Source organism: Anguilla anguilla, chromosome 8 (genome assembly GCF_013347855.1).
Source record: "Anguilla anguilla isolate fAngAng1 chromosome 8, fAngAng1.pri, whole genome shotgun sequence".
NCBI lineage: Eukaryota > Metazoa > Chordata > Actinopteri > Anguilliformes > Anguillidae > Anguilla > Anguilla anguilla.
The window spans coordinates 40,325,734-40,436,535 of record NC_049208.1 but is presented as its reverse complement, the minus strand read 5'-3'; the positions used below and the strand labels follow the sequence as shown (position 1 = coordinate 40,436,535).

General features: G+C 43.3%; 4 protein-coding genes across 14 annotated transcripts in view; 1 reads left to right on the top strand and 3 right to left on the bottom strand.

Annotated features, from left to right (window-relative positions):
• Positions 1-12,836: 12,836 nt before the first annotated feature.
• Positions 12,837-28,894, bottom strand: stm (starmaker). 4 transcript variants are annotated; one of them, XM_035430413.1, is made up of 24 exons: positions 28,740-28,894; positions 27,573-27,634; positions 26,985-27,002; positions 26,749-26,781; positions 26,153-26,206; positions 25,737-25,781; positions 25,485-25,520; positions 24,089-24,124; positions 23,950-23,997; positions 23,449-23,499; positions 21,814-21,855; positions 21,595-21,624; positions 20,703-20,747; positions 20,090-20,125; positions 19,924-20,001; positions 19,549-19,611; positions 18,340-19,416; positions 17,306-17,374; positions 17,128-17,223; positions 16,913-16,954; positions 16,691-16,738; positions 14,835-14,900; positions 14,660-14,748; positions 12,837-14,254 (listed from the first exon to the last, which is right to left on the bottom strand). In XM_035430413.1, the coding sequence occupies exons 1-23, from the start codon at positions 28,748-28,750 to the stop codon at positions 14,708-14,710; spliced, it is 2,127 nt and encodes a 708-aa protein (XP_035286304.1). In that variant the 5' UTR covers positions 28,751-28,894; the 3' UTR covers positions 12,837-14,254; positions 14,660-14,707. The 4 variants fall into 4 exon arrangements, with proteins under 4 accessions (XP_035286304.1, XP_035286305.1, XP_035286306.1 ...); XM_035430414.1 differs by having other exon boundaries at positions 26,165-26,206; XM_035430415.1 differs by having other exon boundaries at positions 17,306-17,344; positions 28,740-28,893.
• A 9,909-nt stretch (positions 28,895-38,803) lies between these two features.
• si:ch211-133n4.6 (uncharacterized protein LOC797776 homolog) lies at positions 38,804-47,143 on the bottom strand. 3 transcript variants are annotated; one of them, XM_035431041.1, is made up of 12 exons: positions 46,977-47,143; positions 46,738-46,892; positions 44,576-44,634; positions 43,922-43,948; positions 43,503-43,535; positions 43,367-43,402; positions 42,296-42,328; positions 41,269-41,304; positions 40,489-40,527; positions 40,093-40,125; positions 39,776-39,799; positions 38,804-39,057 (listed from the first exon to the last, which is right to left on the bottom strand). In XM_035431041.1, exons 2-12 carry the CDS (start codon positions 46,746-46,748, stop codon positions 39,047-39,049), a joined length of 342 nt encoding a protein of 113 aa, XP_035286932.1. In that variant the 5' UTR covers positions 46,749-46,892; positions 46,977-47,143; the 3' UTR covers positions 38,804-39,046. The 3 variants fall into 3 exon arrangements, with proteins under 3 accessions (XP_035286932.1, XP_035286931.1, XP_035286933.1); XM_035431040.1 differs by lacking the exon at positions 38,804-39,057 and having other exon boundaries at positions 39,399-39,799; XM_035431042.1 differs by lacking the exons at positions 38,804-39,057; positions 42,296-42,328 and having other exon boundaries at positions 39,399-39,799.
• Positions 47,144-52,132: 4,989 nt separating this feature from the next.
• zgc:86598 (STKc_CK2_alpha domain-containing protein) lies at positions 52,133-73,353 on the top strand. Of its 3 annotated transcripts, XM_035430784.1 has the most exons (14): positions 52,146-52,252; positions 54,167-54,212; positions 60,596-60,736; positions 61,080-61,191; positions 62,227-62,328; positions 62,739-62,789; positions 63,997-64,056; positions 65,638-65,721; positions 67,194-67,304; positions 67,646-67,747; positions 68,339-68,439; positions 69,983-70,131; positions 71,845-71,934; positions 72,569-73,353. In XM_035430784.1, the coding sequence occupies exons 3-14, from the start codon at positions 60,636-60,638 to the stop codon at positions 72,682-72,684; spliced, it is 1,179 nt and encodes a 392-aa protein (XP_035286675.1). In that variant the 5' UTR covers positions 52,146-52,252; positions 54,167-54,212; positions 60,596-60,635; the 3' UTR covers positions 72,685-73,353. The 3 variants fall into 3 exon arrangements, with proteins under 3 accessions (XP_035286674.1, XP_035286675.1, XP_035286676.1); XM_035430783.1 differs by lacking the exon at positions 54,167-54,212 and having other exon boundaries at positions 52,133-52,252; XM_035430785.1 differs by lacking the exons at positions 52,146-52,252; positions 54,167-54,212 and adding an exon at positions 52,858-52,996.
• A 7,669-nt stretch (positions 73,354-81,022) lies between these two features.
• LOC118234317 (protein tyrosine phosphatase type IVA 3-like) overlaps positions 81,023-110,802 on the bottom strand; it is a 53,843-nt gene continuing 24,063 nt past the window's right edge. For 3 of the 4 annotated variants that reach the window (XM_035430757.1, XM_035430759.1, XM_035430758.1), the window contains 5 exons: positions 92,258-92,818; positions 91,755-91,847; positions 86,346-86,476; positions 82,422-82,496; positions 81,023-82,089 (listed from right to left, as the gene is read on the bottom strand). In XM_035430757.1, coding sequence (XP_035286648.1) covers positions 81,972-82,089; positions 82,422-82,496; positions 86,346-86,476; positions 91,755-91,847; positions 92,258-92,362 — 522 coding nt within the window. In that variant the 5' untranslated portion in view covers positions 92,363-92,818 and the 3' untranslated portion in view covers positions 81,023-81,971. Of the gene's footprint in view, positions 82,090-82,421; positions 82,497-86,345; positions 86,477-91,754; positions 91,848-92,257; positions 92,819-94,025; positions 94,384-110,802 lie in introns of those variants that run through there. The other variant, XM_035430756.1, reaches the window with a different exon arrangement.

The following is a 110,802-nucleotide window of genomic DNA, read 5'->3' as shown; positions in this document are numbered from 1 at the left end:
TCACCATTTTAACAGCAGTGGTATTATTCACAATACTTATGCTATTTAAACAGTACTTAAGCCCATTCCTGTTCCACTAGATACAGTGAGCAGTGCAATAAAAACCTTCCTTTGTCCTATTTTCACCCCAGTGGTGCAAATCTTTGGGCTGTGGTACTGGTACCCTGCATATGTACAGTGAGATTCCTTGAATTTTATAAAACTATTCAGTTTGTTATGTCAAATTTGTGGTCGTGTTCTTACTTATATATACGATGCCTCCAAAATAATTGTATCTGGGATAATAATGAACAAAGAAGGGTGTATAAAATAAATAAAAATATTTACAGGCAATGTGCTACAGTATCCTCCAAAAGTATGGGGTCAGCACAGGAAACTGTTATTTGTGCTACATTCGTAATGCATTTGTACTTATAAAACTATAGACACTCAGCTTTTATGGTTTTATCATGTGTATGTGTTTTACCATTTTACAAAAAGCACCTATTTTTGTGCTGCATCCCCCATTTTCAGCTGTGCAACAGTACAGATAAACTTAAAAGTAAATCAAAGCAATAAAGTCAATATTGGATTGGATAGCCCTTAAATGTAATAAGTGCATCAAGTTCACGACCCAAGTGTACAGACAGACAAAATCTGTCTGTACACTTCCAAATTCATCCTGCTTCTGCCATTTTCCATTACATCATCATTAAAGACAAATGACCCCGTTGCAGAAGCACCCATATATGCCCAAGCCATGAAACTTCCTCCTCCAAATTCCTCAGATGAGATTGGTGCTTTGGATCATGGACTGTTCCTTTCTTTCTCTACACTTTTGACTATCAATCATTTTGGTCACGGTTTGGTCTCATCTGTCCATAAAACTTTGTTCCAGAACACTTCTGTATTGTCTGTATTTTTGTGTTGTGTTTTGTATTGTGTTTTGTATTGGCTGATCTCTGTATTTACTGTGGCCTCTCCATTCATGCTGCCAGTGAAAGATTTGCATCTTTCAGTGTAGCCTCTATAATTCTGCCCCCTATAAGTCTTCTGCATAAGGTGGCTTGTGATATTTGCACCCCTGCCCTCTGCAGAGTACTGGTGATGACACTTACCATTGTTTTAGGGATTTTTTTTATAGCTCTTAGGATTCATCTGTCATCAACTGCAGTTGTCCTTGGCTGACCTGTACATGTTTATTTCTGAGTCCACAAGTGTTTTTTTTTTCTTTTTCAAGACTTTCATACTGCTTTACTTGATAGACACAGTTTCTGCGTTGTCTTTCTCAATTAATTTTTATGTTAGCTTACAGCTTAGTTGTTTTTCAGCCATAGTTAGTACTCTGGTCTTCAACATGGTGTAAGTCTCTGACTTCAGATGTAATCTTCACTGATGAAAACAACAACTAAAACCAAACTAGACCCTCACTGATTTTTTAAAAATGTATTTATTGTTTTGAACAATCTATGCAAAAGGAAACACCTGAGCAAGAATTAACATGTATACAGTTACCTATATACAAACCTTATGGTGCCCTGAAATGGGGGGCTATGTATAAAAAATTCTGTTATTTCTACATCTTGAAACCAAAATGTATGAAAATACCATTTAATAAAAGCTGAGAATCCATGTTTACATGTTAGTCACATTGCATTGTTTGATTGCAAATATAAAATTGTGGAATACAGAGCCCAATTAAGAAAAAATAAGTCTTTGTCCCAATGGTATGGAGCTCACTGTATAAGTATATAGAACCAAAGCACCCCGTCAACTGAGAAACTTTGTGGTGGGGTGTGATGGTTTGGGCATGTGTGGCTGCCACAGGAACTGGCTCACTTGATGAGCTTCATTGATGATGTAACTGCTGATAGCAGCAGCAGAATGAAATCTGAAGTGTACAGAAGCATCTTATCTGCTCAAGTTCAAGCAAATGCTTCCAAAATCATTGGATGGTGCTTCATCCAAAAGCTAGAAAATGATCGAAAACATACTACTGAAGTAACAAAGGAGTTTTTCAAAGCCAAAAAGTAAAAAAATTCTTGGCTGGCTAAGTGAGTCACCCGATCTGAATTAAACTGAATATGCGTTTCATATGCTGAAGAGAAACTTAAGGCAACTTGCCACTGAAACAAGCAGGAGCTGAAGATGGCTGCAGTGCAGGTCTGGCAGAGCATCACCACAGAAGGGACTTAGCATCTGGCGATGTCTATGGGTCACAAACTTCAAGCAGTCATTGAGTGCAAAGGATTTGTAAGAAAGTGCAAAAAAGCTGAAAATCTGCACTTCAACTACATGTGAATTGTTTGATTAAAAATTGTGAATTTCCAAAGGCACTGTATATATATATATATATATATATATATATATATATATATATAGTTGATGCAGCAGTGATGCAGGATATAGAAATTGAGATTGAGATTTAACAAGGGTAAGGACAAATATAAAGATTAAATGTATATCTGTCAAAGGGGTTAACTTGTGGAATAGTTGTGACAAGGAATTAAGAATGTGTAGTTCACTTAGCAAATTTAAAAAAATGTTTAAAAATAATGTGGTAAGCAAATATAAAACTGAGTTATGATCATTATTGTGATGAAACGTTTGGAACTTTTATTTTTGTTTCTGTTTTGTTTTGTTTTTGTATAGCCTAAACCTAGTAGTGAAAGGGTTACCTATTAGAATATGTTATGTAAAAAGGGTAGGTATAATGAGCTAAAGCTTCAGCCTACACCTTTTCGGTCAATATTTTTTGTTTTCCTTTTAATGTAATACCTTATTGTTATTCATTTATTTCTACGTGCATTCTTTTTGGAAAATTGTTAATAAGGACCGAAATAAATTATGACTACTACTACTACTACTAATATTAGATTCCTGGGGGCTGCTGGATGGCTCCTTTGGTTAAGCCATCACGCTGGTGCATAGATGAGCCTAATGGCCTCAGATCGAATCTGGAACATGACAATTACTACTGTGGCTGGTAGCCCCGCAGGGTGCTGCACAACTGGCCTGCATCGCCCAGGGTACAGGAGGGTTCAGTCGAACAAGTATTTGCATTTCATTACTTCGGAGTAAGCCCCACTGGCTGATAAGGGTATTCATTTGACTGTGTTCGCACGGAACATGTTTCATCTGCTTGAAAATGCGAGATGCACTACCCGTCTTGATTTTATGAAGCGTGTTCTGAAAAAGGCACAGGAGGAATATTTTTTGCTGTTGCTAGGCAAATGCACTCCGCTCCTGTCAGTCACTTGCGTAATGTATTTAACGGCCTTAGCTAACTAATTTCACTCTAAAATAACTTGCCATCTATGTCCACTTGGCACTAATTTGTTGCTGTGCATTGGACTGCTTATTTTTTCATGGTCATTAGGATTTGTGAAATCGTACAACTTTAAGTGGTCAGAAACTCTAACGACCAGCTTCTCTTTCATATTTTTTATTTACAACGAAATCTTATCGCAGACTCAAGGCCCACCTCTAATCTCGTCCAATTGAGTGACGTAGCCACTTTGTTCTCGAAGCGCTTCAAAATAGGATCATTTTCAGCTTAATGCCTATCTAAAAAGAACGAGGCGATTTGGGCTGATAAACGGCAGGCACCTGGTGCGCAAAAGCAGCTTAGAAAACTTATGCAAACTCACTGAAAATAATAAAAAGGCGGCCCCAGCTGTTAAAGCCTGTCTGGTGTGAATGCAGCCTAAGACTGCATGTCAAAGCCACAAATGAAAGGTCCTCCTCTGACACTACTCTGTGAGCTTAGCCGCAGTCCATGGCGGGAAAAGAAGCAGCTGTTGGACAGCACATGTTTCGGAGGAGAACCTTGGATGTGCCTGCTCTCCCATAGTGGCTGCGGTTGCAGGTAGCTGGACATTCCAAATTGGGGTGGAAATTGGATATATACAGTCCTGAGTTTGGCAGCATTTTTTTTTAAAGAGAAGAATGGTTGAATTTCATTGTGCTATATTTCTGTACTATCACCTTCATCACAAACACCAATGCCTGACCTCAGTCAAAATTTTTTGTAATTGCATTAGAGTTATCCATCCATTATCTAACCTGTTTACTTGTGGTCAGGGTTGCGAGCCGTGCTGGAGCGTTGGACAAGAGGCAAGAATACACACTGGACAGGTCGCCCGTCCATCATTCATGAATTAAAGTTAAGGGCAAATTTTAATAAACAGGGATCCACAGGGTGTTGATTTGTCTGATAACGGATGTACAGTTTGAATTTTGAGATCTGTACCCAGACCAGTTCTTCCTCTACTGCATGGATGAATGCATTCTGGATTGGATTGCCTGTTCACCTTGGAGTACCTGATGGAATTATTGTTTTGTCAATAGCACTTAATTTAGCAAGATTTGGGTATGTGTTTGTTTAATAAACTGATCCTTAATAAATTGGGATGAATATCTTTCATAAGAGGCAATTGCTTCTACCACAAAACAAAGCCTCACTGTTGTCCAGTGAAATATAAAACTCTTTTTTTTCTTTTGGCCCAATCATCGCAATGCTATCGTTTGTTAAACCACACAGGTTCAATACTACAAGCGTGCCTAATATTTAACTGAGAAAGAGAAAAAATTGTACCAACATATATTTCTGTTTTTTTCCCTGACTGTCTTTCAGAAATCAAAAGATTTATGGTGTTGTTAAGCCCTTAGAAATGTTAAGTACTTCACAACAGCATAAATCTTTTGATTTCTGACACAGTCAGGAAATGCTTTGTTAGTTGTTTGGCTGAACAGTTGTTTTACTGTAGTTTTTTCCTTGAAACTGACAATGCATTAAATGACCTAAGTAACCTATGATCTCAAAATGTAAATAAATGACAGGTAAGAAGTGGAATAAATGTTGGCTACAATCTGCTTCGATTTGTTTCATTGACATTGACAACAAACTGCAAAGAATGAGGATTGAATGGCCCCTCTAGTGCTGAAAAGATTAACTCCAGAACATGAATTGGCAGTAACCTGAAACATTCCCTGGGATTTTCTTTCAGGAAAGACAGAAACATCTGGTAAATATTCAGACAGGGGTAAGTAGTGATTAAAATGCTTTTTTTGAGCGCAGAGGATGATGCTTGATTGATGCTACCTTGCATGCTTCCTCAGTGCCAGGACTCCAGTTTTTGGGCAATTTTATTATGAGCTCAGGAGGAGACAGAAACTGCACAGAAGTTCCCCTCAGGACACCAATCGAAAAGATGACATAAGTTAAGGGGAATTTTTGTAAGAATTTGGTATACTGATATTATTAAAATTATATAACTGTGGTTGGTCAGTATCGCATCGGTCAATAGTGCAATGGTTGGTTACATGTCAGGTTGCTAGCCAATGGAGCTTAGCACTTTGTGGAAAGTTAATATTTAAATTGTCTTATTAGGTACAATAAAAAGTCTATCTATTATATCTGTACCTACCAATGAAGAAGACAAGAACATTTTCCTTAATGAGCAGTACAAAATGATGAGATGGGGAGAGATGGCAGAAGAGAAAATGCATTGCCATAGACCTGCAAAAACAATACAATAAGTACAGTAAAATGATGTAGCAACCATGTGTAGTGTATTAGTAAAGTGATTGTGTAATGTTTAGTAAAGTGAGTAAGTGATTCATTTCATACATCTCTCGATGCTCCAAAACACATCATCAGTGATGGAACCTGGGGTCATTAGGTGTTTTGGGTCTTTCAACATCAAACCCAACCATGGTTGATCAGACCATGACTTGTGTTCAGGTGGCATTTGCTCCTCCCCATGGACCTTCTGTCCTGATCCAGAGCCATCTCGAGGCCTTCTCCGCTGCCTCTGTGATGTTCTTGATGGCTCTTCTCCTCCCCATTCCAGTGATACCCTGTACTCTCAAGGCTTTGTAGAGTGATTGCCCAGCAAAACCTCTGCAGCCAGCCTCGATAGGCATACACTTAACCCTCCAGCCCTGCTTACGGCAGTTGATGACGAGGTCTTCGTACTTGGCCCTCTTCCTCTCATGGGTCACCTTCAGGCGATTCTCCCAAGGCTCTCAGCTCTGAAAGGACAGTGTATTTGGTCAACATAGGTGTATTTGTGTGTGGCTGTTGATAGCTTCTGCCTCTCTGCACAGAACCCTGACCTCAACCTCGTCAAACACCTTTGGGATGAATTGGAACACCGACGGTGAGCCAGGCCTTATCGCCCAACGTCAGTGCCTGACCTCACTAATGCTCTTGTGGCTGAATGGAAATGAATCCACGCAGCCATATTCCAAAATCTACTGGAAAGTCTTCCCAGACTAGTGGAGGCTGTTATAGCAACAAAGGGGGGACCAGCTCCATATTAATGCCCATGGTTCTGGAATGGCATGTTCAGCAAGCTCACATGGGTGTGATGTTCAGGTATCCGCATACTTTGCTCCGAAACATCCCAACCAATTCACTTTGAATAATTCATTATTTTGATCCTCCCATAGAAAAATACTACTCTTTTTTCAAGTTAAGATTTATCACTTTAGTTTCTATTCTTTCTCTTCTTAGGAGACAAATCATAAAATTGCCTGTTCAAAATATAAAATAAAGGAATGTAATTAGATACAGAAACATACAGGGAAAAACATACAAAAAACTTTTTAGACATGACAGTGGTTTGTAAAGCATTTGTTGCTTAATGTTTTGCTGAATGACAGTGATGTATTTCCAGTCTCTTTTATGGACCGCCATTCCACTGTGCTGCCATCTTGCATGCATGAAGCCATTTATGCAATCTTCTGGACAGAACTTTTAGGCGAAACACTAACAAAAGCATGGCCCTACCAGTCTCATTTCAAGTGTTCCCTTACAAAAAAGTAGGACATAAATATTTATTTTTTAAAGTACACTTATGTACATGAAGTTTCTTTTTAAAGTATATTTTAAGCATATTTGATTTAGTACTTTATAAACCCGAATTGGCCCATTTCAGTATACTTCAATATCCTGAGAGCACATACGACAGCTATATTTGGAACAACTGTGATTTGCATTACCACTTCATAACAGGTAAAGTTACTAATGGATACCTTCTAAGTGACAATGGGTAGGTTTCATGGGTAGGTTTTCAAATAGCAAAATTCTAAATGTTACTCTAAAGTGTAGGTTATATTATGTTGATCGGGGAGACCTAATAGTTGAAATAAAATAAATAGTTTAGATGACATTTTTATATTACAATGTGGAATTCCAATTTAATCTGACCACAAGTGAAATTTTTACTCTCCAAGATACCCCTTGAAACCTTGGCTGCTGACACCCATGGCCACCCTTGGGGAGAGTGAAGCACGATAATGTTGCACACAAACGCTGAGGTTCAATACAAACCCAAAACGAGGCCGTGGGATGAGAACAATTGCCGATTTACTGATTGCCAACATGAACGTGCTTTTCAGCATGCGCTTGTGGCTTGCAATTACGATTTCTATCTGAAACCTTCCAAAAAGAGCGGGAGTAATCGATTGCACCTCGCAGATCTCAGCTCGCACGTCGCAACTTTCGTGAAACGAGCCCCTGGACGGCAAAAGCTGAAGTACTGAGCAGTGGATCCGGACTGTGACAGTGTGAACTATAGCTAGGAGTCCTGCTGGGAGTGTATAATTATTAGTCACAGCATCACCAAGAAGAAGAGGTAGTCAATCGATAGCACTTTCTTCACGCCATGTGACAGTAACCATACCAACTGTGAGTGCTGTGCACAGCTGGTGGGCTGTGGGTGAAAAGATGCAGCAGCTAGGAATATGCTCTTCCAGGGACACATATGAATAATTATGATAATAATGTTTTTTTAAAGGGTGCCTTTTTTACACAAAGCTTTATACAATAGAAATGTGGTAGTCTACACTCTCCTGAAATTATGAAAAGTAAAAAAATATGGGCTAGAAATTAATTTAGTAACCTTCTGAGCTTGACAGTTTTTCATGATTTAATTAAAACTGACATTTTTATTTTGTTTTGATTTGATTTGAAAAAAAAGAACGAAGTGAATGTTTTTACTCAATAGAAATCCCTGCACCTCCAGGGCACAAATATGAGGTGGTGATTGTCACTCCAATACTGTATCATGCTGTAGAGACCATGCATTTTCTCAGCAACTCCCTGAAGCTGAGAGAGGTAAGGGAACACTTCTTGCTGTGTTACTAGCTGGTGGGCTCCATGACTGTGGTGTGTTGCATGGTTGCCACTCACAACAGAGAAGCCATGGTACTCTGTGCAGCTAGTCCCCTCAGAAGGCTCTGGTAATGCAGCCGTGATAACTGAGGATGCAGTCCAGAGAGGTGAGCTCTTCCATATCAAAATAACAGGGTCGTTGGAAGGGGACGTATAGAAAGCCTGCATTATAATGTGTCATGGACTCCTCCTGCTTTTTGCCAAAATACCTCTTAGCCATATCCATGCCCTACATCCCACCGGCTCCAACATTTCTGGATCCCGGACAATGAATTGTTGTTATGGAGTGAAACTGTAGTGCATGGATCAGCCTTGGGTGACGAGATTAGAAGTCCCGGTTCTGGCGGGCCCGTCCGACTCATCCTAAGCTCGGCCAGTGCCGGGTTTCCAGGTCAACGCAGCCCCCCCCCCTCTCAGGATTACGTGGAATGAAACGTGTCCTCGTTGATCTGCCCAGCCATACGGAGTGGATATAGCAGGCCAGCTCTGGGCCGAGACACAAGGTGAAATTTCAGCGGCTTTGGAAAGCCTGTGCTGCATATCCGTGGCTGCTCCGATACCCAGGAGTTCATGCGGCCGCTGACCCTGGCCTGCTCAGTGGACAGACTGCACCAGATTCTCAGAGTTCTTGGGTAATCTAAAGTGCCTTTTAAACAGCTTCTATTCAGAGTCTCATAGATTTTAAAAAAATGCCAAAATAATACAGTTTGAACAGTTACATTTGTGTTTGTGTTTTTATAAATAATAATTATTAGTTTTATTCATGCTTCTTACATTGTAATGATGTGTAAAATGATGACTTTTAAAAAAAATATTAACCTTAAAAGTAATACTTCCAGTCCATTTGTTATTCACATTATTTCTAACAAATCTGTTTATGAGCTAAAATGGCAGGTAAATATTCTGCTGTAACATACAGTGTATCAAAAATTAAGAAAGAAATGTAGCATTTTAAAGTTTATTTAATTCCAAAGTAATTGATTTAAATGTGTATGAAAACTAAATATAAGACAAGAGACATAATTGTACCTGTCATCTTCTAATATAACAAGCAGGTGCACCCACCCTAAAATATTAATAAATAAACCAAGAAATATATAATTTAATAGATTTTAAGAACAATTTAGACAATGTATCAATTTAATGTGAAAAGGAATTGTGTATCTTTCATGCTTGAAAGGCATCCGTAAGGTGAACTCACAAGAGACAGGGCTCCTTCCTGTTAACATGCTTACCTGCACACAGACTCCTTCATACCAATTCCAGGCTCGCTCTCATGTTACGGCTCCCCGGAGCTGATCTGGAGCTCTGTTAAGCCCTTTGTTTTATGGGCACAAGCCACCTATGATGCTAAATGGCCCCTTTTTTTCCTTGGGCCATGACAGTGGAAATTACAGGTGGATTTATTTCCAGTCTTGTCTATAATTACCCACTGGAGGAAGAAACTAATACACACTATAGCCCGGGGGCACGTGGGGTGAGCTTATCTGTCAGCTGGAAAGCCTTCAGTTGGACATGGAGATGATCGGTAAGGGAGGTCTGCAATATTTTCCATTCTTGGAAACTCAAAAATGCATTCTTCCTCATCTTTTTCAGTGGTAGTTCACCTCCTGTTGGAATTTGTGTGAAGCTGCTTTTCTACTCATTTTGTATTTCCTAATAATTGTTTATTAGCAGTTTTCTCTGATTATGGTGTTATATAATAAATGTATGCAATAATTCAAATGTAAATATGTTAATTAAGTAATTAAAGGAAGCACCAGTTGTGTATATTAGGATCTTGCAGTTTTTGGCTTGCAGCCCTACAAATACAAACAAAAAATGTCTGTGACTGAGTGACTGAGTGATGAAGTTATACCATTGGTCGGACAAGTTATGAAGTTACACCATTGGTCGGCTGGATGAAGTGCGTTAGGTCCAGCCATACACTAGGTTTTGACCTGGTCTTGTTTCCAACAATACTTGTACTTTTAGTTTTGAACAACAAAATATATATTGAAATTTGAAGTCTGGAGTTTTGTATGGCTGTTATGTTTTGGGGCAGTAGTGTAGTATAATGATTACGGCACAAATTTGTATGTATAAATTTCCCTGTTTGTTTGTTAAACTTAGCGCTCTTTCTCACAGATATCACGCAAGCAACTGGAGCAAATGTAAAACCACACCTTAAATTAAAGTATAATATTTCCTTGGTTTCACACTCGACTAATGGACAAGGCTTCCGCCTCCTTGGCTCCTTGCGAAAGTGGACTGGGGTGACTAATGCACTGGGGAGGTCAAGCATCATTGGCCACACATCTTGTATGGGCCAATCAGAGCTCCATCAGCCGCCACCCCCATTTGCAGTTACCAGCCACTGGCACTCAGAAAGACCTTTCTGTTGGCGGGAGCCAGGCCTTTGTTCTGAGCTGTTTGGGTTTTTTTGTTCGGGACCCCCCCCCCCCCCCCTTCCTCCTCAGGTTGGGTCCGGACCACCAGGCTCAGTTTATTTGTAACGTGAGTACGAGTTGAACTCCAGCCTTACGGGGCGCAAACCCAAGAAACCCAAGCCCTCAGAACAACTTCTCGGGGTCAAGCGATCTAGCCTGCCAGGAGACTTCAAAACCCTGACGAACGCTCCTCCGTGGCTTTCTGCAGGCCTCCTCAGAGTGGGATCCCATTTTAGGTCTATGAAATATTATGTGAAAGGAGACGTGTCTTCTTGATATTTCGTGCTGATAGATGGTGGACGAACTGCATCAATTAAACATGCAATTATGCTTTCAAAAGTGCTTCAAATGCTGTGTCGTGTATTAACACAGTTACTTGGGTTGAAAATACAATCAGAACATATCTGTAAGGGATTTTGTTACAGTTTTAATTTTGGTTTCTTTGAATTCAATATTGAATTCTTGGAAGAGAGTTAATTATTTTGCTTGGAAGATGTACCTTCACTTCCTACTTTGAAGCCCAGTTTGCAAAATAATAACAAAGAAGATGCACCCGTTATGAAAGCATAACATTTAAGGACCAAGTAGAGATCAAACCAAGTTTTCTTTATGAACATCTCTGACCGTACTGTATGTACAGTATTTGTAGCTACATCAAGTAATGCCATTAACCTATTAAAGCTTTCAGACTTGTTATTATCCTGTTATCATTATTATAATATTAGTAAATGTAAATTTACCAATGTTAATTAACAGATGTCTGAACAGCAACAGAGATCCCACAGAGGGGCAACAGAGGCCTCTCTGGAGATCCTGTCCCAGTCTGCTTCAGGAAATCAGTGATGAACCGCCAGAGCTAGTTTGTACTCACATTTGTACTCACAGCTTGTGTGCTCATTATGTTTTTACTGTTTTCAAGCCATTTCGACAAATAGCTTTCATATACTTTGAATCTCATTAAATATGGTTTTCTGAATGTGTGTACAAAATAGGTTTTTTAATCTAATTGCCTGAAGGAATATTGTGTACTTGTTTTCTTGCATTTCTAAGCTCCGTCTGAATTCTGGAAGGAGGAAGTCCCCACACCTCATCCTCTGAAACGCATGTAAAAGTATATATGGATAAACACTAAGATGATACAGAAACCACAAGGAAAGGGACATTTTAAATGACAGTAAATGTTTGTCTCCAGCAAGAACACAGGCACAGGTGACACAGCCATGTTAACTATCTGGAATAACAATATGACTTTGCTTCAGCACCACAGTATGAAGTGTGTGAAAAATGTTTCCTGCTTTATGTGAAGTATGCTTCCTGCTTTATGTGAAGTATGCTTCTTGCTTTATGTGAAGTATGCTTTCTGTTGAATTCTTTCAATGGCTGCTTTTTTCTTTTGTCTTCCCGTTGGGTTCTTTTCAATGACCGCTTGTATTATGTATTATTATTACATCTATCCGTTATGGTTGCCAATACATTGCATGGCACGCACACCATTCACTCACACATTCATACCAATGGGCAATTTCGACTCTCCGATTAGCCTAACCTGCATTTCTTTAAACAGCAAATGTATAATCAATCATTTAGATGTACTGTTTTTCCAACCTAAACCATGAAACACTGAAAAGCTTACAAATACAACCCTGTTAAACTTTACTGTACCTCTTTACTGTCACCACTTACCAGATTAACCAAAAACAAAGATTATTGTTTCATACTATATCTTGCCTGTCCTTCCCAAATAATCAACAGTCTGTTAATGCAAACTGATATAATAATGGTAATGACAGTTTGTACAGTCGACAGTTGTATACCTACTGGTTCAGTACTTATTCTGTCAGTTTAGAGCATAGTACAGGCTTTCTGCCCAATTGCTCAGATTTAGCGCAGGAATTAGCATAACCTCACACTGTTGTGTATAGCAAAATTTTGTTAGTACAGGGCTCGCAGCAACAGTTAGACAGCCTCTGATTTCCATGTTTTAGTGTATTGAATGAGCAATATCAGTCTTTACTATGTTGCAGCATGTGCAGCATGCATGGGTTTGTGGGCCTGGTAGATAAGGTGCTAAGTCGCACTGCACAAAGGTAGCCTCCACTCAGTAACTGAGCGTAATAACATCTCTTCAGAGGCATAGACATTTATTGCAAATGTTTCAATAGAGAATCAGTAATGACACCTTAAGTTAATTATTGTACATTTCTTTTCCCTCAAAGACTGAAAGAATGGGTGCTTGTGAACACAAGAAGGCACAAAAGCAACTTGCCAGTTTAATCCCACTTTACACATGGAGGTCAGATGCAACTGTACCCCATGGCTCCAAACTCGGAGTCAGGTAATGACAGAACTATAGAAAATACATTTTAAAGTTCCCTAGAGCAGCATACAAATCTGAAATTCTGCTCAATCCATATTCTAGATGAAAGCGTAAAATTGTGATTCTATTTAGGCACTCTATTGAGCACTCTTCTGTGCTCTGCACACACACACTTGCATGCTGATCTAAGTCCTTGACTGCTTTAAAAAACTGAGTGACCAACTTGTTTGACAACTCAATTTTTTTATTAAATGTGCTCCTCCATTTGGACTTCAGAAATGATTTTACCATCATTTGTCTATTTGACAGCCTCTGTTACCTCATTTAAATATTACTCACTTTATGCAGTGCACTTGACATTGAGTTAGAATTTTAGATATTTATGAAACATACTTCTTCAGAGATGTGGACAAAGGGAATTATCACATGAAATGTATGTACACTGCATTTGTGTTTACATGAACTTGTGTCGCAAAACAAATCTGTGGTCATTAGAATCTTCTAATTCTAGCAGCAAATTACCTGTCTTAATACTAAGCTCTGCTTGTGCTTAGCATAAAGCAATGAAACATCAATGCTCCACATGAAGTATAGAAAAACAACAGCCACCTAAAACCTGTAGAAATAGCCTTCGTACATTTTCACAACTGATGCCACATTTTGTGTAATTTGATGACCATTTACAAATACTGAATATGCTAGTGTTTGTGATTTCATGCACAGAGTTTATCAAAACAATGTATTTACTTGTAAGTCCAGCCTTGCAGATTGAAGGGGAAATCTGACTGCAGGTCCAGTTTCAGATTGGTTTTTTTCTGGCTGTGAAACAGTGATCAACAGTCATAATAATAAAATTGTGGGAAATGTATTAATGTTCCTTTTTTGTTGTTTTTTTTTTTTGTATTTCCAAAAAGGCTTCTTTTCTGTATTTTGAAAGAATGTATTCAGCTTTTGGCTGTGAGTTGGCAGAATGGAGTTAATTAAAGACAGTATCTTTACACTGTCAATGTTTGCACCTGCATCCTAAAAGAAGGCTTTTTGTCACCAATCAATAAAGCTTATACAACACCACAGGGCTAAAGGGTAAAGCAATGGGCCCTTTTCCACTAATGTGTTAGTCATCGAAGAATAACAAGCAAGTTGAAAGCTAAAAGTGTGCGAAAAGTAATTTACATTAACAGAAGAATAATTTAACACTTTCCCATAACCCTATAGAGAAGCATTCGACATGCTACGGGATGAACGTAAGGAACGTAAAGTGGGTGCTTCTTCATATTCTTGTGGTTGTCATATTATGAAGACTCGACTGTCAGGCTTCGGTCCTTTTCTCTGAGTCTTATTGTGCTTCTGTACGGAGATAAAAAAGGGAGGTAGTGAAAAATAACGATGGCACACATTTGGCAGCACCTATTTGTTTACAATAAAATGTGTTTTAATGTGCTGTTTAACATACTTTATTAATTATTTGTGGGCTTTATTCATTAATAAAGATGAGCTTATTAGTCAGAGGCCACTGGTCTGCTTTAAATATCCCATCACGGATGCCATGTCTTTTCTGACACCATGGAAACCATCTCTTGTTTGCTTCTCTGCACTTTTAACCACAATTGTCTTGGTCAAATGTTTTCAGTCTCCATGAAATTGACACTGACATGTATTTTGACATTAGCTTAAAGGTGGGACAGCACAAAGCAGATAATAGGCTTTTTTTTAGAACAGTTATTAACTAAAGGTACTATATACTCAAAATACCTGTAGAAAGTCAAGATTCCCAGCATCCAATGGCATCACGCCATAGCGCTAGGATGCCTGTACAGAATTGGTGATGCCAGCATCAGAGACTAAGGAAACAGAAACAGATTAGTTTTAGACATGCTCATGATGAGCAGTATGTGTGTGGGTGTTTGTGTGTGTGAAACATCTATACCTTGCGAGACGCCTTGTGTGGTGCCATCTGTTTGATCTGGATGGACTGGCGTATCAACGGTGTCTCCTGAGAAAAAAAAAATTATTAAACATTTACTGTTTTTCTGTTCATATACTTATATAATATATTGTATATTTTTTTCTTGATTTGGCTCAGTGACCCTCAATTTTAATTTCTACATTTCCACAAGTGTAGCTCAGCTGACACATGTTAAGACAAGTGTCCGCTGAGAAATAAGAGACGTAAGTCAAAACTTAGGCTTCCCAGAATCAACCATTTTGGAACATCAAAAGATCACAGGTGAGCTCAGTAATTGCAAAAGTGCCTGGTAGGCTAAGGAAGGCCTCTACAGTTGATTCAGGTCTCACAATAATGAAGAAGAAACCCCAAACACCTGTCCGACTGATCAGAAACTGGAGGCAGGCATGGATGTGTCAGTGACTACTGTCCGCAGAAGACTTCACAAACAGAACTACAGAGGCTACACTGCAAGATGCAAACCGCTAGTTAGCTGCAAAAAAATAATGGCTAGGTTACAGGTTCTTGGTGACAGATCAGACCAAGATTCACATATCAGAGTGACAGCAAGAGTAAAGTATGGAGGGCAAAAGGAACTGCCCGAGGTCCAAAGCACATCCCCTCATCTGTGAAACATAGTGGTGGGGGTGTTATGGTTTGGGCATGTATGGCTGCCACAGGCACTGGCTGCGTTGTCCAGTAATGATGAAACTGCTGTAAGCAGCAACAGAATTAAGGTGAACAGAAGCATCTTATCTGCTGAAGTTCAAGCAAATTGCTCCAAACCCATTGGATAGCATTTCATCCTACACAAGACAATGATCCCAAACATACTGCTAAAGCAACTAAGGAATTTTTCTAAGCCAAAAACTGCAAAATTCTTGACTGGCCAAGATTTTACCTGATCTGAATCCAATTGCACGTGTGTTTCATATGTTGTAGAGAGAACTAAAGGCAACTTGCCTCAGAAATGTGTCCAGCCACAAAAACTTCCCAAAATCTAAAGCATCTCTCTCCAACCTCATCTGTGAAGCCTGGCAGTGGGGTATGTATCTTTTGGGTATGTATGGCTGTGACAGATACTGGCTCACTGGTCTTCCTTGATGATATAGCTGCTTGTACCCGCTGGAGAGTGAATTCTGATTCGTACAGAATCATCATCTGCTCAAGTTCAAGCAAGTGCCTACAGACTCATTGGATGGTGCTTCATCCTACGGCAAGGCAATGATTCTAAACATACTGTGAAAGCAACAATAACATTTTTCAAAGCGAAAAACTAGAAAATTCTTGCCTGGACAAGTCATTCACCCAATCTGAATCCAACTGAATATATGTTTCATATGCTGAAGAGAAACCATAAGGCAACTAGCCCCCAAAACAAGCAGGAGCTGAAGATGGCTGCAGTACATGCTGGGCAGAGCATCACCAGAGAAGATACTCAGCACCTGGTGATGTCTATGGGTCATAGACTTCAAGCAGTCATTGCATGCAAAGGATGTGCGACAAAGTACTAAACATGACTGCTTTCATTTAAATAACAATAATATGTCCCAAACAATATGGTTCCCTGAAATGGAGGAACTATGTACAAAACGTACTGTAATTTCTACATGGTGAAACCAAAAGTGTATAAAAATCTTAGAGTATGCTCTTTAACCACAAGTGAATTCTTTGATTACAAATCTAAGATTATGGACTGTAATAATGTGTCAAGTTTGAGCTCACTGTACACACACACACACACACACACGCACATATATATATACACACATTAACTTTTCTTCTTAGTAGTCAGTTGACAATATATCATGGAAGGTCAGGTGTGTGTTGCTCTTTACCTTGCCATTTGGGATCTCTCTCGTCTGCATCAAAGGACTCCTTCATCTCTGTCAAACAAGAACGTTTTTTTTCATGAACAATGGAGTGTTTCACAGCACGGCATGAGCTGGCTGTTTCACACCAATATACTGTTTCTTCCCTTTGACCAACCATCGATCTGAATATAGACCCATAATTTTTTTCTTCTGTCTAAACCCCCCTGAATGGATCCCATAGCTTACCATCTGAGTCTGAGGAACCAGCCGTATCACCTTTGTTCATATCTAGAAAAGTCATTTAAAAAATTTTTGAACTATGATGTGGATATTGTGAAGTACAGTGATGCACATCGTGGATTCTTGTCATTCAGATCAGTCATTAATGTAAAGTAAATTTTTGGGATTAATCTCTCTCTCCCCCCTGTCCTCTCTCTTTCTCTCACACACACTCGCCTCACCTGTATCCTTGTCTGTGTCTGTGTCCTTTTCTTTGTCTGAGTCAGTGTCCTTTTCTGTTTCTGTGTTGGTATCCTCATCACTGGTTGTGTCTGTATCTGAAACCCAAATAGTTCAGATAGAGAAATTTGTGTGCATGTGCAGCGCAAAAACATTGCAATTAATTGAAGCCAAACATACCAGTTGAGTCTTGTTTAGAGGTCTCTGTGCTGTCATGATCTGCAGGAAGGGAAATATAACAAATGGCAACTGCTTCAATGAAAACCAGTTTGTTTTATATGAATAAAATGAAACAAACAAAGAGCTGTAAAATAGAGAATTCCCACAGTTTAATAATTATACCCGTGAAATAATCATACCATAACATTCAAAAACATCAACATAACTGAACATAAGTTAGATGCAAATTTATGTACAGTAACCTCACATATATCTTTGTATACCAAAGGTTATAGTACATATGTATGTAATGTTTTTGTTTTTGAATGCAGGCTCTGTATGTTTGGTACTTATTATTTTTAGGTATATAAAATTATATACAAAGCAGAGGCTATCACTCTGGTGTGGGTCATCCATTTAAGGAAGTAAGAAAGATCCCAGCATGAATGGGATCATTTATAAAGATGCCTCATAAACCTGGTTGTCCATAAGTATGGCAAACATGGCTGCAAGCGGAGACCTTTGTAAGTGAATTTAAGTTGCTGTTTACATTTTTTTCACAAACTGTATGCAACCCAGCTCATTGAAGAACCATCAATATACATGTTTGGAAAAAGACTTGCTTTTAATACAGAGTTAAAGAATGTTGATTGCCCTCATGAGTTATGTATATTGGAAGTCTGTTCTTAGAAGAAGGTGCGTGATTCCAATGAGAGATCTTTTCCTGGTTTCCATGTATGTAATGCAGTACCTTTAGATGACTGAGTTGTAACACATTAGAGACATTAAGCTACTGAATCTCTCTCAGTACTGCTAGCAGTGCCACTAGCAGAATCTATATGACCACAGCACACTTGGTGTAGTATAATGTTATGGATTTGGGTGTTTGTATGAACAATACGGTTCAATAAAATACATAAATTTTGTATTTATATTGTTTGTTGTGGTATCCTAGTGATTTATTTCTGGCATGTTAAACTATAGTGACAGTTTTGGCTGTATTTTTTTTTCCATGAACCTTCATGGGGACTATACTGTGACCTGGGCAGACATACCATCAGAGTCATTCTCCTTGCTGCTCTCCTCGGCCTGTTTGCTAGAGGTGTTGGACTCGTCATGGCTGTCATGGCTGTCATGGTCCTGATCGCTGGCCTTGCTGGATCCCTCGCTCTTATCTGTGTCCTGACTGTCCTCTTTACTGTCACCGTCTGCGTCATGGCTGTCTGTGCTGTCCTTGTCTTCGGTGCTGCTGGCACTGACCTCCTGACTCCCGACGCTGGCGCCCTCTTCTACTGAGGCGTGTCCTGCGTCCTGACTGCCGCCAGCCGCCCCCTCCTCAGCACTGACAGAGGAAACCTCCTGACTGCCACCCACCCCTCCCTCTTCTGCCCTTTGCCTCGGGTTCTCGCTTTCCTCATGGCTGTCATGGTCCGGCTTGTCGTCTGCGTCCTGCTTGCTGTTGTCGTCTTTGTCCGAATGGTCATCGTGGTCAGAGTCATCGTCTTTGTCCGGATGGTCATTGTGGTGAGAGTCGTCGTCTTTGTCCGGATGGTCATTGTGGTGAGAGTCGTCGTCTTTGTCCGGATGGTCATCGTGGTCAGAGTCGCTGTTTTTTCCTGGATTGTCATTGTGGTCAGAGTTGCCCTGTTTTTTCGGATGGTCGTCATGGTCAGAGTCGCCGTGTTTGTCCGAATGGTCATCATTGTCAGAGTCGTCGTGTTTGTCCGAAGAGTCATCATGGTCAGAGTCGCCGTGTTTGTCCGAAGAGTCATCATGGTCAGAGTCGCCGTGTTTGTCCGAAGAGTCATCATGGTCAGAGTCGCTGTCTTTGTCTGAATGGTCATCATTGTCAGAGTGGCTGTCATTGTCCGGATGGTCATCAGTGTCCTGCTTGCTGCTGTCCTTGCTACTGTCGGTGTCGCTGTCTTTGTCTGGTTGGTCATCAGTGTGCGTGTCAGTTTCTTTGCTGTCAGTGTCGCTGTCAGCGTCTTGTTTGCTGTCAGTGTCGTGCTTGCTGTCGGTGTCCTGCTTGCTATCCTGGTGTTCCGTGTCATCTGTTTCCGGCTTATCAGACCCAGCCTCTTTGCTTTCATCATGAGCACTGTCGCCCTCCTGGTTATGTTTGTCTGAACCTGAAATGAGAAAACGCCAGTGATTTTAAATAAATTACATTTATCAAATAAAACAAAGCTCTTTTTCAGTGAATAGATAGGGCTAAATCAACCCACTGAGGTCTGTGTCAGGCAGGTTTGACATTGACTTACCCTCGGAGGACATGGAGGCGTCATCTTCATCCACACTTCTCTCAGGGGCGCTGTTGTCACCATCTTCAATAAATGCAATTGTGCATTAATGAAAAAAAGATGTACAAAGATACATCAGGACAATGGAGTGGCACTTTTGTATGAAGGATCCTACATGAGTACTGCATAAAGCCATCAAGTATTTATGTCAACTCGCATACATCATCATGGGCTCATAGTGTTGTGGTGATGTTACTTCTGACATGGATTGTGACATCCCACACTCTATGGTAGTTGGAAAATTTCATGTAGTACTTATGAAGTCTTATAAGACTTTATGTTATTCTTATGTAGGACCATTCACTGAAAGTGTCATCAAGTGAAGACTACACCTACCTGATGCTTCACTTGAGCCCTTATCTGAAGCTTCATCTACTTTGGAGTGCACCTCTGTCACATCTGCGCTGTCAGCAGCTACAACAACACAAGCTTCCCATCACCTTGGTGTAATTAAATAGGATGTTTTCAAAAATATTTAAAGCTGGGGAGAGTTCTGCCTTACCTGCAGAGTCTGCCTGTACAGCTTTTATGGTTCCATCTAATCAGAGAAACATGGTTAGCATTACACCTGTTGTCTTCAGTGCATTGATGATACATAATGTATGACTTGGTTTTAAAAACTTGATAAATTAACACTGCAGCTGAAGTACATGCTCTCCACCAATAATCTTTCCTATGAGTAATTTTCCTTACAACTGGCCACATAATATTGCAGAGAGATAAGCTGCTTCTGGAGTTTAAGCATTTCAATGGGAGGACTACTGGCCAACCCTACCCATGATGGAACAAAGCCAGTGTCTCATCGACATCACAGTTGACTAATGACACTTGATTCAGTTCTATTTGTGCATGAATATGCTTTGTTTTTCAGTGCCCCTGTGTGATGGTCTCTTCTTAGTTTCTAGTAAGGCCCTCATTTATAAGTTTGTTCATTTTCTAAATAATCCCTGTTGAATTTCACATCTAAGAGACTTGGTCAGCATCTGACTAATTAATTCTGCAGAGCAATTCCTCTAAAACAATTAACAGGCAAGTTTATTTGTTGAATGTGTCTTTTTCAATTGGAAATACTAATACCACTTTACTGCAACATTTAGATTGGGAAGATACACCACCTTCATCATCATCATGTGATTGTGAAGAGTCTTTGTCATCTGCATCTGTAGAGAAACAGAGCTTGATGATAACATTACTTTTATGGGCTTATCCTTCAACCAGAGCAGAGAAACCTGTGACTCAAATGACAGCCTGTTCTTACAAAATGATACATTTTACATTTTGAAATGAGCCTTCCCTGTCAGCCTGCTCATACTTCCCAGCTTTAGTCTGCTACAGTTACACAGGTGTTGCAAATTAGCTCTGTCTAGAAACCCTACATAAAGTACATCCAATGCTTTACATCTTAAACAACTGTCAACTGCATTTTCCCCGATAAATTAATAAAGACATTGTCCTTATCAGCATCTATGTGCCTGACAAGTATGTTTGCTCATTTTCTGCATGGTTTCTTTGAAGGGTTTGTTACTTGACAACTGTAATTACACTAAGCTCAATGGAAGCTCCATCTTCACTGTACATATTGTGTTCTCCTGGTGACTCCTGGTTTCTCAGTATGTGAATCTGTTAGACATATCAACTTTGAAGATGATGTCTTCTGATCCTATAAATCTCGGGGTGTAAAACTGGTGTATGCATATCCCCCCTGTGCGGTCAGTAAGCAAACTTACAGTTTATGAATGTTTTATGCAGCATTTGTGATATTAAGCTACCTGGTTTGTTGATACTGCACTGTCTTTGATCAAACAAACAGTGATACATATGCCTTTGATGATCAAATTTACAGCATGATGCATGTCAAATATGCACACACCATTTGGTTTAAATTCAAATGTTTAGGTGGTACACAACATTGTTTCTGTGGTCTATTGAAAAAATGTAGAACTAACACCATAAATAAGAAAATGTATCGTGAGTGTGACTTGAATACTTGCACCCCTCTCGACTAACCTTCTGAAGAATGATCTGGAACATCTGCATCTGTATATTATAATAAAACAAAAAATAGAAGTCAATCTTAATATCATAGGTAAAATGTTACTTTTTTCTTTGCTCTGCATAAGCGTTTGCTAGTCGAATTCATTGCAATGTAATGAATTAGAAGGCTACCAGACCACACTGGCATAACCACAGGTTGCTGTGTAGAGGTACATAAGCGCCTTCTATTACCTTTGCTTTCCTCCTTTGATGTTTTTTCACCGGCTGAAGAATCTGTTAAATACAAAAGGTGAAGTCCATGCTTGTTGTGTTACTTCATAACAGAACTTGATCACACCACAGCTTAACTTTTGTAGAGTCTACCATTCCTCACACAGTCCCTTACTGACCTGTTTGTTCCAGTGAGTCAGTGCTTCGTGTCATGCTTGAGTTATCTGAGACTCAGATTAATATGAATTACATTGCCTCATCAGGGATCTTCGCATGTCATCATGGCCTGAGTATATCGTAGCTGACTAAATTTTACAAGTGAGTAACACTTTATTTAAGTGGGGCTTAGGTTGCATTTACATTACCTGTGCATGCGTTACATAATGCCTCATAAGCACTGTCATATGATGTGGAATACAATATTATGCCATCAGTATCATAATGCTAATAGTTATGTGCTTCGTAACCTTACATCAGTCATGATTTTGTGAAGAGTTATTCCATTAAAGAGACAAAGAGATTTCAGGGTAATAAACACCCACTTCAAATAAAGTGCAACCCAAAAGGTATTGTGTTCCAGGGATAAGTCTGGGGGTAGGATGAGGCAAAAAAAAAAAAAAAAGAAGCAAGCTTGTCATATGTTTTACACATTTCTTGTCAATAGCATGGCTGTAGCCATGATGAGAACCAAAGGTCTCACCACTCTAAATGAAAATAGAGACTTTGTAAGAACTGTTGTCGTTTTACCACCAGAGGGATCACTCCTCTTACTTGCTGCAGAGGAGTACACTCATCCACAAGCCTTATTCAACCGTAACCCAGGCAACCGTGGCCAGAATGTGCCAACCATACGCTGGTGACATCAAGCCACTTGAAACCTGCCGCTATAGACTAATTAATGACACAGGTCAAAGTCAAAAGGGATTTCTGTTGTATAGGGCATAGCCTGCACTCCTAGAGAGAATATTTATGACTGCATCACTCTGGAGCCCTAATTAAGCCACTGACATGGCTATATGTTGTTAGCTACGCATAATTGTATTTTTATTTAATTAGTATGTAAATCAATTCATGATTGTGGAAAGCTTATTAACAAGATCTGTCGACAGGAAATGATGAATCCTTATTCTGAAACTGAAAACTGAAACAGATATATATCCCTGCCACAGGATCGTGTAGCTAACAGTGTAAAGATTGGCCGTTATCATTGACAATAAGATCTCTGGCTGCGTACAGAAGCTGGAGTGGTTAATGTGTAGCGATTTCTCTGTTTTGGTTTGTTTTCTAGCAAGCTAGTAAATTGTTGCAAGTGAACTGAAACAAATGAATATTTTTCTAATACACACACACACACACAGTTACAAACTGTAGTTCATTATAATGCTTGACAGCAAGTGCTGGTGGCAGAAAAATTATGATTGAGTAAAGAAACAAAACCTTGCACATGAAAACATGAGCACCATGCTATGTTAGCTTTCATAAAATATAATGCTTGATTATAAGTAATTTTTGAGGTGATAACACTATGCTCACAGGATTGTATAATTAATAAAGAAATTGTGAAGCTGGTCTTTAGGAGAGATGGATAATTAAAATAGATGTATGTTTAAAGTTCTGTTTCTTCTGACCTGGACATCTGAAATATTTCCTACTTACCACCTAAATCAGCAGGATCTGTTTCTTTGCTGTCTGGGTTTGCATTCATATCTACATAAAAATAAACAAATAGAAGTTTGGGTTAATTTTAATTAATGCTATGAATGTCAACACAGGGCACCCTGACATTTTCTTGATGTTTTTTTGATGTGTACTTCTTGAGACAACTTATATCTACAGCATATATGTCCCACTATATATAAGTGCTCATATTTTTTAATATGTATTTTATTTATACCGCAGAAACGCACTGTGATGAATGCTATTCCTTCTTCAAATAATGTGAACAGGAATAGAATTTAAATTACAATTATCCTGTTTAATTTAATTTTAAACCTGAATTCAGTGAGCTGGTCATGAATTAGTACTGAAGCTAAATTTGTGATTGAGTTGTGACTGTGTGTACATCCTGCAGGACTCTCAAATGCATGTTCTATCACCCGTCTTTTGTGTATTTTCTGTTTTAATTTTGGTATTTTGTTCTCCTTAAAATGTTCCCACCTCGGGAACTGGGTCCATTCGTAGTTTCATCCGTGCTTGTGTCTCCATCTTAAACAAAAGAGACAGTCACTTTGTTAAGGTCTACAGAGGAGCTGACCCATGCACCAACCGCTATTGAGCAACATGTTAAGCTACTTACTGTCTTTGCCTGTGGAGCTGCCAGTGCTTCCTGCATCTAACAACAGCAAGAAAAGTTAATTAGGTCACTTAATTTTTACACCATCGATTAAATTCAAGTTACCCAGGAGAATGTTCAGTGCTAAATCAACTCTTACGTTTGGACTAATATGTACTCTGTAAGAGTTGACTTACCACTGGACATTTTGCTGTGCAGGTATCCCTAATTACTGTTTAATAATGGCCAGGTGTTACAGCTCAGATGAGGTTGTATCTGCAGCATTATCACATTTATATGGCTTTGTGCAACAACTGTGATTTAAAAAAAACATAATAACATTAGACCAGAAGAATTGGACTTGCTAGTATTCTGCCAAAATGGTGTGGTTCTACTTGATTTCTCTCTCTCTGATCAGGATGTCCTCACAGTATAATTCTCAGTGAGGTGGACATTTTAGAAAGACAGACCATTTCTCTGACATCTGTCCAGTGATTTGGTTGAGAACGTGAAATTAGACAGTGCATTTTCGGCATGAGTAGAAAGATTATGTGTGAATTATAGTATTCACTAGGATTCATTTATTCACCTTGGGTGTTTATCTATTTAAGGCTGCAGACCAGGGGAAGATCCCACAAAAAAGGGTGTGTTATATTGACCTCATTGTAAGGCAACTGTCTACTGACAAATCATTGAAGTGTACCTAGGGTGTTCTCCCCTGAGGTGAGCTATGTGCACTGGGCCAATATGATTTCACAGTCTGTTATTCAGTGAAAATGACCATAATGAAACTGGGCATTCTTTACATCCCCTTCCACATTCATGCTCAAAGAATTTGTATTAATTGTGATTGTTACCACATACAGCAACTAAAGCATACTTAAAGGAAGATCCCTTATAGCTAGCTGTTATGGATACATATTGCATAATAGAACATATTAGATGTGCTCTTGGAAATCACTGTTATTGAAAAAACATGAAAAATATGAAAACTCCGTTTCAAAAATATGAAAATATGAAAACTGTTACATTCACTTGTTTGATAGACTGTGGAATGAGTAAGAGATTAATAAATATATTTACATATATTATGTACGTGTGAACTTATTGCACCTGTAAAACACCAAATAAAAATTATCTGACTGCTTAGTCAGAGACTCTTTCCTCTTGGCTGGTCTTGGTATTACGATAGCAGAAGAAGATAATCATGTATTCTCTGAATGCTATTCTTTTCAGCTAATATATGATTAAGCATAAGCAGTCATCATCATTCATCATGGTTTAGCTTTGGTAATGTAAAATCTGAAGCATAAGCTATGCTAAACCATGGCAGACATTAACTGTCCTCTAGGGAGGGGAAGCTAAGCCTTTTCTTAGCTACATGGTTCCCCAGCTGAACGCCAGCACACCGCATACTGACCAGGTGTGTCTGTGATGTCAGAAGAGTCCACAGCATCTGAAAAGAGAAAACAATTATGTCCTACCTGTGAATTTTCAGAATATTAGGACAGGAAAACAGAAGCCCCAAAAAGAGCCCGTTTTAGAATGCATTCCTTCTTCTCTGACAGCTTCTTTTTGTACTTGTACAGAGGGGAAAAATTTGGAATGAGACTCCCTTTTTCCCTAAAAATACATCCCAGTGAGGGACATGAATCCTTCTGCAGTGTCCTACCTTTAGCAGTGTGCTCAGCCGAGGAGTCCACAGCCCCCGTGATGCCTGTAGGATACAGCCGTTAGCAGCCGCCTTCACTTCCATTCTTCATGACATCTAGCACTCATGTTACAGAGCTCACACATTAATAACAAGCATAAGGGATAATGTGGTCAGAGCTGGCACTAGGATTTTGGTGGCGCTAAATGACAACAAACAGGGAGAACCAATCACAAACGGGGGGAGGGAGGGTATCCAGGAAACCGGCACAAGAACAATAGCATTAGAAATCCTATTCGCACCCCGTGAATACTGCACAATTAAAGTGTCTTTCAGGAACGTTTAGAACCTGAAAAACAGCATAGTGTTTGTGCCAGCAGCCAGCTCTGACTGTGGTAACAGTGCAGGATAATGTCAGTCAGTCTCTTATTTCTTACATGCGTCAGTACCTGTGGCATCTTCAGGGGTAGGGGTGGATGGGTGAGCGACACCTAGGGAAGCAGAAATTTAAATTACACCTTTAAGAGGCTTCAGTGTGGCCTTTTTATGAGGTTCCCCTTCCCCTGAAGCACTAGGGCTTTAATCAGACAGTGACCCTTGCATTCTGCAATAGCAATTTTAAAATCATGCGATCAGTAGATACCATCATAGCAGGTCACTACGTCATGAAACTGGGCATTGTATTACGCATCCAGATAATGTCCCAGATTCTGCATCCCTCAGACAGATTTTCTTTCACCTGCTCTATCAAATGACCCATCAGAAATAGGACAAATAACTTCCTTCATCCCAGCATTGTCTGCACGTTTGATGCTGCCAGAAAATTAACATGTGATACATTGTGCAGAAGAAAACAGATGATCAAGATAATCTGGTGAATGGCATCTGCCAAAAAAATAAAACAAGAAAAAAAAAAAAAAAATAAATAATAATAATAATAATAACAATAATAATAATAATAATAATAATAATAATAATAACAATAACAATAATAATAACAATAATGATACAAGTGGCATTCGTGTTTACCCACCATTTATGTGGTCCAGCAAGGCTATATTTCTGTCTGAAACAAGTAAAAAATTATGTTACTGCACAAATAATCAAATCACAATTTCTGTATCTCTTTCACAGAATTATTGCAGAATTAAGTCAGATTCATAAGCTACTCATAAGTGATTAGTGGATCAGATTGGTCAATTGATCAATCTTACAAGGTTTCACCAAAAACTGGGCCACTTTTCAAACCAGTATTCAAAAGATAATTACCATCAGAGTCTTTTCCATCTATGGAAGAAAAATGTGTAAATATGAGAAATCCTTGTCATTACAGCAGTATACATTTAAACAGTGTGTAAAGACGCCTTCCTATATCTGTAGCCTCGACAGGTAAAAGGTGAGCTGAAAGCCATTGATCCTTCAGCCCAGACCAGGGGTCCCGTTACACACACAGCAGAGAGCGAAACAGTGAACGCCCTCTCCAGCTGAAAGGATGGATTGTTGTAAATCACAGATACTTTGCTGGGTGGGACATGGTAAAGGACCACTTCACACTGAGTCAATTTTCTGCGTAGATACATTTCCGATTTGAGCCCCGACCTTGCTTTTGAATCAGGGGTATCCATTTTTCCAAACTCGACATCAAGAGAAAGAATAATGGGTAGAGTAATATCATGTTTTCTTTCTTTTAATTGAATGAAAGTGTTTATATTTCTAATTTACAGTCAACTCATGCTTTAAATCAAAGGGGTCAATTTAAGGTTAATGTCACAGAGGTTCTGAACACAAACTAATCAAAATAAGTTGTATTGGTATGTTTGTTCCAAAATGATAAAAATAATTAAACTGTTTTCTTACCATTTATTGGTGCTGAAAATATAACACTCAGCAGAGTGAAAACTGAGAGAGTGAACAAGGCTCTAAAACAACAGTGTAGAGAAAGAGAAAATCACCATCTTACAGAAAATAAAAGTTATCAGAGATTAAAATGCAAATGATATCATTTATGCTTCAATGCTGCTACTGCTGCTGCTGCTGCTGCTGATGATGATGATGATTATGATGATGATTATTATTATTGTTGTTGTTTTTGTTATTGTTGTTATGCTGCAAAAATCATTTTAATACCTAAACTAAGTGATCAATAATCAAAAAAATTAAATATGTGTTGGCCTTTGAACTTTGGGCTGTTTAGCTTTCAAATGTTATTTATATCAGCAGCACACCGTTTATTCATAACTGACCATAAATAACATGTTTATATGTAATTGTACTTTGCATGTAGACTGTCTAACCATTGTTATTATCATGTAATAAAATAACAATTATGACCTAAATAAACAGTCCTTTTTGCATAAAATACTGCTTTCATTGAGAAAATCCATTATATAAATATGCATGTTTCCCTTTTTGTATATCCCCTATGGTAACTGTTTAAACTACTCACCTGTAATAACACAAAGTCTTAAACAAAAGCAAATATTTATGCTCCAACCTCTAGCATTAAATTTCTGGCCTAACATCTAAAATCCCTCAAAAGTAGATATTTCCATCTCCATATTAAAATGATTCTGATGAGATTCTAATGAGTAATATATTCACAAAAATATTTAAATATTTAAATGTATATTATAATAACGTGTTTTATTATTAATATAATTACATACATATATGTATTTATATATGTGCATATATATGATAATATGTTAATCATATGATAATCATTTATGTATAATGCTTTAAAATGCATAATTATTATCCACATCACATATCAGACATACCAACAGTAAGAAATTCAATTTTTACAGTAAATTACATATTAGCAACAAATGATTCCAAAGCTTCAGGCAAACAAACAAATCACAGTTCACATATTTTGTCCGAAGAGCCCATTAATAACGTTTATGTCTGTCTTTTTTTACCAGATGACTGAGAACTGGGGAAAAAAAAAACCTGAAGCCCCTTCACTTAAACATATCACATAATTACATCCGGACCCCAAAAAAAACGCCTTTATTGACTTACCGTGAATGCATTGTCAGAGGATAGCAGTCGACCGAGGCAGTGTGACACACAGGTGTATTTTAAGTCTCCTGGAGGTCTAAAGCTTTACTGGACTGAGCCCAAGGGGTTTTATACCATTGCCTCTCCCCAAGCACCAAGGGGGCAGAGCTAGTGTAACAGAGGCGTTGCAAGGAACCTTCTAAGATTACAATTAATTAAAATAGGGTTAAGACAGAGGCTTACTGCCTTTGTTTTTGTGTGTCCAAAATACCCTTCAAACGTCGGGTCGGGGCGTCCCGTCCCCCCCGTGCTTGAACGCATGCAGCTGTTGATTGTAGTGAGATTAGGTAAGCTATTTGTTATAATTTTAACTGACTTGTTTCTCACATGCGTATTAGTAGATGCTGTCTTTCTGGGAATTGAGCAAATGTTGCCAAGCGGGAAACGCTAGCGCACGGTTGGTGTTTAGCTAACCTCAGACGCAGTTTTCCCTCTGTTCAGTGTTTTCACTCTGCGCTTTTCCTGGTCTTCCAGTTCAACCACAATTTACCAGCATAGGCTTATGTTGGAGATGTAAAGGCAAGTTGGAGAAGTAAGGTAACTTCAGAGAGTCAAGACAGAAAATATATAAAATTGCTCAGTATATATGCTGTTTGCCATATACATTGGCAGACGCAATGCTGAAAAATTATACACAAAGCTGGAATTTTTAAGTTATTTTATGGAGAAACCCGGGCCACTGGTATAGGTGTTAGCCATATTAGCCATATTTTATATTATCTTTTACAAGAGTAAAAGGGGGCACAGTATAGCAAGTGCTGTGGCAGGGAATCAAACTACAGGCCACACAAGGGGATTCATTTAAAGGTTAAGAGTGGGCTTCCCTATAGATTGCCTTGCATGACGTTGCAATCACTATAAACTGCACCACATAGTCTTGCCCAAGCCCCATATTTTTAAGTGAACTTTAATTGCCATATGATCACCAGCTTACATTTCATAACATGTCAATAGGCATGTAATAGACTTGTAACTTAGACTTGTGAACTCCAAGTATAGAGAAAATGCATCTATCATATAAGACGTATCTGTAGTTTACAGTAAATGTTCAGTTCTATTAAGTTTTTTAAAAAATGCATTGTGTAGTGATTACCAAAAGATTAGCTATGCCGAGAAAGCCTTGGCACAGCCAAAACAAATCTCTAGTCCTGCTTCTTTTCATTTTAAAATTTAATTATGAAATCAAATTCATCAAGCGAAATTATTTTTCTGGGTCTCATGTGATAAGCTGGGCATTGTGGCTGAAGTTGAAAGAAATGGGAACGCAGCTTGTCTGTCGGATTATTATTGTCTTGTGTTAATGAAAGTAAGCTATCCACTTCAAATGCTACTTATGAAAACCTGGGCTACTTACCTGCAAAATACCACAAACAAAAAGGGGCTTGAGAAACAATTAATGGCTGATGTTTGCCATGTTCATGCCACTATCAATGTTTATAGCCACCTTACACATAATGTATTTTAAAAAGGTGGATAGGACAGTGGATGGAAGGAGGACGGCGGATGGGGGAGTGGCTATTCATTTCAAAGCTGACGCACCTGTTTACTCCATGTGATTCGCAAACAATGGAATTGACCAAGATAATGAAGACTACATACATTAACGCTCATGGATGTTCATTCATACTCGTCTGCTTTGTTTTGGTGTATAAAAAGCATTTCCTGTCAATTGGTATCAGTGGTAACTAGTGGGTGGGCTGAGTGGGTAATAATTGGGTGCTTAGATAAATGATTGAATAGGAACTAATCACCTGTCTGTTACCCTTGTCCTGTCCAATAATTATTAAATATTTTAGCACTAGGTTTATACATAAAAACTGTATTTTTCTCCTCGAGAGAGGGAAAGATCTGAAGCTGTTTAAAAAAAAGTCGTAATACAGTTGAATGGATTCCATTTGCAAGTTTGGGCGTCACTAGGGGAAACCCAGCATGTGAGCTCAGAGATGACGTGCCACCAGAGGAAGCGAAGGATCGCTTGAACAAAGGCGTCTCATTTCTTTTCAAAGAGGTGAGCCTGCCTGTGCAGGGCGCATGACTGAGAGGGGGTACGGGTCTCAGATCATTGCCTCCCCACTCAGCCTCTCCATAATGGCCACCCTGAAGGATGCGGCACCATTCCATGATCCTCCCGCTTATCTTCAGCGCTCAGTGCTGTTAGCGCACAGCTGCATGTGATGACTGTGGATGAGGCTCAGTGAAATGGTGGAATGTTATTGTCATTGTGTTTAATGTTATTATTTCCAATTTTCAATCAGTTATGACTGGCTCCATAGATTAATATTAATAGTAATATACTGTAAGGTGCCAGTGACAATAATGGTGTCCGTAAGGATGAGAATCATGCTAATGTTGATGAGAATGATGACAGCAATGAAGATGGTAGTGATGATGGAGAGGGAAATTAGCACCAGCCACAAGGTAAATATAATTTGTGGCTGGCTGGTTTGTCTATTCTACCAGCCACTTTGGCAGGTAAACAACCATCACTTGGAGGTCCTGTTCTATTCTAAAGATTTAGTTGTCTGGTATAAGAGTAAAATTGGCTGGGAAATTTTGGCCAGAGGACAAAACAGTTATTTTCCTGCCCTGAATGATGGTGAGGATGAAGATGATAAAGATGATTATGATTATGATAACAGAGATGATGATAATGTTGAAGACGATGATGGTGATGCTGTTGACAGTAGCAATGATGCTTATATTGGTCATGATCAATCTGTAATAGTAGTAAAAATAATCATTATTATTATTATTATAATTATTGTTAAAATAATAATAATTATTATTATTATTCTTATTATTATTATTATTATTATTACCTCGGTTAACTCTTCACTCTCTCTACCTCCATAGAGCACCGTGCTCATGCAGTATGTGCTCGTCCTGGTCAGCATCTCTTCCTGAGCACGTGCACTGGAGGGCGGGAGGAGGAGCCTGATGGGAGTACAGGGAAATGAAAAACAGGGCAAAACACTTTCTGAAGAGTGTGGGTTATGCTCTCAGTTTACTGTGTTATTAACTTTGTAAGGCAAGTCCCCTGTTTACTGGTAATATATCCTTCCTGGAAAGTATGGACATCCCATTTCTTGGATAAAATGAGGTGTGTCTTTATGTCTCTATGTCTTTAGTTACTTAAAAGGTTCCCCGGTACTTACAGTGCCTGTTTCTCTCTGACCTGGTCATAACAAACCCACATGAATAGACCTATGGTGGGTCCAGGTTTCCTTTTTTCCAGAAATGTGTTACTTTGGTGCATTGCCTTAATTTACAAGCCTAAGGATATTTATGAGTCCTTAGAATACCCCTACAGGCTTGCTGGCTCTAGGGACAGGGGGTGAATTAAGGTGAAATGGGTCCTCCTCACCCATAGGAGAGAGAAAAAAAAACATTTGTTAGTTTAGGACAATCAGAAAGCTTTCTGTGCCGTGATTAACATCACAGTGACTGTTGAAAGGGAGGTGGATGTCTCACAGAGATAATGGCGCCGCGTTTGAATATGCTGGTCACACTCTGAGACGCTAACAGACTGGCTGACTCCTCCTGTCCACAGCTTTTCGGTGTTCTTGACTGGAACTTCAGCATGCGAGTCTCCTGAATCCCAAACAGATTCAAAACAGGAGGAGGAACAGAAAAGCCTAGAAAAGAAGGCATGGCTGGTGATGCACACTCGTGTTCAAAAGAGATAAACTGCCTGCACGTCAATCACTTCCACAGCATCAGCATGCCATTGATTGTTCAATGAAAATACCACACCTTAATCTAAATATGAACCAAATGCATGTAAACATGAAACGAAGAGTGACAGATTCACTCAGATTGCAACTCTGGCCCTTGTGGAGAGTAAATTTAATAGCTATATGACAATTTTCATGAATACTTCACATAATATCAATTACATATCTGTTTTGAATTTAGCTAATTTTGCATATCATCATCAACAACGACAAATGAACAAAAATCTTTATGATACCATTTCACAACACCATTTGACAATTAGCCATAATCTGCAATGACGGGGTGCGGGGGGGACATTCAGCTGCTTCAGAGAGAAAATCACGCTGTGTCGGGACTCTGTTGTTCGGCCCACAAAGGTGTTCTCTAACTTCTGAGAAGGCCATTTGTGAATCCAGTCAGGATCCCACGAAGTTTCATCACGGACAATGCCAGCCTCTCCTTCGCCACGGCCAGCGCTTTCTTCACTGCCAGCAGGTTGGCAGAGAGCTCCCCCCCTTTTGTGGGACGTCAATAGCAGCAGTGTTTGGGCTAGAACGAGTGCTTCCTGACGCAATGAAAGACATTGTTAGCGCTATGTTCTCTGACAAATGTGTCCTTCCAAAGTACCAGACCCATTTGTGCTTAAAGATGTTGATGTCACCAGGAAAAAAAAACGTTTTTCTTTTTTTTTGTGTAGACTTTGAGTGTGCTATCAAAAGGTGTGCACAATGCACATTCCAAAGAGCTCATTAGATTGCTAACAACATTCTTGATTGATTTTTGGACCAGTAGGATTATAAAATGGCTATTATTCAATTGGCCTGGTGTCAGTTTAACACTTTACCAACTAATCGACTTCACTGACTGATATTAACAGGGAAGCCTTTTTATTTTCTGAAGTAATGAACTTTCAATAAAATCTATTGTCACTGTCCAATAAGAAACGGGATTGTTTCAGATTCTGTAAATGTTTCATGCAGGATATTTTACATATTGTGTAAAAAAAAGCAATATGTGCTCCTAAAGCCCCAGTCACACAGTCTCTTCAGTATTCTCATTATGAGAAAACATAATAAGACTGGCTTGTGAATGCCTTGTAGCTTTGTGGACCTCTCAAATTTATCAATTTGTGATTTCAGTAGACCTGACTGTGCTGTGATGTTCTATAGAGGTAAGTTTTGAATTTGAAAGCATGATAGTGTGACTGCCATTGTTATAGTTATTGTAATAGTATAATAATTGATAGGTCATAAATAGCTTGTTCTGTATTTATGTCACAGACCACGACAGAGACCTGTGGTAATAGTGTAATATTAGGAATAAAAATGTCTAATTTTGTAAGTGTATGGACTATATTTTGACAATTGTGGGGACACAGTGCCATGGGTACTTTGGACGATACTTCAAATTATGATATTTGAGATACCTGTTCACCCTAAAGCATGTTTTAAAAATGGTGAATTTAATAATGTATGCCTCTATAAAATGTACAAACCCATGTCAGAAAACACTGGGCCCTCATATGCAGAGACTGTCAAGAATAAGTTACTTTCTACTCAAATGTAACAGCAAAACAGCTTTCCTCTTATTCTACTAATGGCTGTTTTGCTTTCCTGTGCAGGCAGTTAGTCATTTGTTTTTGACAGCCCCCGAAGATGACGGCCCCATGTTACTTTTCCTACGTGTGTTTGGCAATAAAAAATTTTAGTCTCAAATTTTTAAGGTTATTCAATTCTTGATTTCTCTGAATATTTTAAATTGAAGAGCACCTTCTGAATGCTTAGTTTATTTAGCATTGCCCTTGACATAAACGGTATATCCAACACAAATAGGAAGGGATTATGACACAGTCCCAAAGAGTTTCAACCAAACCCCCTCATCTCCTGCCCAAAGAAGCCAGAGCAGGTACAGGTTGATCTTCCAAATCCTCTAGTTGAAGCAACACAAGACCTGACATCAGTTAAAATTAAGTAGGAGCAAATGCTCTGAAGTGAGTTTGCTTTAATAGGCCTGCCTGAATGACTGCCCGTAGGTTCTAATACTGTGATGCTGATACAGTGTGTAGTGAAACAGATATGATGGGGAGTGCTGTTCGGGTAAGAGGAGCAACAGTGCAGCTTTGTTTGCAGCGCGCTTGCCTCAGAGGGGCTCGTTAATTTAAACAGCACCTCGAGAACGACGGCGCTCGAAGCCGCTTTTAAATAGCCGCGTCGGTTTGGTCCGAGGGGTTGGGCAGCCCTGGTGTAACCTTAGCTATTGGCTTCCCCTCGAGGTGGTTTTAGCGGACAAAACCAAGTCAGAAGGAAGATTAAGATTTAGAACGGAGGCCATTCTCCCCAGGACCCGAGGAGATTTTCCCGAAAAGCATTCTCTAGGATTAATATTTTCTGCATTAGCATTTCCGATCAGGTCCACACTGGGGTCCAGCTCAGCCTGCTCATAAAAGGACAAAATCATGCTGGCTTTCAAGACACGTCGCAATCACCCATTTACATTCAGCATGTGCGTGCTTTAGGCAAAACACAGTCAGCAACAGGCTTTACAAAAACATTTTGGCAAGACCAAGCCTGACTCCCCAAAAATTTGAAGCCAAGAACTTTCCAGTGGGAAGAAAAAACACAAACAGTGGCGAGAAAAAAAAACCCTGCTGGGAGGAAATCTCGGGAGGAACCCATTCTCCACTGGCTGGTCCGGTGTCAATAGTTAAAGATAGGCTGAAGGGTAATAGGGAATCTATTGGAGCAAGTGCCAGGGTGGTTTATAGTCTGAGGTACTAGCTGGTGAAATACAGTCCAAACAAAGCAGTGTATTTTAATGTGCAGACCAGGAGAGCTAGATGATGAATCTAGGCCTTCACGTAACACCGTGGCATGGGCTTCAACCAGGAGAGGGACGAGGCTGGGGCAGGCTGGAACTCATCGTGGGAGAAAGGACCAGAAGCTCCATGGAAAACAACAGGTGTGATGTCCTGTGTGAAAGAACGTGTCGCGCAGTGTGGGAAATGCTGGTCACTTCTGTCTTTCATGGTGAGGCTCACCAGTGACATGTGGCTTATCATGTCACATGACCATTCCTCTCCATGCCATGAAAGTGGCAGAGATTTGTACTTGGCTTCTACATACTTGATTTCTACATTGCCTGGTACAGGCTTCACCCAGGTATTACCTACATATTCTATTCCTGGTTGTATGGCTACAGGGTTGTTTCAGTCGATTTTCCCTGACCAAAATCCTATCCATAAAGCAAATTGGCTTTATCAAATTTTTTGCTGTTGTTGACTGCCCAATTGGCTCAAATTGCATATTGCAGCCACAGGGTAGCACTATTTCCATAGAAACTCTTTTGGGTTGCTAGGTGACTCATCCGGTAAAGGCACTGTTCTTGTTCTTGCCCATGGATTGGCCCAATAGTCTGGGATCAAATCCCGATCTCGCCTGTGCCAACAACGGCCGGTAACCTCACAGGGTGGTGCATAATTGGCAGTACCGTCACCCAGGGTTAGGGAGGGCTCAGTCAGCAGGGATCCACGTCTCATCGCTCTCTAGCGACCCCCGCTGGTCGATCGGATACCAACAAGTCTGTTTGCTAAGCTGCACATGAAGTGTCTTCTTCAAACCGCATCTTGCTAATTGCTGTGCGATTAGAAGTGGTTCTTGGCGTCATGTGCTTTGGAGAAGAGTATTGTTTGTGCTCTCCCATATCGATGGTAGGGATTCCAGCAATGAGTGCTGATGCATGTGATTGGGCATTCCAAATTTGAAAAAAACTGAAAACTCACCCATTCTTGAGAAAGGGGGGGTGCCAGAAGCCCGGTTTAACTTTGGAGAATTATTCCATCTTGTTTTCTTACCCCAGTCTAATATAGTAATTTTATCCTGTAGAATTGCTCGTGCAGTATGCAGCTAATGTTCATGAATAAGGCCAGGGCCTTACACAGAGATGCTGTTTAAATGAGTACTTATTAACACACACACTCTAAAAAAATGTGAATTACCAGTTTGGACTGTATTGAATTAACACAATTGGGTTTTTATATACCACAGCATAGAGTGTTACTGAATATTGACCCAACCCTATCAAACTGATTAATTTATGGTTTCCCATCCAGGAGCAGTGGCTAAGATGATTGGTGCACCATTGTGATGCCACTAGCTTGTTATGTTCTTAGATGGGAGAGATATATTCATAATCTTATTTTTTCTTTGGTTCCCAACGTGGAGCTGTACAAATCCAAACCCCACCATAATTTTGTATGTCCAATTATCTACAACTGCACCCATGTCCATGCGCAAGCCCCACTGCCAATTTGGGAGAGTGTAGACAACACGTGGTGTCACCAGCTGCTTCTTTTCACATTTGCAGACTACAGCAAAGCTCACATAGAGTGGAGTCAGGGGAAGACCTTTCAAACGTGGCTTTACAAGGCAGTTCATGGGTGCCTGATCGACCAGCATGGGTCACTAGAGAGCAATGAGACATGTACTCCTAATCACCTGAGCCCTGCCAAACCCTGGGTGATGTCAGTGGTAATTTTGTGTCTCCCTATGAAGCTATTGGCCACAGTTGGTCCAGATTCAATCCAATGTGGAATCATCCAATATTCACAGTCATAGGGGAATATCATATCTCTTTCCAGTTAAACTGTTGGACGCCAATGCTGACTTGATATGGATGTATTGTGACACTCTAGGGAAGATAAAGTGAAATTATGGCCCATATCCAAAATTTATAAGCAAGGAATTCACCCAAGTATAAATGCAATGTCAGAAAACAGGTGTACAACACATCCATGTATTTGTGAACATTTTCTTTATGAAGGAGTGATCTTATCATAGTGAGGTTATTACATGCAACCATCAATCCATACTAATACAATCTTCTATAAAAATGAACGTTGAGACATATGACTACAAACAGGAAATGTGATGAGGACAAAAAGAACACTGGCAATTTTCAGAGCATTTTTTGACCAGTTAGAATCACAACAAAAACCAGGAATTCAAAAGCAGAAGCTGCGAGTTTTGGAAAACGTGAAACCTAAACCACAAGTCTTTTCTTTTGCTGGTGACTGAGTAGCATACAGGAAGTAAACCTCGTTGAAAGTATAAGACTGTTGCTTATAAAATGGTGAAACTGTATGGAGGTGGGGGAGGTTGGTGGTGTGGATGGAGTTTCTAGAAAGGTCCGCTTTTAACCTCTGCTAATGTGGCATTTAGTTAAAATGGAGGGCAGAACGTTTTCTCCCAGTACCGGATCTCCACGCGTAAACATCCGATAAGAGCCTGAGCACAAGAAGTTTAATGTATTTTCTGAAGTTACAAAGGAAGGGGAAGGGGTGTCCAGTAGCCTGGTGGATATCGGCTTCGGGTGAAGAGAAAGGCCTGACCTTTCTGAACAGCTGGGTAATGGCTTTGTGATGATAGGCCATAATTCTTAAGGTGTGATGAATAGGGTGTAGGGTGTTTCTGTTACTAGACCGAAAGCCAGGATCAAAGAGATCTTTTGAGCAGGGGGACTTTCTATGCATTGCTTTTGATCTTGGAGGCATGTCTTGCCAATATCGTATGTATTGGCATCAGAGAAGTGCACTTTTTTTCTTTCCTAGAAAGTCACTGGGCAAGAACTGCAAAAGGCAGCAGTAGGTGATAATGAGATTAGTGTGGATTCAAAAGACTAAAGCTAGACCATTACTTCAGCAGCAGTAGAAACTCAATTCATTAATATTTCTGGATAATTCTCTGCTATGTGTGAACTGAGTTTATCTTGATAAACTAATGACACATTTTCCTTATTTTCACTTGTTTCAGTTAGATATTCCACCGATTACCTTTGAATGGGTTGCATTGTTTTTCAGGAAAGCCCCCAGTAACACCATTACATTTAGATCAAATGTAGATAAATAGAGAGGTTAGTCCATGACTGCGTATTAAAATTGATGGTCTAATGTTCATTGCAAATACATGCAGATGGAAAATATCATTGGCGTAAACTTACTACAATAGATGTTCTTGGATGATGATTAAAGTTTGTTAACTTTTGAGAAAGGGTTGTATGGAAAGTCAATAAAAGATTTGTCTAAACCTAGTTTTTAGTTCTGTACCCATGGCTTAAAGTTATACATTGGCTGGCATGCTTTCATTTACAATTATGCCCATGATTTTTACTCTGTAGATAAATCTTTTGTGCTGGGCACTTGTAAAAAATCCCATTTAATATTGAGTCAAACCTCTGAATTCATATATCATTTCAGAACTCATGTCGAACACATCAAAATATGAATGATAAAACTAGAAAATAACATGTTTGCTTGGAGAAGTTTATTAAGTGAATAATGATGTGAGAAAGAAATGTTTACATTTTACATTATTTCGAATTTTAGGTTTCTCCTTTTTCAAAAGTAATGTTCTTAAAAAATGATTTAAACACTGAGTTTTTGTCAAGAGTAGATTTTATAACTATTCTTATTCTATGCTACGGCTTTGAATATAATAAGTCTTCAGGTAGACAGCACCAGTCAAAGTTAGCTTCATCAAGTCTGAGAATCTGAGCCTCCTTTAGCGTTTACCTGTACGGGATGAAAAAATAAGTATTTTAATTGGATTTCAAATATATAGGACAGGTATATGCATATACACAGATTTCGGCCCCTTTCAATTCAACTCCTGCAGGCAGACAAACCGTGAACAAGCAGGAAATTGATTTTCTGACGTTGCCCAAGGACACAGATAGCTCTGTGCTGCCACCGTCTGGCTCACGACAGAACACACACCGGTGTAATTCACAATTTCTAATAGGATTTGTTCGCTAAAAAATATTGCACCTCCTCCTTGGATTTAAGACATGAACAGAAGACTAAATTGCCATCTAGGTTGTGTTAAGAAATGTGTTTTATTTGACATTGCACAGACAAAATAGTTTTCTAGGGTTTTAAAATTTTCTAGATGGAGCTCCTTGTGATGGAACATTCAGAGAATGAGTGAATGTGTTGCAACAAATGAATTTACTTTCCTTAATATGAATGATGTTCATGATCTATAATCATTGATAAACATTTTTTAATGATATCCATTTTTGTGATTACTTAAGTGTGGTCTTATGCTATAACAAGCAAGCCAATGAAAAACTGAATAAAATAGTCAATTCATATTGTGCCTTACAGATAAATGTTTACTTTATATGTCATTGGAATATTCCCTTGTATATGTTTGTGGAAAACATCTCGCTCAAGCATTAACATATATCATGTGGAATCTGATGAGATCTGATTCATTTGTGCTTCGGACCTTCATCTGAGTCCGGGCTCTCATCTGAAAAATAAAAAAGAAAATAATAAATAAGCTTTTTCAGTCGTGCGTCATTTGTTACTTTCTTAGCTATTTTTAAAAAAAATCACTCTACGGCCATTCCGCACCAGTGATCAAAGCATTTCAATATCACTCCAGAATCAAAACTTACTGCAGATCAATGGCATCTCTTCTGGATTACTCTTTAGAACACATTCAAAGGCTTCTGTCATCACACAGCTGTTTATATATGCACTTTGAAATCATGCGTTTGCTTCACATTCACAGACAAGTCTGTAAGAAAGTCCATATCATACCATCGTGGTCCTCAATACTGCTTTTAGTGACATCTAAAAAAAAAAAAAAGAAATTATTGTTTGGAGTTGTACACCATAAAAATAATAATACCATTAAACAAAAGAGAAAAAGTGTCCGTTAATTAATGAAAACAAAATACAACACAAAAGAATGAAATCACATTTTCCCATTTTACATAAGCACGTTCCTTGCGATTGTCATGAGAAGCAATGAGATGTATAACACAACACACTGTTCCCCTGGGTGGTATAATCAGTCATATCCATTAAAACGATTCATTGTGAGCACATCACACTGCTGATATGCCCTTAGCATTGAATCAGTTCCAGGGTGATTGAACAGTTTTATATGTTCTCACAGAAATGTGCTGATTGACAGGATGGAGTAGCACCAACCTGAGCTTCCATTCGCATCATTGCCAGGTTGATGACCGTCTGAAAAACAAAGCAAAAGGATTGACATGTTTCATTTATTTGACCAATTAATTAATTCACTGGCCTGCAAATTAATCAATTTTTTTTGACTTACTGGTAAATTGGCTGATTGATTTGTAAATTGGGTTGCTGAAAAAATGGTTAACTTAGGAATTTATATACCACCAGTATATTTATTTGCTCGTTTCACAGAAATGGGTGTTGTTCTCAGTCTGATGTACATGACATTGGTACACATTAGGGCATAATGAAACATCGATGCATCAATTCATCCCGATGCAAATATCACAATGCAACTGCATCCATGTGATAGATATGAATCGATTCGTATCATGATGAACAATTAATTTACATGACAAACTTTTATTTTGGCAGATTGAGGCACAGAAGCTAATGAACACTTGTAAACTTTGAAAGTTATACTGTTTGTTATTTCAATAATCTCTTGAGTGTCAGTGAGGTGGGGAGGGGGGATCTGTCGAATCTAATGGTCACATTCACATTGCAGCTAATTTTATTGTATTGTGATAATTATTTATTAATTGTATCATATTGTTGTAAATTAAGATAAATTGTATTGCATCATATCATTGTTCAGGGTATCGCTATTGTATCGTCAAGTTGTATCATTATACCCGTAGTACAAATGCCAATTGATACACCTGGACCAAACACGGAAGAATGTGCTTCTGGTTCATGTCCGAATTCATCCTGGATTCTGAATATCAAATGAACACTCACCACTATGATCGGCTTCAGCACTTGTGCTGCTGGGATCTAAAATGAAGACCACAAATGATATTTTACTTTACACTTTGTTTATAGGAACATCCCCACATTCAACAGTATTTTAGCCCAGTGCTCAGTGCATAACAGATAATATTACTCTTAAACCCATTGTTGATTATATTCCACAAAGAACAAGAATATAGATTTAAATAATGCCCAGCCCGCCTCCCCCCCCCCCCCCCCAATCCATTTTTATTTACATTTATTTTTATGTTGTATAGCTGTCCGTTAATATCAGAAGTATCTATGTGACCAATTCTCTCTGTAACCATTCTCATTTCAATTATTTAACGTCAGTGCCATATCATATAGGCCTACAATGCAGTAAAAATGCATGGGCTGGTAGGTTAGCTTTGTCTAAAACAAGCAGATATTCCCGTGTGGAAGTTCCACAGGAAAGTTCACAAAGGGGCCAATGGAAGGTGGAGTCCAGATCTAATCAAACTCACGAATCTCTGAGGAAGATTGAACACTTCCAGTCATGCAGTGTGTGGAATATTTTTGGCACTTAGCATGATCAACACAGTTAAGTTTAGGGCCATTATGAGTTAGACACAAAATTTGTTTTCCCTATACGTACAATACCTAACTTATGACTATTCATTGCAATACAATAAAACATTTTTGTGAAATGTTTTAGTGTTTTATTATCTTCCATAAAATACCAATTATGACAGTTGAATAGTATTTAATTAAGATTTTAGTTATTTATATATACTATATTCACAACAGCTAATATGGACATCTTGACAAAAGGGCACAGAGAAATTAACCATTAAATAATTGTGTTAAGTAGGTCATGTCAGCCCATTATTACAACATTTTCATTACTATTTCATTTCAAGCCGAATTTAGTTATTTATTGGGAAAAAAATCTTTTCTGTCTTTTCATTGAAATAATTCATCCAAATCACAAAATAGAAAGACAAATGAATCCTGAACACTAAAATGAAAAACTATTAAAAAATGTTTTCCCCACCTCCATTCCCTCCATTGTAATACTGAGGTTCGTCTATGAAAAGAAAAAGAAAATATACTTTAAATATATTACATATTATCAATATAAAAATTGTAATTATTATAATTGCCTATTTTAAATCAAAAAGAGGGAAACCTTCTCTTGTTTAAGAGCTGTTCAGATATGGTTTGTTCCTTGTTCATTTTATTTTTGCACTACCCAGATTTAGAGAATGGATCACTTTATTTAAATGTACCACAAGGTGGCATGAGAGGAGAGAAATGAACTGATACGTAATTTCTGGGAAAAGGTGGCAGATGCAATACGAGGTCCATTCCAAGTTGGTCCTATCATGGAAAACAAATGTTTACTTGTGCAGGCCCACAGAATCCCTGCAGACAGTGCGAACATTACTTACTTTATCAGACCTCAAAAGGTATGGGTGCAGAGGAGGGACACTATTGTCTGTTTAAGTGTTATTTTGCTCTTGGGCTGTTTTAAGGCTTACCAGCCACAGTAGCAGCAGTTGGCCTTTACAGTACATTCCGTCCTTCTGGGAATACTGTAGGACGAGTGCATTAAATGCAGAGGTGAACTGGAGCTTGCCAATTCCAGACATCTGCTGAAATTAAAAATGGCCCTATTCTGGTTTGTGGTTCGGAAAACATTCGCAAAAATTCAAATAAAGCGGTATTTCAGACAAGCTCAACAAAAAGGTATAGAGCTGCAATGAAGATGATGCACTAGATTCAATGCTTTTAGGACACTGTGTCCTTGTGACAGATTCTCAAAACTCACAAAAACTTGAAATCAGCATAAACCCGACAAGGGAAACAATTTCACATGATGAATGAACATAAAAAAGTATTTTGTGAGTTTTTCATGTGGACGTTTCCAATAACCACAATTCTATAAGGACTCAGAGGACCAGACATTTTATCCCAGTAGAGTCCACAGGTTTTCTAGCAGTGTGGGATTCAGAGATCATTTGAAAGTGCCAGATATACAGAGGAATGACATCACATACTGCTGACTGTGCATTTCTGCTCTGAGATGTGCTTCTTGGTGGTGTGCTCGTTCTGCTGTACTCACCATTAGGTTGGTCAGGGGAAATGGAGTTCATGCTCTCTGTAAAAATGAAGGTGGACACAGTGGTCACTTTAAAGATATCCAAGATACCTTGAGCTGTAATATATTTCACATGTGATTCTTATTCACAGGCCTTTACCTGTAGGCACTTCATCAGAGGTGGAGTCGTGGTCTGTGAATGAGAAAGTAAACTGATTGGTCCTTTCGGTGAAAGCCATTGTAAAATAATTCTTTCAGATAGTCAAATTTATTGCAGGATCATAATTGCCCTGAAAATGTTATTAAAGAAACAAAATCAGTTTACGTTATCTGCAGTAAAGGTTCTGTTCTCTATCAACAGAAAAGTGTGTAATGTGAGGGGCGTTTAAGAATACTAGTGTGGGTGGGATTAGGGTCTACAGTATGTAAATCCTTACAAGAGGGCTCAACAGGTCAGTGGTGAAAGAAAAACTGAACTAAAATAAAACATTAAAAAAACATTTCCATTGTAATAATAATCATCATCATCATCATCATTATCTTCATCTTCATCATCATCATCGTCATTGTTTTCCCTACCTGTGGACATGGCTTGGGCACCCCCATCTGAAACATGCATTGACACAGTCACATAAGCCAGTCGCATACCGTTTCTCATTCCATTGAGTATGGTTCTGTTATGTATCATGCCTTGCCACTCTGGTTTGTGCTTCTGTTAGTAATACCAACTGCGGAATGTTTCTGCGGTTTGATTTCTCATTATTAGAAGCATTCCTTATTAGATGCACTCTGATTACTGTTGATTCTAATGAGGTGCTGCATTAGACATGTGCTGGCAAGTCCCAAATGAGCATAATGAAACTGTAGTTTATAACTATAGTTTCTCCATAACAGAAAAAAAATAGTTGACGTCTGACAGTGAGGACTTTTGTGTACAGTCACCCAAAGTTTCACTGTCCCCTTGCCATATTGAATATCGTTACTGATATGACAAAACGGTGAGGCTTGTATACTACTTAAATGCAATGCAGTACCGGGTCCATAATCAGACTTATTTTTTTCATTGCTAAGAGCTTTATTCCAGTGCTGGCCTGCATGATACGCATTGACTGTTTAATGGGAGTGAAATCACTGCTGATGCCTTTAAGATGTCTTTTAGATCCCAGTGGAATGAATGGCTCTAGCCCCAAATGACTCCCCGTATCACATTCCAAATGACTGGCACACACTCACCCGCATCCAGGTCACCTTTCACCAGGACCACTGCCAGGGAGCAGAGGAGGAGAATATCCCTGAGGGAAAATGATCGGAAAATTAAATGATATTTGGTAAATGTGAAGGTGCAAACAAACATTGAAAATGTTTACAATAGTGTATAGCACCCAGTATCAAAGGCTATGTTATAAGCAATTTTGTTCGAAGCCTAGAACATCACAGTACATGAGAACTGACACCCTAAGCTAACCTTCTCAGAAAAGCAATGGTTAAGTGAATCAAATATACCCTATAATCTATCAGGGTTTCCTGGAGAGGCTGCTGAACAGGGCTGATAAATATAGTCAAACATTTCTCTGTCTTTTCCTTACTCTGCAATATTTTGTATATAGCCTAAATGGCTAACGACTGTAATTGGTCCTTCACATGAAAAATAACAACAATGCTTTATGGTGCCATGGTCCATTAGAAGGCAATGCCATGCTATTATAGTGATTTGGATACCTTAGATGATTTGCTTTATTTCAAACAAGAATGTCACTCTTTCTGTGTGACTTTATTAGTACAGTGCAGCAATCTAGCCATTCTGTGTCCTTGGGAAAACCGGTCTGAACGTGGCGATGCACTGCCTGCTGTAAAAGGATGGATTCCCAACAAAAATCCATTCCGAATGAGCAATGGCTTTCTGGCGGAAGGACAGTATTTCATCATAAATGCCCTTGTGTCGGAGGATGTGGAATCTAAGTCTCAGATCCCAGGCTGCTGTTGTCTTCCAGCGACAAGCACAAACCTCAGAGGCAACCACCCAATCAAACCATCTTTTTAACCATGCAATTTCACAGCATTATGCTGGAGGGATCAATAAAGTACCAACAGGCTTTCTTTTACTGCAACTCTTTCTCTTCCAGCAGTTAAATGATAAAGATGCTTTTTTATGTGACAACATAAATACAAAGACTGATTACATTTGATTTGTAATGGCATGATGCAGACCACTGAGCAAAAGGAACCTCTAACTACATAGGTTGTGTAATGACACGCACAGGTAATATTTCAACATGTAGAAACAAACTCATTTTCTTTTGATATTATGAGCTATTGAAAATGTATCACTGAATGTTTTACAAGCACTGTCCTGTGAACATTATCAGAATACCTTATCTTTGGAGTAGGAAATCAAAGGTCACAATCCCGATTCAGACAGAGTCTATTGGCATGTTTTCATCTAACTTCCTCTATGTATGCCTGTTATATTTATTTATTTACGGTTTAATTAGGACATTTTTTGAGAACTCAGAACTTCAGAATCTTTTTTGTATTTGTATAATGAAGCCACGTAATACTTGCTGAGCTCCTATGAAAAATATCCACATGCCTATATCTTTCAATTATTACACAGAAAAAAAAAGATTTTTTTTGGAATGGTATCTAGGCAACAGCATGTAACTCTCCAGGGCTGGAGATTAAAACCAATGATATAATTAATTCTCAAGAGAAAATACTGTATCTGAAACTCCAGGTCCAAAAACTTGTTATTCATTGGATTAACATTAAAGCAAATACAACTGCAAAATGCACTCCAATGTTCTTTTAATGATTTAAATATCAATGCAATTAGTACTTGCTTTCAATTAATCCATCCTTACATTTTATGTGTGGTATTAGAGCTCTTTAAAACTGTCCTGGGTCTTAGCTATTTTTTAAGATTTTGATTCCCAGCTCACAAATTGGAAAATGCTTACATATGACATTGTATTATATTAAACAGACAAGTTGAAAGATGCATGTAAATTTTTAAAAAACATTTAAATTAAATTTAACTCAAATTTAAACATATTTCAACCATTCCAATATTGCACTTCTGTTTGAATTTTTTTAAGTTACTCATCACAGTCAAAATACAGGGAACAAATAGACATAACTGAGATACAATTTTGACTGACACTTTTCTTGTGTGCCAAGGTAGCAACATGAAATCACTGCATTGATAACAAGATACTCTGAAGAGAGGAAAACAACTTTTTAAAAATGAGAAATAATTCAGTTTGTATGTTGTTGGATTTTAAAGAACACATCAAGGGTTCGTTGTGAGACACTGATAGTGAGATGTGTAAATAAGACAGCTGCTGACCATAACAACAAAAGAGAGGATAACTCCAATTAATTGAGTAAAATCTTACCTGAACAGCATCTTTGGAGATGAGTTAATGGATCCGAAATTGTACAGTACAAAGCTGAATATTGCACTTGTTCAGGTTTTCAAAGCCCAGGGTGATGCTTGAGCTTTTATACCATTTCAAACTGATGAGGGGGCTGGCCTGTCTTTGTATCAGAGCTGTGAAAAAGGAGAAAAAATGGGCTCATCTTGGATTACATTAATTGCGTGCTTAATGTAAGGATTCTTGTATCTCCTACGTACCCTTCGTTAAAAGAATCTCTTATCCCCCAGGCGCACCGTCACACCACAGAAAACCTTTTGTTACCTCGGGTATTTCTCACATCGTGTGTTTTTTTTTTTCCACCCCCAAATGTTCCCAAAAAGAGAGAGAATGTGTCGTTCTTCAAAGTTCAGTTTCCACGGTACAGTGGCTCAGGCGGTGCTTAGACCGGGTGCCAGGTAACGAGGTCATAGCCTACGTGCAGCTGATCGTCCGCGCTGATGACAGCGCGCGCTGACCGGGGAAACTCAATCGGCGGACCAAATGGGATCGCTCTGCATCTCGGAGAAAATGAAATATTCTTTGGGGTCCACGGTGCTGCCTGGGTGGGGGAATTCCAAGTGACTGAATTGGAAATTGTGGTGTGAAATGTTAACTCGTTTGTCGGTAAACCAACGCTAAATGCGCCTGACTGAAAAGGCTTGTGAAGTTCACTGTAGCGACAACATCTCTAAGGACGTCCAAAGAAGAAGAAAAATCCCCTTTCTGTGGCATGTAGAGCAGCTATCTTCCTACATACGGCATACTTCTTTTTCATATATAGGCTGTATTGGGTCAGTATTTGGAGGTTATATAGATCTCACTCTCATAATTTCTTTCCTGAAAAGTGTACATATAACAAATGGGTTTGTTCAGAGTTGTAATCAATGACTGAAGCACTGAAGTTGTATAGCAATCAGAATTTCTCAGGCCAGGTCCAGAGGCTCTGTCAAGGCCAATCCCAGAGCAGGAAACATGATTACAGCTTGCAACTGCTGCATCAGGTGATTAAGTCCTTGAATGAAAGAAAAATCAGAGAACGGTCTGTCCATTCTGAGCTAGCGAGTGGATGGAGGAGAGCGGGTGCAGCAATTGTTGCCGATTCTGTTTTACGATGCCACTGTCAAGATTTAAAGCCATGCCTGTGTGGTCTCGGTATGTGAGGATGATGATGTGCTGTGCCCTGTATGTGTGTGCTGTGGGCTGTGGATATTGGTTACGCGTTGCACCAGTACGCTGTAAATAAGTCATAACCCCCCAAGGATAAAATGTGCTTGTCAGTCTGATTATACAACTGTGGATCACTCTTATTACATATGCCTTAGCCTTGGACAACATCTGATGGCAACACAAACAATATATCATCAATAAAACACTAATTTTAGCTATGAGCCAGAACGAGGTATTTAGCATGTGTTGAAAATGTTCAAACAAGAGAAAGAATCTAGTGCTAACTATACAGACATGGTCAATTTCACAGATCACTGGTGCTAAGACTAATGCCCTTGTAAGTCTGTCCAAATCTTGGCTGCTGTTGTCATTTGATCTGTGGTTTGTTTTCTATCAGGTTGAACAACTGCCAGTGCAAATGAATGGACTGTCTTAAAACAAGACAGGAAGTGTACCAATCTTGGTTTTAAGTTTCTCTCATTTGTATGGAGGCCTATTGTAAAAAAAAGAGTCATCTCTCCTGTACAGTACAGAAGTTTGAATGATGATAAAGGAAGTAGCTCGCAGTAGTAGAGTTACATCTCACACTTCTCAGCTTGGTTATTCCAAAATGATCCTGAGCCTGATCAAAGGGGCTCTCTGTCTGTCAGCTAAAAGGATTTCACTCTTAAAAGTGTGAATAATTACCTGCTGAAGATTCCTCACTCACTCTTTTAAAGAAAGACAGAGCCATCTGTTTTAGGTCTCTTTCAAAGAAAACACTTGTTTGGAAAGACGTAATGCTGGTAAAGTCAATGTTCGACATGCATAGCAGGCTTCTGAGTGGCTTCATTTGCAAAGGCACTGCCATGAGCACAGGCTGGGCACAATAGCAGAGACAATGCTGGCCTGGCTCATGGGTGCTTGCTGACTGTGACTGGAAGTCAGATGATGCAAGTCGCAGTGCTCATTCCTGCAAGAGAATGAGCACTGCGAGTTTAAGTTGGCCTGTGTTCCTCTTACTGGCAATTTAGCAAGCCCCAGCTATAAGTCAGATGCCATCTTGCTACCAGCTGTTGTTAATGAGAGGCACACTTTTCTGATGGCAGATGGTCCTCCTGCAGCACTGTGTGTCCTTGAGGTATAAAACAGCCACTTGTTTGTGGGTGGCTGGATTGCACATACTTCACCTGCAATGCTCCTAGTATGCATGTGATTGACAGAGCAGTGACTGAAGAAGCACAACTGATTACAAAATGGGCCGGCAAAAAAGGGGGGGGGGGGGGGGGATAAAAATAAACAAATGAGTTAATTCACTGTATACAATGTACTATATATGCCAGCGACATCACTCAAAGATCACAGTGCCTTTAGAAGTACTGCTTGGCAAAAGACTCAACTAAATTGAAATCCTTTTAATTGTTAACATGTTAAACCTGTATCCAGTGCGGGAGATAAATTCTTCCTATGAGCAACAATAAGATTCACCTTGTGAAAATCTCAGGGAAGAGGTCATGAGATCATAAACCAACAATCGGTGCCCTTAAGTAGTTATTTTTCTTTCATTGTTATATAGACAAATGCATTGCCATTTGGTCCTCTTTCATCAGTGTAGCATCCTAAGCATGAGAAAGAAAAATACTTTGGAGGATTAAAACAAGTAATTGTTAATAAGAATGTTGTTTTTCTAGACTGTCTATAACCGTACTTCAAACTGCACTCATATTCCATGCAAACCATTTCGATCTGTGGCTCAAATCTAATGTGATGACACGCATGCTATCATCAAAGGGACCTGGCTTGCATTCAGAAGTTTAGAGCAGTCTGTGCTTGCCTTGTGAAATTATAACGATTCAGAGAGAGAAGTCTCTGCTATTTTCCATCACTGTGAAAAATTATACCCTACTGCAAGCACATACCAGACAGGATTTATTAAAGTGCTGATAGAATTAGATGGCTTTTCAATATAGCGCATCACACACCGGCCTCCAATGAACCTGACTCAGTGTGTCCTTTATTGGGGTTAAGGTGAGGGTTAATCTACACATGGCTGCTACAAGCACGATGAACTCCGTAGCTTCTCTTCTAGACATACTGTATCTTTTTTCCTAAACAAGCTGCGCCATGGACCAGCAGATGCATCACTCCGTGAGCTCAGTTTTGGTGCATCATAATAACACAGACTGACTTATTTGGACACTAGAAATTGCCCAAAGGTATGGGTGTGTGAGGCCTGCGATAGTTTGGCGACCTGTCCAGAGTGTATTCCTGCCTCATGCCCAATGCACGCTGGGATAGGCTCCAGCACCCCTCGCAACTGTGACCAGGATAAGCGGGTATAGATATTAGATGGATAGATGGATGGATAGATTGTTAAATTACTACACCTAACATACTACCATAAACCAGGACTTAAAAAGAAACAACAAACATGCATTATGCCTCTGAACTGCATATTTCATATATTCTAAATACATTGTGCACTGATTTTTTCCCTCCCAAACTGTGCATTGCACCTCAGGGTACCTAACAGATGCACTCCCGCAGTACACAAAAGCCAGCGTCTATTTGCAAAACAACAAACAACATAACATTACAGGAGAACAGGCACCAGAGGAGATACATCTCACACTGATGGCAACTTGTAGCATGTGGGTGGCAAATGCATTCATGAACCAATGCAGTGGTAATCACAGTAACCCTAGTAAGATAATTGTGTTCTGCTGCAGGGAAATAGGCTACTGGTTCTTGGTGCACCCTCAAACCTATGGTGTCTGGACTATGGTGCCCAGCCTGTGTGGGTGGCAAGCACCTTTGCTGACTGAGATTGCAAACCGAGCGATATTCAGACAATGAAATTATGTTTATATGTTGTAACTGCAAATGTTTATGTGCAATGGATTAATTCCTTTTCATTTTCTGCACTTTTTTATTGAAATATATGGCTGCATTAACTGAAAGTTCTTTGCGAGTTTCCAGTTACTTTAGCCAAGAGAGGAAATAATTTACATTGAGAAAAAAATGTTTTATGAAAAAAGGCTTCTCTTTTTTTAAAATAAGAAAAAAAAAAAAGCATTTTCACAATTTAAAGAAAGGTCAGTTTATTGAATTCATAACACTTTTATATGAATAAACTGCATAATAATACTAATTTATTTTAAGAAATGTAATTAAAAAACGAATTAATCAGTCAAATCATTATCTGGGCAATTTTAATTTATTCTATTAAATTGGAGACTTTTGTTTGTTCAGACGGCAGTTTGTACTGGTATAATACATTAAATCCTATTCCAGGAGAGAGAGAACACCAAATTATCTGTCAGTTACTTTGTCCAGATACACCAGATAACTTCCAAATGGGGCAAACAATAGCACTCAAATTAAATGCTGAAGCAGTACACAACATTTAAAAATGTAAGATTAGCCTGTTGCTTGCAGTCATACAATGATATGCAGCGTGCAACATAGCTGCAATACAATAACAAACACACAAGCGTGCATGCACGCAGACAGACAAAACCTGTTTTGTAGGTTTCCCCTTCCACAGAGACTAAATGCTCAAACAAAAGCAACAATTATACCCCCATCCATCGTATTGCATAGCGATAGCGCGTTGAATCTGCTGTCATTATTTGACACGAACATAGCCATTTCGATCCAATTGTCTTATCCCAAATAAGAATACCATTAATATAAGGCCGGGGAGCAGCAAGGTAGCAGTTAAATTATTTCAAAACCGCAATATCCTGAAGTAGGCTAATACTGGTTCAACAGTATTACTTCGGGGCATGTGGTCATGTGTTGCTGGCAGAGTGTTTTTCTTGGAATTCCCTTGGCAAACTGCAACAACAAGTCTCAAACTATAAAAAAGTCGCTCTTACATTACAGACATTTTGTTCTGTTGTCGTATAAAGTGGGTCTGAAACTGTGTGTAGGTATGCTATTGTTATCCACATACATAAATGACCTGAATTAAAAATACATAAATATTATAATAATAGTAATTATATGTCACTGCAATGTAGTTACTTAGACCAGAAGAAATACAATTACGCTCATTTAGCATGCACTCAAATTTGCGATTCGTTACCACAATATTAATAACTGATAAAGAAACTATATCGCTACTAAAACATTATTTAAAAACAAAATCCTTCCACTCCGAAGTTACTAATCAGTCTTCCACCCCGCTCATCCAGTCATCATTCTACCTGATTTTTCTACCAAGGAGTGAGCATTTGCGCCACCCGGAGCTTTGGAGGACGCTGTCCCCTTTTATCTCAAAGCTGTTTGCCGGAGTCCAGTGTCTGCAGGAACCGCCATATTGTCATCCTGGAAGCGCAGAGAGGTAATAAACTGTATATATTTTACGTGAAATATATCATAAGAACGTATATTTCATTTAGGAACATTCTACATATTTTGGAGAATCAATGATTGGGATTATGCTCTTTAAAAACTGAGATCTTGGCCACTCAAGGGTTTCGGATCTGGCAAATACTATGCGAGTCGCGAGTATTCTCAAGCTAGCTGGCTGGCTAGCCTGCTCGCTGCATTAGTTCCGCCACCAGATCATGGAGCGGTTGGAAGCATCGGTTGAAACGCTTCCTATTTGAAACTACCTGCATAGTAACCAGGGTTGGCTGGCTGAAAGGTTTTTTGAAAACTGGACGGTCGGATCTGTTTCTGTGTGGTGTGGTTTCGGTGTTTGACTGAAATTTTGGTGTGCATTTCAAAATCTAGCAAGCCAACCTAGACCTAGCTGGTTAGCTAGTGTTACAGATTGGCTGCGTTGGTCTATATGAAGCGCACAAGGAGTCTAACTAGACCGAGCAATGCTTTCTTGGTGCCTGTGTAAGCTGGTGTACGGGGAAGTGCTTGGCACAGTAAATTCCGGTTATGGTTAATGTTTGCTTGCCAGTCACAATAACCAAGGCAATTGGGCAAGACCACCAATTTCACGTCTTCAATCAATAGTTCAACGTCTGCCATTCCATTCCATAGCTGGTTAGCTATCGTTAGAAACAGTGGTGTAGTGGCCGACTGCTAGCTGTGACGAAGTTGGAGGGGCTGGCTAGGCAGACAACCACCGGTAAGTTAGCGTTAGCTACCTAGCTGAGTTTAGGTAGAGTAGCGTTACTGGCAAGCTAGCTAAATCGGGTTTATAGTTTATGTGAACAAGCTGACTAGTTTACACTTATTGGTGACCACTACATAGCCGTTGCTTACGAACCTTTAGACTAACGTTACTATTGCCCGGTTTGTTTAACCAACTTGTAGCAAGGGGCATATCCAGTGTTATTTGTGGCCTTAGTTGGCTAGCTTGTGGGTATCATGGGTGCTCCTCAGCCAGCAAAGTAAATAGTTTGCTAGCTAGTTAACGTGAGTAGCTAAGTTAGTCAGTACTGGCTCCTTTTGAAAGCTACCTAGCTTCAAAAACTAAGGATTTATACGTTTACTTCAGGCTGAGTAACGACAGGAACGCAGTCTTTTCTCAAATACTAGGCTAGGTAGCTAGATGACTAGTTTGCCATTAGTCTGCTGTTGAATGTTAGGTAAAACCACAGTTTTCTTCTGCGATATAGGCTTATTTCACTAGATACCTAGCCTCATATGTGCTTCTCCGCAAGTCTTTTTAGGTCATGTCCATGGCTACGATACAGGTAGCTAGCTAACTAACATTAGCCAGCCCGTATTATGCCTTTCGGAAAGTCTATTGCTACTTCGCTTATACAGTCACACAAACGGTTTGTCGCAGATTGTAAGGTGAAATATCAAAAAAGATTATTTAGATATTAAAATCTCCTTCAGCTAGGTGTACTACTATATTGCTAGGGTGTTGCCAAAGATATGCGTGCTTCTTCGTATGTGCGGCAGGCCTCTCACCGTGGAGTTGCAATTAAAAAAGGCTCAGTGGCATCAAGCCATGAATAATTATTTAATAAGGCTAAATTAGTTACATTAAATTACCTGAACGCGATTTTAACACTAGTCCATAGTGTAGTTTTAAAAGCATAACGGTAATCTTGGTGACATTTCCTAATTTATTCAGCCCAAGATTGATGTATTTAACATATATCGAGATGGCAAATGTTTGACGAGAGTTTTTGGTGGTAAATAAAGTAGATGACCTTTAAAGTTGTGTAAGGACCCCTTTCAAGTTGTAATGATAATTTATGCTAAAACGAAATTATTTTAATGGACTGAATTCAAGCTCCCCTATTAACCCCCCCTCCCTTTTTCCCCCTTTGTGGTCATTTAGCTTCATCTTGATCAAGATTTTGCACGTTGATGATGGTGTGAGACAGGTGTGCATTATTTTGCATGACACCTCCCTATGCCTTGATGTCTGGTTGCTTTTGTCATGACTATCTCAATGAATTGTGGGATACTCATGCCAATGTAGTGTGCAGTGTTTGCATGCTATGCTATTTCATTGTATGTAGCATGATATCCTGGTATTTTTCGCATAATATTTAATATAATTTGTGCTATTGTTTCAGACACGCTAAAACAATGTATAGTATGTAGTACATAATATGACGCAGCCTTTAGTGTCTTCTCTCCATGGCTGTGTTCGAAACCGCATACTAACTTGCTACAAATTACATCCTACGTTAGTAAGTACTATGTACAACATACTAAGACGGCTAGAATAACAGCTAGTATTTACATGTTCTTTGTTTACTTAATCGTGCCAACGGACTTGTGGTCATCAGTAGCCGATTTAAAACATGTTTAAACACAGCTAAAACCACCTCATTCGATTTACAAGCATTCCCTATATTTGTGAATTTATTAATTTATGTATTTTTTTACCCTTGGCCACAGTAGGTGAGAATATCGATACTGTAGCTGAGCGAAACAGTTGCATACATGTATTCTGTAGCCTTTCGTTGGCTAGATAGCACCAATAGCAACTGTTACAATATGAACATGTGTTTTATTATATGGCCAGGTATTACTCGTGCTGTACACTGCATGTTCTATAGAAAATATTACATTAATAGATTTAGCGGTAATTTGATTTTAACATTTTGAAAGTTATGAGGGATTCTATTAGATGAAGGAGAACTATGGAGTATATTTAATTATATTTAAGGAGTATATTAAGATTGCCCCCCCCCCCCCCCCCCCCCAACACTTCTGTTATAACTTGTGGCTCACTGGCAGGAGCTATGGTCCAGTATGATGCGAAGGCTGGATTATTGATCGACAACATCATGGGCGAGTCGGATGCCCACGATGTTGTCAATAACTAGGCATATTCTGAGGTGAGTTCCACAGGGAGTTGGGAGTGTCTCTGTAGCTATATGCTAGTATGTCCATATTCGGTATTCTCCTGTGGAACTCTTGTCTTTTACTCATTCTGGGAGGTTTCCATGCTGTCCAATTCTAGGTAGCCTATGGATGTTTAGTCTTCTAATATGCCCATTAATGACTATTCTCAATAAGTGAGCAGAGAAAACTTTAGGCAACATTTAATTTTTAATGTACACATACAGCTTACAGGCTGGTTACTATATACACAATCTGTGGTGCTCCACCCAACCAGAAAGTCTAATAGTGCAAAGATCAAAGCGGCCGTCTCTAAGACAGGTGAAGTGTGCGGTGTAGGACTTTTTTTTTGTAGGATTATTTTTAATGTACCTTCGGAAATGAAATTTCAGTTGTTCAAAGTTTTCAAATTTTGTTATTTCAGAATGGAATCAGATGGTTTCTTTGCATTGTTATTTGCTGCATTGCAAAAGAAATGCAATATATACACTCAGTGGCCACTTTATTATTTATTTATCTTTCTAGTACTAGGTAAGACCCACTTTTGCCTCCAGAACAGCCTGAATTCTTTTTGCACCACGGATTCAACAAGACTTTGGAAACATTCCTTAGGGATTTCGGTCAATGCTGAAACTGACCTTTATATAAAAAAACAAACTTCTATATATTTTTAAATAGCCAGTTAACCAAGGATGTTTGAAGGAAAATAAGCAACAAATATTTACATTCTTCGGCTATTGTTTATAATTTAAACATTCATACTAGCCGTCTACACAACTTGTATTTATTTTTTCCTGAGGCTGACTGCTTTGTTTTTCATAGTATCATAGCGCATAGGCTATGTGACATCTGATTTCCCATATGCCTGTGTTGTGACCACTGTATGTTAGCACTTTTGAACATTTGTCACAACTAACAAGTGAAAGTTCCTTTCTAGCACCATCGACAATGGTAGAAAAGTATTTCCAAATGCTAGGACTTCCCGTTTGTATTTTTAGTGACTGTGTACGCTTTGGTGCAGTTTTGACACTTGAGGTAGCCTACTTATTTCCGGCATGACAACTGATGAATTCGATTAAACTAAAGCGAGTGACATGTAACTGACTGATAATTGGCTCTTTGAGACATGCATGCCTTTTATTCATTGGCTGAAATACCACATGAATTCATTGTTCTGGGGAAACCATGAATGAATACCCTTTATCTAATCCTTTAGATCAGAGCAGCCCAACCCTGTTCCTGGAGCTCTATCATCCTGTAGGTTTTCACTGCAACCCTAAAAAAGCACGCCTCATTCAACAGCTAGAGATCTTACTGAACTGCCAATCAAGTGTGCCAAATTTGGGTTGTAATGAAAACCAACAGGAAGGTAGATCTCCTGGAACAGGGTTAGGGAGCCTTGCTTTATGTGATCAAAACTCAAAAATAATTTTTTAAACAAATTAAATACATTTTTGTTTGCTAGGACCCAACCCCCCTCTGCCTCCCATTTCACCTCATCTCAAAGGTGCCCTATTGGATTGAGATTTGGGGCCTGTGCAGGCCATTGGAGTAAACTGAAGTCACTGTCATGTTCATGGGAACTAGCTTGAGATGATGCATGCTTTGTGCCATGTACCTGGCTGGAAGTATCCATTTGAAAAAGGGTAGACTGTGGCCATAAAGTGATGAACATGGCGAGCAACAAAGCTTAGGTTTGCCGTGCCATTCAAATGATGCTCATTGGTATTAAGGGGCCTAATGTGAATCAAGAAAAGATTCCCAGACCTGCCAACCTGCATGCATTTTGTGTACCAACCACACAATTCTTGATCAAAATACGCAGGTACGAAATTCTCGGTAAAGGTTCGGTAACTTTACGAGATGATGCATTTCAAGGAGTATATCCTAATGAGATAAATTTGTGTATATATTTAGCTGTAGTAGTAGCTCGCATACGATTTTAGCCTCGTTACGAGACGGCTACGGTGTGAATAACTGATGGAGTAATTTAGCTGCAGTAACTCAAACGCCACGGAGACTCCCTGTTCTGACTTTGAATCGCGCACGCCCTGTTGGAGCAAAGTGACCATTGCAAAGGTGTTCGACTACAGACTGCTAACGTAGCAAATAATTCCTATTATTGCAGCCAGTCACCCGACCAGCCTTGCAGTTAGAAAATATTCATGATGTCAGATGACGAGGATACTAACAAGGGGAGAGAGAGCAGCAGACCTATTAAAAAGAAGCGAGTCCATGCACCCCAGAAGTACCTCGCAAAATATCAGGAGCAATGGCCGTGCCTCCGCCCCTCAAAACTTCCGCACCATGCATTTTGCACATTGTGCAATTATGATTTTGACATTAGCCACCAAGGAGCTTCAGGTAATAAGTTAGTTACAAAGTTAGTTAGTTAGTTACATTCCTAGATAATTTTTAAATTTAATACTTTTTTTTTCCCATTAGGCCTATATGATGTGTGCCTATATAAGCTGATTCAATTATTTAATTATTAAATAAAACTGGAAATCATGACCAGAAACTTGGTTTCATTCACAATTGACAGTGTTTTACCTCGCAACATGTTTTTTTTTTACATGACAACATAAGTTTCTGTAAATACTTGAAAATTGAAACATATGTTACAATATGCAAAATAAATTATTTCAATTTTTATTAAATAATTGAATACAATTCACTTATGGTTATCAGTTTGTATAAGCGCACACATCATATAATGAAATATTAATCATGAAAAAAATGGTTTTAAGCCGGTGTACTCAAACTTTTGACTTGCAAGTATATCATAATATAGCCCAGTGCAGTGCAAGTGATATTTTAGAATCAGGTCAAATGATACAATTTTGCCTGATCACTTCAACAGTCAAAACTAGAATTATAAAGAAAGGCCTGTGTGTGTGTGTGTGTGTGTGTGTGTGTGTGTGTGTAAAGCAAAGTGGTGCGAAAATGTGAACTAAGCGTTACACTGACTATTGTGGTACTCAGAATATTTTCCCAAGGTTGGCAGGTCTGGATTCCCCACACCATTTCACCACTAACACCAGCCTGTACCATAGAAACAAAGAAACATGGATCCAAGGATTCATGCTGTTTGCACCAAATTCTGACCCCATCATCTGTATGTCACAACAGTAATCGAGATTCGCCAGACCAGATAACGTTTTTTCCCATCTTAAATTATCCAATTTTGGTGTTTACGTGCCCACTGTAGCCTCATATTCTTGTTGCTAACTGACAGGAGTTGAACCCAGTGTGGTCTTCTGCTGCTGTAGCTTTTCCGTTCTAAGGTTCGACTCATCATGTATTCACGGATGCCCTTCTGCACACCACTGTTGTAAGCAGCTGTTATTTCAACATTTGTGGCTTTTCTGTTGGCTTCAACAAGTCTGCCCATTGTCCTCTGACCTCTCTTATTAACAGAGTTGTTTTCGCCCACAAAACTGCTGCTCACTGGATGGTTTTTGTTTATCGCACCATTCTCTGTAAACTCTAGAGACTGTAGTGCGTGGAATTCCCAAGAGGGCAGCTGTCAACAGCAAAAGCAATATCCTGGATTAATTTATTATGATATATAAAGTCCCATTCTGTGGACATGGTATCAATCGAAGAGCTCTTTAAAACCTATAGTTCTGTGATACAGTCAAGTTAACTTTTGCTGCACATTTGCATTTTCATTTTAAACTGCATTTGCATTAAACTAGAAACTGACATGTAACTTAATGTAAAAAAATCTTTTTGGGCGGGGTCAATTCTATTTTGGCAGGCCACACAAATATAGTCAATGTATTTGGAACACTGTCATGATCAATAAACAACACATATGTCAGACCCCGAAAGATGATTGGCTCCAAGAAGCAGGAGTAATTATTTTGTTGTGGTTTAAGTTTGCGTCATCGCCCCTTGTAATCTTAAAAGACCTGGGAATATCTCCATTTATCGAATGCATTTTTTTCTGCATTTTGGCTATTTTTTCTGCGCAAAAAGGACGCAGAATCCTGCGTTAATGCGGTTTTTAGCTACCAGAAGCTCTCAGGATTTTTTCGGCCGCCTGCTTTGATTAGGAAAGCAATTGCGGCACTTGTGGTTAACCTTTGGTACCGAATCCATAAATTTAGTGTGCAGGGGGTCTTACGAAATTCTTCACTGTAGAGTGAATTGTTTGATTTGTGGACCTGCATGTGTGCCTGCTCTGCACTGTTCTCATCTCTGTTTGTGGTCTGACTCTTGCAAGACAAAACCATGGTGGGGATTTGTTTCCAGAGCATACAGGTTTACAAATGGTATTTTTACAAGATGTGGACTTTCAAGCATGACAGACCTCTGGAAGTCTGAGGAACTGAAGCAGAATAAGCGTAATATAGTGAACACAGCCTGTTGTACTGTGAAAGGTGGCTTGTGATATTTATTTATGGAAAAGGAGAGCTCTGGGTGCCTCACTATTGAGCTTCCAGAGGGAAAGGAGGTGTGCAGGTACAAATGTTTCACACATTTATTGCCTGAAAGATAATAAATTTCATCATATTTACATTTAATAAGATTGTCAACCATGCCTTTCTGCATGCTAATATGTTGTTGTTTATGGTAGGTATTTTATATAAAAACTATATTTCATATATTTATATATATAAGTTTTGTAGTTATATTTCTATAGCATATTTCAGCTTGTTTAATACAAGAGCCTCCCACAGCTTGTCTCTGGGTGTATTTTTAACATAATAAAACTTATTATGTATAGTAATCGATTGATAAATTCATATTAGTGCTTTAATTACAAGCACAATGGCCGTCCTAAAATCTTGTTTTTTTTTGTTGATTTTGCATAGTTCCCAAAAATATATATAGGCCTATATCTTTTAAGAAGTAGAGATTTAAATTGGTCTGTGGAAGTTTGAAGAATGTTGTCTGTATTCTTAGTGTCTTGCTCTAGCCTACTACCTGTGGGGTTTTTCAGTCTGAAACTAAAATCACATTATAATGCCATTTTGTAAAATATTTGTCTCCGTCACTCTGTTATTTTCAGTTTATGCATCTTAATTCCTGTCTGAGCAAGGCGGGTGCTAGTACATTTTAAAATCATCTCAATCGTTCTTGCTGTAGCTTGGTAAATGGCAGCTGCAAAGTGTGTGCATCTCTTAAATATGAAATGTAGCATAATCATGTCAAAGGTGATTGGGAGGCTACTGCTACATTTAGGAAGGAGGAAATTGATGCAGGATCATTTGTGTACTCAGTCCAGTGTTCAGGCATTTTAGCATCATGCGTTTGACATTAGCTAGCTGAAAAATCTAAAAGTTAGGTGATGAATTTTCAGCAAACTAATTTTTTCAAGTTGGTGCAAAGCACTCTGGGACTGACTCATGCCGTGACACATATTTCAATTGGACGTGTCCTCACCCAGACCTCCCTCTTCCAGGTGATCAGGAGAACAGTGCCGTCACCTCCACATCCAGACTATGTCGGGTCCAGTCACAAGTCGATCCAGAGTTTACCCCGACGTGAACACACAGCGTCCCCGGGAGTACTGGGACTACGAGTCACATGTTGTCGAGTGGGGGTGAGCAGGGAGACCGCCGCCGAATGTTGAGCACTCTAACGTGCAGCTGAAAGAAAGAACCCAACACTCCCAGGGACACCTGCGTCATGAGCCATTCACTAATGAAAATTAAGCTCAGTTGTGTTCAAGAAATACCTGTTCAAGTGGCATTGAATTGAAAGTGCATACATACATACGCATGCTTTTGTATATTTTGTTTCGGGTTCACATTTGAAAAAGTGTTTTTTCCGAATCACTCATTCATGTTTAAAGTCTTATGACACAAAATAACAGCAGAAATCTGAATGGTTGGCCTCTACTCAACCCCACTGGTTATATATTTTTTTTTCTTCCTGTTTCTCAGGAATCAAGACGATTACCAGCTGGTGCGAAAACTCGGCCGAGGCAAATACAGCGAGGTGTTTGAGGCCATCAACATCACAAACAATGAGAAAGTAGTCGTCAAAATACTGAAGGTACGGCAACTCCTCCATCTGTGGCTTTTGCCGGGAGGTCTCGCCGTGCCGCATTCCTGGAGCGACTGTTTTGGCTGTATCCCCGAGCGACCCGCGTCTGCCGGCTGCGGCTGACCCCGCCTCACCCCGGCTGTGAATGGAGCCTTGTTCTCGTCGCCGTTGCCGCCATCGACACCCACAACTTGCATATGCAAAACACTGTTCTTTTACGATTAAAAACAGGCGTAGATGTGTTTCACAAAAATCACAGCAAAAATAATGTTTATTCTGGTGGGCAAAAAATCTTTAAAAAAAAGGGCAGACCCCCCAAATTGGAGCTAAATCCCAAGCAAACCTGGATGTTGTCAGCCCCCTAACTCTTCCTAACTCACTGTTTTGAGCTCTTATTAGTCACATTTTACTTGGGAAAACATGTTTTTGGGGGGTATCCTTTGATTCTCTTATAACCTAAAAGTGAATTTGGCTTTATATTTGGCTAATTTCATTTAAGTGCTGGTATGAACTAAAAACAAGCAAGATATTAAAAGTGTTAAAAGGCAAGTTAATTTGATTCTCTCTGCCAGTTTGAGTCTTTACTAGTCCTGGTCTTGCTTTTATTGGGAACATTGGAACATCATGTGATTGGTTCCAAAGGTTGAAAACCACCTCTGAATTTTTTTTTTTTGTCAAGCCAGACAAGAACTGCGATTTTATTTTAAGTCTGTACTCTGCACAGGCAGGTTCAACAGCCACATGCTTCATTCTGGAAAAGTGCTGATCAAGTGAACATGTGCCTGTGTCCTTGCTCTGTAAGCTGTAAAATTAAAACCATTTAGAATCTCGTTGAAAAATTTTTGCCTGTAAGTGTTAACAGTCTGGTTGTGACACTGTGGTTTGATGAAAATTACTGTTTGTAATTTTATGTCCATTGGAATTGTCTCTATTTTTTTGAATGATTGATCTCAGGTAGTCTTTGTGTAGCACTTACTGCCAACTGAGTGTCATAATTAGCTGAATTTTCCTTTTCTTTCCTTTCTTTTCTTTCTTTCCTTGCAGCCAGTAAAAAAGAAGAAAATCAAACGAGAGATTAAGATTCTAGAGAATCTTAGAGGCGGCCCTAACATCATTACACTTCTAGACATCGTCAAGGATCCCGTGGTCAGTGTTTTGAAGTGAAATGCGCCTGTGACACTACACCACCTGCCAAACAAACATGCATCACTTTCCTGTTGGTTAATGAGGCCGATAATATGGAAAAAAGTAAATTAAAGCTCTGAATAACCAAACTACTTTTTCCCCTGATGCTTGATTTCTGCTTTATTCTGTAAATGTCTTAGATCTTGTAAGGCATTTCATGATGTCACCCTGAAAATGGTGACAATTTTAACATTATGTGCATGAGAAATACACTAATTCTTTGATCACGCAGTCTGTCTGCCTGTCTGTAAATGGGGAATTTTATAGTAAGCTCATGAATTTGTAAAGCTCATTGAAATTCCTTTTGCCAGTAGGCATCGTGTCTGATACAAGATCCTGCCTCTTTCTCTCCTCTTTTATGTATCCTCCAGTCTCGGACACCAGCCCTTGTCTTTGAACACGTAAACAACACAGATTTCAAGGTAATATTAAGGGATATTAACAGTTATTCAATTAACGGTAAATGAGAACGTTGATTGATGACCTTTATTGATTAAACGGTTACATTTCAATGAACCATTTCAGTAATAACCTAACATTCGCGATTCGTATTTTGCATTAGAGAGACGTTTTCTGTGTTGATAGACACGTATCCCCTCTACTGTTGGAAAGTTGACGCGTCACGGTTCCTCCGACTGGCAGCATTAACAAAATGTTTTTTGCCCAATAACATTGGTGCCATCTGAGCGTGTCTGCTCAGCTTTCGCTCAGCAGACTGCAGACCAGACTGACCCCAACGCATGTAGACATGCTCATATTCCATAACAAAAATGCCTGGGTATTAAGTTAGGTAATGGCACATAGGCTGTGTTGTTCGTGCTACGGCTACATGTTACAGCCTTCAGGAATATGGCCTATTAGCGATCTTTTGATGGGAATTTCACAGCACGTTTTATTTTATGCCTTTACTTACCTTTCTTTTTTTGCTGCTCATCAAGAGGCTTACTTTACAAAGTGGGGAACTTGCTGCTATTTTGTTAAATGAATAGCCTACCACTTGCTCTACAGAATGCAATTTACACTATTGAATAGACAGATCTGTTCTTTTTATTATAAGAACGTGTTTGTGACTCCAAGTGTTGTCAGAGACAAAAACAACTGAAGTGGTTCATTTTTTTTTTATTTATTTATTTATTTATTTTTTAACAAAGTTAAGCATTAATAAGCAATATCTTTTGTCACCATAGCAGTGGCAGTTCAGCCAGCCTGTAATAAAAATATCAGCGTTCCTTCCTCTCCTGAGCAGATTTCTCAGTCCGTGAATCCGTGCTCTTATCATTTAGTCATTATTCCTGCCATTATGGCCTTAATACGCAATGCTAATCTTATTTTAATGATTGTTTGGTCATGTCTTAAAACCTCTCTGAGATAAACTACACCTCCCATTTAATAAGTTGTATGAGTCACTCTTTTTATTGGTCATATAGTAGATTTTAAGCTTATCTGTCAATCATTGTTAATCGATTAATGGACGCTAACGATTGATTAAAAGAATTTGCATCTCTACTTCATGGTGAACCCTTATTTATACAAAAATATAGCTGTAATCTGTTTTCAAATTCTTGAGGCTCTGGGCTCATGTAAGAACAGCAATGATGTGAGGTAAATTTTCTTTCTCTTTTTCCACAGCAATTGTATCAAACACTATCAGACTATGACATCAGGTTCTACATGTACGAAATCTTAAAGGTAAGGCTTGCTTATGGTTGCTTTCTACCGCTAGCTGGCCGGACTGAAATAGCTGGCCCCCCCTCTGCATTAATTTGGAGGGCTAAAGTTGGCAAGCCCCCGTCGTGTTTATTAGAAAGAATGCTTCAGCTGCTGTGCTGTGCCACAGATAGAGGCATGGGTGCTTTACAGCAGAGGGCTTTGATCAAGACCCGGATAGTTCAGATGGTTCTGTGGAAAAAAGTAGCATGGAAGTGTGCTTGTGCACCAGTGGTAATATCACCTTTCCTCATTGCTATTAATAATTTAGGGAGAGAACTGCTCTGACCACTTGGAAGTGTCAAGCAAGCCTTGTTGAGGAAGGTTTTGGGGGGGGGGTGTTTAAATACACCATTTGAAGGGTTGTATCATTCTTGGGTCTTCAGAAGATGAACCAGTTTTGTCGTCCTGAAAGATGGAGAGTTAGGAGAAGCAAAAAGCTCCTATTGGAAACATTAACTGAAGTGTTACTGCCCCCCACCCTAGAGAATTCTTCATATTTAATTAAATAACAGAGTTCAATTAAAATGAATTGTTTAGGAGTTTGTTTGAAAAGTAACATACATTTTGTGTATTCTCTTGCTGCAGAGCCACACCTGAATGCATTTCTAAACCGTCATGGTGCCAGGGAGAAAAACAAACATTAAAAAAGCTCTTTAAGTCATGAGTGTCATTTGCCTGAGTAAATATTTTATCTTGCGTGACTCTAGTGAGCAATGTTAAATGGTTTGCTTGTGCCGTCCCAAGATTGCGCTGGTTTGTGGTGATCTCCTGTACTGCTAGGTATGCAGGTATTGCATTGTAGGTGTCAGGCTTTTGAGGTGTCCCTCACGCTGTCCTGTCAGATACCACCGTCTGACGGAGATTCAGTTGAGCAAACGGTGAATCCTGTCCATATGGCAGCGACATATGTTTAAGCCTGGAGGATTTGCTCAGGCAGACAAGCACCCATAGCTCCCCACTACTGGCCAAAGCTGCAGTGTTTTTACCACGGTGCCCTTTTGTGTCTGGGCTGGATGAACAACCCTGTTTCTCATCCATTGATATAAAGCGTTTCATACAGCGCCTAGTGTTTACAGACATGATCTCACTCTCCGTGGAACACGGAATGGGTGGCACCCTGCAAAATGGGCTTTGAACAACCACAGAACGTTCCATGGGATTTCCAGGGTAGCTTTGCGTGCAATAGAGACTTGGCTGATAGTTGTCTAAGGAGTACCTGTGGCAAAGTAGAAAGTATCTCATTGTTTGCCTGTGTTGACTGGACCTGTGCTCAATAAGGGCTCAGGTGTTCAGCGCAGGTTAATGACATCACTGGCGCAAGAATCTCTCGATTGACAGGTCGGCTGCGTAGACTGTTTCATTTATGCTGAATGTGTGTCTTCTCATCTGAATTATTTTATTTGAGGGGGGAGTGCGTCTGCCAAATGCCTGTAATGTAATGAATTCAGTGGAAAGGTTTGTCTCTGGATCTGTACCATATTTTCCGGATGACCTGGTTCTGCTGGAGAGCATGGTTACCATCATTTGAACGGTTCTGTTTCCTGTTCTCTCCCCCCACAGGCCCTGGACTACTGCCACAGTATGGGAATCATGCACAGAGATGTCAAACCACATAACGTCATGATCGACCATGAACACCGAAAGGTATCCCACTTCCTGTCTCTCCCTCTGGAGCTTGTCTTTGACAGGCTAACCCTGTGCATATAATGGCTCAACAAATAGGAACTTCACAAGTTGACTATGAGGCATTTTAGCATCTCGTATTAAAGGTGCTCATATTAACGCTGCAGGAGCAGGACCAAAGCAGGAATTGTAATTGTAGATAGAAGGTCTATACAGTACTCTTGCAAGCCCTTGTGACTGATTTTATTTGCACACATTGAGAGCAGCCTTTGAACTCACAAGAGGAAAGTGCCTATGGACTGAATTTCTGTCCTATGTTCATGCAAGTAACCTTCATTCAGTTGGAAGAGTACTGTGAACTTTTTACTTATTGCATTTTGGTGTCTTGGCTATACAGGAAACAAGGTGGCACATCCTTATCTAATTTTACCTTTTGATTCAGCCAATTAGGTAAAGCATATTGTCCTCAGAGGTAAGACATTCAAGGCGTGTTTTTTTGAGTTTGCTAATGTGCAGATACATTTAGCTAAATGGTGATAACACATTAATATTCCGTACTAAATTTTGCTCCTTTAGCTGCAGAGCTGTGTATCATTAATATTTTTTGAATGTCCTTTTTATTTGATATTGATTCAACTTTTTTTCTACTTCAATTAATTGTTTTGCTGTAATTTTGTTGGCAGTATGTCTTAAATATGTGACTGGAAATTGACTGTGGTACGTTTTTAACTTTAACTGAGCATACTACGCTGTGTAAAATCATTGCGATATTCAGAGTATTATGCATAATGTTGTATCTCTGCCAATTCATATTCCTTAGTGTTATAATATTTCTCTAATATTTGCATCATATATATTTCATAATCAAGAGTAAGGATGGGTATCATTTAGATTTTGCTGATATCGGTGCTAAAACACTACTTTTAAAATGTTGACCTGATACTTTCTTTAAAATAAAGAACATTAAAGAATGTCTTTTTTATTGCAAAGGCAAAAACAATTGAAAAATGGAATTGTTTTGTTTAGTTGCTTAACTTTCTACTTATAATTTATACCATTTCGCTTTTGGGATTTTGACCGAGTTTAACGTCAGCTAGCTTGCTAACAGTATGTGCTATCGCTGACCGAGTCGAGCGAGTGTAACGTTAGCTAGTGAAGGTGTGCGGTGGTAGCATGAGTGAGCGGCGCTTCTGCTGCCTCTGACTTCCTTATCGGAGCATATTACATCGGCTGCTCGGGCATTGCTTTTTAGAGGCGCCGAAATCTGCGTTGTGATGGGAACCGGCACCATAGTGGTACTGGGTTTCGGTATCCAAGCCTAGAGGTGAATCAGTACTACTTGTGACAATATATTGTGTTTATGATGTATGTACTCATGACACTTGTACAGGGAACCGCACTAAAATCACAATTGCTATTTGTGAACAATGGGGGCAAATCAGGATGGTATTTGCTTTGAGCTGGAGATGAGATGTGTCTGTTGACATTTGCAGCTTCGCCTGATAGACTGGGGCCTGGCGGAGTTCTACCACCCGAGCCAGGAGTACAACGTCCGAGTCGCATCCAGATACTTCAAGGGACCTGAGCTGCTGGTAGACTACCAGGTGAGCGCTTATATATATTTGAGAGTTTTATGTATTGTCAGCGGTGGAATTATCGGTTGTTTGACTTATTTCTGCGATTCGCTGACTGTAATTCAGATTGACTGGCAAAAGTAGACCAGGAATGCAAGGTGGACATCAGCGAATGCGGTCTGCCGGAATGTGTCGGACACAAACTAAGCCCAGAAGCCTTAGAAAGCGAGCTTTATTTTCTCATAAACCCTCCCATGATGCACTTTGCGCTAAGCGCTGTGTGCAAACGGCCCTCGCAACATTCCCTTTTATTTTTGCCAGTTGACATTTGAAATCCTAATGCTGCGTTCTCACTTCCTTTTGGCCTGCAGATGTATGACTACAGTTTAGACATGTGGAGTTTAGGGTGCATGCTGGCCAGTATGATCTTCAGGAAGGAGCCCTTCTTTCACGGACACGACAACTACGACCAGGTGAAGGGTCACTCCTCGGGCACACGGCCCAGTTCAGCTAATCACCAGCCCCTCACAGATCACACATCACTGTGCGAAAATGCATTCATTAAAAGAGCTTATCAGATGTGAAAATGTTTCCTCGAATATGGCTAAGGTTATGAGTAAGGTAATGTTAGCCAACATCAGAAACAAAGTTGAAAATGTGAGAATAATTTTTTGCCTAGAAAGCGCTCTTTATTAGAGTGCTCCAACTTGATTTTCCGGTGAATAGTCATTGAAAGTTTTCATCTGTGTATTTTTGAAGGAGTCTGCAGTTGCAGAGCACCCCTCCCATTTTTGTAGTGATTAAGCGTGGAAGACGCATGAAGAGTGAAAATATGTTTCTGTATTTCATGGCAGAATCTTAATTTTCAGTCTCCTCGTTCGAGTCTCTTCTCACCCTTCCCATACCAGCTCAGCCCACAAAGCTGGCAGCCATCCCGCAAAGTACAGAAAGCTGCGTGAGTGTGTGTGCGTGCGTGTGTGTATGTGCGTGTGTATGTGCGTGTGTGTGTGCGCATGCGCATGCGTGCGCGTGTGTGTGTAATGCATGTCATTTGTCTCTCGCAGCTTGTACGAATTGCGAAAGTCCTGGGCACAGAAGACCTGTACGACTACATTGACAAGTACAACATCGAACTGGACCCCCGGTTCAACGATATTTTGGGCAGGTACGTTTGTTCCAAGTCCGGCAGCTTGCCGGCCACTTCCAAAAGCTCTCGTCCCTGCTCTTCTTCTTGTTTGTCGTTGTCGCTGAAATTATCCGGAAGAACTGCCTGAAGACCAGGGTAGCCGATGGAAAAATGTTAATCCCCGAGCGTGAGGGGTCCTGTTGCAGTGAGAGACTCGGCGGCGGCTTGCGCTCAGAGGGAATATTGAGTGTCGTAGCGCCTCGTCTGTCCAGAACCGGCCGGCCGACCGCCGGGCCGGGCAGCGTAGCCGTCGGCCGGGTTCACCGAGTTTGAAACGCGAGAGAGAAGAGGAGACGGCTCAAAGAGTGGGGGCTGTACCCGCCGTCCCAGAAGCAGGCCGCCTTCAGGGAATTTCATTGGTCCTTCTTGTCCAATGGAATGAGAGCGGGGGTGCAGCAGACAGCTGTTCATGCTCTCATATTCTGGGCTGCTGGGGTCATGGATGCAGAAACAGCCCGGCTTAATGAAAGAAATTATTTTAATGGGGGGGGGGGGGGGCGGGGCGGGGCGGGGGGCGTACAAAATCGAACAAGCTTGCCTGGAATTTAAATGTCTGCTACGCATAGTCGTCTTGCCAGTTAGACAATCTGTAATCATCCACTTAGCAAGGTAACGAGCCGCTTCGCTGTGGTAACTCTTCATTATGCAGGAATAAGAGGTTCTGTACTGTACGCACGTGTCCCAGGGCACATGGTTTCGGATTCCGGGGCTGTCATTAACAATTTCTGCAGGAAATCTCTAAAGATGAAATGCCTTCTCATGTGGGCCGTCTAATGTCTACTTTCTCATTGTGGATGCGTGGTTGTCTGGGGAAAATGAAAGGGCCCCACTATGGATTTAGTATATGTGCTCTTTGTGTTGTTTTTATTTTGTGGATAAAGCTTGTAGATAATGCTTCTGTGTATGATTTATGATGGCGATACTTGAGATTAATCAGTTACTATTCGTGAACCTCCAATCCCCAACTTCTTGGCTCTTTGTGAATGTATTTACTCATGATGTAATGTGTTTCTTTGCATTTCATTTTAAAATGTTTTCAGCGGCTGATGGGCGAGTCATTTAGCTAAGGCACCACGCTGTGGTTCATGGACAAGCCCCACGATCTCCGATTGAATCCCGACCATGACATTGGCAACGGTGGCCGATAACTCATAGAACAAACACTCATTTGGCAATTGTAGTGCCCAGTGTATAGAAGCGTTCAGTCGGTTTAAGGGCTGGGGGTCTACGTTCAGTCAGTTAGGGATCAATGGAGTACATGTCAAAGCCACATATGAAAGGTCTTCCACAGACTCAACTCTATGCGAGCTTAGCTGTAGTCTACAATGTGAAAAGAAGCAGCTGGTTACACCAAGTGTTCCAGAGAAGAACCATGGATGTGTGCACTCTCCTGAATCAGCTGGGGGGTTTGAAGTGAGCACAGGTGTAGTTATAGACAGTTGGCCTTTCCAAAGGCGGGAACTGGACATGTTCAGCCAAATGAATATTTTAACATGATGCGATGCTGTGTCTCTTCCCTCAGACACTCTCGTAAGAGGTGGGAGCGGTTCGTTCACAGCGAGAACCAGCACCTGGTGAGCACCGAAGCCCTGGACTTCCTGGACAAACTGCTGCGCTACGACCACCAAGCCCGCCTGACGGCCCGGGAGGCCATGGAGCACCCCTACTTCTGTAAGACGCCCCGAATCATGCGCACACACGCGCACACACACACACACACACACGCCCATACACGTACGTGTATACACACACACACGCACACACACACACACACACGCACGCACACATACACGTATGTGTATACACACACGCACACATGCACACACACACACGCCCGTACACGTACGTGTATACACACACACACACACACACACACACATACACACACACACACATACACACACACACACACACACACACACACACACACACACACACATATACACACGCACACATACACACACATGCACGTGCTCGTATATGCACACACACACACACAAACACACGCACACACACACACACACACACACACACACACACACACACACACACACATACACGCACACACACACACACACATATACATGCATGTATACACACACACACAAACACACATACACACACACACACACACACACACACACACACACATGCACGCATTCACACAGAGACACACACAAAACATAATTTGTTTGAACGTGTGAACTGTTCCTCCACACAAGACCATGCCCGTGCTCCCCAGGCCGATTTCGAATGCTTCGGTTTTAAAGAACAGGAAGTGTATATGATGTCCATGTACGTCCGCCTGTCCCCTGGACCGCTGTCGTCACAGAGTTCCCATGCGAGCGCGTTTATTTCCCCAAACATAGACAACGCACGCGTACAGCCCAGTCGCCACGGCCCGGGCAGAGTCCCGCCGGGTGCCAGGCTCGACTCTCGGACCGGCAGCTCGGCCTCCTGGCATTCCCCGCAGCATTCCGGCTTCCACAGATTATCCCAGGAATTAGCCTCACTCAACACCACAGCAGCGTTCATGTGAGGAATGCGTCTGGTAGCGGCCTCTCTCTACCGAACCAGGCTTTGGGAAACGGATCCCTTTGGCTTGGGAGACCTGCGGGAAGATCTGTGCCCCCTCAAGCTAATTTAGCGTTTGTGTTTGGGGAAGTCCAAAAGACGGATCTTTAGCGTTGCGAACACTCGCGGTCGATTTGGTGGCCGGCGGCAAAGAGTGAACCGGACTTTACGTGCCTTCGTCAGTCATGTGACAACGCTCGAGGTCGGGGAGTTCACTCTCGTTTGGGTAACGAGCGCTCCTTTATGCCGCTGACCCAAATTTGCTGGACCGCGGCGCGTGGAGCTGTGGATCCAACGGTCGGCATTGTGCCGTTCCTCATTCGCCCGGGCTAAAACGGCGGTCTTAAAAGGTTTTTTGTCTACGCGAGATAAGATGTGCCTCTGCCGGCACAATCGCTCCACTGTGCGTTTGTCCGGAACATTCCGAACACAAATGTCATGTGCTGTTCCCTCCCAGTCGCAGTCCTCAAGGCCTGGTACACCTCAAGGTAAACGGTTCAGCTGGTCAGTCTGTCAAAGCCTTCTTTTATGTTTCCAAATCAGGATCATGAGGAGACATGGCTGTGTCTCAGTAGGTGCACTGTGCAGCCCTCTTGCTCTTCTGGCTTTCAAAAAAAAAAAAAGAAAATTGCAATGTAATCTGTGCAAGAGGTTCCCGTGGAAACCGTTCCCATGCCTTGGAATCGCACCGTCAGTCGGGCTGTGTCATCAGTGTGTGCCTGCTGAGTGGTGACTCTCTCTCTTTCGCACTCTCTCTCTCGCTCTCTCTGTCTCTACCTCTCGCTAACTCTCTCCACCTCTTTCTCTCAGATCCCATCGTGAAAGACCAAGTGAGGATGGGTTCAGGATCGGGGATGCCCGCTGGCACCACCCCCGTCAGCTCCTCAAGCATGATGGCGGGTAGGTGAACCGCTTAACACCGCTCTCCGGTGCTCAGGTTGGGCCAGCGTTGAGTGCCGTGTCTAATTTGAGCTTTTACACTTGATAGATACTCAGAGCAGCGGAGACAGAAATGTCTCTTTTTAAAGGTTAGACCAGAGGCTGAATATGGGAGCATGCCACAGTTTGAGCTTCTCACGTCTCAGCCATTAACTGTCACACTAAATCACTGTGATTACCCCGACACACCCAGCTTTGTGTCAGGATCTGTGTAGAGCCCTGAGCATCCAATTAATCCTTCTCTGGGTCGATGCCCACAGATACCCTCAAATAGGGCTGGACCGGATCCCATTCCAAATGCATTTCAGTCTTCTAACTGATGAGGGCTGCCATTGATGATTACTCTGGGGTTTACAAAAATAGCACAAATTTGCTGGGAATTGTTTTTAATGTCCCAGTCATAGCCAGACCGCTAGAGCTAGATACATTTCTTAATGCATTTAGCAAGATATATTGACTGAAGAATTAACAATATGAGATTGTACACTATATGCACGTCTACCAGATGAGATATGATGAGGTATTGTGAACAGTCCGTAACAGTTGGTTAGCAAACTACAGAACCCAAAATGCAATCCCTTTTTCCTTTCGGCAGGCATAACGTCGATGTCCTCCTCACAGCCTCTGGGTAACATTGCTGGATCACCGGTCATCTCCTCTACGAACACCCTGGGCACGCAGGTCCCAGCAGCCACCGGGGCACAGCCGTAACGGGAGCTCCCGCTCCGCACCTCCTCCCTCTTTTTGGTACCACCCGACTTGAAGTGGGTCTCATGTAGCATTCGTAATACCTTAATAAGTGCTACGTAACGTGTCATAACCTTACAATTGTCCTTACATAACACAACTTTACATAGCCTCGCGCGTCATGAGCATACATCGACACGAGCACTTTATAGCGGCTGGTTTTCACTGGACGTGTGACGTGCAACGTTTTCACTGGTTTCTTAATGCCCGTCATCACACACTTCATGACATCACGGCGGTCGCTGTAAGCTGATCTCAGTGTTTATGTATGCTTATGACTAGGGTTATGGCCTTTATTTAGAGGTTATAAAAGTGCTATGAAGACCCACTTGGAGTGAAGTGTAACCCTCTTTTTCATGTGCTCAGTCTGAAACAGGACTGAGGCTGCCCTAGACGGGCTCTCTTTTTATGTTGAGTATTAAAAAAAAAAAAAGAAAAGAATTAGGTTCCTCGTTTTCCGTACAATAATTCTATATTGACATTCGGGCACACAACAGAGATTTTACGTTGCACCTGTGTCTGGATGAATTGTTAACTGCGTTCTCTCATGATGACTGTGTCTAGAAATGCAACTACAATGTAGAAAATAAGAAGAAAAAAGGATAATAAAATTTATTTTGTATGTCCCTAAAAGTTTTGGTTGTTTCTTAAGGACGGGGGTCAAGTGGTGTTGGTCTGGGTTTTGAATGTCATTTTGGGTTTACCTCTAACATTACAACTGCATTACTTTTTCAGAAGTTACCGTAGAAGACACTGTTCGGGGCTTACACACACATTGGTTGCACCTCAGAAAGTGTACTTGATCGTTTGAACTATTTTTGGCTGGACCGCAACAGCGGGGCCAGCCCTACAAACGCGAATGTCTGTGACTGAGTGAGTGATGAAGTTACACCATTGGTCGGCCGGATGAAGTGTGTTAGGTCCAGCCATATACCAGGTTTTCACCTGGTCTTGTTGAGTGATGTTAAGGATATCAGTACTTCAGGTTAGTTTTCCCCCTATGTAAAAAGGCTGCTGATGTTCTTTCATAGCAGAGTCAGGGGATGGCAAGAGGAGTGCTGTTCTCAACCAGCAGCCTTGCAAACATGGAGTGCATTATTGAGATTGTTCTTTAAGCAGTGCAGGCAATTTGTAATTACAGGAATGGAAGCTACATTCTGCAACAAAAAAACGAGGTTGTTTCAACCAAATTGCTGCGGATGCTACCGTTAGACTTCTCGGACAGCCCTGTGGCAAGAAGTGTCTTTTTTAGCTTAGAGATATGTAAGGAACTTACATGCTTAATGTTTAAATCATTCTGTGTTTATTTGTACTAGAACAGGTGAAATAGATTGATATTTTATGATTTAGTACTGTTGTGTTAATTAGTGAAGCACTATACATTTCCTTGTAATTATAGTGCATTTTAATTGACATTTAGTTTAGAAAGGCTCCTTTCATTCACACAGGAAATGAACGTCCTAAAGCAGACAACGCATTTCTTACTTTGCTAAGCTTGACCATCAAGACTGTCATCTCCAATTCTAAATCATTTGGAGTGCATTTGTAAAGCTGTTTCTGTCTTGCTCTTTCTCTCTCTCTCTCTCTCTCTCTCTCTCATACTCTCACTCGCTCCCTCGGTATGCGCACACACACACACACACACACACACACACACATACAAGCAGAGCAGATATCTCTAAATTGCTGAGACAATGAGGAAAAAGAAGCTCCTACCTTCAATTGTACAGTTGGAACAGAAGAGCTTCATGTCTCGACTGTCCTACCTGTGCAAGTAGGGAGCTCTGCTAAATAATTCACTGGGCCGTTTTGTTCAATTGAATTATTAAAGAGATGATTGACAGATCTTATGGGCAACATGAGCCGCTGAAGGATTAGGTGCATGTGCGCTTATGAAGAGGATACTGGGCCGGCTGATACCGTGCTATTGATTTTCCTGCGTTTAATGTCCCTGGTGGATTTAAAAATTAACACGGGTTTGCTGTGTGCATTAAACACGCCTTAAAGGTAGACATTAAATACCCAAGGGCATAATGTTAGAAGAACCTCCCCCCCTTTTTTTTTTTCTTGGAATACTACCAGTGAGAATTTTTTCACATGTATGACAGCACGCATAAAAACAGAAGCTTGCTGGTGTACATGCGTGCAGTTTAACGATGTGACTCTTGCGGGCGAGATTAATATGGCGGTTAGGGGCGTAGGGGGAAGCTGGGGCGGATTAGCCGTCGTCTCCCGCCGGACGGTGGGGCCAGACCTGCTGCCAGGTCCTGTGGTGTGCGCCGCGGGCAGCTCTGGCGGCGTGTGTGTGTGTGTGTGTGTGTGTGTCTGCCCCGGCCGCGCCCCGAGCCCACCGCCGCCGCCGCCGCTCCGGTTGCATCGGCTTGGCGAGCGTCATCAAGGCCCCGCCGCGCTGGACCCTTGTCAAGCCCGCTCTGAGACGCATCTTTCACTGGAGTCCCTGTTCCCCCGGGCAGCGAGAGCAGCGGAAAACAGTCCAATCAGTTCGCTATCTGGAGGGACTACTCCGATTAATTTGGAAGCGAACAATAGAGCGCTTGTTATGGCTGGGAAAAAATGGGCATATTTGTGAAATGTGAATCTACCCCCCTGAAATTGGGCTCTAACCGGCCTGCAAATTGAATCCGTTTCGATTCTAACTGATCATTGGTTGATACAATTTATGTCCTTAAGCACACTTGGCTGATCAAGTATAAATGGGTGTTAACCGTCTCCTACGGCCTGACTCCTTCCCACAATGCAATTCTGCGCCATGGGCACGAAGCCGTGGGCAACTCGTTGCCCGAAGAATAAACCCATCCAGAATTACCCTTTGAGAATTACCTCTGATATTTATAAATGTTGCTCAGGACCAAGATATGGGGACATAATGATATCTCACCTTTTCCACTCGGCCACTCGGTCCGTCTGTGGGCCTTCCAGAGGGCCTTTCCTGTCCTACTTAGGCAATGACTGTGCAGGCGGCGCCGATGGACCCAGCTTTGAGTTTGAGGAGGAGGGCAGCGGCGCGGCCGGCCTGTTTGAGGACAAAGCGGCGGTTTCACGTCTGCTTCGGCCTGCTCCCCGCCGCGGCAGCCATTGAAGGCGTGTAACGTACACCGGTGTAGTGGGACTGCTGTGTGTGTGTTCGAGTGTGAGTGTGTGTGTGTATGTGTCAGTGTGGGTGTGTGTGAGTGTGTGTGTCTGTATGTGTGTGTGTGTTTGTGTGTTTGTGTGTGTGTGTGTGTGTGTGTGTGTGTGTCTGTATGCGTGTGTGTGAGTGTGTGTGTGTGTGTGTGTGTGTGTGTGTGTGTGTCTGTATGCATGTGTGTGTGTGTTTGTGTGTTTGTGTGTGTGTGTGTGTGTGTGTGTGTATGCGTGTGGGTGTGTGTCTGCGTGCGTGCGTGTGTCTGTATGTATGTGTGTGTGTGTGTGTGTGTGTGTGTGTGTGTATGCGTGTGGGTGTGTGTCTGTGCGTGCTTGCGTGCGTGCGTGTGTCTGTATGCCTGTGTGTGAGTGTGTGTGTGTGTCTGTATGCGTGTGTGTGTGTGTGTCTGTATGCGTGTGTGTGAGTGTCGGTGTGTGTGTGTCTGTATGCGTGTGTGTGTGTGTCTGTATGTGTGTGTGTGTGTGTGTCGGTAGGTGTGTGTGTCGGTGTGTGTGTGTCTGTATGCGTGTGTGTGTGTGTGAACGTGTGTGTGTCTGTATGCGTGTTTGTCGGTGTGTGTGTGTGGCCGTCTCCGCTAATGCTCTGTCGGGGCTTTCCTGTGAGGGGAAGAGCTGCTAATGGCAGCCCACCCTGGGGAAGGAGGGAACGGGGTCTGTGGGAGAACAGGGTCTTTGTTCCAACGCTCGGAGGCCCGCTTTCCCCGGAGGCCGAACAGCCTCGTCCCCCTTCGCCCCCGCACACGGGCTTTCATCGTCTTCGGTGTCCCCCGCTGTCAACCCAGCAAGCTCCTCTCACCGAGTTCTGCGAAAAAGCCCCGTGATTCAATGGAAGTTTTTCTTAAGGGCGGGAATGGGTTGCACATCTAGCCTATTGTAGAAATAGCCATGAATGACTCCTTCCGTTATTATTGTCCAAGTGGGATTTACAGTCAAGCAATAGCCATGAAAGCAACGCTATTCAAGCATTTTCAAATTAGACAGTTGTGCATATACAGGTCTGATATACTCAGTAATGTAATAAAACACAGAAATGAATAAATGTACTCAATGGGCTCTTGAATGTGCAGTGTGATTGCTCCTTTTTACCCAGTGTGCCTTTCACTGAATGACTTCACTGAAGGCAGTAAACATGGAAAACCCCCAGGGCTGGCTGATGAGCTCGCTGGAAGCCACGTCCCTCTCCAGCGGCGCGTCTCTTACCCGAAAGGAAGTTGGGAGGATGCGGGGAGGATGCGGGGTGGACGGAAGGTCGCGGTGGAAACAGGAGATGAGCGGAGGCCAGCTTGCGTCTTGCCGGGCCGCGGCAAAACAGGAAGCGTCACCTGCTGGCTGCGGGGCGAGAGTCGGGGGCGAGGGGGCCCCGCCCCACACCGCCGGCCGGCCATTCCCCTGAAGCTGCCCTCGGGTGCCCCCCTGGTGGAGACCCATGCCATCTGGCTGATGGACATCTGATTTGGTCATATATAATATATTGTGTGTAGTCAGTAACATACTAATGACTGAGCAAAGGCATTCCTACAACAACATTCAGTCAGGCAATCGGGCACCAGCTTGTGGCTGGAAGTATGGTGAAGGACCACACACTTTTCTCATTGCCTGTGGTTCAATGGGGCTTGGAAGTAAAAGTTCTTTCGGAGAGGGATATGTCATGTGATGTTGTGGAGATAGTTTGGATGACAAGGAGATGACCGACCAGCAGACATCAGATACTGAAGAAAGCGCTGTAGGCTCTACAGGATGTTTGCCCGACACACCTCAGACCTGCTCTCGTTTAGAGTCAATATCCTCAGGGAGCAGTAAGCAGTCTCTCCTTTCCGTCGAGTAGAGCTAGCGCTTTCCCTCCGCTTCAGAAAGGGCTCGTGATTCAATTACCAGCCTCGGCTGGCCCCCGTTATGCAACAGACCAGAGCCGTTCGCGGTTTAGATCTCTATCGCAGACATCTGAAGGTGCGGTTTCGTGGATTTTCATTCACGTTTATCTGCTGCAATTCAAGTTTGAATTGTTGCGATTGTGTAGCAGACATCAGCGGAGGAATGCCAATTTCCCCTGGGAAACGCGGAGGTCACCGAAAGAGATGACAGGTGGGGATTAATGCAGCTGTCCTCTTCATCGAGTCCAATGAATACTCAATGTCACTGAAATGAAAAAATGAAGTCCCTTATCGACCAGTGGTTTTGGAGGAATGCTGGCACGCGTAATGGTGAGTTTTACGTTAGTCCGTTGGGCTGTTCTAATGACAGTTGCTGCACTGTGCGGCGTGGTGGGGGGTGGAATTTCCCCAACTTCGGTCACAAAGGGGCTACAGTTGCAAGGAAAGCCCTTTAATTTGATACGCAAGACCTTTATTTGTGTGGTTTGGGGGAGCGGTTATGTGGAGCAGGCTCCTCCTCTGTTTTCCGGGTGCTTTCTGGTTGGCTCCCGCTCCCTTGAGGTGAGGAGGGTGAACCGCGCGGCACAGAAACCCAACCCTCGTCCCACCGTTTCCATTGGCCGGATGAATGGGGCTCAGATCACGGGCAGGTGCGGCGGAAAGTCCCGCGCTCCTACCGGCTGGAACGCGAGCTCCCCTGCGGGGGTAGAGTCAGTTCAGTGACCCAGGCCGCTGTCCCACTGCAGGGGTGGCCACAGTTCATACAGACCCTGCTGACGTCACACTTCGTCCTCAGAAAGCAGTTCTCAGTGTTTTTTTTTTTACCACTTTCTCCATTCCTACCGTAGTTATGGGCTGGGGCGGAATTAGCTCAGGAGGTAGAGCGGTCGTCTGGCAACCGGAGAGTTCGTCTGGCTGTCTGTTAATCTTCTGGGTGTGTCCAAGTGTCCTTGAGCAAGACTCGCAACCCCGATTGCTCACGACGAGAGGGTTGGTGCCTTGAGTGGCTGCCTTTCGTCGTTTGTGTGTGCATGAATGGGTGAATGAGAGGCATTCACTGTAACGTGCTTCGTGCAGTAAATGCTGGAAAATGTGCTATATAAATGCAGTCCATTTACCACAGTTATTGTTCACCATGTCGCAGAGTCGTAGCATAACAGCATGTTCTCATACTTTCGTAACTAAATGCTATTATCTTAATTACCAGGATGTGTGCTGTATATAATCTTTCCCTTGAATTCCCTGGTTGGAACTTTTATAGTATTTAATACTGTGATATATCACAGAACAAGGTGTACATAAAAATAAATGCATAAATACTAGTTTGAACGATCAGGTCCTCGCTTAGCTTTGAGGTTCTACCCAGTTTCCTACAAAGCTTTAAGGGAGCGTCAGCTGCAGCGCAGTGACGGGGACACCACCCAGTCCGCCCTGTACACGCCCAGAAGTGGATCCAGCCCCAAATTCATCACGCTCCCCAACGGCACACGCGATCATCCCCGCTTCGTTTCCCCGGCTCCTGTTGCTATGATCCTTCGTCAGTGCACCTGTCCGCTCGACCCGGGGGGGAACGGAACACCTGTGAGAGACCCGCGGAGGCGCTCCTGACCTCGCCCTGCAGGGGGCGCTCCTGACCTCGCCCTGCGCTCGGGCCGAGGCCTGCGACAGACAGAGGGAAGCTCAGCGATCTGTCACAGAGTCCAGCACCTCAACTGCTCTTAGTCCCATTCTCAGATTGTAATGAAGAACTGCTGCGCAGTGTAGCAGTTTCTTTCTCACCAAACCGAGATCCAGCTGAGCGGAGAGCGTTATATTTACGACACGAGTCTGTAATGCCTTTGGCTCAGCTGGATGTGATCAGGTTAAGATGAATAGCTGCCACATTGCTTTCGGGGGGTCACTTTTTTGTCACGTTGCCCGATGAAAACCCGAGGGAGGCTTTCTAATCAAAGGCCGAGATTTTTTTGGAGTGAACCACGGACTTTGGAATTCTTTAACAGCTGGGTTTTTCCAGAGGGAGCAAGGTCAACATCCCCCGGTGGAAGAGAACAAAAGGTGAGTGGCAGCAAGCTAAGGAAGAGGATGGGAGTACAGAGCGTAGGGGAAGCCGCTCCGCCTCGCTGACGTCAGTGACCTCCTGGAGGCCAAGCGGCCTGCAGTACTCCCCCCCCCTTCCCCCATTACCTGACGGGGTACGCGGCCTTTTTCACTGTCTTACAGCTTAGGAATGTGGGCCGGGGAAGCTGGAACTCCGGATTGGTCCCTAGGGGAGCATTTCAGGTCAAAGCAAGGCAGTGTAACCTCACAAAATAAAATAAAAAATACCTCAAATCTCTGTGATATGGTCATGCGCCTTGTATTGTCAGGCCAGACAGGCTGACTGTTTATAACATAGTTTATGTGTCTCAAATTATGTACTGAACATTGACACAACATTAAAGACCAGGACTAAACATAACAATGATGAATGTTATAATGTAAACCAATGACCTAGAAAAAGGCCAGAAATATCTACTAACTGGAGGCTAATTCTGGGCCACTGGTATTCCCCTGGTTTAGGAGAATTAGTATTTGCAGTTCCAGGATATATGAGCTTATTCCTCATTTTCTTTTTGAATAGCTTTTGAAAGCTTTGTCACATTGTCCTGCCGCAAGTTTGGTGGCCGTTTCTGTGGCAACAGGATAAGAGCACATCAGGTGACTGGAGTTAGTCAAAGCAGAGTTTATAATACAGGGGGATGGTCTGTTTGTGGGTTCATGCATAAAATAAGAACACTGCTATGGTAATAGAAATAAGCATTCCATAAAAATTTTACAATATCATAAAAACTACCTTTGTGACAAAATCAAGTATGTTCATCTCCAGTTTGAGTTGCGTAAAAACACTTGCATCATTTCATCTGTTAAAGCCTGTACAGGCCCTACAGAAAGTGGCTGCTCAGCTGAATCTGGATCCTTTTGGCTGGCACTAACACAGATATGTTAATTACTGTGCATTGTCCCAGTCCACTAAATGCAGTAAATAAATAAACAAGGGTCATTCTGTGTTTCCTGGACATGGAGTTAATTATTGTACTGCTCAGACAACAATTGTCCACTAGATGGCAGCAGTTTGTTACTTCAGGCCTTTTCAGAAATCAAAGTGGACCAGTGAGCAAAACCAGCTGATGTGATGCTGCTGAAGATAGACCAACTCAGAAACCCCTTTAATAAATTTGCCCTAATTCACAACACAGCCACACACTAAAGAAAAAAAAACCCACAACTGAAACAGTAATCTTACTTTATTATTTCCATATATCAGAAGTGGCTCTCTTCCAAGGCAGACAGAAATCAACAGGAAGTTCCCTCCCACAGTCAGTAGCCAGCCGCAGGTGACGACAAATCACGGACAAGGATGACAGGAGAGCTGTGATCTCAGATTGTCTCTGAGACTCGAGGACAGCCAGCTGCGCTGAACACCCACCCGCAGTCCGACACTGAGCCACTGGGGTAAACTGTCCTAATCCTGTAGTATCTTGTGCAAAAACATGTGAAGAGAAAAATAAATCTATAGAAATACACACACGCCCCTTCCTCACCACCACACCCAATAATTAGATCCCCGCTCGATACATCACAATCCCCATGCCCCAAGTCCCACTCTTGGGACAATAAGAAAGGATATGTTGAGGAGTGAACTCTGATACATAAAAAAAAAAAACTCGTGACGACTGCGGCGGCAAGTTCGTGAAAACGGCCATCCTGGCAAAGCGAGAGCAGAAGTGAACACACAGACGACAAAAAAGTCCCGCTAATTAATTTACCCTATGCCTGCTGACCGCACACGGCGGCTAACGCAGGCGCTGTGAGTTAATTAGTCCGGCTAACGCAGCCACTGCGCTCGCCCGCAGGCGGAAGGGTCTGTGTGATGTGGCGGGAGGCGCGTGCGACTGAAGGACATCAGAAATGCACGGCGGTTCAGGTTAACTTCGGCAGGCTGGTGGGGTTAGCCAGCACTCACGATTAATTCATACAAAATAAAAACGAATTCTAATTCTAATGGCCGGTCTCCGGCCAGACCTGAAACGAGGAAGAGTTTGTCACACTTCCCGGGAGTGCTGGGAGGGAAGCTCTTCGCTTCAAATCCAGAGTTCGGAGTCAAAGTGCGTTGCGGTCCGTTATCTGTCCGTTTACCCAAACAACCTGCCGAATCTGTCGGCGGGAGACCGGGAGTCACATGATGCAGCACTTGCTCTTGAGGAGATGGGGGTCTTTGTAGCGCAGTCTCTGTTTGGGTCGGTACTTCTCCAGGTATGTCAGCTGTTTGCTGTTGATAGCCCCCCTGCGCTTCCTGCAACAAAAAGGCATAAATTAACCAATAATCAAAAAATAATTTTAAAAAATATGCAGAAGTGTTGCTACATACATTCGCTTTTTAAAAGTAAACGAATTCAGCTTCTGTTGGCACAAGCGCGGACTGGACAAAACCAAGTTAAGACGGCGGAAGATGTTCGCGATAATTACATTCTTGAACCACAAGGTTTCCTCTTACAACCAACTATCTAAAAAATTCAATGTACGACGTAGGCTATCTTGTGTGTGAATACTCCTACAGTGTTCGCTGCCCACAGCTCGCGGATGCTGCTACCAGCCGAAAGGGCTCGTCGCGCGCCCTTTACTTACTGCCTGATGAACTGAATGGCGTCCTCATACTTCATTCCGCTTTCGATCAGCGCTAAGGCCACCAGCACAGGAGCCCTGCAAAGAACATGCCAGGTAAGCGATCGGCGTTGTGCAAGTAAACAGCATTTATACAGCAAATAGCGAACAGAGTGGGACAGGCCACGCGCCAATCTGGCGTCAGCAGCCATTTGGGTCCAGTACCACCTTCTTTCCCGGAGTGTAAAAGAGCGCTTTGTCTCTTATTCTTAAGTATTATAAAGGCTTCCAATTCCCCTTACTCGATTGAGAATGCCCTGAAGCATCATAAACAAAATCCATTCAGAGTAACTAAATGAATGGTAAATTTATTAACGTAAAGATGGCATGATGTGGCATACACAAGGAATGGAAAGAGACTCATGCGGTAGTCCGAGGCGACAGAACAACAGGTGGAGTGATCCATGCAAAATAGAAAGCCACGGACGTGGAAGGAACAGACATAGTTGAACTTGTGACTGGAGAAGGACGCAGAGTTCAATGTAAATCTGGGTTCGCTATTTATTTCATACCCAACTGAACGGACACAGCCTATGGCATGGCATTCAGAACTGTGTTTTTATACTAACTGTTTGCTGATTATGGATTGGCCAAAAGAGGTCCTTCTTCCTTTCAATGAAACAAATATAATTTTCATATTATAACCTATCTGAGAATAAATGAGCAGTGATTAGCATAAAAAGAAGTTGATTGCATGACCTGCAGCCATGTTTGGGAGACAGAGCTCCTTATTAACATGGCTTTTATAGAACGTGAGATATGTCAATGGTTCTCAACCTCGGTCCCGGGGGCCCACTGTGTATGCTGATTTTCGTTCCATCCACAATTGCAATCCCGGAATTGTAACAAGCTCTTATTTTTCCTTAATTAGGTGCTTCTCATGTCAGAGGGATTATTTGCCCACTTAAGCCACCTTGTGTCAGAAATAGCTATGCGTGCCATAAAGAATAAAAGTCCCATAATCACATTGTGCTATATTGTAGACGATTACGTAAAGAGGTTAAAAAAACTTTTTAACTAATCAAAATGAAGACTGAGGCAAATCAACAGGTTCCTAATTGGGAAAAGTGTGGACACCTGGCCACTAAATCTAATAATTTGACAGATAACAAAGAATTCAAAAACAAAGAAAATGATAATGAGTCATACCTGTATTGTGCTAATTAGTTTAAGGGAAATATTATGCACTTAAACACATGAGTTCAGCAACCTAATTAGGAGCCTATTAATTCCCCTCGTTAATTTGACCTGTTAAAAATGTTGCCTCTTTTTAAGTGATTGTTTGCAATCACTTAAAAAGCAACACAATGACACAATGGGATTTCATTCTTCATGCCATGCATAGCAGTTTCTGACATAATGTGGCTTAAGTGGGTAAATCATTCCTCTTAACACAAAAAACATCTAATTAAGCAAAATGAACAGCTTGTTAAAATTCTGAGATTGCAATTGTGGTTGGAACGAAAACCAGCATACATAGTGGGCCCCCAGGACCGAGGTTGAGAACCACTGAGCTGTCACATCAGCTCTCAGCAAATGCTTTGACAAGTTCTTAATATCCATGTGCAAAGAGGACAATCACAAATGAAGTATTGTTTAGTCAAATAGACTTCCTTAGAATACCTGACACATCTAATAAAAACATCTCTCCCGGTTTTAGCTCAGTCAGCCCAAGTAAACATATGATTGAACAGATTTAGGCATTGAAAGGAAAGTCGCAGAGTGACCTAATCCTTGCAAACCACACCCTAATAGCGTTTTTGACCAACCGCGACTGATTATTAAGTCCAGTGTTCAACGTGGTAGGGACTGCTTTTGCTCTCGAAAAGCAGTCAAAAGCGTTTAGTAAATCTGGCTCTTTGACAGCTGCCCTGCGTCCCAGAGCGACAGCGCCGTCCAGTGCATGCGAACACGGGGTTTCCTGCGGGCGGAACCTTGCGCGGGGCCCCGCGGCACAGCGAGCGCTTCTTCTGGGGAGTAACGAGCGAGCGGACTGTCTAAACGGAGGAGCTGCGGATCAGAGGCGGCGGCCTTATGGCCTCCGTGTGACGACAGGTCAGGGAAAAGAGGCGGGGGGGGGGGGACTCCAGAGTGTTTTCGGTAAAGCCAGCGGCCTGCTGTGATTGGCCGCTCACCCACGCGCTTATAAAAGCCAGAGGCTGCCCGAGGCCCCGGCGCGGAGCGGACCGGACCATGTGAATCCAGGCAGGCCCGGGGCTTAACTGCAGCCGCGTCTCCCGTTTCTGCTTCCTAATAAGGACCGAGAAGGGGAGAAAAGCGCTGTTTTGTCACAAACTCGGGAGTCGTTTCATTGTTTTGGTTTGGGCTCTCCGCTGGGATGGACACGCGAGAGCTCTGCAAAACCATAAACATCTCAAGTTCTAGGAGTATAAAAAAACAAAAAAAATTCGCGGACTCGGCGAACACGTCAAAATGTGCTGACGCACAGTGGTCGCGGTTCCAGGGTTCAGGGTACTTAAATCCAAATATCTTCACATGGACCTCCCCCTCCCCCTCCCCACCATGCTGACAGCAAGTGAATGTTTCCCATCTGAATATTACGAAAATAAATAAAGCAGAGTAGGGCTGGCACCCTTTCAAGGGCTGTGGAAGGGTCCCTAAGGAAGGGCGAAGTGCGTCAGAGATGGGGCTCTACCAGTCCGCGAAACGAGGTGAATGTGGCGGGGGCGGTGGGGGGGGGGGATATGGGAGGGGGTAGCTCCATGTTATGTCCCGACTGCCCAGCAGCTAATAAAAGGGACAGCCTCGTCCAACTGGCCGGCCTCCTCTAATAGCCCCATCTAATTACCGCTTGCACGAAGAGGAAGGGTTCCTCCGGTTATAAATAAATATCGGCGAGGAACAGCAGATTCAATTAAACGGCATTAGGCAGCTCCGACGGGGGCGGATTTGGGCACGACCAAAAAGGGTAGGGGACACTCACGCGTTTATAGGGCACAGAGAGTGGAGGCTGATAAATCCTTTCCTGTTTTGTCTTCAGCACTCACCCAGTGCACGTCTAATTAAGAACAGGGTATTACTTTTACTGCTGTTACTGCACCATTAGCAATAGCTGATTTTGGCGTAGCGTCTTTGTTTTAAAGGGAGTCTAACGTTAGGAGAAGATGTGCAGACCGGGGCTGTGAAATGTACTGAGCACACAAAAGAGGTGTGAGCACTTGGGACGTCACGTTGACAGTGTTTGGGAAGATAGGTGGATGTGAGCGTGCTTGGGAAGTTGGGTGGGGATGTCCGGTAGACGAGTGTTTGGCAAGCTGAGTCCGCGAGCAGCTGGGTCTCACTCAGTCATGTATCGCAATAAAGATTCGCACCACTGCTTCCCTGCTTGGGATTCTGGGTCAATGAGTGAACCGCGGGACGAGTCAGCGAGTCAGTGAGTGAGTCAGTGAGTCAGTGAGTGAGCAAGTCAGAGAGTCAGTGAGTCCGTGAGTGGGAACCTACTGTGCCCTACAGGCACCCTTGGCCACAACCACCAGAACACAGGTGCACCGAACACGATGGAACCTTCTACACATTCTGTGTGATTCATGAAAGGTGTTGGCAACGTCTCTAGAAAAATGTGAATGCTTTTCAGTTCAGACTGTAAAATCAATTTTTAAGGTAATGGTATGTGGCCTTGGTAACTAACGTCTATCAATGCGAAAGAAACATGGCAGTAACTTATGAAAAGCCCCTTCCATTATTATGTAATACATTTTAAACAGAGGGGACGCTCAGTTATACAACATGCCTGACAGCCTTTGGCAGAATGTGTGAGCTGGTGACCCCCCTTTTCTAGAATGCAAGGTCAGGCCCCTCATAAGCTGACCCAGCTTCTCAGAGTGAACCACTGCGAGTGCGGGGGTGGTGTGCTGGCCTTCCACTCACCGTCCCAGGCCCGCCACACAGTGCACTGCCACACAGCAGCCGGGGTCCTCGCAGAACTTGCTCCTCAGCAGGCTGAGCCAGTCCTCCACGATTTTGGAAGGAGGGGGCGCACCGTCGTCAAACGGCCAGTCCTGGGGGGGCAGAGGAAGTGGGGGGGGGGGGGGGGGGGGGGGGTGAGCTTGGTCCCAAAAGGAGAGAGGGAAGGCGTCTGCTGCCTCGCTACTCCCGAGAGACATTACAGCCGCCCTCACACAGACACTGAAGTACACACACATACAGACACGAATGTACACACACATACAGACATGCCTGTTTATACCCTCACACAGACACATATGTACAGGCACGTACACGGGCACATACACCGTCATGTACTCTCACACACGCGTGTACGGTCACACAGACGTGTCCGCACATACAGATGCACCCACATACGCACCCGCACGTACACAAACTTGGACGCATACACACCCACACGCACACACACCCCTCCCTGACGCACATTCACTCGCATAAACACACACACACACACTTGCAGAAAGACAGACACAAAACAGAGTGAAATCTTCATAATGATCTCCCTGGGGGTGTTGGCACACTCCTGTCTGGAGCCTGTATGTCTAATGGCTCAGGTGCACACATGCATGAACCTGCGACAACACTACAAAACCCAAACAATAAGGCAATCTCAACAAGTATTTTAGTCTATATTTAGACCTACAACCTTATTCCTGTGTCTATATTTGCTAAATAAGACAAAAAGATTGCCAATAAGGTGAGACAGTTTAACTGATTTCAAGGTTTGTTAATAGGGCTATTTCCCTTGACAACCAAATGTAACTTAAAACAAGCTACTATTTTCTGGATTGTAATTGTCATGAAAAGATTCAAAGACAGACTTTTTCAGTTGTACTTATTTTCCCCATACTTTTTCACATTCCAACAAAATCCATAGCAGCATAAGACTTGACAAAGTGGTCCAGCAAACAGCCTGGAAACAGGAGCAAAACGCTCATCTGCAAGGAGCCTCTTCAGACGGGCGCACGCGCAGCAGCACGGGCTGCGTTCAGATGCTCTGGGCACAGGTGCGACAGCCCTGACAGCAGAACACACACAACACACTTCACTCCCGTCTGCTCTTTACTCCTGTCTGCTCAGCTCCCCATATATAATACCAAACTAGGCAGAATAAAGGGACGGCACAGCAACATTACCGTTGGGGTTTAATAGGTTTTTAGACTCAGAAACGTTTGGGCACAGCCCTCCTCAGCTTCCAGAGCACGCTGTCTGAGGGAGGCCGAGGGCCTGAGCCTTTGTGTGAGTTAAATCTGAATGCTAATGTTTGTTGTGCTGCCCTCAAAAAACATAACTGCCAAGGTGGGAGCCTCATATCCTCATCCCATCATCTCTGGCTCTCTGCTGCTCGTCCTGAGGCACCGTGGGATAGGGTCTGACCCCCCCCCCCCGCCCCCCCCCCAACAAACACACATGCACCACTGCAGTGGGTGTCCGTCACTTATTGCCAAACAACGGGCAGTTGCCTTGGCAACGCCTCCCAGGGCCCCCGGGGGGCGGGGCCTGTAGCCGGGTGTTTAGCGTTTAAGGCCATAAAGCAGGACGTCATCAGAAGCGAGTCCCGGTCCGGCCCTGGTGAGGTCATCCCAGGGAGAGCGGGCGGCGCGGATCCTTACCGCCTTTTAGATTTCTCCGACGCTCGGCCAGGACCCGCCAAAGAGCGGGGCGAGAGCGAGGCACAGCCGCGGCGTCAGAGCCACCCTGGGCAGCCGCCGCGCTCGACAGCGTCACACACCGCCACCTTACTGCATTAGCTGTGTACAGCCCCCAGCCTGCCACGCACGAGTGAGACTTCCTGTCCAAACGCCTGAGCTCCCGCATAAAGCCCTCCTGAATGCCATGGCTGCGATATTTATGTTTTCTTTAGAGACTTTCAGCTGTGAAAGCCTGCACTGCAACCAAAGCAACAGAGCAGCCCCTGAGACTGCAGGGCCCTGGCAAACAGCAGAGCTGTGATAAACAGCAGCACCCTGGAGGAGCCTTTCACTGTGTACCACACACCAAGGGAGAAGCCTTTCACTGTGTACCACACACCAAGGGAAGAGCCTTTCACTGTGTACCGCAAAGCAAGGGAGAAGCCTTTCACTGTGTACCACACACCAAGGGAGAAGCCTTTCACTGTGTACCGCACACCAAGGGAGAAGCCTTTCACTGTGTACCGCACAGCAAGGGAGAAGCCTTTCACTGTGTACCACACACCAAGGGAGAAGCCTTTCACTGTGTACCACACACCAAGGGAAGAGCCTTTCACTGTGTACCGCAAAGGAAGGGAGGAGCCTTTCACTGTGTACCACACACCAAGGGAGAAGCCTTTCACTGTGTACCGCACACCAAGGGAGGAGCCTTTCACTGTGTACCGCACACCAAGGGAGAAGCCTTTCACTGTGTACCGCACAGCAAGGGAAGAGCCTTTCACTGTGTACCACACAGCAAGGGAGAAGCCTTTCACTGTGTACCGCACACCAGGAGAGAAGCCTTTCACTGTGTACCACACAGCAAGGGAAGAGCCTTTCACTGTGTACCGCACACCAAGGGAGAAGTCAGACTGCTCTCCAAAATCCCATTCTGTGCTTAAAACATTCTAACTCATGCAACCCTTAAAGTGGCTTTGTTATTCAGGCAGGACTGTAACTCCACACAACAGAGCTGCTGCTGCTAACAAGCCATAGTCAGGGTCCAGAAACTGAAACACGCATCACAGGTTTTGCCCTCCCAAATAGCAGTAGGCCATAACACCAAAATCTATTTTAGTTATTACTATCATTTATCAATGTAATGTTATTAGTATAATTTCAAGGAATGAAATGCATTAATATCTCCTGTCTAAAAGAAGTTTAGGGACAAAAAAACAAACATTTTAAACAAATGAGGCCCTGACAGCGGAGAAAATCATGAGCTGCGCTCCCATGTCTGCTGCCCATCCATTTGGTTCAAAATAACTTTCAAATCCACCGGACTTAAGAGGTGAGCGGACCCCTCCCTGTCTCCGCATCTGGAATGCCGCCAGCGAGCTCTCAGATCCACAGAGCCCGGGGGGGGGGGGGGGGGGCTGACGCGGGCGTGGAGCGAGGGGGGGGGGGGGTGGTGTCCGCCGCGGGGAGACGCCTCCGCGTTTCTCAGAATCCCGTACGGGCCGCTCCTCAGGAACCGGACGCCGCTCGGACGGACATGCCTCTGCTGCACCTGTCCCACATCAGCGTACGCGCTCTGCGCCTTCCCGGGCCTGGGGGGGGTGGGAGGGGGTTACGCGTCTCCTCGGATGCCCCGCTATGCACGTCTTCAGCAGGATGCCTTAAGGCTGCAAACTGATCCGGTCTGGCTCACGGAAACCCCCAGAGCACGCGGACACCATTCCCAGTGTTGTACCGAACGGGTCAGCCACACCAAGCCTTATTTGTAAACAAACTAATAAAAGTACTCTGGTTTCGGGTTTGCACACAACGCCATTCTCTCGCTATAAAGTGGCAGGGCAGCGTAGGGGTAATTCATTTGTACAGCTCTGCAGAAGCAGGGCACTTCAGATAAAGCACCCTGCTCAAGGGTAAAACTGCCATTACTGCTGGGGTAGCAACTTTAGGGTCTCCCTCCTGCTCCTTAATCCCCTTTCCCACATGCAGTCAGAGAAGCCAAAAAACAAGACCAGGTCAAAACCTAGTATATGGCTGAACCAAACAGGCCGACCAACGGAATGGTGTAACTTCATCAGTCACTCAGTCACTCAGTCACAGACATTTGCGTTTATAGGGCTGGCCCTGCTGTTGCAGTCCAGCCAAAAAACACATACAGTAAAACAAATACAAAATCCACCATGGTTGAACGCATACATGGTTCAGTGGCCAATGAACAGGTGTTTCCAAGTTGCTGGTTTCAGTGATAGTGCTTCCCAGGTAAGGGTGCACAAACAGCCATGTCTCTGCCCCCAGAGAAGAGCAGCTGTGGGAATTCAGAAAACACTCATAAAAAAAAATTATTTACTGCCTGGATTTCGGGTGACACTGTAGTAAAAATGTATTGATTTCTACTGAAAATTCGTCATTGAAACAGGATAAGTCCAGGGGGCTATCGCACAAGAGCCTTTGCCAGAAGTCTCTTGGCTGTCCCTCCTGCTCCTCCCTCTCCCAACCACAACCCGGGGATCGCTGGCAGCAACCTAATCCAGCGGGAAAGGGCACGCTGCATGCTCCAGATAACGCAGGGTCATAGGTCACAGGACTGTGAGCAACAACATGGCTGCCGTGGCCGCTCCCCCTCTGAGGCGAACGCGGGGAAGGAGCGCGAGCGGGGACGAGAGCGGAGGCCACGGCGAGAGAGGCGGCAGCTGCGCGGGCCTCGTTCGCCGGGAGACCGTCCGGCTCCCATGGCAACGGCGCAACGGTTGACGGCAGAAATTGGAAACGGTTGCGGCCGCCCGGAAGGCTGGGGCCGCGCCGGAGCAGGGCGGGGCGCCTCGGCTCTCCCTCCGCCGCTGCTGTCACTCTCTCTCTCTGTCTCTGTCTATCTGTTTCTCTCACTCGCTCTCTGTCTCTCTCTCTCTCTCTCTCTCTCCATCTTTCGCTCTGTCTATCTGTTTGTCTCACTCGCTCTCTCTCCGTCTCTCTCTCTCTCTGTCTCTCGCTCTCTCGCACTCTCCCCGGGCTCTCCTCTAAAAAAATAACAAAACCTTTTTATTTTTTAAACAATGCCTCGCTCGCTGCCAAAGCACTGGCACTGGAAACTGACTCAGTGCTTATTCCGCTGTCTGTGGCGGGATGCTACCAATTACAAAAAAAACAAAAAAAACAGGGCTTTTTCACTTGGGGGGACGCTGGGTTTGGGAGAAATAGGCCACTGAGGGGGGGGTAAGATAAACCTTTGATCCTGTGAGCGAGCGGGTGCCCCAGTGAGTAAAGACACAGGCCTGCTCCCCGCCCGTTTCCTCTCAGCGACCGCTCCACTTTATTAACTCCATCCCCAGACGGCCGCTGCCAGTGCCCCGGGTCTCCGGGCCCGTCTCAGAGGCGAGCGGCCTGTAATTGGGCACAAACGGGTCGTCTGGTTTCTGTTCAGGAACACGTTTCAAAGCCCCCTGCGCCTAAACGGGCCGCGTGCCTATCCCAGAAAGCCTCACGTGGGTGTGGCCCCTTTTCATGAAGGCTGTCTCGTAAAGAGGCACAGGAAAGCGTGGTCTCAGCCAGGCGGGGCAGGGCCGTCAGGCTCCGCGCTCTTGGGACCCGCTCATCCCTTTCCCCCTCTGAAACCCCTCCGCCAGTCACACAGCCAGTCAGCTGGGAACGCGCTCGCGTGCTACGGGAGGACGCGCATCTCCACGGCGACGGCTCGTCGGCCTCTACTCACCACCACGGTGATCCCGTCCTTCTCCAGCGGGGTCTTGTCGTACGTCGTCTCGCACACCCTGACCACGGTGGTGGCGCCGTACTTCTTCAGGTCCTGCGAGAGGAAGAAGTGATGCCGGGGTTAACCGCGGGGAGAGGAACGCTGTCCCCAGCCTTCCGCGGTTTCGCCCTGGAAAAACGCACGGTCTGACACAAGAGAAAGCAGAAAGCCCTCGCCGCACGTGTCTGCCGCTGCGCTCCCCTCGCTGTGATCTGGGCCGAGCTCGCCGTCGGCCGGGCACGTGCGTTTTCTTCACCTGTGCCGCGTGACGGCTGTGCTGGGACGGGTTGCCATGACGACGGGAGATTCGCGGCGGCGGCTATCATTAAAACCTTTTCACGGCGAACTCTGCGCGCATGTGAGCCGCGCGACACGTGCGGCGGCTTCCCGCTCTCTCTGCGCTCAGACCGCTACCGGGCGAGCGAGGCTCAGGCAGAGCGGCGGACAGAGCGGCGGGCGCTCACCTCGATGAAGGAGTTGAGGGTGGAGTTGGTGGGGTTGTGCGTGATGAGGAAGCGCATGTTCTTGTAGCACACCTCCACGGGGGCGGGGCGGTTCATCCGCGCCATGACGCCGCTGTCCGCTCGGCTCCACAAGCAAAAAAATGTAAATAAAAAAATCCCCCAAAAGTGCTGCTCGCTCACTACTCGGACCCCCCACCCACCTGGCCAAAGTTGCCTGGCTTGTGTCTTTTCGCCCCTCCTTAAAAAAAGTGCAATGGGACCAGGCGTCTCCTGCGGTAGACGGTGGTCACGCGTCCTGGCTCACAGCTCGGTGAGGAGGAGGGCCTCGCTGTCGGCTGGCTTGCTCTGGCCTGGCCAGGCGCGCGTTACCCCATCGGCGGCTTTGGCGAGACCGGCGTGCGGGAGGCGGGACCCCCGATGACAGCAGGCGCCTCTTGGCATCCACAGGTCAGCGCCGGGCGCGCATGCTGGCCGGACTCAGGCGCTGGGATGTTGGGCGTGGCAGTAGTCACCACTGCCTCGCAAGAACTCCATCAACGTCCCGCCAGCCAAGGTGTGGGTCTACAGGGGGGGAAGAGAGATAGAGAGAGAGAGAGAGAGGGAGAGAGAGAGAGAGGGAGAAAGAGGGGGAGAGAGAGAGAGGGAGAAACAGGGAGAGAGAGAGGGAGACAGTGGGAGAAAGGAAGAGGGACAGAGAGAGACAGAGGGAGAAAGAGAGAGAGAGGGAGAGAGAGGGAGGGAGGGAGAGAGAGAGAGAGTGCGTGGTGAGATGCTGGGGCTGAAATCGGTCGGCTCTCACCGCCCGGGGGGGGCAGCCGCTGCAGAAGACAAACTCCAGAAATTGTGCAACCGCAAATGACGGCTGGATGCTAAATCTTCGGGGGGAGACAGAAACAGCTTGATCTGTTTAATTCTTTTTTTTTGTTTTATGGCGACTTCAAAGCCTGAAAGCCTGGTGAAATCAAAGAAACATGTCCCGCAACAAAAGACCCTTAAGCTATCAGTGCGTAATGAAAACCTGAATTCAATTAAAACTAACACTGCTGTGCAGCTGCACCAGGGCAGAGCCCTACCTGTCAGCAACAGACAGAGTTTTAAGGAGGACGCTACTTATTGCTGGACTGAGAAAACAATAGATTAATGTCAAGAGAAAACAATAATGTGTTAGAGCTGTTCAGCATCTGTAAGTTGGGTATGCACTTGTATGCCAAAAGCAACATCTTTACAGATTGTACAATTAGCTGCGCTGCAACATTAGTGGAACAGCAGCTACATGTGCCTGTGCTTCATTCTCCAAGTTCAGGCACCATACATCATAAAACAGAAAAACAAGCAGCCCTGTACCCGTCGGTAAATATTGCATTCACAGGAGCAGGGAAGGTAAATCTGTTTTTGCAGATATATATCAGATCTCTAACTCCAGGAAAAGAAAACTACAGTCATAAGAATGCTCATAAATTTAGATTCCTACTCACACGCTGCCTGCAAAACTTTCCCAGTGCAGGGATGAAAATAGCAGACGCAGACCCAGCTCAACGCCGAAGCTCACCTCCGCTGGTTTTGCTACTCGATCCCAAACTAATTTGAGCCCTTTTCTCCGGCGCGAAATCGGCGTCTCCCGAAGCGCACCGGCACAAAAAGGAACTTCCGCGGCCGCAGCGCTCGCACGTGTGCGGGTCACGCCGCCGGTTGCCTCGGACCCCCTCTCCCACCCCCTTCCCCCAGTTTCCCCCTCGTTTCCCCGCACCCCGGCCCCCGCCGCCCTTACCTTTGTGGAACGCCGTGCTCTGCTCGCGAATAAGCCTGCAGCCCCGCGGGGAGTCGCGTGGAGCAAACAGCCTGTAGCGCCGACGCTAACGCTAACGCTAATGACTCTCGCTGCTCTCAGCCGGCTGAGGCTGCCCTGGCTTGCCATATGACGCTGACAGCACTCGACTGCTCGTGTCACAAACAAATGCACCCTTAACGCTCTCAGGAGCGCGTAGAGCCCACCCCCTCTGTGGATCTGCGGCATGGGATCGGTTCACTGGAGGGGGGGCAGGGGGTGGGTATTCCTTTCTGCACAGCAGCCTGCTTCTGCTGGTGGAACTGGAGGTAAACAGTCCTTGCAGGACTAAACTGGATCATACCAGCAGGAACGGCATTAGGCTCTGGTGACTTTAATCTTTCCATAACCCCAACTGATTTCTTTAAAAAAAAAAAAAATTTTAAGCCCTTAAAGTTCAGCCTTATTGACACCTATGAAAACAAAACTACATTTCTCATGGCACAGAACAAACCACGGAAAACATCTGATCATTGTATGTGAGCCGTGCCTAGTTTTAGGAGTCTGCCTTGTTACAGATCTTCACACATTTCTAACTGTGATCAAGTAAGGACTACAGGACACTCTGAGAAGTAATATACCTCCACAGCACCAGGCTGGTGGAAAGCAGTAGTGTGTTCTTCCCCAATCAATCTGAGTGGAACTGGGAAAACATCAGTCCCACGCTGCCACACAAAGCTCTAATTTTGCAAATGCCCAGAGTCTACACAAGTCATTTCTGACTCGATTTTTCTCCAATGTCTTTTATATTTGAGAATATTTTCATGAAATATGTAATCTTGGTCGAGAACAAAATTCACCTCAGTGGGAAGAGTTACTTTTGCTAGGCACGGTTTCAAAGGAGGAGAAAGATCAAGCTGAAATGTACTGACTGTGCAGCCAATCTCACGGAGCGCTTTGTGAAGGAGAGCTGAAATTCATCATTGAGCCGTTGGGTGGGCCAGGGAATTAACTCCTAAAATGGACGCTGTGTCCTTCTGATGCACAACAGGACAGCACGAGAAGAAAGATGCTAATTTGTGAATCCCTTCATAACAGAAACCAAATCAATCAAATTAGCTGGTGTTGATTAATGGTAGGTGATGAAACAAAATTAGCCCCTTAAAACATCACTGTTCTTGTGATTAGTTTAAAATTGCTGTTTTGTACTAAAAACTGAACTTCCTGTCCCTTGGCATCCTGGGTAGGTGAATCTTATTTTAATTCACTACATTTGCGGGTTGCCATTACAATGACATGAAGAACTTACCATCTTTTAAAGTTGCACATTCAGATACATCCAGGGTAGGTACATTAAAATTACGGTATGGTCATAAATAAATCCCAAAAATCCACTCAAATGTGTTTAATGTTGCAACCATTAGCTGCATGCTAGTTGGCAACCATTTTGCACAAGAACAATGCTACTTATTTTCCTACCCACTGTGCTACGCCCATTTAGCCAAATAAATTGGGGATGGTTCAAACGATCAGACAGAGATAGCCTCAGAATTTAAACAGGACACAAGAGCAGTTATCGCTGCCCTCTAATAAGACAAATCCACCAACTGAGGGGCAAGGGTCACTGCTTTTTCCGCTTGGCCTGCAGAGGTTTCCCCTTTTTGCCTATGCATCAGAAAAAAGATTTTCACACTTATCTTCTACATATAGAAGCGGTTGTAGCATTGTTGTCGGTTTTGGATGCGCTTCACTTCCGCTTCCATTTAAAATGCAGTTCTAAGGGACTGTCCGTCTGTACACCGCTTCCTAGAACGCTCACTCATGGAATGAACCCATGCTAGCTTGAGAAAACACAGCGACAAGAAAAGACCATGGAGGGTTTTCACACCGGCACCAGTTGTGCTTGACGTTTGCACGTGACTGGAAGCTTGGAAAAGCTCGCCCGTGAGCCAGACGCAGCGGGTCGGGAGGAGCGTCGCAGATGAACAAACGGAGACGATGCAGAAATGCGTGCCAGGACAGAATGTAATAAACGGGGGGGGAGGTGACGTCACAGAACGCCGTCCCCGGGAGACGGTGCTCAGCGATCCCGCCGCAGCCGATAAGCCGGGGTGTTAATAAGCGCGTTAATTGGCAGACGATGTTCTGGGCGGCCTCGCGGGCACGGAAGGGCACAATTGATCACAGAGAGACTGGCGTTTAGCACCTGAAAAAAAAAAAGAGTAAACAGCTTGCGCTGTGCTAGCAACGGCACACCTGACGTCCGCACCTTGGGAAATCTGCCTGCTATTCGCCATCCAAACGCACTTTCAAATAATATTTTCATAATCTTGATGTGAAATGCATATATTAATCGAGCTCTGATAATAAAGCAGTGTGCTCAAGTCCTGCGTCTTCTAAATGAGACGTGACTGAAAAGGGCTTATTATTGCGAGTGTCTCTATTGGAAACAGGCTTGTTTGCTTAAGCAGTCGAATGTCTGTTTTGTGTTAATTTTGCATCGCGCATTCAAATGACGTTTACACTCTTTCCATACTATATTTGATGCACTGAAACAGTCTGTCATTTACTTTCGAAATATCCAGTGAAATACCCAAATGGCAGTAAATGGTACACCGCCTCATCTCATTTCGGGCATAAAGTAACGCACTAGTAGCCAAACTAGAGACAGACTGTAAAACAAGTCACACCTGTTTGGAAATAGCGGAACCATATTGCACTCATTAAGTTGATCTATTTAACAATCTCTCTTATCTAGAGAGCACCATAGATTAGTGCATATTAGATGGCTATATAAACACAATCGCAGATACAAAAGAATATATGCAAAAGGAAATGTGCCATTGTGCTAGGCAGAGCTGTAACAAACACAAGACACCCTCTGCACAAACCCTACAGCTCGAGGCACAGGCACGGGTTCCTCCGGGTTGTTTTCACTCGAGCGGCTTAATACTGGACTGATGCCGTGGCAACAGGCCACTCTGGCTTCACATGGCCCCGATCCCATGATGCAATAGTGCGAATGACCGCTCGCATAATCATGCCGCACAGCTCCAAACTGTGCAGGGGGTCTAGAGTTTGAGGTCTGCCTTACACTTCTGGAAAACTTCACAGAGACAGGCTACTGAAATTAACACTAGCTCCCAGTAAAAATTTTTTAGATTTTATTTATTACATCTCTATAAAAACCAGCCATAGTATCAGTATTTCGGCCTCAGACTATGGCCGAAACGTCCATCAGGTTTTTATAGAGATAGAGTTGAATAAAATATAAATATTTTTACTGACAGAAAGAGTGGCGCCTGTTCATTGGTCAATGCTTCATATATTTTATTTTCTGGCTGCACCTGCTCACAGCTGATTTGAGCATTGTTTCCTCCTCTTCTGTTGAAATGAATCCCCATCCGAAGCAGAGCTGCCTAACCTAACGGCCGTTAAAACGAATAGCGCTTCACGCAGGATATCTCAGACTGGCTGCGACCGCCGGGGACCCGCGAGTGACGTCAACGGTGGCGTTAAGTCTAACGAGCGGGAGACAGGCCGTGAGCTTTCTGCTGGGATTTCTCCGCTTTGAAGAGCGCTGTCGGAGCTGGGTGGTGCTGTCGGGGCATGTCGTTATGCAGGGGGGTGGCTCAGCGAAGGGGTCCCGCGGGGGGGGGGGGGAGGGGGCGGCGGGTTGTGCTGCCACCTCAACATGCACAAGCTCCCGCAGCTCTCAGTCACACGGGCCCGGCGGGACACCACATCCCCGCCGCTGATTTATTTAGCTATTTTCATTTTTACATTTATTTTTATGTCGGAGTGACGACGGTCGCCGTGGCATCTAAACTCCGGAGGCTGACAGCGCGTGGCTAACAGAAGCCCCCCCGTGGCCGCCCTGGCATGGTGAGCGGAAACGCAGGCCTTCAGAAACCCAACGGGGATCACGCATCCTGTGCATGCACTACGGATCCTGAACAATCAGAAGCATTCCTCCTGACTAGGAAGTGTGTGGAGCAGGTAAACGCAGAGGATATGACAGAAGGACAGAACTGACTCAAACAGAGAAGAGGAGAACGTCAGCGTACTTGATGACTTGGTGGCAAAAAAAAGTCCTTTTAAAGAATTGTTTGCGTCCATTTGCTAGTCCAACATTACTTACATTTGCTATTTTTGTGTGTCCACTAGAGGCTCACATTACTGTTGACCAATGGTAATGTTAGACAGCACCTGTGTTACCAATTAGCTTTCGTCATTTAGCTAGCGGGTCCTCTCTCTGTGTTGGAAAATGGGCAGGGTTCCCAAGTTATTGACCACAGTGGGAAGCTCATTCCTCCACCAGGGCCCCAGAACAGACCAGTAAGTCCAGGCCTATGGGGGGGGGGGGGGGGGGCAGGCACCCATAGGCACCAGAATGGAAAGGTCTGGCCGGTGTGTTGGGTGTGATGCACCTGGACTAGGACCAGAACCTGGACCAGCACCTGGAATAGGTCCTGGACCAGCACCTGGACAAGGACATGGACCAGCACCTGGACCTGGACTAGGACCTGGACCAGCACCTGGACCAGGACCTGAACTAGGACCTGGACCAGCACCCGGACTAGGACCTGGACCTGCACCTGGACCAGCACTTGGATTAGGACCTGGACCAGCACCTGCACTAGGACCTGGACCAGCACCTGGACTAGGACCTGGACCAGCACCTGGACCAGCACCTGGACTAGGACCTGGACCAGCACCTGGACTAGGACCTGGACCAGCACCTGGACCACCATCTAGAGTAGGACCTGGGTTGAGTAGGTGGTGAGGAAGGCAACGATTTACCGTCACACATGCTCACATTCTATTGAGTTCATTCCACATAATCCTGTGTTAAAGAACCTTTTCAGTCATTTAAGGTTTGATTTATTTTAGATTACGGTCATTCCAGATAATCCTGTGGCAAAGAAGCTTTAGAGTTACTTGAGATTTTAGTTATTGAGCTGATGTAGCCTACATTCCACACAATGGCAGCTGTTGTGATGGGTCTCTCAAAGAGTCGAATGAGTTTTAAAAAATGAAAATGAAATAATTAGTTTCATCTTTGTATCCGCTTAATATAGTACAATATACTTAGTACATTCATTCCCATGATCTCGTAGAAACAAGCCTAATTAATGCATTTTTAAGCATATTACACAGAAACTTCTGTGTAATGTGCTTATTGCTAGTTATATTTTAGTGTCACCTCTTAACAAAAAAATAACAATACTGTTGCCCCTGTCCTGCGCCCCTCTTCCCGCGTGACAGTTCAGTCGGGGTTAGCCAATGGGCACTTGGTCATGGTTCCGGGAGGGCGGATGGAATACGAGGGGCGGAGCCTAAACCCGCACGTCGAGTGGAGGGGGTCTGCGACGGACAGCCCGGGCGGACTTGTTCTGACACGGCTCCCCTTGAGGCACTTCAGCGCAGAGTGAGGAAGGGCCCTTTCTGGCCCGCGCTTCCCTAAATCTACCAGCAGCAGCTGCTGTTAGCGCTGCTTTACGTGAAGAGGGCCAAAGACAACGCCGGGCCCGCTGCGTCCGAAACAGGCTTTTTCGGAAACCCGAGAGGTCTCGATAAAGTGGGTCTCACCCGGGCTGAGAGCCATTTTGAGGGGTGATTATTAAAGCAGTTTCCATGAGAACCAAAGGTTCTTAAAGGTCTGGAAACGCATCATGTGAATTTAAGATGGAAAAAAAAAAACCATATAAAAAATAATCCCATCAGAACGTTGTCTCAGAAAGCTACATCCAAGCCAAGTAGCACAATCTCTCAGCTGCTGTACACCAGTAATAAGATCCTATAAAAAAAGGTCCCCATAATCCAACACAGAAGAACGCAGGTCCAAGAACTGTTTGAACCAGTATTTATCTTTAGATGGTGATATTCATTCGTTTTCTTGGAACATTTATTTTTATTATCTGAACTTTTGAAAACTTGTTGATGATGTCGATGACTAATGATGTCGCCACGCGTTCATCCGTCTATGATCTACCTAAAGCACTGCTCAGATTGAATCTCTTTAATGTGGTGCCAAGCATGGGGCCTTCTGCCATGTGCCTAAAGTAAGGCATGGCGGAGAGGGTCTCCTCGCGCCAGAAGGAAGGTCTCCTCGTGTTTTGACATGCGGCGGTAATGCTGAGTGATGAGACCACGTGGGCACGGGGGCGCGTTGAGCAACTGGAAGGTCACGGCGGCCAAAAACAAACAGGCGGCCGCGGCGCGGGGCGCGGGACGCGCCAGAGCGGGGAGAGAGGGGAAGGCCAGGCCTCCAGCACGGGTTACGCAACGCCCGGACCCGCTTTATCCGGGGGGGCGAGCGAGCCATCGTGACCGGCGCGAAAGGGCAGGGTCCCCCGAAAGGGCCCCGGGGGGTCATGGGGTGGGTGGTGTGGGGGGGGGGGAGGTTTGGGGCAGGGAACTGCAAGCGCTGCAGGAATCCCTGAAGTGACAGGGCAGCTGAAACGCCCCGCGGCGCTAGGCTAAGGGCCTGGTTAGCGCGCGATGCGACCGCGGCGCTCGCTCGCGCCGAACGGGCTCCGCGTCAGATGGACCTCTTCGAGAGAGCCGCCGATGCCGGCGCTCGACGCTGCGAGCCCTTGTGATCAAAACCAACGCTTGCTCACCATCTCCAGTTTGCAGGGAACTTGTTTGACCGATTAAAACTTACGTAACCCGACCTTTGAACAGGACCTTTCTGGGGCGTCATACTCCAAATGCCACCACACAAACAAGCCGCCTGCTGTTTCCCCTCCTGTTTCCCCTGTGCAGATGACTTTGGAGGCATGATCAGTCATGACTGCTAAAATAAAACTGCAAACTACCCAACTTAAAAAAATAAATAACAAAATAACACTTCGAAGAAGTGCCTGCCAGCTGGAAGAACTGATGCGTTTCGTAAATTTCACAGCTGCTCTAACACACACACACATGCACACACACTACTGCACACAAAAAGAGAACTGAAGTAGCCGCCGGTCAACAGGCTAAGAGGAGAACACCACAGGAAATGTCTGAATAGGACAATCTAAGGTCTGCCATGAACAATAAGAAACTGTACCCTCAGTATAATCAACACTAGCTATTATGTTGTTATGCAATGTCTATTTAGCTTCACATGCATGAATAAAAGCAACAGAAGCCAGTCTTTTAATGAAAGGGTCCACTTTGAGTCTCAAGGTCATTTGCAAATGCCATTTGCTTCAGCACAAACAGAAGTCAAGCACTCCTACGCTTTCACAACGAAAAACGTTTGTGTAGCTCAATCATGAATTTGCACCTAGTCCCTTTACGACCTAGTATTTCCAAGCTAAAGAACAGCACACATTGTGATTTTTTAAACGGTGAATTTACTGTGAAGAGTCTCAACACAGAGATGGAGTCCGATTTCAGGGCAACTTCTGTGGTCTAAATTCTTGAAGGTTTAAACAGCTGTGAAACAGATTAACTTTTAATAATCTGAGTGGCTGTTTCCAATAAAACAGGGTGGGGAATTGAGACCGCTCCCTTGGCAATCACTCCCTTGGGTCTTTTAAAGATTCTCGTTGGGGGGGAGGGTAAGGGGTGTGGTGCACAGATGAGCAGACCACCCCACTACAAGACATGATATCGCAATAATCACTGTGCCTGAAACAGAGTCCCGTAAGGTCTGCGCAACGGTGTCAGTGCGTTTTCCACCCTAATGTGGCTATCGACGCAATGTACGGTCACTTCCCATTGGTCAAAGACCTTTTACACTCGTCCTATCAGAGAAGCGATATCTGCCTCCCATTCAGAGCGCTGGGGCTGTTCAGAGTGGTGCATCAGCTGGGGGAAATTGGCATGGCGATGAAGACTGACGGTTTATCAACCCAACCAGCAGGCCTCCACAGGACACACCACCGCACATGGAGATCCTTTTCTAAGCAGAATGCTCGCTTTATACAGCTTCGGTCAAACCTGCAGGAATACAGCCGTCTTTAACAGAAACCGAACTCCCAGATTCAGAGTGAAGGCCGGGGGAATCGGACCGACAGTCCAGAAGAGCTAACCACGGCAAACCAGAAGGGGCAGAAGGTTCTCTCGACGGAGGCGAACTGAAAGCGACCGTCAGGTTCCGCTAACCTGGCCCCGCCGGGCTCTGCCGCTAACTTGGTCTGCTCAGAGCATTCCACAGGTCTGAAGTTCAGAAGCAGAAATGTCAGGATAAACAGAGCACCGGCCAGAGGAACTTCAACGTCGACGGTTCCTGCTTCATTTCCTGTAGATTATGCCGAATGTTTATAAAGCACATCGACTTATTCACCCCCCCTGTGGCCCAAGAGAGGTCTGAAGCCATTTCCCACGTTCAGAGTCATTTCCAGAGGGTTCATGCGCAAAATCATAAAAAAGGCCAAATGAAATTTCAGCTTTTGAATATGCCCATTTGGCTTATAGTTCAACACTTTAACTCTTTCCAAATAGTACGCAATTTGTGTTCTACAATCCACAGAGTAGATGGAAAGCCATGTTGGGAGCCACGCTATTGTATTTTTCGAATGGAAATGGAAATCTCCTCCACACAAATCTTTACGTCTTGAGGCAGGAACTTGCCGTTTCTCTGTACGCTAACTCTGAGCGCCCTCACTGCTGCACTCAAAGCGCCACTTCCTGTCAGATCGAGCGTGGCGGCGGCCAACTCGACGCGCAGGGAGCGGCTGATGCGGAACTTCCACAGGATGTTCGCGGCGTTGCCTTCACAGTTTTGCCCACTGCTATTTATACGTGTTACAGTAACGACTGCAGAAACATTTACTGTAATACTGCCAACAGACTCGCAAACATACCAAATACATTTACATTTTTACAGCTTCAGGTTTCTAAGAATTGACTTGTAGCACTAGTAGCGCAGTGGGGTGGGTGATGTGTAAAACTGTAGCCTAGGTTACACAGTTCACACAGCATAAGTACATGAGCCAAGCAGAGAAATGTGATACAGTCCAAAGGCTACAGCAGGGATACAGAATAAAAAAAAAACTACAATCCCCATATAGATGCATGTTATTAGCTGTAGCTCACTTTCAAATTGCTGAGACCGGCTTCCTGGGGCGTGCCAGTTCCCTTCGCTGACCTGGCTTCCCCTCACGCTGGCTCATTCTTTTAAAATCACCCCTTTGAATGAAACCAGTTTCCCTTCTGAAAGCAAAGCTGTTTAAATAGCAAACAAACCTTTACCACAACAGAGAAGTATAAACACGTAAATGCCTAGCACTTAACAGCCCTGAACTGATATGTCATATGGTAGCTATATGGTGCAAGCTCTCTGCTGAAACGAAGGCTAACGGGAACTGAAGCTCAGTAATATGCAAAGCCTCTGCTTCAAAACACACAATTTAGGCCTATCTGTATCCACGCACACGCGTGTGTGATCACCACGGGATGCCGGTTTTCCCATTTACCAGGTCTCATTGGGGTATAAAAACGGCTAACACATGACCTGATCCAGGCTGCGCTATTTCTGTTGGCTCGCTGTCTTACACACACACACACACACACAGACAAACACACATATGCTCATACACACACACAAAACTTGCTCACAGACAGACACACACGCACACACACATATGATCATACATACACACACACAAACACACGTGTGCACACAGGTTTCCACAGCTCGTTTTCCCACATGGGATGCCTGAATGTTTTGGTGTGCATTCCCCCCCCCCCATCCCAGCTTGCTCCTGATTGGGCTTCCTGTCATGTGAGCGCTTCAGTCACTGCCCCTCGGGTGGTGTCACTTAAACTCTTTGTCCCGGCTCCTGTGCAGCACTGGGCACAGTAGCCTGTGCAGCACTGGACACAGCAGCCTGTGCAGCACTGGACACAGCAGCCTGTGCAGAGCAGCCTGTGCAGCACTGGGCACAGCAGCCTGTGCAGCACTGGGCAGAGCAGCCTGTGCAGCACTGGACACAGCAGTCTGTGCAACACTGGGCAGGGTACAGCAGCCTGTGCAGCACTGGGCACAGCAGCCTGTGCAGTACTGAGCACAACAGGACTGGTCACAGCAGTCTGTGCAGCACTGGGCAGAGCAGTCTGTGCAGCACTGGGCACAGCAGCCTGTGCAGTCTATGCAGCACTGGGCACAGCAGCCTGTGCAGTCTGTGCAGCACTGGGCAGAGCAGCCTGTGCAGCACTGGACACAGCAGTCTGTGCAACACTGGGCAGGGTACAGCAGCCTGTGCAGCACTGGGCACAGCAGCCTGTGCAGTACTGAGCACAACAGGACTGGTCACAGCAGTCTGTGCAGCACTGGGCAGGGTACAGCAGCCTGTGCAGCACTGGGCACAGCAGCCTGTGCAGTACTGAGCACAACAGGACTGGTCACAGCAGTCTGTGCAGCACTGGGCACAGCAGCCTGTGCAGCACTGGGCACAGCAGTCTGTGCAGCACTGGGCACAGCAGCCTGTGCAGTCTATGCAGCACTGGGCACAGCAGCCTGTGCAGTCTGTGCAGCACTGGGCACAGCAGCCTGTGCAGTCCTGAGCATGGAGGAAGAGCAGCTTCCCCCCTCACCAGCAGCGCATTCACTCATTTCACAGAGGCAGCGCGTCTGCAGTAAGGCCAAAGCAAGGCCTGCTCTTTATAAACAATCACAGTTTGCCCAAGAGCTTAAAACAACAGGGTTAGGGGCTGACCCCAAAGGCTTCCAAACCCTCAGAGCCCATTCTGGAAGCTTGCCTAATACTTTTCTCAACAGAAGAATGTCACGTTACAGGCCTAATGTCTTTGTTGTGGATACTCAGGCCAGCTGTACGTAGGCCTGTTTGTCACAATGATTTAACAATAAATAGTAGGCTGTGCTGTTAAAGGCAAACTTCTTTTATTTCATGCTATTTGGATTACAATCAGAACTAGTATGGTGGCCCCATCAAAATCGTGACAGTATTTAATGTGGCACCACTTTTCTTTTTTCTTTAAATCTGTTTTGAGTTTTTGTGAGCGGAAGGTTTTATGACATAACAGAACAAATGTAACTACCAGCTGAGGGACAAACGGATGTCTCCACGAGGTCCCACATCACTGACTGCACTGACAGTGCTTCAGCTGCGGTCACATAATGGTCACTTAAAAAGCATTTCGGCATAAAGGGTAACTTCATGACCTCCAGAACTGCAAAACAAGGCATTTAAATGTAAAATTACCAGAATGGTTTAAGCACTTCAAGTCATTCAAATTGCTCCTCAGTTTTACAATATTTAGAAATGAGAAACATACACTAAGAAATGGCTCGTTTGAATGATCTTAGAAATGATGAAAGTCGACATTGCAGATAAATTTAGGAGGCTTGGGGATTTGCTCCAAATTGACACCGGACCAAGGAAACTAGGGACAGTTCGCCTTCTGCAACAGCTCTACAGAAAAATGCTTCAGCTGTTGCATCATGCCCCAGCTGACATACATTAGCAACTCAATTTATTTCACCAATGTGCAGCGCAGACATGATTCTGCAAAACCGCACCCTTGAAACCTCACTGCAAGGGGAAACAGAACGCTGTTCTTTAGTGTCCCTGTGAGACTCCAACTCCCAGGACAGCTTGCATCGTCCAACTTGCAAAAAACTTCTTTTTTTTGTTTTCATCCCAATTTGGGATGCCCAGTCATAAGGCTGTCTCATTTCTGGGGCTTCTTTTCGGTGTGCGGTCCTGAGCTGCGCAGTCACTGCGTCCGGGTAGAGGACCTCAGACTGCAAACGCCCAATTGACCAGGAGAGTCGCTCTTGTGCAACGAGGCAGGGACAACCCAGCCAAACGATAACCTGCCTGCCTGCAGGGCCGTAGGCCACAGGGAGAAGAGCCCATACCAGACCACAGGACTAATCACAGGTGGTCCATACCAGACCACAGTGCACATCACAGGACTAAACACAGGTAGTCCATACCAGACCACAGTGCACATCACAGGACTAAACACAGGTAGTCCATACCAGACTAAAGGACACATCACAGGACTAAACACAGGTAGTCCATACCAGACCACAGTGCACATCACAGGACTAATCACACTAATCACGCCGCCATCTTGGGTAAGACCAAGATGGCGGCGCGTTCACAACGCGAGGCTCAGCGTCTCTCCAGTTTTCGCAAATTAGCGGTTATCTACTTAGTCGTTTTAAGTCTGTTCACTCAGAACAGTTTTGCATACGTACAGTACACCCGACAAGAACTTTTCGCACTTCAGAGGGTGGTGAAAACCGCCCAACGCATCACCAGCACTCCACTCCCAGCAATTCAGACTGTCCAGCACAAGCGGTGTCTGCGGAAGGCACGCAGCATCGCCAGGGACACCTCTCACCCCAGCCACAGACTGTTTGCCCTCCTTCCCTCTGGGAGGCGCTACAGGAGCCTCCGTTCTAGGACCAGCAGGTTCAGGAACAGCTTTTTCCCCTCAGCTGTCACCTTGCTGAACTCTGCCCCACGATGACAGCCCCCCCCACCCACCCCGGATACCCCCACCTGGACCCCCCAGCCCCCCCCCCCCACTCAACTTACTCCAATGACTGAACCTTGCACTGCCGCACCTTGCTAATAATATATTTATCATATTTATACCGATCCACTGTCTATACTGTTTATAAATGTCTATACTGTTTATACCACATTGTATTGTATTCATATTTATCATATTTATTCACTTATGTACATACACCTTACTGCACTTTACTGCTTCTTTTGCTAGTTAGATGCGAACTGCATTTCGTTGTCTCAGTACGTGTACTCTGTGCAATGACAATAAAGTTGAATCTAATCTAATCTAATCAAACAGGTAGTCCATACCAGACCACAGTGCACATCACAGGACTAATCACAGGTAGTCCATACCAGACCACAGTGGACATCACAGGACTAATCACAGGTTGTTCATACCAGACCACAGTGCACATCACAGGACTAATCACAGGTAGCCTAGTCCATACCAGACCACAGTGCACATGACAGGACTAAACACAGATAGTCCATACCAGACCACAGTGCACATCACAGGACTAATCACAGGTAGTCCATACCAGACCACAGTGCACATCACAGGACTAATCACAGGTAGTCCATACCAGACCACAGTGCACATCACAGGACTAATCACAGGTAGTCCATACCAGACCACAGTGCACATCACAGGACTAATCACAGATAGTCCATACCAGACCACAGTGCACATCACAGGACTAATCACAGGTAGTCCATACCAGACCACAGTGCACATCACAGGACTAATCACAGGTAGTCCATACCAGACCACAGTGCACATCACAGGACTAATCACAGGTAGTCCATACCAGACCACAGTGCACATCACAGGACTAATCACAGGTAGTCCATACCAGACCACAGTGCACATCACAGGACTAATCACAGGTAGTCCATACCAGACCACAGTGGACATCACAGGACTAATCACAGGTTGTCCATACCAGACCACAGTGCACATCACAGGACTAAACACAGGTAGTCCATACCAGACCACAGTGCACATCACAGGACTAATCACAGGTAGTCTATACCAGACTAAAGGACACATCACAGGACTAAAACCATCAAGAGACACCGTGTCTGTGTGACTCTTGAAACACTTCTAAAAATTATAAATACACATGACAAAAGGGGAATTGGGCCACTTTCTTCCACCAGCTTGTGACCAACTTGTTTCCATTCAGCCACCTTGTGACCAACTTGTTTCCATTCAACAGCCCTGAAAGGTCAGGCTTGGAAATGTCACAGACCGCTTTCTGTGACCGGCCGTTCCTCCACTGACCTCTGCCTTATCTGGACTGACTAACCTGGTCAGCAGGATGGCATTTTAGAGCTTGTCTAACCAGTTTGAAAAATCTGTTTAGCGCTTCTAAAACGGTTCAGGGTTCTCTGTTTTTTTAACAGTAGGCCGCAGGCAGCCCATTCACAATGCTAGGCTAATCAATCCAAGCTTATTTTTCAGAAAGAAAATCATCACTGGTATAGAAAACTGTAATGTTTTCTGCAAAATGATGCAGGACAGTTTAGCTGACTGGACCACAGGGAACCCCCCCCCACCCCCCCACCCCCTCACAGCTCTGATAGTTTAGCCCCTGACCTTGGACCTCAGAACACACGCCCTGCCAGATAAGCCGCCGCGCTGGGACACCACCCTGTTGGCGGATCGCCGGGCCCAGACACGGCGCGCGAGCAGGAAGGCTCCCCCGCAGTCAAACAGGAAGTGGGGGTGCCGCCTGGCCGTGCTCATCTGCTCTCGTGACGCACGTGCCGGCTTTTGAAGTTTTACCGCCGTCGCCCCCTAATCGCGGTCAGACATTTTTACCGTCACGTCACGTATTTCATTCAACTTTCGCCAGTGAACGAACAGGTTACGCTTTCACACATTACACTCGGCCTTCACACAGCTGGATATTCACTGAAGCAGTTCACTCTGCTCCACAGCAATGTTCCGCCATGGATTCATCATATTAAGCGTGTTTTTCCAACCATTATGCTAATGTCACATACTAGGGCTGTCAAAAAATATGCGAAGTTCGAAAACTATTCGAAAATCTTTCTTTAAAGTTCGAACCTAAATTTGAGCATTCGAATATTAGTTTTGGATCCCGCGTATTGTAATTAACATGCAGGCTTTAATTTCATGCGGTGAATCATGTTCATGCACGCAAAGTTCATTTCCTGTGCTAACGTTACTTCCTCTGTCAACAAAAAACGTTCTGCCCTGGACCCAGAGCAAGTGGATCGGCTGGTTTTCCTTGCCAATAACCTCCGGTGATACTTTCAGCTCTATTGACAACTAACGTTACTGGTCAGCTAGCCTCGCGAGCCAGTCTCTTTTTTTCACTTTGTTCAACAGGTCTGGTCAGCTAACAATTTAGGCTAAATAATGTTCCCATGGCAGGCTATGTTTCCTTTCTGTTCCAATTTTATCAAAATCTTCAGATGATGAAAGAAGTTAAACAAACAGAGTAAGTAATTTATGTTGTTTTAGGCTACAGGTATTAGCCGTTTGAATAGTTTCTGTGTTAAGAAATAAACAGGGATTACCTATAAACAATAATTTCCCGATGATTAATAAATGCTGATGTGTGGCAAATTACATCCACGTGAAAGTGCTTTATTCATTTGCGCATCAGGCTATAGAAACTGCAGGGGGCTCATTTATAAAATGACCTTGCGAAAAGTGAAGACCTGATGTAGAGTGACGACCGTTTCCACAGTCAAATCGAGTCATGTTGAAATTTAAATCACTACTTTGATGTGATTTGCTACGCACGCGCCACACAGTTGATCGAAAATACGTTTTGTAAATGAGGCCCCAGATATAATAACCTAGTATTAAAATTCACCGATGTCCTCTATTCTACTGCCCGCATGTAGGCCAGTTTAGAGGGAGCGTCACGTGCATATTGCGCCCGACAATAAGGAGCTTATTTTTGTGAATTATGGGCAAATGATATTCGAATATATTCAAACTCTAACTGATTACAAAAGCTAATATTCGAACTCAATTTCATGGCACTTTTGACAGCCTTATCACATACTGAGGGAGCACTTCAGTGTAAATTCAGGGGATCTTTTTTTTTCCCCCCGCTACTCTTGTGAAGCATCTGTGACAGTTTTCTGTTGACAGTGCTGCACAAATAAAAGTGATTTGATTTTATCCACGACAGACACTGCTGGTGGGTGTGCTGTGGAGTCATGAGTCCAGCCGGTTACCTTCCCTAACCACATTCTTCAGAGCGAAACCTGGCAGGGGTGCAGTGGATTTCACTTGAAATGCAGGGTGTCTCGTGAGCGCTGATGTCACCTACCACTTTTCACCTGCCGTAGTCAGACGCGTCATACTCAAAACCGCAGATTATATGTTTGACCAGAGCCTGCGTGCGCCACCGTGAAATTGCGGTCATTTGCTCTACGTAAACATGCAGAACGCAGGGACCGGTAAACACACACTTATTACTCCACCTGAGCGAAACTGAGCCATTCAGCAACGTCTAATGAACAGGTGTTAGGTAGAGAGGTCTTGAGTCAGTGCATTGCTGAGGAGTGACCAACTCATAATAACGCATAATTTGGAGGGAAAACAGGTTTAGTCTGGTTACACCAGACAGCCAGCAAATGATGACTAACAGTTTTCTCTGTGAATTTTCATTTCAGGCTCAAAATATATAGATAGGCCTAAAAGTAAGATAAGTGGCACTCCAAGGCTTAGGCACGGAAGCGAAAGAGTGGGTGCACTGGCAGGCGCCGGGCTCCTTTACGGGAATGACTGGAGAGAGGCCTGGCGGTGCGTTTGAAGCAGAGGCTGTGATGCTACACAGCCCGTTTCCCCTCTGTTTGGTTCACCACAGGACAGCATGCGGTACGGTGTGCCGGCAGGCCTTCCCACAGAGCTTACAGGGGCAGCGCAAGCTACGAATTAAGAGGAAAGTCACTCTCAAATTAGGGCCAGAGAGAGCAAATGGACGCCCAGCACACAGGCACACTGCAGAGGCAGAAGGGTAGCTCCGGCAGACAGGTGGGACATGGATGAGACCCAGACTGGCAATGATGCCGGTGTGTTGCGTGGTCCCGACCGCGAAAACAGACACCGTATGAAGGGCGCTCACCTTTACCCCGCCCTGCAAAGCCAAGGCGGGCCGTCCCGCCCCTGGACCAGCCGAAACGATCGAGCCTGCCAGCGTGGTGGTGGGGGGGGGTCTCTCTGAACTCTCAAATATTCTCTGAACACATTGGGATGGGCCCCGGGGTCCAGATATCCAATGTCAGGTCCACCTGCTCGCTGC

Bases quoted from the DNA above. Each gene is read 5' to 3' on its own strand.
- stm (XM_035430413.1), bottom strand. The intron at 19,612-19,923 runs GTAGGTGTAGTC...CATTTATTGAAG, and splicing joins GGGCTCAAGTGAAGCATCAG to ATGGTGACAACAGCGCCCCT. The intron at 14,749-14,834 runs GTATAGATGTTT...CTGTTTCCTTAG, and splicing joins CACACAAGGCGTCTCGCAAG to TCTCTGATGCTGGCATCACC.
- si:ch211-133n4.6 (XM_035431040.1), bottom strand. The intron at 42,329-43,366 runs GTGAGTACAGCA...TTCTTTTCATAG, and splicing joins TTCCCCTGACCAACCTAATG to ACGAACCTCAGTATTACAAT. The intron at 40,528-41,268 runs GTGAGTGTTCAT...TTTGTTTTTCAG, and splicing joins TGCTGAAGCCGATCATAGTG to ACGGTCATCAACCTGGCAAT.
- zgc:86598 (XM_035430783.1), top strand. From the start codon at position 60,636: ATGTCGGGTCCAGTCACAAGTCGATCCAGAGTTTACCCCGACGTGAAC. The intron at 67,748-68,338 runs GTGAAGGGTCAC...TGTCTCTCGCAG, and splicing joins GACACGACAACTACGACCAG to CTTGTACGAATTGCGAAAGT. The intron at 68,440-69,982 runs GTACGTTTGTTC...CTCTTCCCTCAG, and splicing joins TTCAACGATATTTTGGGCAG to ACACTCTCGTAAGAGGTGGG.